Source organism: Malaclemys terrapin, chromosome 8 (genome assembly GCF_027887155.1).
Source record: "Malaclemys terrapin pileata isolate rMalTer1 chromosome 8, rMalTer1.hap1, whole genome shotgun sequence".
In the NCBI taxonomy this organism is placed as follows: domain Eukaryota; kingdom Metazoa; phylum Chordata; order Testudines; family Emydidae; genus Malaclemys; species Malaclemys terrapin.
This window is the reverse complement of record NC_071512.1, coordinates 77,415,278-77,559,456: the sequence shown is the minus strand read 5'-3', so window position 1 is coordinate 77,559,456 and position 144,179 is coordinate 77,415,278. Positions and strand designations below refer to the sequence as shown.

The window sequence follows — 144,179 nt, the reverse complement described above, 5'->3', positions numbered from 1 at the left end:
GTGGTGGTGTAGCCATGTTGGTCCCAGGATATTAAAGACAAGGTGGGTAAGGTAATATCTTTTATTGGCCCAACTTCTGTTGGTGAGAGAGACAAACTTTTGAGCTTACAGAGAGCTCTTCTTCAGGTTTTCAGCTCAAAAGCTTGTCTCCCTCACCAACAGAAGTTGGGCCTATGAATGAGTATAAGCAGGAAACTAACTAGATGTTTGAGTTATCCAGACCTGTAATTCCAGGCTTTTCCAGTATCCTATCTGTTCATGGGTTTCTGATGGCTTTGTAAACACTCTTTGGGCATAACGGCACTTCTAAACTAAAAAAGTGGTTTCTAATGGTTTTCTATTTTGGACAGTAACATTATAAAATGTCATTTCTGTGATCTCAAGTATGCCTTATCACTGTTAGAGATGCATCCAATGAACTGTTTCATTAAAGGAGCTAAAAACTAATGTGTTTAGTATTGCATGTAGCAGTCTTTCACCTTATGTACTGAAAGTTTATACTTTTCCTGACTTGGTTTGTCCCACAATATTTACACTAATTTATATTAAAACTTATTTGTTTCTTCACAGATTGATGCTACAACAGACCCTGGAACATGTGGCTATAGAAACTCGCTAAAGATGTCTGTTCCAAATCAACAGTATCCAACTATTGTTAATCCTCCACCGCCAGAATATATCAATCCTAAAAAACCTGGCTGTTTAACAAATCAACTTCAATATTTACAGAGGGTGGTCATGAAAGCTATGTGGAGACACAACTTTTCCTGGCCATTTCACCAGCCTGTAGATGCTGCAGCACTAAACCTTCCTGTAAGACTCCATTTGAGTATTGTATTAAGCCTTATATGTTGAAGAATAAGCAAGTGAAATCTTAAAGGTGAACTGAAATGTTGGCTTTAAAAAACAAAATCTGCTACTCTACAGAGATTCTGGGCAGTGCTCCAGTTTAGGCCCCCAGGACTGTCCACATTATGCCAGAAGTATTTCAGCCACCAAAGCTGGGGGTGGGAGTGGGGTACCCTTCTAAAGACACCTGCTCTTAAAATAGTCAATAGTTTCCTGACATCTTTTAAACTGTTTATAGAGCATTGTGTCCATTCAAACTTTAGCTCAGGGTTCTGAGAATACTGTCAACACCTCTGATGCACCCCTAAGAGGTTGACACTTCTTAATGCTTCATAATCTGAAAATACGGCACCTTTGGAACACTTTAATATGCTATATTTACTTTTATGCATGTAAGATTTATTAGAAAATATTGACTATTGAAGATGCATTATGTTTTAGAGAATGTTTCAGTTTGATTGACATTTGGTCTTGTTTGTGAAATGTCCAAGCAATTAACACTTTACACCAGGAAATTAATGGATTACTTTTTTTCAGTAATCATCATGTCTTGCTGACTGGAAAGTGGTGAAACTGACCGATGATGCTCCGAAGCTTCTTTCTCTGTTATGCTGACAGTGTATCACTTTTTTTTTTCTACAGTGCAGAGAAGATGAATACAAATACTAAGGGTTTTAAAAAAATAAACCTTGTGAGACTTCCTCAACACCATATGCCTGCTATATGGCTTTCACTCACTCTTTTGGGGCCTTGATGTAGGGGCAACCTGAGACTTTAACTTGTTTGAGTGATGAAAGAATTAAGAATGTGTGGTCATTTTCTTGCTAGGATAGTCTGGTTTCTCCCTATATCTGTCCTGTCAAAATCTCCATTTCAAATACAGAATTACACATCAGTTGACCAGCATAGCTCATTGTGGTAATCCAAAATCGTCTTGACTTTTAAGTGAAAGACCGAACTTCTGATTTTTAACTTTCATTTTCTATGTAGTGCAACATTTTAATAGCAGACCCCCTTAGATAACCTTCAAGAAACTTAAAGGCAATATTCCATTCTTAAAATCACCTACAAATGTATGCATACCTCCTAAAAGAAGGCTAGCCACATTTCTCAGTTTGGAAGTCCTTGAGATATGAGGGTTGTTTTCAATGGCTTGGTTCTTGCTTGTACTATAGACTTCCTCTCAAAAATGTGTATATCCAGTCAGAGCCCAGGGGTTAGGCTGCTCACCTGGGATGTGGGAGACCCAGATTTGAATCCCCACTCTACTTGATTTAGAGCAGGGACATGAACCCGAGTGTCCCACATCCTAGGTGAGTGCCCTAAATACTGGATTATAGCATCAATCTCTGTCTGGACCAATGAATACTTATTTTCTGAAATAGCACATCATAAAATTTAAAAGAATGGAAATTAAATAGATGACCTAACATCTTTCTATTACCCTACCAAAGAAGGCTTAGAAACATAGCAATTGCCATACTGAATCAGACCAGTGGACCAGTAGTGTGTCACTAAGGATCTGTTTCTGAACAATGCCAAAGAAAGGTGTAACAGACCCCCAACAAAGTGATTATGGGATTACTTGTCCCCAAATAAAGCTTTCTCCTAACCCTGAATAGTTTTTTGGCTTGTGCACTGAAGTATGAGTGCTCTTATCCCTGCCCAAACCCTTGTTTGTTTGTTGGTTTTTTACAATTAACTTGGGATAGAACTCTCATCTTAATGAGATCCTGTGGCAATGAGTTCCACAAGCAAACTGTGTATTATGTGGGGGAAAGTGCTTCCTTTCATCAGTTCGAAACTCTCTGCACAATTTGGGGTCACTGTCTGTTCCTTCTTGTATTATGAGACAAATCAAACTTCTGTTCATTCTATTTTCTCAATAACATTCATTATATTGTGTACTCTTATTTTTGCATTTGAGGTTATGCAATCCCAGTCTCCCTCAATATGAGGTTTTATGCCTTGAACCATTATTGTTACCAATCTCTGAACTCCCTCAGGATGCTGCTGTATTCTTTCTGATTTTTTGGGGGCGTGAAGGGGTATATATTATTCTAGTCTTGTCAAGGAATGGGGCTTCCACTACAACTGCCCTTAGACTTTTAATGTGCTGAAAGATGTTGCTCTTAGGTTTTATAATTTCCTCAACTCAGTCAAGTTTCTCCTGGTTATCCCCTTAGATTACCCTTAAACTTGCCTTTCATTAGTGCTCACATGTACCAGCCATTTATAAATTGTTTCCATTACATAGTTGTTACTTAACCAAGCTATGGTATAAATACTTAGTTCTTTTAACATTTTCTTATAAATCAGTCCCTCCAGACAATTGGTGTTATTTGGAGCAGCAGACAAAACCCTTTATTCATATCTGTTTCTCTTGACAAACTCATTTGGTCAGTTTGTCCAAAAGCACTGTCAAAGTGACTGTCGTCTGTATTTTGTTCTTAGGAGAAACTGTCACTTAAGGTTAATATTGTAGGTCATCCATTCAAAGTTGTGGCAACAATTGTAGTTAGCCTCAGGACAGTTCTGCCTCTTCAAATTTCTAAGGCAGCCACTTAGAATTTAACACATACTTTCGGAAATAGTGTAGCTTCAACTTTTGCATAATCTACAATTCTGTCTGGCTTCATTACAAGGACAACGAATATCTAACTTTACTCTTCTGACACTGAAAGGGGACAGGAGGTGGCAGAAGAGATCAGTATTTTGACAATAGCTGTGTTTTAGCTGTGTAGTTTAAATGTTCTTCTGGTCATGTTGTTGAACAGGAACTTAAACATTATTATGATGTATTTAGCCTTTTGTTCCAGTGGATAAATTGCTCTAGTTAGAGGTGCTTCAGAGGTCGTTATTACTAACTTAATTATTTGAAGCATATGTAACCCAGTTAATGGGACTGTAAAACTGTTTCTGATTTCTTCTAACCTAGAGATTAACAACTGTGTGCTAATTCCCAGAGGTGGAAGTGAGCAATTCTACTAGGACTCTCTATTTTTTTTTAATTTTTTATTTTAATTTGAGTCAGTCAGCTAGGACTTGAATTCACCTTTGTTTTTAGGGAAGCACCATGGCCCAATGGATAATGTACTGGGCATACATCAAGAGACCTAGGCTAGGTCTATACTACCCGCCTGAATCGGCGGGTAGAAATCGATCTCTCGGGGATCGAATTATCGCGTCTCATCGGGACGCGACAATCGATCCCCGAATCGACGCTCTTACTCCGCCAGCGGAGGTGGGAGTAAGCGCTGTCGACGGGGAGATGCGGAGGTCGATTTTGCCGTCGTCCTCACAGCAGGGTAAGTCGGCTCCGATAGGTCGAATTCAGCTACGCAAATGCGTATATTAAATCGACACCCCCCCCTCCCCGTAGTGAAGACTCTCTTCCCAGCTCTGCCTGCAATTTTGTGCAAGTCTCTTTGCCTGTCTTTGCTTCCATTTCTCCATCTGGGAAATGGGGATGCTTATTTTCACTTGTAAATTACTTTGAGACCAACAGATGAAAAGTGCTATACAAGAGAACTATTATTCCTAGCAGAAGTGCCATTTATCCACATCGTCCTAATACTATTGAAATGAATACTTTAAAAAAAAATCTATCATGCAATGGGAGGAGTACAAAGAAATTAAGTTCCATAATACCTCTGCTGTTGTGGCACTTACAATGCTTTTAATGGTAACTTTCCTTGAGGTTTAAAGTTTTCTTTTAATGGAATGTTCCTATTCCAAATTCAGCAACATAGTAGTTTTGTTGTCCTCAAATGTACAAGAGCACTCATGTCCTAGTAACTCTTATTAATCTTTAATTAAATTCACAAATTGTATGGTTTTTAACCATCTTTTCAAAACTACAGGATTATTATAATATCATTAAGAAACCCATGGACTTGAGCACAATTAAAAAGCGTTTGGAACATAATTATTATACAAAAGCTACAGACTGCATTGAAGACTTTAAAACTATGTTCACGAACTGCTATGTGTATAACAAGGTATGTAAAATGCTAAAAAGAGGGGAATGTAGTAAATGTGTATAGTGTTCAGTAGGCCATATACCCAATTCTGAAAGTGTTCGCTATTGATGCATTTTGTTACTTGTAATGGCCAAGTAACTTAATGTGTCTCTGAATTTTAATGGAAAACATTTATTTAAATAGGCTGCTAATATTTATTCAAACTTACCAAAAGCACCTAGTCAACTTCTAGCCATCTGTACAATTCATCAAAAGGATAAATGTCCCCACACAAGGATACTACCAACAAACCCACTACAACACTACACAACATAGCCCATGTAATCGCACAACAAACATGTCTAACAATTAAAAAGTTTATCAGGAAACTCAGTGAATAGATGAGCTTTGAAATGTATAATGACTGACAAAATAGTGTGTGACAGACCAACGGAAGAAGCAACTTTTAAAATGCTGCTTATGCGTGGCAAACTCAGGCAGTTTTGTTTTAATACTTGATTGCTGTATCCTCAGGATTTGAAGGATGCTCAAGTGAACAGCCTCAAACTTGTCTCAGTGTAGGAGTGGGATGGTTGGGGAAATATAGAAGGAAATAATAAAGGGGTGGAGGGGCATTTAGTCTTTCAATATGATCTGTGGAACTGGTGAGGTGGGTTATGTAACCCTTTTAAGGTTGTTCTGTAATCAGACTTTATTTAGAGACCCTATTGTCTGATTTCAGATTGACCGTAAACTTGTAACGCATGATGCTACAGAACATGGGTATATTATACTACTACTGAATGTAATACTCTTGTATTATTAAAGTATATTGCCTATATTCTGTGATTTACAAACATAATTACCGGTATATCTTGCAGCCAGGCGATGACATTGTTTTTATGGCACAAGAGCTAGAAAAAGTATTTATGCAAAAAATGGCACAAATGCCTCCAGAAGAGAGAATAGTGATTGTCAACAAAGGAAAAAGAAAAGGAAAGAAACAAGAAGGTAAATACTAGACTACATATAGTGTTAATGTATTAACTTGCTAACAGGTCACATTTTAATTACAACTTTTTTTGTAAACATCAAATTGTGGGAGAGCTGATATTCTTGACAATTCTATAGAATGGTAAAATTTTATGGCGACTGTAAGCAATTTACTATTTGGACTAAAACCTTATGCTACTAAACTTTGCTGTGGAACAGTTGGGGTCAGGACTCTGTATTTCACAAAATGACAACTGTCACTTGATTTTCCTGGAATTCAGTAGACAGGCAAAAAATCATTGCTTCAAGGTTTTAAGCAGGTTCAATATGCCAATAATAAATACCCTCTCCAGTTCTCGCCGAATAACTTAAAAAAAAAAAAAAAAAAAAAAAAAAAAATTCTACCTTTGACATGAGTTTGAGGTTTAGCTCATTCTCTGCATTGACAGTTAACCGGTACAGTATAGTTTTATAGGAAAAATGGTTTATCCATCTGATGAAAGATGCTTCCTGAAAGGAGAAGTAGTGCAGTGCATATATTCCATAATTGACTTGCAATAAAAAAAAACTAAGCTAGTTAATATTTTACTTTTAACTTCCTAACTTAAAAGTATACTAAGTATTGGAAGTGGGAAATGCAAATCTGTGTTTGCTCTCACACCTTGAAGGAAGGCTGAGGTGTACAGGTCAAGAGCTATCCGGTTTTCTATTCCTATCTCTGTCACTAAATTACTGTTTGTCGTTGATAAAATTGTTTAGTATTCTTCAGTGGTGAGCTGGAGCCGGTTCGCATGAACCGGTTGTTAAATTTAGAAGCCAGTTTAGAACCGGTTGTTAAAGGGGTGCGCAAACTCCGGCCCATGGGGCCGTCCTATCCGGCTCGCCTGAGCTCCCAGCTGGGGAGGCTCCCCTACCCTCTTCCCCACTTTCACAGAGCCCAGCGCCAACACTCTGGACCGCTCCTGGGCAGCTTGGGGGCTCCTGACGCTTTGAGTGGCATGGTAAGGGGGTGGGGCTGCGAGCTCCAGCAGGGCATGCGGCATCCATACATGCTACCCCGAGCAGCATAGTAAGGGGGCTGGGCCGGGGCTGGGAGGAGGAGTTGGATAAGGGGCAGGGAGCGGTTGGAGGGGGCGGAGGTTCTGGGGGGGCTGTGAGGGGACGGGCAACAAGGGGATTGGGTAGGCGTGGGAGTTCCGGGGGTCTGTCAGGGTGGTGGTGGATGGGATCGGGGCAGTCAGGGACAGGGAGCGGGGCGGGGCAGTTAGGGTCGGGGGTCTCGAGCTTGTACTCACCAGATGGCTCTTAATAACCAGTTCCCTACCGGGTCGTCGTTGGCACTTCGGCGGCGGGTCGTTCACTCGTGCGGGTCTTCGGTGGCACTCAAGGACCCGCCGCCGAAGTGCCACCAAAAACCCGGAGCGAGTGAAGGACCTGCCGCCAAAGACCCAGTAGGGAACCGGTTATTAACATTCTGGCAGCTCATCACTGGTATTCTTGTACCTCTGCTTCTCTTTCTGTAAAATTAAGATGCTTCTGAGCACTTCAGACATGTGATCTGCTGATTAAAGGTGCTGTATAAACAAATGTATTTACAATAGGGCTCTTGATTAAGCGCAGTTAAATCATGTGACTAATCGCAATTAAAAAAATTAATCAAGATTAATCACAGTTTTAATTGCACTGTTAAACAATAGACTACCAATTTAAATTTATTAAATATTTTGCATGTTTTTCTACATTTTCATATATATTGATTCCAATTACAACACAGTACAAAGTGTATATTTTATTACAAATATTTTCATTGTAAAAATGATAAACAAAACATAGTATTTTATAGTTCACCTCATGAAAGTACTATAGTGCAGTCTTTGTCATGAAAGTGCAACTTACAAATGTAGAACTATGTACAAAAAAACTAAAATTTTAGACGGTTTTATTTTTGAATGCAGAGCCTGCAAGTCCACTCAGTCCTACTTCTTGTTCAGCCAATCACTAAGACAAATAAGGTTGTTTACATTTACAGGAGATAATACTGTCTGCTTATTGTTTACAATGTCACCCGAAAGTGAGAACAGGCATTTGCATGGCACTTTCGTAGCCGGCATTGCAAGGTATTTGTGCCAGATATGCTAAACATTCATGCTTCGGCCATCATTCTAGAAGACATGCATCCATGCTGATGATGTGTGTGTTAAATTTGTGAATGAACTCCTTGTGGGAGAATTGTACGTCTCCTGCTCTGTTTTGCCCGCATTCTGCCATATATTATAGCAGTCTCGCATGATGACCCAGCACATGTTCTTCATTTTAAGAACGCTTTCACTGCAGATTTGACAAAATGCAAAGAAGGTTCCAATATGAGATTTCTGAAGATAGCTACAGCACACAACCCAAGGTTTAAGCATCTGAAGTGCCTTCAAAAATCCGAGAGGGACGAGGCGTGGAGCATGCTTTCAGAAGTCTTAAAAGAGCAACACTCCAATGCGGAAACTACCAAAAAAGAAAATCAACCTTCTACTGGTGACATCTGACTCAGATGATGAAAATGAACTGTGCATCAGTCTGCACTGCTTTGGATTGTTGAGCAGAACCCATCATCCGCATGGACGCATGTCCCCTGGAATGGTGGTTGAAGCATGAAGGAACATATGAATCTTTAGCCCATCTGGCACTAGGGTGGCCAGATGTCCCTATTTTATAGGGACAGTCCTGATATTTGGGGCATTTTCTTCTATAGGTTCCTATTACTCCTCACCCCATCCTGATTTTTCACACTTGCTGTCTGGTCACCCTATCTGGAACGTAAATATCTTGCAACGGGAGATTTATGAGGGCAGCCACTTGGAGTACACAACTATAAATTATTAACTTGAGGAGTTCAAGCAACAATGATTAGTTTGCTTAAGTGGTCTTACAGAATCCCTTTTCCAAGCTGACTACCTAAGTGCTTCTCCAAATTAGTAAACTTACTTTTGGAATATTGGGCTCTTAGTAGAACTTAAATTATAGAGAGGATTTCTGTCATCATTGTTTATCTGGTATCTGTTTCTAGTTCCAGTACTACTTCTATTCTATTCCACTTTTTTTTTTTTTTTAATCCAAATGAGACCTCAATGGAGAGATTCAATTTCCAAGTACAGAGACCTAAAAAGCCTCTCTCTGGAAAAAAGATGATTTAACTAACTATTGCTTTCAAAGATAAATAGTTTTAGTTCAGTTTTTTTTTTTCAAGGGCATTAACTCAGTTGAAGACTTTTGGGGGCACTATGGCTCAGGTGCTGAACTAGCTCTTCAGATCTGAACCAGGAGAGTCCCCATCTGGTCTTGCATTAGGAGCATGGATGCAAGAGTGGTAATTGTTGCACTTATGTATAGCTTCAGAGAGCACCAATTGCAGGTTAGTATTTGGTCAATTGAAAATAAGACCATGTAGCCTTTGGGCCTACCAACAGGAGCTTTGTGAAAGGAAATGTTATGACTGGAATGTAAAGATGGGGGGGTTGATACATTCATCAATGGGATTATGACTAAGTTGCCTGCAATGACAGGAGACTGGACTTGATGACCTAGAAGATCTCTTCTATTAGAACATAGGACTGGAACTGTTGGGACACCAAAGTACACATCTCAGTGTAAATTGGTTTGATTTATTAGGACCTCAGCTGCCTGATTCAGGAGTTTGTACCACTGAGCAAAATCAACTGCAGAAGCAACTTGAAAGTATTGTTAAGCAGCCTCACGTGATGACTCCAGTACCACAGCAGCTTGTGTTAGCCCCTCTGTCAATGGCTCAGTCGACTACCTTAATGTCAGCCACGCTACCTATAACAAAAGTAAGTTACCTTTTATATACTGGCTTCTAATGTAAGTAGATTGATACTGTCTGGGGCAGTAGTTGGCACATCCATGTATAGTGTGGATCACAATGCACAAAACTAATGGAACACCATTTAACATAGGTTGTGCTTATTCACAGTGCACTATTTATCTTGCATCTTAAAAATGTAGATTTTTTTTTTAATACACCATTTCTGATCTCGAATAAGTGGGGCAGCACTAATTACAGTATATAGGGCAGAGGTTGAGTCAAAAAGTAGGGTTACTGCATATTTAAATCTTGGTGTTTTGCTTTTCTTTGTGCTTCGATGAGTTAATGAATGTTTCTTTTTTAGACAGATGGTTTGAGAGACTGGTAGCTTTGCTTTATGTTGAGTTAAAGGTGGTTTCCCACTATGGGGACAGATCTCTGCTTATCTTCAAAATTAAATATTAAAAAGGAACTGACCTAGTTTGAATGTAAACTAAGTCCATGATATGATTGGAAATGCTCAATTTTCAAAATAACCATACTACCTGTTAAATCTACAACAGAATAGTTATCTTAAACAACTCTTTTGTATGAGCTACCAAAAACAATAGCTGCTATCTGGACCTGTGTCTGAAAACACGCCATTTTGGTTAGATCAAACCATCTCATATCAACTAGTGGTGTTTCCAGCTGGAATAGTTGAAACAACATGCATGCTCTCTCCCAGACCTTTTTCAGAAAAGTAAAAATATGTATTTGGTGAGTATTTAGTGAGTTAGTGGCAAAGTGCATATATTGTATCTCTTCCAAACCAGAGGCAGCACAATGTTAGACCAAACCTAAGATAAGGCTACCATATGTCCGGATTTCCCCGGACATGTCCAGCTTTTTGGTCTATAAATAGCCGTCCGGGGGGATTTTTAAAAATCTAAAAATGTCCAGGATTTCCCCCCGGTCGGCTATTTATAGACAGAAAAGCGGCGGCCAAGTGCCGCTGGGCACCCAAAGCCCCTTCCCGGCTCCCCCCATCCCCTGCAGCCTTACCACGCTGTCCGGCCCCGCAGCTGACTTCCCCCTCCTCCACTCCCCTGAACGCTCCGCCCACCTGCTCCTCTCCCCCTCCCCTGCTTCCCACGAATCAGATCTTTGCGGGAAGTCTGAAAAGAAGCAGGGGCAAGCGGGAGACAGCAGCAGGTAAGCTGGGGCGGGGGGGGGGGGGCGTGAAGAGGAGAGCTCCGGGGAGGTGCGGCCCTGGCCGCGTGGCTCCCTCCGGCCCAGGCTGAGCGGCGACCGGCGGCCCCAGCGACTCTGGCCCGGCTTGGGCCCCAGGGTGTTGGCCCCGGTTCTGGCCCCAAGGCGGCGGTCCCGGCACTGGCCGAGCACCCCCAGCCCGGCCCGGCTCGGGCCCCAGCAGCACCAGCCCAGCACCCCCGGCTCGGGCCCCAGCAGCGAAACCAGCCCAGCTCGGGCCCCAGCAGAGCCAGCTCGGGCCCCAGCCCCGGCCGAGCGCACCGGCTCAGCCCCGGCCGAGCACCTCTGGTCCGGCCCCAAGCCCCACAACCCCGGCCAGGGCGCAGCCCGATTCCTGGGCTCTTTAAAGCCGGCCCTGGTCAGGGGACAGGGAGGGGGGTTGGATGGGTCGGGAGTTTGGGGCGGTGGGGCTGTTGGGGGGGGGTAGGGGTGTGGAGAGGGGTTGGGACAGTCAGGGACAGGGAGCAGGGGGGGTTAGATGGTTCTGGGGGGGCTGTCTGGGGGGTAGGGGTGTGGAGAGGGGTTGAGGCAGGCAGGTAGCAGAGGGGGTTGGATGGGTCGGGACTTCTGGGGTCCTGTCAGGGGGCGGGGAGCAGTTGGATAGTGCATGGGAGTCCCCGGGGGTCTGTCTGGGGGCGGGGGTGTGAATATGGGGTATGGGTGTGGATAAGGGTCGGGGCAGTCAGGGGACAGGTAGGGTCATAGGGGGGCAGTGAGGGTGGGGGGGTTCTCAGGAGGGGGCAGTCAGGGGACAAGAAGCAGGGTGGTTTAGATAGGGGGTGGAGTCCTAGGGGGCAGTTAGTGGCAGGAGTCCCAGGAGGGGGCAGTCAGGGGACAAGGAATAGGGGAAGGTCTGAGGGGGGCAATCAAGGGGTGGGAAGTGGGAGGGAGTGGATGGGGCGGGGCTAGAGTGGGGCTCCTCCCCCCAGTGTCCTTTTTTTTGCTTGTGGAAATATGGTAACCCTAACCTAAGAGCTAAAAGCTTGTACTCATGGCCTCTAATTAGGCCTCAAATAGTAGAGTGCAGGAATATTTGTATTTGCTGGTGGCTGTTCTTATGTCAACTTCATAATCTAGTAACTTTTTTGAGATCTCACCCTACTTAAGTGACCGCAAAATAAACAAAACTGTAGTATGCTTTTCTTCCAACTCTGAAGAAGAAAGCCTTGCACTGGATGCTAGATTGTAACACTTTGCTGAAAAAGTAGGTCTTGAACTTGTTTCTACAATTTTATATTTAACAGTTGTGTAGAAAAAATACAGAAGCTTTTGTCTTAAAAGAGAAATTTTTTGTTTAGTTTTTTTTTGCTATTTATCGTGGAATTGTGCCATTCTAGTTACTTGAAATATTCTATGTAAACTTTTGTTTTCTAGGTTAAAAAGGGTGTGAAAAGGAAGGCTGATACTACTACCATATCCACAGCAAGCTGTGAATCTTCTCCAGCACTTAATGAACCAAAAATTGCTAAAATATGTAGAGGAGAAAGTGAATGTAGTGTACCAGACAGTTATCTAAAGAAAGACTTGCCAGATTCTCAACAGCCACTTGAAGTTGTCAAAAATGTTCAATTATCAGAACAACTAAAGCATTGTAGTGAGATCCTTAAAGAAATGTTTGCAAAGAAACATGCATCATATGCTTGGCCTTTCTATAAACCTGTAGACATTACAGCTTTGGGGCTCAATGACCACCATGATACCATGAAATGCCCTATAGACCTTGGAACTATTAAGGTAAGGGATTTTGGCTAGAATCACAACTCCTGGTGTGTAGGGGATTTCTGGTCCTAAATTAAATATACCTTTTAAATTAACATTAGCTAAAGATTTTTGGTACTATAGCAGAAAGCTTAGTTATTCAAAACTTGTTAGTATCATAGCTTTAATTCAATAAAGTTCTATTGCTGACAGTTAGAATATTCTGTTGCAAATATTAAGTCAGAAGAGGCTATGTGATGTATGAGGTTGTATGGTGGCTGCGGTTTATTTATTTATTTTAAATGGTGGTTTTGGAGCTTCTGCAGTATGGTAACCCTACTGCACCAGATTTATTCTGATGCTGGAAGTATCAATCTTCCTTGATTTTTACATTTGGCGTTAAGTCCCAGATACATAGTCTGTATCTTAAAGTTTAGATCCTCTAAAATGCAACTTCATTATTGTTTCCTCATAGAAGAAAATGGATAACTATGAATATAAAGATACACAAGAGTTTGCTGCAGATATTAGATTAATGTTTATGAATTGCTACAAATACAACTCTCCAGACCATGAAGTGGTTGCTATGGCAAGAAAACTGCAGGTGGGTTATCACTTAATAAATGAAACTGTGAGGACTCCTTGTGGCACCTTAGAGACTAACAAATTCTGGACCACCTAAGGTTCCCACTGTGGAGCTGTTCTGGTAATGGGTCTTGGAGAATTCTCTTCTGAGAGAGAGGAGAAATCATTGGGTGCTAGGTGACCTGTGACCATTCTAGGACATCTAGATCAATATAAAGAGATCAGTAAAGATGATATACTCTCCTATAAAGAGGTCCCATCATTATTTATTTATTTATTTATATTTTAGGATATCTTTGAGATGCAATTTGCCAAAATTCCAGACGAACCTGTTGCAAGTATACCACCGTCACAGCCCAAAACAGAAATAGCAAGTGCTTTTTCTAGTGAAAGCAGCAGTGATGACTCCTCTGAAGAAAGATCATCTGAAGATTCAGAAGAGGAAAGAACACGGCGCCTTGCAAAGCTTCAAGAGCAAGTAAGCAACAATGCTCTGGGTACAAAGTGCACGACGATTGTAGCCTGTGGTGGCTCTCATTCACATGTATCCATTTTAAGGTCTGGAACCATGAGCTGTCTGTACAGAGTGTGTGTGGTTTTTTAAATGTATGTACAAAAGTGTGCATTTGGGGTAGTGCAGAATTATTTTCTTATGTGGTAGCACATTGTGCTGTGGTTACTTTGTGGGAGATGGCAGGTTCTCTAACAGCAGGCTTAACTTTTTACATACGGGCTTCAGAGCCTTCAGTATGATGATGTTGACTAGGATATCTGCTACCTGTCTCTTTTTAAATGCATTGGATTAAAATTCCAAAAGTGCCTAAATCCAGTTGGTATTGCCTTATTCTGAAGCCCTAATCACATTGGGCTCTTTGCACCTCTCAAGCAGTTGAAGAGGGAGCCAGTTAGCATCAAGACAAGTCACTTAAGGCAGTGATTTTCAAACTGTGGGTCACGACCCTGCACTGGGTCACAGAATGGAAGGCACTGGGTGGCGGTGGCTCTGGTCAGCGCCACTGACTGGGCCGTTAAAAGTCCCGTTGGTGGTGCTGCCCGGCAAAGACAGGCTAGTCCCTATCTGTTCCGACACCACACTGTGCCCCAGCAGTGGCCAATGGTTCCTGGCCAATGGGAGCTGTCGGGGATGGTTCCTCCGCTTAGGAGTTGGACCTGCTGCTGGCGCTTCTGGGGCACAGCACGGTCCACAGTGCAAGGACAGGCGGGAAGTCTGCCTCTGCACCCCGGCTGCACTGCTGACCAGGAGCCACTGGAGGTAATACCATGCCCAACCCCACACCCCAATTCTCTGCCCCAGCCCTGAACCCCCCCCCAAACCCCTCATTCCTGGCCCCGATCCCCTCCCGCACCCCAGCCCAGAGCTCCCTCCCACAATCTCTGAACTCCTCATTCCTGGCCCCACCCTGCAGCCCTCTGCCTCAACCCTTCCCAAACCCCTCATCCCCAGCTCTGTTGGGTCACAGGCATCAACAATTTTCTTCAAATTTTCTTCAAACTGGGTCGCCAGAAAAAGTTTGAAAACAACTGACTTAGGGTATGTCTACAATTACCAGGGCTTGAGACTGTGGTGATCGATCCACCAGTGGTCGATTTAGCGGGTCATCACTAGACCCGCTAAATCGACCGCAGATCGCTCTCCTATCGACTCTGGTGCTCCACTGGAACAAGAAGCATAAGATGGATCGACCCAGCATGGTGTAGACACCGCAATAAGTCAACCTAAGCTATATCGACTCCAGCTAGGTTATTCATCTAGCTGGAGTTGTGTAACTTAGGTCGACTTAACTCTCTGTAGTGTAGACTTGCCCTTAAGCTCTTTTGCTTACTCCAAATCGTACTGAGCTATGGTTCTAGCCTCTGGCTATTCAACTACCCCTTCCTTTTGTGTCCTTCTCAGGACTTTTCATGGATATCCTTGCTGCCTTTATGCATTTAGACTTTCTCTTAAAGCTACTTCACTTCATAAATTATCCCCATCCTAGGTTAACTACTCTCAGGCATGCTGACCTGGACTCTTAAATGCCTAACATCATAATGAAACTCCTTCAGGTTTTCAGTCCAATGAGCAATCTAATTCTTTGTTTGTTTTGTCTTTTGAATTTTGAGTAGTACTAAAACTAAAAAATATGTCCAAGTTCTGTGGAAAGCAGGTCAATAAGATGCTAGGCTACATTAGACTATTGTAAACAAGATTGAAGTTTCTACTGATCCCTGCTGGATATGCCTGTCTGAGGAACAATATCAGTAGGAATTATTCTGGCATACTGTAAAGATCATAGGTCAAATCTAAAAATTTATTGAAAATCTAAGGGAATGTAATTAATCTGACACCATTTTCAACTCCTAATTTAAGAGGAGACTGCATGCAGACTCTCTCATCCACAACCTCCAAATCCTAAGAATGAACAAGGCTACTATGTTATCAGTCTCCCTGCAGGCAAGAAAGCATCAGTGATAAGTTGCTTATAAATTAATTGCACCACTGAAACTTAAACTCTTAACAAAATTCAAATTGGAACTTCTACAGCTCCTCTATTTTCTGTCAGTTTACAGTGTTGATAGCCTTCATAAAGGGACTGCAATCTTAGTATCATCTTACTCTTTTTTAAAAATAGAATTTATTGAATTTTAATGAGCATAGCCACTGTGAGATTCCATCAGGACAATTACTGGTCTTTTTGCATCTCTTTCAAGATGCACAAATTCTGGCTAAAGTCCAGAGAAATGCTACAAAATCTAATGAAAGGTGGATGGGTTTTAGCTCTCAATTTCAGTGTGCTGAGCTACTTAATTGGGAAAAGATGACTACTCAAACAGTATCAAGATGCATGTTTGTCTCCATTTTGCTGAGGGCCGGGGGATTCATTGATTATCACCCTTATTTCTGCTTAACTGTTCTGCAGTGAACTATCCAGCTAATGTGTCTCAGTTGGACTTCTTATCCATCCTTTCCTCTTTTTTAATAGCTATGCAGTGTAAACTGGTCCTCTTTCTTTTTTTTAACTTGGACAAAACATGAATGTTGTCTCTGTAGGTGTTGTTTAGTTCCAGCAGATTACTTTGAAGCCAGCACTTTATCTTGGTTTCAGTATAATTGTCTGCCAGACGACAAGACTTATTATGTGAAGACTCTGCCCCCCCATCCTCTCTAGACTACCTTGCACAGAACCACCTCATAGGAGGTGGGCAAGTGGTGCACTGAGACACTTGAGCCCCAAGTTTCTCATGCTAAAGAAGAGCTTTGGGATGTTCCTGCAGGAAGACAGATTTTTTTGTTTTGTTTTGTTTTTTGAAAGTCTGGGAGGAGGATGGCAAGAGACAACCCTCATGTGCACATGTACCTGCTACAAATGTTCTCCCTCTTAATGCAAGCCCCCATTTTCCAAAGCTCCCCTCATCCTGTTTGTTCTACCTTCCAAAATCTCGTTACACCACTGAGTAAACACCCTATCCATCCCTGCCTGGCTGCCAAAACTCTTCCATGGCCTTCAGGACCAATTTCTCCCTCCACAATATTTTTTCATGTAATGACTATCAAGATGCTTAGTTTCTTTCCTTCTTTTCTTTGACAGCTTAAAGCTGTTCATCAGCAGTTGCGGGCTTTGGCCAAAACCTCCTTGCCCAAGCTGAGGAAGAAAAAAGGAAAGTCTAAAAAGGGGAAAAGAGGCAAAGAAAAATCCAAACACAAATATGTGAATCAAAAGAAGAAAAAGCTAAAGCAAAAAAAGAAATTGAAGAAAAAACTGTCTTTAAATATGTAAGTGTGAGGGTTGTGTGGGTGACATTATTTTAAATTGCTCTCAATGCAGCAAACTTTCTCTCTTGCAGTCCGTCAAAGAAAACAAAGCAGCAAGTCTCATTGGCACGTAAATCAGAAGATGAGGATAGTGCCAAGCCTATGAATTATGATGAAAAAAGGCAGTTGAGTTTGGACATAAATAAACTTCCTGGAGATAAGCTTGGAAAAGTAGTATATATAATACAGTCAAGAGAGCCTTCACTGAGAAACTCTAATCCTGATGAGATAGAAATAGACTTTGAAACTTTAAAAGCATCGACACTTAGAGAACTAGAGAAATATGTGATGGCTTGTTTAAGGAAAAGACCAAGAAAACATGGTGTGTATATATCATGGATAAACTCTACACAATATGTTTAGCCAGAATCTATTTTGGGTTTGGATGAAGCTCTTAATGTCTCTCTTTATTTCATATACAGCTAAGAAACCAGTGAAGTCAAAAGAAGAATTTAATTCTGAGAAAAAACAAGAGTTGGAAAAGAGGCTGCTGGATGTCAATGGGCAGTTAAACCCTAAAAAGCAAAACACCAAATGTAATGTGACCATTAGTTGTACTGCTCTGTTCTTTATAATGAGATTGCCTCCTGAGGTCTGTACTCTGGTGGGATTTCTTCCTTTTAGAATATTAGAGGCACTAAAAGTTGCCAGCCGTCACTTTTCTAACCTGCAAGAGTGGAAGATCTCTCCTATATTGCCTCAATTACACCACAACAGCAATTTTGTTGGTCAACTATTTTTTTTTCCTTTTGTCCCAGACTTTCTGTTATAGAACCTTTTCTGTAACATTTTCTAAAACTATTAACAAAAGCTATCGTGTGCCTCGTGGGGTTAGCATCTCTCAAGTAATGTGGGATGCCAGGCAGACCATAGGAATTGCCAATTGCACCAAAGCAAAGGTCTATATTTTATGTGGCATCCTGCATCTGACAATGGCTAATAGCAAATGCTTCAGAAAAAGTTTCACTTAACCATGTTCCTCTTTTTCAAATCCTGTTCTGGTGCGGTGGTGTGCATACTGAATTGGTTCTTTTCCATCTCCTTCATATCTTCTTTCAGATGGTAAAGACACAGCCAAGTGCCTGCAAAAAGTATGTAGTTAAAAATGGTCCATAAGAAATTTTCTTGGTCACTGGTTGCACCCAGCAGTCTCGGAGCAGTGGGGTCCCGGGAGAGTGACATAAGGCTCTCTTGAACTATAGTGTCAACAGATTAAATTCAACAGTAATTCAGCACGGAGGGTCTAATACTTCTGGAATGCATTGGTCAGGGGTCATTGTTTGGGTAAGGGCTCGTCTACAATTACAGCACTGCAGCACCACCACTGTAGTGCTTTTGTGAAGACCCTACCTACACTGACAGGAGAGCTTCTCCAGTTGGTCTAGTTAGTTATTGCCTCTTGGGGAGGTGGAGTATGTCGACGGGAGAAGCCCTCCCATTGATGTAGCATTGTCTAGGCCGAGAGTTAGGTCAGTGTAACTACGTCAGCCAGGGGTGTGGACTACTAAGTTGGTAGTATAGACCAAACCTAAGAATCTGCATCAATGCCAGCCTCTCCAACTCCCACTGCTGGATTCTGTTGGAGTTGTGCTCTGATCCCTTCAAAGTACTAAGCTATGTCCGTTATGAAGGATGTGACCAGATGCATTCAGGCTAGGGCTGTCAAGCGATTAAAAAAATTAATCATGATTAATTGCGCGATTAAACAATAATAGAATACCATTTATTTAAATATTTTTGGATGTTTCCTACATTTTCAAATATTGATTTCAATTACAACACAGAATATAAAGTGTACAGTGCTCACTTTTTATTTTTGATTTACAAGTATTTGCACTGTAAAAAAACCTGAAATATTATTTTTCAATTCACCTAATACAAGTACTGTAGTGCAATCGTTTATCACGAAAGTTTAACTTACAAATGTAGAATTATGTGCAAAAAAACTGCCTTCAAAAATAAAACTATCTAAAATCTTAGAGCCTGCAAGTTCACTCAGTCCTACTTCGTGTTCAGCCAATCGCTAAGAGAAACAAGTTTGTTTACATTTACAGGAGGTAATGCTGCCCACTTCTTTCTTGCATCACCTGAAAGTGAGAACAGGCATTTGCATGGCACTGTTGTAGCTGGCGTTGCAAGATATTTATGTGCCAGATGCACTAAAAATTCACATGCCTCTTCATGCTTTCGCCATCGTTCCAAAGGACATGTTTCCATGCTGATGACGCTTTTTAAAAAAAAAATAGTGGGTTAATTAAATTTGTGACTGTACTCCTTAGGGGAGAATTGTATGTCTCCTGCTCTGTTTTACCCTCATTCTGCCATATATATCATGTTATAGCAGTCTCGGTTGATGACCCAGCACATGTACTTCCTTTTAAGAACACTTCCACTGCACATTTGACAAAACACAAAGAAGGCACCAATGTGAGATTTCTAAAAATAGCTACAGCATTGGACCCAAGTTTTAAGAATCTGAAGTGCCTTCCAAAATCTGAGAGGGATGAGGTATGGAGAATGCTTTCAGAAGTCTTAAAAGAGCAACGCTCAGATGCAGAAACTACAGAACCCTAACCACCAAAAAAGAAAAGCAACCTTCTGCAGGTGGCATCTGATTCATATTACGAAAATGAACATGCGTCAGTCCGCACTGCTTTGGATCATTATTGAACAGAACCCGTCATCAGCATGGACGCATGTCCTCTGGAATGGTGGTTGAAGCAGCAAGGGACATAATCTTTAACGCATCTGGCATGTAAATATATTGTGGCAAACATCTGTTCTCCCTTTCGAGTAACATTGTAAATGAGAAGCAGGCAGCATTATCTTCTGCAAATGTAAACAAACTTTTTTGTCTGAGTGGCTGAAAAAGAAGTAGGACTGAGTGGACTTGTAGGCGCTAAAGTTTTACATTGTAGAAAACATCAAAAAATTTAAATGGTATTCTGTTTAGCGGTCTGATTAATCATGATTAATTTTTTGAATCGCTTGACAGCCCTAAAAAATACTTTATCACTTTTACAGTGCAAATATTTGTAATAATAATGTACATTTGATTTCTATTACAACACAATACCGTACATATTAATGTAGGAAAAACTTCCAAAATATTTAATAAATTTCAGTTGGTATTCTATTGTTGAACAGTATGATTAAAACTGATTAATCGTGATTAATTTTTTTGAGTTAATAGCATGAGTTAACTGTGATTAATCGACAGCCCTAATTCAGGCGTCTGCTACCTTGGCCCATTGGGGTAAAACTCTATTGAAGTTCTGCTCTTAAGATGAGACCCCTAAATATCCAGTAAAGCGCACTTCAAGGCATGAGTCAAGAAACTTTTGCTCGGCTCTTCCTTGCTCAGAACTACTGGAGCTTCCAGTGACTTCAGATAGGGGTGTGTGTGTGTGTGGGGGGGTGTACCTCTGGACAGATCTATCAACTTTTACTGATGGTTTTTATAGTAGTGTGATAAAGATAGCACTGCTTCTTTACAGTTTTGAGGCATTCTCCTAGCATAATCAATGTGGAACTTCTACACCATATGGATTGATACCAAGCCTATACCCTAGTTTTCAGCACCTTCTATGCACACATTATCAGGTCTACATTTTCCAGTGGAGCCAGAGATGATGCCTGTTCTAGTCCAGTAGATTCTCTCTCCTGGCTCACCTTGAGATGGATCTCTTATAAGGGTAGGTAAACCATGACCGTATAGCCGACTTGGATGGTGGAGAAATTATAAAAACCCTCCTGCCCCAGCAGTGGCACAGGGTGAGTAATGTGTGCCTATCATTGCTCATAGTGACTCAATCCTTACTATCAGACTCTTTTCTAGAAAGTCAGCTACAACAGAAGCAAGAAATCAGTATACACAGTTATGCTTCTACATCCCTAGACCCTGATTTTTAGATAATGTAAAATGCCATTTTCCCATTTAACATTCCTTTTGTGTGCTGCTTGCATTGCAAACTATAAGTCCCACAAAATAGACAGATATCACAACTGAAGCTCTACATAGCTCATTTTCTCTGCATTGGACACTAAACAGGAAAGTCTGGGGACTTGTCTCCAACAGGGAGACACAAACAAGACAGATTTACTGAGCATGGCAGCAATTAAAGAGAGTGGTAGAATAAGAACTGAGGCTTGACTTCACTTAGTTCTCAAGTTCAATCTAAATCTTGATTCCCCTGGATTCTGTAGGGAAAGACTTCATGTTGGGTGGCTACAGTAGAAAATCAATCCATACTCTGAATCCTGCATTTTGGAAAAATGCTACTGAACTCAGGGGGAGGAGGAGGAACCATGAAATACCTGATAGGATTTTCTCCCTGTCCCAGGAAACAGAAAATGACCATTAAAGTAAATTTTCTATCTGCATTCACTTTGGAAAGTGCAAAATACTTCCATTTTAATTCCTGAGTTAAGGGTGGAGGAAAAAACTGAATTAGGTTACGGTTTGGTTTGGGGGGGGGGGGGGGGAAGGGAGGATAAAGAGTTGTCAATTCTGTTCCAACTAATGTATTTTTAGCAACACTTCAATATTTTTAGATGTGCTCTCTGCATAGACTTGTGGAAGAAAGAACAAATATCTGAAGTGGAACTGTTTGCATGGCTGGCTATTTTATTATGCATCTTGATGTGCTTTCTGACCAGGAACTGCCACTATTACAAATTTAGGAACATCTGAATTGCCATACCAGACTGGATCAGTGGTCCGTCTTATCCAGTATTCTGTTTCTGGCACCAGTACCAAATGTTTCAGAGAGAGGTGCAATAATCTCCATAATAGAAATGTACATCTCTCACATCTATCTTCAGGGCATATTCATGCTTTTGTTTGTGGTATCTTATGTATGTAGGCATATTTATCTCCCCAAAACTGGTACTAATGGTCCCATATCTAACAGTTTGGGCTGGTCCACACTAGCCCCCCACTTCGAACTAAGATACGCAACTTCAGCTACGTTATTCACTTAGCTGAAGTTGAACTATCTTAGTTCGAACTTACCGCAGGTCCACACGCGGCAGGCAGGCTCCCCCGTCGACTCCGTGTACTCCTCTCACCGAGCAGGAGTACCGGTGTCAATGGCGAGCACTTCTGGGATCGATTTATCGCGTCTAGACAAGACGTGATAAATCGATCCCAGAAGATTGATTGCTTACTGCCGGACCCGGAGGTAAGTATAGATGTACCCTTAGTTGCAGCTTTCTTCTTGTCAACTGTCTGTAATGGGCTACACTCTTACCACTTCAAAAGTTATTTTTCCTCCCTTGGTATCCCACTGTTAATTGATTTATCTCGTTAGACTGACCTCACACTTGGTAAAGCAACCCCCATCCTTTCATATATATATTTATTTATACCTGTTCCTGTATTTTCCACTCCATGCATCTGATGAAGTGGGTTCTAGCCCACGAAAGCTTATGCCCAAATAAATTTGTTAGAACGAGGAGTCCTTGTGGCACCTTAGAGACTTTCTTCTTAAGTTAGCTATTCTGGAGCTTTAGCCTGCAAAAACAAGGACTGTTGTGGAACTCTCTCCAAATCTTAATCTCCACTGAGTTAAATTGTTTATCTTCTCTTTAGGGTAGCAAAAATCTCTTTTGGTATTAAAAAGGGCTCAGTTAGACTCCAACAAGCCAGGGTGCACCCAAACAATGGCAGGTACATGTTGTCGTCCTTGTGAATAGGGGACAGAGATTTAGCAAAGGTAGTCTTGGCAGTCATGCAGATGGAGCGCATCTGAGTGTGGCTTTATTAATCTTAACACTAGGGCTGTCAATTAATCACAGTTGACTCTCTCAATTCTTTTTTTTTTTTTTGAGTTAATCATGATTAATCGCAATTTTAATTGCAGTTTAAAAAATAGAATACCAATTGAAATTTATTAAATATTTTGCATGTTTTTCTACACTTTCATATATATTGTACTCTGTGTTGTAAATGAAATCAAAAAGTGTACAGAAACAAAACAATATAAAACTTCAGAGCCTACAAGTCTACTCAGTCTTCCTCGTTCAGCCAAGCACTAAGACAAACAAGTTTTGTTTACATTTATAGGAGATAATGCGGCCCTCTTCTTAGAATCATAGAAGATTAGAGTTGGAAGAGACCTCAGGAGGTCATCTAGTCCAAGCCCCTGCTCAAAGCAGGACCAACCCCAACTAAATTATACCAACCAGGGCTATGTCAAGCCGGGCCTTAAAAACCTCTAAGGTTTGAGTTTCCACCACCTCCCTAGGTAACCCATTCCAGTGCTTCATCACCCTCCTAATGAAATAGTTTTTCCTACTATCCAACCTAGACCTCCCCCACTGCAACTTGACACCATTGCTCCTTGTTCTGTCATCTGGTACCACTGAGAACAGTCTAGATCCATCCTCTTTGGAACCCCCCTTCAGGTAGTTGAAGGCTGCTATCAAATCCCCCCCCCACACTCTTCCTCTTCTGCAGACTAAATAAGCGCAGTTCCCCCAGCCTCTCCTCTTAAGTCATGTGCCGTTGCCCTCTGATGTACTCTCTCCAATTTGTCCAGATCCTTTCTTTAGTGGGGGGGCCCAAAACTGGATGCAATACTCCCGATGTGGCCTCACCAGTGCCGAATAGAGGGGAATAATCACTTCCCTCGATCTGCTGGCAACGCACCTACCTTGCAATGCTGGTTTCAAAAGTATTTACGTGCCAGATATGCTAAACATTCATTTGCCTCTTTGTGCTTTGGCCACCATTCCAGAGAACATGTTTCCATGTTGCTGACGCTTGTTTAAAAAAAAAAAAAAAATGCATTAATTAAATTTGTGATTGAACTCCTTGGGGGAGAATTGTATGTCCCTTGCTCTGTTTTAGCCACTTTCTGCCATACATTTCATGTTATAGCCGTCTCGGATGATGACCCAGCACATGTGGTTCATTTTAAGAACACTTTCCCTTCAGATTTGACAGAACACAAAGAAGCTACCAATGTGAGATTTCTAAAGATAGCTACAGCACTTGACCCAAGATTTAAGAATCTGAACTGCCTTCCAAAATCTGATCGGGACGGGGTGTGGAACATGCTGTCAGAAGTCTTAAAAGAGCAACACTCCGATGCGGAAACTACAGAACCCGAACCACCAAAAAAGAAAATCCACCTTCTGCTGGTGGCATCTGACTCAGATAATGAAAATGACCATGTGTCGGTCCGCACTGCTTTGGATTGTTGAGTAGAACCCATCATCAGCATGGATGCATGTGCCCTGGAATGGTGGTTGAAGCATGAAGGGGCATATGAATCTTTAGCACATCTCGTACGTAAATATTTTGCTACGCTGGCTATGACAGTACCATGAATGCCTGTTCTCACTGTCATGTGACATTGTAAACAAGAAGCAGGCAACATTATCTCCTGCAAATGTAAACAAACTTTTTTGTCTGAGCAATTGGCTGAACAAGAAGTAGGACTGAGTGGACTTGTGGGCTCTCAAATTTTACATTGTTTTATTTTTGAATGCAGTTTATTTTGTACGTAATTCTACATTTGTAAATTCAACTTTCATGATAGAGATTGCACTACAGTACTTGTAATAAGTGAATTGCAAAATATTTATTTTTTTATAGTGCAAATACTTTTAATCAAAATAAATCTAAAGTGAGCACTGTACACTTTGTATTCTGTTGTAATTGAAATCAATATTTGAAAATGTAGAAAACATCCAAAAATTAAATAAATGGTATTCTATTATTAACAGTGCGATTAACCATGATTAACTTTTTATCACTTCACAGCCCTACTTAATGTACATATTCATAAGACTTTCAGTGCTATATATACTTTTAACTTCCTTTTCTTATCTTGCAGCTGAAAATAACACTATACCAAAGATTATTGGTGGACCAAGGCGATTGAGTGAGAGTAGCAGCAGCTCCTCCTCAGACGCTAGCAGCAGCAGCAGCACTAGCAGTGATTCTAGCTCTTCAGATACCAATGACTCTGAATCAGGTCAGATAACCTCATTGTATAGCATCTGCCTCTTGATATACAGGACCTGATGCTTCAGAATTTACAAAAGAAGCTTCAGTTTGCATACTTCTAGGCCTACGGAGTTGCTATATGTTCCAGGGTGCCATAGTCTAGTCAAATGCTATGAAATAGAAATACTGAAACTCTTTTTACAGATAAAACTTCTCTAGAAAAGTACTGTTTTTTTTTTTTTTTTTGTGGCAAACTGAAATTGGGAATGAAAACTTCCAGTAGCAAAATGTAAGTGTCTGTACTGGAGCGTGTCATAAACTATACGCTAGATTACTTAAAAGTATTAAGCTCTTCTTTTAAAAGCATACTTTCATCTAATTCATAGTTGTCTAAAAACTGTGTTGCCTAAATATTTGTAACAACATGATTACTATAATGGGATGACTATAGAAATATTTTGTTTGTGAGTAGGCCTACAACCTAGCAGCAAAACTCTTTTAAGAAATAGAAAAATAAATTGTATGGGAGGGATGAGGGCAAGTGTAGTACCAAAACTCTTACCAATAGCATTTCTAATGATCATACTTCAAACTGATATTTTCCCCCCAAAAAAACAAAGTTGGAGTTAATGGAAATTGTTTTTACAGTGTTCCATTCTGAAATGCAATTCGCAGTGCAGTCTGGATTGAAAACAATCCCAGACTGCTGAAAGATTGAGAGTGTCTTTGACTACTGTATGCATGAGGTGCATATCTACGTGGGAGGAGAGGAATGAGACTTAGTATCGTGTATTATTCCTTTGAACTTTTTCAAACTGTTCAATATAAATGTATATAGTGGGGCTGTTTCAAACTCTAATTAAAGTATAGCTCAATATTTAGGCCCTGTTTACACTGGGAAAATAATCTTTTTCCCAATAATGTGTTTTAGCATCTAGTACAGAAGAGGGTTTAAGTAGTCATTAACCTAGCTCATTTTTCCAGGGTGGCTCTTGTCTTAGACTCTCTGTACACTGATTTTGGGGAACAAACTTAAAATTATTCAAATTGCAGATAAAGCTGCTATACATAATGAGATCCTCTGAAGGACTGATATACTCTGTCTTGCATAAAATGCTCACCCTTGCAGTTTACTGAACAATCAATTACTAGGATGACCATATTTCCCTATGCTGAATACAGCACACCTGGTAAAATTACTCGTATTCAAGCAAGTTCAACAGCAATCAATCAGAACTATGCAGTACAAACATTCAAATTAACATCAAGTTGACTGAGCCCCTATTAAAAAGAAATACTGCATAGTTGGATTCTTTTTATTTGCCTTCTTATCTTTAAGGCTTTAGGGTTCACATGGGGAGAGCTCTCTCACACTCACACTCATCCACTCGATGGGGGGGGTGACTGACCAACCCAACCCTCCCTGGCGCACTGTCTTTCATGCCTGGCCTGCCTCACCTGGTGCTGCGCCTTCCCAAGGCAACACATGGGAGGGGGCACATAGGATCACATGGCCCCCTCAGATTTCTGCCAGCGTTCACACCAGAATGTGTCCAGCAGCAGCCTTTCAGCTCTGTGCAGGAGGGAAGGGACAGGAGCTGCTTCCAGCCAGAGGGGAAAGGAAGGGATGACCTGGCCTGTGTCTTTGCAGAGCTCATCTATTTCCCACCCCCTCCCCTTCCCACCCCCTCTGTGGCTGGAAGCAGCTTGTCCCTTCCTGCCCCTATAGTGTTCAAAGGCAGCTAATGGCCGCTGACAAAACCCAGCTGTTTCCTGTCCCATGGCCACAGCACAGGCAGGAAGGGGTTAAGCCCTAAGGATGCATTGTGCACCAGGGCCCAGGGAACCTGGCTGCAGGAGCTTCAGCGAGCCTGGCCAGAGAGGTGGCTCAGCAGCAGAGTTGCCTAGGGGATGGAGCAGCCCCATGCTCCTTGGGGGTGGGGGGGGCAGGAACCGGGGTGTGTGTGTGTGTGTGTGTGAGAAAAGGATGGTAAGCCCCTGCCTGGGGGGGTGGGGGCTGCTGTGGAGCCTGCAGGGTCGGGGTGTGAACAGGTTGGAAATTGCTCCGACCTCTCCAAAGCTTAGCTGAGGGGCAGAGAGGCTTCCCTGGGCCAGCACTGTATGGGGCTTTGGCACACACAGAGCTTGGTTCCTACTGGCCAGCACCCCGGGCCAAAGGGTCTTGGGCTTTCCTGGGGCGCTGGCCCAGCCAGAGGCAGTGGGGGAAGGAAGGAGCCTGCCAGCCAGGTTGTTGGTAAGCTGAGCATTCCAACCAGGGGCTAGTTCTCTGCCCGGCTGGGGGGAGAGGGGGAATATGGAACAGCAGCAGGGCTGGAGGGGGTGAAGGGACAAAGCAGGGAGAGGACAGCGAGAGGGGGAACACATAAAGGGCTGATGAGTGGGCAATAGAGGCGACATGTAACTGGCCGCTCCCTGCACGCACCAGCGGCTGCACATTGCAGCCTGCGCTGGCCAGAAGAGGGACAGGGGGTGAGGCCCTGCTGGCTGAGAGCCGGCATGCAGCAGGGGCTGCGCTCATGGACCAGCAGGAGCAGCAGCCAGCCCTGCGTGCTGCAGCTTCACCCCACCACCAGCCTTGTACACCCGCCCCCATCATTGGTCACTGGACCCTCCCACTCAGCTGGTGGGAGGGCAGCTGGCGAGTAGGGATCTGGCCAGCAGCAAGACCCACCAGTACTGGTGGGGGAGACAGAAAATACGGGACAATTTGCCCATTCTAAAGAAAACGTCGGGACATCTGCAGGAGGGCTTAAATGCGAGACTGTCCCTTTAAAAACAGGATGTCTGGTCACCCTATCAGTGACCACAGTATCTAGCACTGAAGAGTTGATGTCTGTCTAAGTCAGGGGTCGGCAACCTTTCAGAAGTGATGTGCCGAGTCTTCATTTATTCACTCTAATTTAAGGTTTTGCGTGCCAGTAATACATTTTAACGTTTTTAGAAGGTCTCTTTCTATAAGTCTAGAATATATAACTAAACTATTGTTGTATGTAAACTAAATAAGGTTTTTAAAATGTTTAAGAAGCTTCATTTAAAATTAAATTAAAATGCAGAGCCCCCCGGACTGGTGGCCAGGATCCGGGCAGTGTGAGTGCCACTGAAAATCAGCTCATGTTCCGCCATAGGCTGCCTATCCCTGGTCTAAGTGTTAAAACCAGAACCTCAAGCTCAGAATTTTTGAAACTTTCTGGGCTCTACAATAGTTGCCTGGAAGATGGAAGCATATTCTTTGGTGTAAAGGATTTTTTCTCTTGTAGCTGGAATTAATTTTCATGACCAGCACAACATTTCAGCCAGTTTTATATAGGCGTTAGTTCATCTCAAGGTGGCGTTGACTCTAATTGGTCTGGGAATGCCACTAAGCTGATACTTCTGTCTTGCAATTTAAACTTAAGTTTAGAAATTTTGTTTTACTGAACCATTTGTCACTACTTCAAATGTCTAATCAATTCACATGTACTGAATGACAATCTTTAAGTAAAAATAGAAGTAGTCTAAAAACATACAGAATGTATTTTGAACTTGAAATCATGCTGTTAATTGAAAACTGACATGCAGTCCACTGGTCCGGCAAGTTTTCAGTTAGAAATACAGCTGCCTTTCACTTTAAATATTTTATACGCTGCCATGGATTTTAAAATATCTATTCTGAAAGCCATGTACACCAATTTTAATTCTTAATCACTTTTTGTAATATACCATTTCATCAGAAATAAAAATATAGGTGTAGTTAATGGATACTCTAAGGGCATGTCTACACTTTGAGCTGGAGATGTAACTTCTAGCTCGAGGAGACATAAAGGTGATAGCTGATTGAGCTAGCACACTAAAAATAGAGCATTCCTGTGGTAGCAGGAGGGGCTACCTGCCCTGACTATGTGCCTATGGTCTTGGATGGGTATGTACTTGAGGCTGCTAGCTGTCTAGGGCTGCTTTAAGTTATATTGGGTGCTGTTCCTGCCACTGGAGCATGCCAAAATACCATAGCCTCATCTCTGCTTAGGCTGGAAGATCTGTGCTGCCCACTTAATCCCACCCTTAGTCTGTGGTTTCTTTACACTTATACAAAACAAAAATTTACATTAAAGCGGCAATGGCAGCTAAGGTATAAATTCCATTAGGGCCCTATATGTGTGCCTAATTCTAAGCATTGAGTCCCATTGACTTAACAAAGTTAAGCATGTGTGTAACACCACTGAACAGGAGTAAGCTCTCTGGGACAGGGACGTCCGTTCAGTTCCCACAACAATGGGTCTTGGTCCTCTAGGTGCTACTGCAATACAGATAAAAATGTCCTGACGTGAATCGTACAACAGATGTGAAACCGGAGTTTCTCACTTACTTTATTGATGATTACAGAAATAGGCTCAAAGCCAAATGGAACCAGACAGAATGGTGTGACTTCTAAAGAACAAATGGAGGTAAATTAACATTTCTCTTCTGTTAGAATGCATATAACCTTAGATCTAGATTAAAAGGTTTGTCATTCACTGCGTAGTGTTTGCTGAAATCACTTGAATTGCTTTGTTCTCTGTTGTTTGATACTAAAATCTTGAACATTTAACTAGATTCTAATTTTGTTTACCTCGCTCATAGGGTGGAACAAAGTTTGTTTGCTGCAGAAGTTCAACGTTCCGCATATTGCTGGAACACTCTGGCTAGACCTAGCCCAGGTGCTGGGGTGGGAGCAGCATTTGGGGATCCTCTTCCTTCACTACAGACAGGGGGAAACAGGGTCTGGGGGAAAATATGGAGGCAACAATTACCTAAAAATGGTTAACAAGGCTTATTTTTAAGTGTCTTTAACACAGTCTCACCCTTCACATATTAAAGTGAATCAACCTAATAAACCATGCTAAGCACACTAAGGTTGCCTCTTAGCTATAAGCATACAAATCTTCAAGTAAAATATTAGTTCAGATATAGTGACAGATGTAGGAGGTATCCAAAACATTACAGCATCATCTGAACAATGAGCAAGATTTAAGAGGAACTAGCCTAACATGAAACTAAATATATAGAACTCTTTAGCTCTCTTTTTCCAATAAACAAACCACACCACCTATTCCACTCCTGTGAATACCCATCTTATATACCAGTGCAGCTGCTTGCCTGTGACCCTCCCATTGCCCATGCTCATCCTTCAGAATGTACTCTGAAAGATCCCCAATAGGAGGTGTGGTGGGGAGGAGAGGCGGCAGCTAGTATTTCAAAGTACTTTTACAAGAAAACTTCCACATCAGTTTGCCCACACTGGACTCAATTCCCTTCCCCCTCCCCCTTCCTGGAAGAGTTTGAGTACCGCTCCTGTGCTTCAAATATACTGCTCCTCCTTTCAGAGCAGAGCACTTAGCCACATAGAAAAATCAGATGGCAAACTTAACTGGCCTTCTTTATTCAGTGGCTGTTTATTCACCCTCCATTATAGAGGGATTATGCAAGACCTCTTCTTAGAATATGCCTTTCACTCAGGCTCTGATCCTGCAAAAACTTAAGCATATGCTTAACTTGATTCACTGTGAGTAGCCTTTGCAAGATAAGCACTCAAGTGTCTCCACAGTGAGATCCATGCTACTGATATATCTCAGCCTCTCCCTCGGAAAACTAAGACTTGCAGAATGCTACTCCTATGCCAGCAGGCTGGGTCTTAAATTTAATTTGTCTTGATGTCTCTACAACTTCCTCTGTAGTATACTTGGTATCTGAGTCAGAATGTAGTGTATTTATCAAAGTATCTACCAGACAGCAGGAGTTAATGCCACTTCAGTTTAAATTGTGCATCATTGTTAATTTAAATGGGTACATTTTTCTGCTGTCAAACCTATAGAATTCCTAACATATTATAGGCACCAGTGACATCAGATCGTATTTGTACTGTATTTTTAAGTGGAGTAAATCACTTTCAAATGCCCAGGTGGAAAGGGGAAAAACTTGAAGAGGTATAAAGTCTTAACTTTATCAAATGCAAGGTAAATATCAAAAATTAATTACATTTAAATCTTCCTGCAGCAAATACCACTGTCTTTACAAAAAACATCCTGCAATGCTATTCCTGAAGTGCAGACCTCATTTTCTTTTACTAGTAGCTTGCAAAATCAAAGATCATCAGAAACACAGCCTTCTCATAAAATACTACAGTGGCCTCAGCTTTTGCACCGTAGTCCACTTAAACTACCTGAACAAAGCATGCTGTCGCCTTCTTCAGGTAAAATCTTTACACCAGAAAATGAAATGGCTATTATTGACATGAGACTGTCATTCTAGCAGGAGAAGAAAATTGGTATTTGTCTTGTCTAGAATTCCTGTTTTGTGTTTTTGGAATTTGCTGGGAGGTGGGATGGGGGAAGTGTTAGGTTAGAGACCCTGCAATAGTTTACATGTGTAGTGTTGAGCACCCTTTGTTCTGTCATGGGGGGTCAGGCAACACTTAGCAGAATCCTGGTTGCTGAAATGCAGTCTACGAACATTTCAGATACTGTGGTTTTAGAAAGTGTCATTTTACTACTCTCAAATAGCAAACTAGAAAAGAGCAATGGGACTATAAAAAGTGACTCAAGATTGGGCTAAAAGGACATAATGCTGCATTGGTAAAGCTGGGTTGAAAGGAAAGAATATTAAATATCTCTTACCTTAAAGCTATCTTGCAAATATTTAACGACATCCCCCCCAAAAAATCTGAAAGTTTATTATCCTTCCTCAGCTCTGGTATAAAACTGAATGAGCCTGCTAGCTGATTAACCAGCTAGGAAGCTAACTAAAAATAGATGACTGTCCCAAAAAGTATCTAGCTGGAATGTACATTTGGCTATTCTGTGTCTTAAAATATTGTTGAGCTAATTTTGAGTATAGGTTACAGATTTGTTGACTCTGTATATTACAGGAAGTTGCACATTTAATTTCCCTTTTTCCCCCCTTCCACTCAGGTATAATCACAGTTATATCTCCACTGCACTCCACACCAGTACAGCAAAGGCCTCAAAATATTCCAAAGACATGCCAGCCTTCTATCAGCCAGCCTACTCACATTGCCACAGAGGTGAATTGTCATTATTTATGCTAATTTATCTCCAAATAGATTTCTCAAGTATCTTCATATAACTAACCTTCTGTCCTTCAAAATAAGTAGACCTAGTATCGCAACACTTCAGGCTTGTATTCATACAACACTGAAGCAAGGTTTTCTGTTTTCTGGAAATGTTGGTTGAGCTTGATTAGCATTTCAGTGGTTCCGTATGGGTCTAATCTAATTCCCATAATCAAATAGTGACTTAATTGCCTTTAATAGGAGTTGGATTGCGCTTTCTATGCCAAAATATGAAAGGAAAAGCTTTGCAGCTGACGGAATCACTAGCTTAACTGTCTTTCTTTAATACATATCCTCTAACATAGTTGCTGAAAGTATAAAACTGCCAGGATCACTTTGACTTTCAGAAGGTAAAGATTACCCTGTAATATAATCATAGCATCTTCATTAGTTCTTCTTTTTGCTTCCTTCTCTGGAAATATCATACTAAACTCTTGTCAGCTGTATGGTACAGTAAAGATGGTATGAAGTGAGGCCTGGCTTTTTTCCCCCTCTCCCCACATGATTTTATCTTTTGATTAAAAGATAACTATGGAGAATTCCTTCAGCAGTTTCTTTGAGGGAGGAATGATTTAATTAATAAACTCTGAATTTGGCTAATCCACCCTTGAGGAGTCTCCAGATGGGGGCCCTCAACTGTCATGCTGAATTCTATAGTTCCCTTGGAGTTGGACTTGATGTCACAGCTTAACCTCTCCCAACTTGTCTAGAAAGATAGTTAGACAAACATGCTTCCAAACAGGTCTAGATGCAGTTGATTCACCCAAACTTTCAAAAGCTTTTACTTTCTGAAGTTTCTCCAGTGCGAAGACTTAAAATGCACCTCTTCCGTGCTACGGAATGTAGTTGTAGCCATGTCAGTCCCTGCATATTAGAGACACAAAGTGGGTGAGGTAATATCTTTTATTGGACCCACTTCTGTTGGTGAGCGAGACAACATGCCACAGAGAGCGTTTCTTCAGGTCTGGGAAAGGAACTCCCAGCATCACAGCTAAATATATTGTCCCTCTTCTGTGCTGCCATTTTGTTCTTGGACTCTCCAGCCCAGAGTCTCCATTGCACAAAGAGAGGCTCTCTTCCTCTTCTGCACCGAGCCTGGTGGAGGGCCAGTAACACCTTCTCTGACTCTCATGTAAGGTGATCAGATGTTCCGATTTTATAGGGACAGTCCTGATTTTTTGGGTCTTTTTCTTATATAGGCTCCTATTACCCCCCGCCTCCATCCTGATTTTTCACACTTGCTGTCTGATAACCCTACTCTCATGGTGCATTTGTGAAAGCCCCAGCCCAGCATTGGGGCTGCTTTATCTTATGCCAGTTTATGACCTCTAGAGGAACATACTCAGCTATAAATGAAGGTGTGCTCCACCCTGCCCCTTACTCTGGGGTGGGGTAGCAGTTTTAGGAGCCAGTAAAACACTTTGCACAAGCTGATCTCCCCTGTGCTGGGGGAATTCTTAGCTGGCCAGCTAGGGCTTGATCTGCCACTTAGCACCACTCAGGTGGTGCTAACTTCCTGGAACAGGAGGAGGGAATCTGGGCCACAGTCATATTGCCCCTCACTTGATTTCTTTCAGCAGTACTTGCTACTAAGTAAAGTGCCTGCTTATGTAGAATTTAGTTTAGTTGACCACAGTATGGATCAAATCTACTTCCTCCTTGCAGGTCCAGCCTGTATAGACTGAAATAACCCACTGTTGCAATTCCCTTTTTCTGTTAAATAAATACTATGTATAGAACATTGCACAGATTAACTGATCAGAGTACATTTTGAACTCTCTCTTAATTCTCTCATAGGCATCCAATTCATCTTCCCAGGATATTCCAATGAGTGATGGCAAAGAATCTGGAAAATTAAATATTCTTCGAAACAATGTTTCTGGGGGAGTTGCTGGCTCAAAATCCATAAATCAAGAACAAAGTATGTATGGTCTTATTAGAAATGTAACTGAGATCAGGAGCGTACATCTGAAATAAATGTATATGTGAACTTTCAGATTATATTGGTCAAAATAAAGTAATACTAAATGTAATATTTGTTCACTAATTAATATCTAAATAGTACTGCATGCAAACATTACTGTGACTATTTTTCCTGGTCCACTTTGTTGTTGTTTGTTGATTCACTTAATTTACATAAAGCTAAGTAAAAATGGATGTCCAGTTCTCATTCTGGTTGTATCTGATACCAAGACTATATAAAGCTAGTGACTTTAAATTTGAAAAGGCTTAACTTTCCCTGCAGTTTAGTAGTGGGGACAAATAGCTTAATTTAGAGAGCTTAGAATAGTTAGATAAAATTTCACCCCATTGATGCCCTGTTACATAATAGTAAAAGTTTTTGCTGAACTTTAAAAGGATTCTCTACTGACACTCCCTGAAATGTCTCCAGGTGGCTTATTCTTTATTATCTGGCTTTTGTGGGTAGCAGAGATCTGTCAAAATAAACAGATGCCAAAGAATTTTCCCTACTGTAGAAACAAACTGATAAAATACTGCTTCAGTCTTGCATCACTATTGAAAGAGCTGGGGTTACAGGTATCTGTGTGTCCACTGCAGCATTTCATTTCCTTCTAAAGTTCTGCAATGCAGTCATGATTAGGGAATTCTGCTGAAAAAGATGATCTGATGGCTTCATATTTCCTGGGCAATTAAAAGTAGCCCATAAACCACTGAGCAATTAGTACAGTAGGGTTGAAGGAGGATCCTGATAAAGAGTCTGGGAATAACCTGTCCCTAGAACATAAAGTTTTTACTCACTTCAGACTTTCAAATAGGGATTGAGCTTTAGATCAGTCATTTCTGCAGGGGATAGCTTAACAGTTCTCAAACTGAGTCCTCACTGCAATAGTAGCTTGAGCTTCAGCACCCCTGGAGCTCCAGCCCACCTCCCTTGATGAGCTAGCTACTTCAAACTCAAAGCCCTAGTTACCCTAGGCTAGAGATTTTTGTGTAAACAAGAGCTGAATTAGGGTATCACTTGAGTTGTGCCCCAAACTAACAATGCAGTGAAGACACACTTCTCCTCCTCCATCCTGTCCCCATTAATTTGAACATAAATAAAACAATTTTCAAACAAAACTTTGTGGAAACTAAAAGCATACTTATTTCCAAACAATTAGCAGTGAAGATTGTCAATGAATAGTGTTAGAAATGTAGGATTAACTAACAAACTTAATTATACCAAAACAATGCTTTCACATTGCAGTCTTAACCCTGCCCTTCTGTACTGCAACACTTATTTAGTACCAATAATGTACTTTATGTAGGCTAAAAAGTGCCTACCACTTTACAGCACCTGGTATCAGTTTTACATGAGTTATAATTCAGTGCACAGTCCTCAATGACCATGTGTGCATGCCTTTTTGCTTTTGAATTATTACCCACATACTTTTCAACTGTAAACTTCAAGGCAAGGACCTTGCTTTAATGTGTTTCAAAATGACAGGTACACCTATAGCAATCTATAAATATTATTGGAAAACATTGGTCTTCCATTCCTGTTCCCATCTTTTCTTTGTCTGAATGGTTTGCTCTTCCTTTTTCCTTTCAATCTTTTCCTTCCTCATTGCCTATCTTCCTGATATCCCTACTTCTCTATCCCTCTTAGTTCTGTCCTCTTCAATCTTTTCCTTCAATCCTTCACTACCTTTTCACTCACCACTCCTATAGTTTTCACTTGGCAAGTGGAGGGGGCTGTGGGATGGTTCCCCTCATCATCACTGTCGAGATCACCGGAGTTGAGATGCTCTATTCCTGACCCTAACAAGCGGGCAATAAAGCTAGAGTTCTTGTACATAAAGAAGGCTGCTGCAGGAAGAATCTCAAGATTGGGAGGGTAAGAGAAGGTTTTTGCCCCGGGGCGTATTACGAGTTGCTTAGTTTTTGAGTCACAGGGGTGCAAGCACTAGTTTGCTTATGTGTTGTAATTTTTGTTTGTTTGTTTTTTAAAAAATAAATGAGATGAATGAGCAGAGTTCTGCTCATTGCTCATTCATCAGCACCAGACCTGCTGTTGCAGGAGTAACCAGCATGGGAGCTATTTCCCAGTCACCCAACCTGAGCTTCCTACTAAGATTATTACATTTATTTTCCATTATTAAAACTCGGGGGGGGAAATGTTTTCCTTGAATAATAAAAGGAACTTAAACTTTGCTCAGTGGTTTGAGCATTGGCCTGCTAAACCCAGGGTTGTGAGTTCAATCCTTGAGGGGACCACTTAGGGATCTGGGGCAAAATCAGTACTTGGCCCTGCTAGTGAAGGCAGGGGGTTGGGCTTGATGACCTTTCAAGGTCCCTTCCAGTTCTAGGAGATAAGATATCTCCATTTGCTCCACAAGCTTGTGTGCTGCTTAATCCTCAGATGAAAGATGCTATATAAGTGCTAAGAACTACTATGTGCATCTTTACTGACATAATTTGACCTAAAATTTGCTTAAAAGAATCGCATGCTTGTCTGAACCACTTGTCAAGAGATCTTGCAGAAAAGCAAATCTAATTAGACATTCTTGTATGGTCAGCTATTCCCTAAAAATACTCAAAATAGCTTTCCTGAGCTCCAGGACTCAGTATTAGCACCACCCTTGTTCTTGCCAACTTGGCTGTCCTGTACTAAGTCCTAGTGGAGCTGGCTCACCACAGAAGCACCCCACGCCACTGTGAGCTCAAAGTACTGGCTCCTAAATGCACTCACAGCCTGGGCCTCATGAAGCTCATTAGTAATGAGATTCAGGCCAAGGCAGGAAATGCCAGGTGGGAGCCAGCAGCTCAATTTGCAGTCCCTGACTGCAGGCAGGCAGCTTTGTTACAAGGCCTGAGTTTCACCATCTTGCATTCATGCTCTTGAAGTGGAGATGAAGATGGATTCTTGGAACCTAGTAAGGACACTACCAGGTTTCTGAAAGACTGCCATGAAGCCCTCTGTGTCTGCTTTGAGAAAATCCTCTCCTGCCCAAGAGTAAATGCTCCTTGTGCATGAACTGATGGTCTTCACAGCAGAGCCTCTTGTGCTGAAGATCATGCTCCAGGCTTCCCATCACCTTGACAATTCCAGATGCTTGTGTGGGGGCAAGGTGAAAAGCAGGGTGATGAAGGACATAATTAGATTCAGGAGAACTGGAGGTTCACTTCAAAGCCAAGTATATCTCCATGTTGGAGAAGCATGAAGATAGTGACCTTTCTCCAGGTCTCATAGAAGCTGTCTAGATAGGTTTGAGTTCAGATAGGTCCAGAAACTTACAAGGGTCATCGGTGAGACATACCGAGGCTCAGACCTCCATCAACAGGGCTGCCTTGACTTGGTATCCTATTTTATTTGGCTAGCCAAAACTCTTGCTCATTTTAAGTTGAGTAGTATGCTCATTTTCTGACTTTAATTAAAAAAAAAAAAAAAAAAGACAACTTGGGATGTTTGCTTCTTGTAAAGGTTGCTTTTGGAAAATTGCATTTGGAGACCACAGTTTAAATTTTCACAGAAGGCACTTTAATGTCTTAATGTTTTCTACATGTTTGTGAGCCCGGGATGCTTATGTAACTGCTTACATAATATTTTATCCTGTAGCTATCAAATCTGTTAAACATTTGGTAAGAATAATTCTACATAGAATTACTGAACCCTAGTTTAGTTACCCGGAGTAGATGGTAGTGAGTTTTATTACAAAAAGGTGCAAGAGTATTAAACCAATGTTTTTTGTGCTATATCAATGTCTAAAGCAGTTCTTTTGTGGAAAAACAAAGCTTTAGCTTCCATCCCCAAAGCACTTAACAATCTAGATATAGAAATCCCTTCTGAGCACTAAAAAGCAGTGATTTCCAGGGTAAAAGCAGCATAAGGCTTCTGTTACTGTGTGGTAATTCTGCCTATTGATTCAGCATGTTTTACCTGAAATAATGGGAGACTTAGTCATCTGCAATTCCACATACTTGTAAAGGTATTTCTAATATTACTCTAAGTGCACAATTCAAAAAAATGTTTTTGGCAAAAACACATGATATTTTGAGGGTTTTTTTCTTTTGCAGTACATATAGTAGAGAGAAATTTTCATTTATATGTGTTGAAATGAATGCTACTGAAATGGAATTTATAGTTTGCCTTTCAGAATGAATTATCTATCAGTGTAACAAATAAGATAATTACTCAGAGCACATACCTTATTTCTTAAACATTCCGTACCCTGGAGCTACTGGAAGTGGAAATGGGTTTACATGACTAGAAGACCTTACTGACTGACCTACTTGTTTAAAAAGGTGGAAACTGGCAGGAGAAATGCTTTTATGCAGAATGTGAGGTTACTAAGTAACTGACTCCTCCCTCTCTAGGGGAGGCTGGGAACATCACAGAAGGGATAGTCAATCTCTGTTGGAGAGGGAGGGGAAAGGAGATGAGTAATGTAGAGGGGTTTTTTTCCCCCCTCCCAGTCTAGTAACTAGAAATAGAAAGCACTGCAGTTTCTAAGAAGGTTTTTTTGTCCTGCCTACATTAGCTTTCTACAGGGAAAGGAGGGGTTCTAGAGAGAGCCTTCACAAAATGAAGGGTAGAACAAAACCCACAAACCCTATTGAAACACTTAAATTTCTAACTCAAGAAAGTGAAAGCACTTTAGGCATCTCTTTCTGTCTTACTTGGGACTGATGAATTCAGGAGCTCCTCTGCCACAATAATAAAAGCAGAGACCAACTTGTAAAGGACTTTTTCAGTGGGCTTCCATTCCAGAAATAGAAGCATCTTCCAGATGATCAACACATGACTCATAAAGCTCATTCTATTGTTCCAACAGGTCATTCTGACAGCACTGATGATAAAAACACACTAGATCCTACATTTCAAATTCTTCCTAAAAAGGTAGGAATATTGTCTTTTTGGATGTCCCTCTTAAGACTCAAGGAAACAATTTTGCATATCTTATTTGAAGATCTTTAAAGTTTATTATAAAGCAGCAGCACCTTATCTCAGGATCTTCTCAAGTGACTTCTATGGCTTATGTGTTCATTGTCTCGCAGACCTTGGGAGCTATTGAAATCCATCTTCCAAAGACTCAAGCACATGTTTCTATTCCATGTCCTATTTTTTTCTATTGTTTTATGCTATTTTATGTCATGTTCTACTGTGACCAGATGCTTAACACAATTAATATTCACAACAAAGTGGAAGGATCTTAGGCCAGAATAGGGAAAGAACATATTTAGATAAGGTAGATGTATTCAAGTCAGCAGGGTCTGTGAAATTCACCCTAGAGTACTTAAGGAACTAGCCGAAGCAGTCTCCGAACTATTGCAATTATCTGAGAACTCATGGAGGACAGGGGAGGTCCCAGTGAACTGGAGAAGGACAAACCATACCTACCTTTGAAAAGGAGGACCTGGGGAATTATACACCAGTCATCCTAATTGCAATATCAAGAAAGATACTGAAACAAACAATTAAACAATTTATTCAAACCTAGAGCATAACTGGGTGATGAGGAACTATCGACAAATTTCTGATAGTTCCTCAAGAATAAATCATGTCAAATCCATCTAATTTCCTTCTTTGGCAGGCTAACTGGCCTAGTGGGGTGGGGTAGGGGGGAAAGCAGTAGACATCTATCTGGACTCTAGTAAGACTGTTAACAGTCCCACCTGATGTTCTCATAAGCAATCTAAAGAAATATAGTCTAGATGAAATTACTATAAAGTGGGTGCACAACTGGTTGAAAGACTGCACTCAGAGTAGTTATCAATGGACTGCCTCAAAATGGAAGCATGTACAAGTGGTGGTCTGTCATGGGTCAGATACTAGTAAATATTTTCAGTAATGACTTGGACAATGGAAGCAAGTATGCTGTATAATATTGGCATTGGTGAGGCCTCAGCTGGAGTACTCTGGCCAGCTTTGGGCACCACACTTTAAGAAAGATGTGGACAAATTGGGGGGGAGGGAAGAGAGACAGACACATCAGAGGATAGCAACAAAAATAAGAAGTTTAGGAAACGTGAACTATGAAGAAAAATTAAAAGAATTGGACATATTTAGAGAAGAGAACGCTGAGGGGGGGGACATAGGTCTTCATATACATTGAGTTGTTATAAACAGGTTGGTGACCAATTTGTTCTCCATATCTACCAAGGGTAGGAGAAATAGTAATCAGTTTAGTTTATACCAAGGGAGATTTAAGTTGCAAATTAGGAAATAACTATAAGGGATAGTTTAAACACTGGAACACGTTACCTAGGGAGGTTATGGAATCACAGTGATTGGAGATTTCCAAGACAGCTTAGACAAATACCCTTCAAGGATGGTCTAGGTATACTTAACCCTGCCTCAATATGGGGGTGGGAGGTGGACTAGATGACCTCTTGAGGGCCATCCAGCCCTATATTTCTAGGATTTCACATCATAAAAAAGTTAACATATCAAAACAAAGGACTCAGAATTCAAAACTTGTGCACCTGTACTACGTTGTTAACTAATGTGGTTTGACTCTTTTCAGGGTGTGGGGTTTTTTTAATACTAGCATCCATCACCTCCATATTACACAATACCAGGTCATAGCAATACTTGAGCAAATGCCTCTAATAGTAGTGCTGGAGTTCAAACTTTCTTGTGGGACTAGGAAAGAATTTTTTACACCTCTACACCACAAAAAAAAGTTAAATAACTAAGTGATTATGATCCCACCACTATGCATGGGACCAGCTTGAGGATTTTGGGAGGGGTTAGCAAGAAGGTTCTTCTCAGTATTCCTGAACTGCACTGGCTTACTTTAGAAAATGGCAGGGAGAGGGGATCTTCCAGTTCCTGCCAACTTGCTGTTGCAGGAAAAGTTGATACTTGATAATATTTGCAGAAGTGCTAGTTTTAGTTGGCCTCATGGCCCCTAGACACTGTAGAGGTATGTTTAACCCTGGTAAATGTTTCTAGAATTCCTGTCAACACACTCAGCTCTTAAGTATTAACAAAGGGCTTGTCTATGTTACCGCTTATGTTGATGTAACTTGCCTCACTCAGGGGTGAGAAAAAGCCACCCCCAAGCGACATAAGTTGCATCTACTTAAAGCGGTGTCTATGCCGCATTATGTTGGTGGGAGATGTTCTCCCACTGACATGGCTTCCACCTATCGTTGAGGTGGAGAAATTATGTCAATGGGATAGTGCTCTCTTGTCAGCATAGCGCGTCTTCACCAGACACTCTACAGCAGCACAGCTGCATTAGTGCAGCTGTGCTGATGTAGCATGGTAGTGTAGAGTCTGTAGACTAGCCCTTAGTAAATTTCCATTGTTCCACCAGCTTATATTTTCTTCAATTATTAATATTTGGATTCAGATCCCAGGGCAGATATGTAATCAGTCAAACAAAATAATAGATTTTCATAAAAACTTCTCTAAAAGTACTGTTTATTAACCCAATATTGTGCATTGACTTTACAAAGGAAATCCCCCTACAGAGAACTAGGGTATCCCTCACAGATCTCCATGCATCCAACCATTTCCCCTTTTTTCATATATTTTTTTTTTTTAAATGCAGGCCTGATAGGAGCTTTCCTAGAACTGGGATGCAAGAGAAAATATTGGGCGGGGGGGGGCGGGGGGAAGAGTGTGTGTGTGTGTGTTTAAAAACAAAAAAAGGCAGTCCTGAATGCATCTCATTCTGGGTCTAGAAAATCTGGTGCATATGTCCTAATAGGGAGGATCTGGGGAAGATATTTAACAGATATGTCTATTGCTGGTAATCCATTTTTCTACAGAGTAGCATTATTTGAGAAAGCACACTTAGAATATCTACAACAAATTTTTTTGAAAGCTTATATCTAATAGAACATTCCTATTTGAAAACTGCACCTAAAAAGTTATGATGTGTTTGCATCTTATGAGTGAAAGTATGTCCAGTGAAAACCAAGTGTTTTGTGAGTATTGTAAGGACTAAGTGATTTGTTTACAAAAAATGCAGTTTAATACCACAAACTATTATGTGAATTACAAGTATCAGGGGGTAGTCATGTTAGTCTGTATCTACAAAAACAACAAGGAGTCTGGTGGCACCTTAAAGACTAACAGATTTATTTGGGCATAAGCTTTCGTGGGTAAAAACCTCACTTCTTTGGATGAATTTCAGGACATCAGAATTAAGAATGCAGACTCCTGGATAAATTTATGTAAAAAGATGGCACTTCCAGTTCCCATAAAGGCATCTCCAGAGAACTTCAAACAGTTCAGGAAAGCAGCACTAGAAAAGGAAGAAACAGAGCGAGCACAAGAGTTAAGGAGACAACTGGAACAAGCCAAGAGGAAAGGGAAAACCCCCTTTCCAGAAAAAGAGAGGTTTGTAATTCCTTATAACTGAGTGGGAAAATGACCCAATTTCGCATGTCCACTTTATTTGTATCAAGTGCCTGTCAACTGGGTTCTTGGATGGCTGTGTGGAATTTATTAAGTTAATTTCTATTTTTTTAAAAAATACTTAAACCAGTAAGGAATCAGTTTATTCATAAGTACCACATGACTCCTTTGAAATATGCTATGTTGGCTTGTCCATGAAAGTGTGACTCACCAGTCTGTTTGATAAGCCGATAATACAAATATTTAAGGATGTGTAATGAGCAACTGCACCAGTAGTCATAAAAGAATCAGTCATATGCAATTTAGGACTCCTCTACATTGGGAGATATTCTGGAATAGCTATTTCTGAGTAGCTCTGTGTGGATGAGTTCTGGAATAAGAGGATCCATACGTTGAATTAATCAAGACTGAGTTAATCAGTTTTAAATTCAAGATAGTGCAAAAATGCAATTTACTCCCCTGTAACAGAACCACCTGTGGCAGAGCTATAACAAAATTCTATTCCTAAAATGTGTAGGGGTAAGCCCTGCATCTCCATTGAATTTGCACCAGTGCACTGCATCCATTTTAACATGCAATCAGTGCACTGCCAAATCCATACAGCTGTCAGAGCTGACAGTGCTGTTGGCAAGCCTCCATAATTCATGGGCTGACAGCCTCTCTCCATTCCCTGCCATGCCCCTCAAAAATGCCTCTTCCCAGCTCTGCAAGTCCTCCAACGACAAGCCACTGACTGGATGAGACTGCTTTCTGCCCCACGCAATGCCCCTCACTTTCAATAGAAGAGAGGCATCAGTGGAATAAGTCATTGGGGCGGCTTGCCCTATTTTAGGCAGCAGGGGGTCACTTGATAGAAAAAACTCCTATCAGATTGGCCAGTCAAAGAGGAACAAGGCAGAAGCCATGAGTCTAGACAGGCTTCTGACATTTCCCTTACCTGACTCACACGTAAGAAAATCCCCATTTTATATTCTTTGTTTACAAAACTCATTTCATCTAAAAAAAATATACAATTCCCATATAGGTTTGTGGTGGGGAGTGTCAATGGTGCTTATTCCGTTGCTTCCCATTTAAAAACAAAAATATTGTCACGTAATGCTTATATTTTGGGAAAAGCTTTATATAATTAGTGAACATGTGCAATACATATTGTTGGACCACATTAAAGTATTGTGTACTAGGTAAGTGCTGATTAAGCTACTAACAGACACTTTTGTTCAGCTGACACGTGTTAAGGCTACAGAAATAATGCTGAGGAAACCAAAGAATCAGACATTTTTATTTTAAGGGCCCATGAAGGAGCAGAACTGGAATCCACTGGAATGAAAGCCGATGAAGAGCCACAAAAAGAGAGGCCAAACGGCGAACAGCAACCACCACCTGGGGTTCAACAAAATATCCAGAAAGGTTTTGTCAAAGACCGTAACCTGGCTAGAAAAATGGAGCAAGAGCGCAGGCGGAGAGAAGCTGTAAGTCATGGAACTTTTTTCAACTAATAACTTTGCTTTACTTACAGTTGAGCACAAAATAGGGTGGACTAGATCCTCAACTGGCATAAATCATTGTAGATTCACTTGAAGACAATGGAATTATGCTGATTTAAAATAGCTGAAGATCTGTCCCAGTAAGTAAAGTCTGAGGCTTAAGATTCTGTGCTACACCTCCAGGAGGTACAACACAGAAAGACAGAGTAATGGGGAAAAGGAGGTGCAAGGATCAACGGTGGAAAGGCACAAAAGTGACTTAAGCCAATTTTGGGCTGCTCCAGGGGCTGGTGATATACATCAGGGCTGCTTATAGGTTACTCTGCTGCCCACAGCAGCATGAAATCCTTATAGTATTGTGTGCTGTGGGGATTCTCTTCCAGCCCCCAGCTTGCCTACTTATCCCCAGGATTAATGAAAGGGGCCAGTGTGGGTAATACAAGGTGGAAAATTCTTCCCTAGCTGGTTAAGGGGCTTTTATGGTGTCATACAGGGCTCACTGCAAGTGGATGAATCTCTGCCTAGTGTTGTTTTGCATCCTAAAGTAAACTGACCGTAGTTGATCCAAGAACTCAAATTCCCTTTACCTCTGGGATACTCTTAAGGGAAAACTTCTAAGAGTAAATTATCATGGAACAATAAATGTGATTGATTAGGATATTTGTCAGTGCTAAATTGGCACCTCTGTCAGTCTCCTTTAGAACTTGGCCTCTGCTGGGTACAGAGGCTGAAAGACTTTCCCCTTGAAAAGGTCACTCAGAATACACTGAGTCACCCTGGAAGCCATGTAGAGAAGCTTATGCTGCTGCCTATGCAAAGTTCCTGTTCCAAAGAACGTCCTTCACAAACAGTTATCAACTCTAGCTGGCACTCTTCACAAGCACTCTTCACAAGCACTACATTAATTTACAATTTAAGTAATCTGTTTGCCAAGTTTCTTTCAAAACTGGAGCATGTATTTTCCTTGTATAATGTAAGTCTGATTGTCAGGATATATTACTTCTCCGTCTTTAACCCAATGATTTGGAAAAATCTCTCCCACGTAAGAAATGTAGCTTGGCTAAACCACAGCTGACTCCTCAATCTGCAAAATGCTTTTGTCTAACGTTGGCATTTCATCGATATTTTAGTAAAGTTTTGGGTAAGTTGGTGTAACCTAATCTTTTTCAGAAAGTGTAAATGTCATTACAATCACCTCTCTTTTAGAGCCTGCTCCAAAGCCCACTGAAGTTGATGGAAAGACCCCACCATAGACTACAATGGATTTTGGATCAGGCCCATGGCATCTGCAACTCTAGGCTCTCCAGAGTTTCCAGATTAGCTATTGTGAAATAGCTATTCCACCATAACCCAGAATAGTTTCCTGGGTAGACACTCTAATTCTGGAATAAGAGTGTCCTTTTCCAGTTCAGGTTAATCCAAAATGAATTAGTGTGTCCACAGGGTAAACTACTCTGGATTAGGTATTGCACTTTAAATTCATACCCTACCTTAATCTGAAACTTTCAAATGTTGACGGCCGTCAGACTCTTCAAGGACATATGCACAAAAGCAGACATAGTAACATCAATGATTGTGCAGCAGAATAATCCTACAAAAAACAAAACATTCCGTGTGTGTGTGTGTGTGTGTGTGTGTTCGTTCTACAGTGCTCATCAGATCAGAACATTAAGAGACAGCAAAATTTAAGGTTACAAAAATTCTGGTCTCTGAATATCTCACAGCAGAAGTCTTGTAAGTTGTTCATCTGTGCTCCTTTAGTATGTATGTTTTGGACTTAATGTTGGTATTACAGATCAAATTTAAAAAAGAAATTCCCTCTAGCCCTATTAGAGTAAGTAAATAAACATATTATCTTTCTCTCCCATCACCATTGGTTACAAAATGTCTTTTTAATCAGAAGTGCTTGCCTTTTCAATTCACATCCAACGATCAAATTCTTTAAAAGTCTTGCAACCTGATACCATGAAGTGATTGAAATCACAGCCACAGGCTGGCTTTTAAAAAAGAATGTTTTAGATACATACTGAAGTCCACCTGCAATGATGAGAAAAGGAAGTGGACATGTTACTTCATTTTTTTTTTTTTTTTTAATTTAAGTTCCTTTTAATGCAGTCTGGACAGCGCCCAGTGCTACCATTGTGGATGCCACTATAAACAAGCAATAGGTGTGCTGTCACTTTAGTAGTTTAGAAGAGATTTTTCTCACTTATTATGGTATTCCTTTTGTCTGTGATAACTCGGTTATGAAACCTGTTCATTCACTTTCCTGTAGATGACTGGTACCATTGACATGAACCTGCAGAGTGATATAATGGCAACTTTTGAAGAAACTCTTTAGTGGAATTTTGGACACTAGAAGAAGTTGCAACCTGGCCACAGTCCTTGAGTGACATTGTACTAAATGCAATGGTACAATAAACTTGATGCAAGTGGCTAAATACATGTGTGCTATTTATGTATCTCAACAGTATATTGATTAGACCACTTTGAAGAGCTGTAAACTGCTGTAGTATGTGTTTAATTTGCATAGCACTGTTAAATATTAAAATTATGCATTGACACATCACAGGGTATTTTTGTTGCTTGCATTTATAATCTGTCAAATTTACTTGTTGCTAGCTAGTTGAGCACGGTCATGTTTGATTGCATATACATGTTACTTCTTAAAGTACATTGTAGAGATTTTTTTGGAATATCTGTATCTCCCTGTTTTTGAATTTAGAACTTTTAAAAGCAATTATCTTTCAGAACCATTCCAGAAGCTTTTTTAAAATCTACTGCCCACAGCTGATTTCTTTTCTTGTTTTCACTGGCTGTTTCTGGTTATACACTGCATTTACATGTAGGGTTAAATAATATTTTGGAGAAGTTATCCAAACCATAATAACTTTGTCTCTTCAAAAGCGTTTTATTTTGATTAAATAGTGAAGATATCACTTTTTTTAATTAACACATAGATGTGCTATTTAATAAAAACTGGACTTGTAATAGTGACCGTCTATACGATCTGTGGAAATAATTTGTATTTAAAGAACTACAGTTGTGGAACTTTTGCATTTTCTGTACTTGACCTACACTTTCATTTGCCAGATTCTGTTCACTTAACATTTTTAACCAAGTAGAGGGCAGGTTAACTTTTTTGTTCATTATTTTATAGTAGAGATTGCTTGAAAGAGTAGGCAAGCCGGAGTGCCTACCTAATCATTCATATTTTGTACCTAAAGAAATTCATTAGAACTAAAATGCTTGTATTTCTAGGTAGCATTTAAAGATCAATCTCTCTCTTAACCTTTAAAAATTGTTCTGTTTTTTTTAAGTATCTAGTATGTAGCAGCCCTAATCAGGATCAGAATATGATTGTACTATTTTAATATAACTGGGCGAAGAGGGGAAAACGACTTGCCAAAATGTACATAAATCAAAGGGTTCCAAAATCCCGATTACTATTTAGAACTTCCTACCTTCCACCTGTCTGCTCCTGTCTCCTAACAACCACTAACATCTATCTGCCTCTGCTCTAGCAAACTCCACTCCCAGGTAGGGAGCTGAAATATACTCTATCAGTACAGATCTACTGTCTGAGGCTAGGTCTACACTACCTGCCTGAATCGGCGGGTAGAAATCGACCTCGCGGGGATCGATTTATCGCGTCCTGTTGGGACACGACAATCGATCCTCGAATCGACGCTCTTACTCCACCAGCAGAGGTGGGAGTAAGCGTCGTCGACAGGAAGCCGCAGAGGTCGATTTTGCCGCCATCCCTACAGCGGGGTAAGTCGGCTGCGATATGTCGAATTCACCTACGCTATTCACCTAGCTGAATTTGCATATCTTAAATCGACCCCCCCCCCCCCAGTGTAGATGTAGCCTAACTGTCCCTATAGCTACGGTTTCAGACTTCAGGTTTAATACCCCATTCAGATGAATTAAGAGCAGCTCACTTCTCTTAGAGCCCTTGTTTGTCTGGCTGCAACCTTGAGCCTACATTCCCCCATCAGTTTATGGATCATATTTTCATTGCGTAGGAGTTAAGCATTTAATATTTTATAGAAAACTTAAATTCTTACCTATGCTAAACAGTTTAAAAACCAGTGCACAGCGCTGCAGTAACCTGTACTTCCATGTACTCGTGTTCAACACAGGGCCTTGCGCATAGAGCGGTAAACCAAGGGCGATGAAGGAGAGGGCTGGGGTTAAGACTGCGAGGGAGAATACGAGTAGATTTAATTTCCAGCTCTGCCACTGGCTTTCTAAGGGACTTAGCTAAGGTCACTTAATGTCGCAGCTGAGCAGCGAGGATATTTTTCCTACCTCAAAAGGGGCGTGCTGGAGAGACACTCAGAGTAGGTGATGAGCGCGGTTGCTCTGTGAGGCTGCCCTGGGCTGGAGGAGTCCCCCGAATCCAGCCTGGGCGCTGGGGGCTCGGGGCGGAGCTGTCCCCGGTTCTGGGTGTAGAACATCCTAGACTTACCCGGGCGTGCCTGGGGGCTGCACGCGGGGCTGACGGCGGCACAGGGCTACCTCTGACAAGGTAGGTGCGCAGCGCACGGGGCTGCTTGCGGCTGACCTGCGCCGGGTTGTTGGCCCCTGCCTTAGAGCCGGGGGCTGTGGGGAGGCCCTCTGCGTCATTCCCGCTGTTGGGGGGCCGGGGCTGCCCTCCGCGAAGGGGCTGGGAGAGAAGTGGAGGGAGCCGAGGACCCGGTGCCTGCCCCCCGCGTGGTGCTGCCCCGCCCGACTGCAGGAGCCAGCCTCCTGCCTGGCTGCTCTCAGTCACGCCGGCTGCTGCTGGCCGGCTCCCTGCCGCTGGCGTGAGGCAGACGTGCCGGTGTCTTGGCTGGGCTGGGCTCCGGCCCCGCTCACACGGCTGCCGGCGGCGGCTCGTGCCTGGTGGCGCGCTGCTCTCCCTGCCGCCGAGCCCATCCCCTGACGCTGACGGGGAGGGAGGATTGAGAGGAGCAGCCGCCGCCTAATGGCGACCCCCACTGATTGTTTACCGTGGCTCCCGGGCGGGTTCATGGTGACGGTCAGGGCTCTGCTCTTCTGGGCGCTGGTGTATAGCTACTGCGCGATCTGCGCCTGCATAGAGCTGCTGAAACTTTTGTGGAGCATAGGAAGGAGTCCAGGCAAGACCTTCCAGCGGATCACCCGGGAGAATCCTCCAGCCTGCCTCAGTGATCCCTCCTTGGGCACCCACTGCTACGTGAGAATTAAGGTAAAGGCTCTTGGTTTCTGTGCTAACCATTTAATATAGGGGTGCGAGGGGGTAACCTGCCTGCCGCTAAACATAAATAACAGGTGACTCGCTCTCTTTGCTTGTAAAACCCGAGGGAGCGGGGTGGGGACTGGCTGGTCTCTTGCATTTCCATTTCTTTTCTCTCTGAAGATCTGCTGTAGCGCCGTTTGTTTCTTGGGTTGGTGCTGAAGGGAAAGAACACTGTGTGTACAGTATGTGATTCATTCAAAGGAAAGGGAATGGTCATGGTTCTCTTCGTTGTAGTGCGTGCCGTGTAGTCACATTTAGAACCCGTTCTATGTGCATCACAAAGATGGGGTTTGCAAACAGTAATCCATTTTGAAACAGTCACACTGTGTGCATATCAGGTCTTTTGTCTGAATTGTTTCACTCTGCTTCTGTTTATTTGTTGTCTTAAAGACCATGCTGAATTTTTCTTTGCAGAGCACATAGAATCCTTGCAGGTCACCTTCGTTCTCCGGGTGATCCGCTCGACCTGAGTGGAATCGCTCTGTTCAATAAAGTGAATGGTCTAACCTTCTATCTACAGCTATAGCTACCTATTGGGACGGGGGACAGGAAACTTGATGAAAATAACCAGTGTGTATGCAAATCGGCTGAGCCAGGTGATGTGTCTCAGAGTGTTGAGGGAATTAATAAATGAACTTACTCAACCACTGGTCATTACTTTCAGAAAGTCATGGAACACTAGGAGGGAATTAGACAACCAGGGAAAATTCAAGGTGGCATTAATCACTATTCTTTCTAAGCTGCTCCTACGTGCATGTTCTGCCAGCCCTCCCAGGGTTGCTTGGTGTGATGAATCATGCATACTGTATAGATGCTTAACATGGTATAAAGCATAAACTCTGTATGTGCACTGGTGAAGATTCCAGAGACTAGACCACCATCAGACTATCGAGTTGTGTCTCCACTTTACCAGGAGCTTGAGCACTCAAACTGGTGCTAGCTGAGAACAGAACTGAGGGAAATCAACTGATTATGCCCCACCAGGATGGCAAGGCCTGTTCAGCTGCTGGGCTATCATTGTCCTTTGCCCCTACCCTAACTTGTCCATCTGGGAGATAGGATCTCAGGCTGATGGAATTCCTCCCACTGCTTTTTGAAGGTTGGCGATATTCTTCCACTCACAATAAAAAAGAGCCATCTTGTTCAATTCTGACAGAGGGCATTGTTCCTGCTGTCTGCCAGTAGGCTGCTGGGCTAAATGGTGTCTCTTGAAGATGAAAGAATCAAATTCTGGATAGGTCTGAGCAGTGATTGCACAGTCCTACCATCTGGAAGCCTCACCTGGGTTAGAGGTGGAAGCTCTGTTTTAGTGGTCATTAGATTGCTGGCCTCCCTGCGTCTCCAATGCAACAATAATAGCGACAACTCTTCTTTTTCCATCTCTTCTTTTTCATCCTTTTCCCCCCTCTACCTTTATCCTACTTTCTGCAGCATGCCCCATCTTTCTCCACCTCTCTTTCCCATTTTTTCTCTGTTGTTGTTTACTGTTGGTATATAAGGCCTAGGAACCCCAGTCATGGATCAGGACCCTATTCTCTTAAGTGCCTTACAAACATAGAACAAAAAGTCCCTGCACCCAAAAAGCTTACAATCTAAGTCATGTTTTTCTTGAATCTTTCTCCTATCTCTTGTGACTGTCCTGCCTGTGGTCCACACATCTAATAACCATGCAAATGCAATAGTATAGACCTTGCTCAGCCTACAGTCAGAAGTGCTTAGCAGATGTATGATGTATGGCAATTTTTTAAGTTTAATTTTTAATAAAACACTAGTTTTAGTTGACTTCTTTTATTGCTTGTGGGTAAGATCTTGGAAATGGGCAATAAACATTCACTAAGTGTAATCTCAGACTCCAGTAAAATAGTGAAAAAATACTGCGAAGAAACTAAGCATCTAGAACAGCGGCTCTCAATCCATTGCCACTTGCAGCCCAATCAGCACACAGCTAGGGCCCATGTGACATCCTCGGGGCCATACAGGTAGTGTGTGTGTGTGTGTGCAACCCACATAACACATATAGAGCTGCATATGCGGCCCCAAATGGTAAATAGGTTGAGAACCACTGATATAGAGAAGAACAAAAACACAAACAATAAACCATGTAAGATCAATAGAGACTAATACTGCCAAATGTAGTTCACCACTTTTTAGGTAGAATTAGAAAAGACATTTCTACAAAAGAGATAATGAATAAACAATATATAACAAGAGAGTATATGACTATTAGTTATGAACCTCAGTTAATACATTAAATTAAATCATGCATTCAGTTAGTTGGTGAATTAAATATCTGAAAGCCTTTGACAACTACAATGGGAATACATTCTGGCCAGTTAGCTGATCATTAAGGAGAAAGCTTGTATGTGGAAAAACTTTTAAATTCACATTATGTCTACAGTGTAAAAGAGAGCTGGTTTGAATCCTCAAATATAAAGGTTACTTTCTTGTACTTCTTAATATTCAGGTAGCTACAATTTGCTTATAAAATGTTTTTCTAGGTTACTTACAAACAAATTTATCTTCTACTCCAGAGGGACAATCTGTCACTTCTGATATAAAAGCTTCCATGCCACTTTAAAGTATTAAAATACATGGTTGACCACTAATAATAAACTGCAGATTTCTGGGAAGAGTACAGTACAAATGCAGATTTTTAAGGATTCCAGTTTCTTATGTCTGAGTTGTTTTATGTACTTCATTTAGGTCATGAGGCATGTGAATTCTTTATACCCATATACAACATTTCCCCCCTTTATAACAAACAATACCATATTTCAACTGACCATGTTGGGGAGGGGTAAATTATTGCAGTAAAACATTCTGGGGATAAATGAAATCATTGACTATATCCAGAAGATAAAACCGCGATCGGTGGCACTTCGGCGGCAGCTCTACCGTGCCACTTCATTCTTCGGTGACAATTCGGTGGCAGATCCTTCGCTCCGAGAGGGACTGAGGGACCCGCCACCAAATTGCCGCCGAAAACCCGGATGTGCTGCCCCTTTCCATTGGCCACCCCAAGCACCTGCTTCCTTTGCTGGTGCCTGGAGCCGGCCCTGAAGGCTAAGTGTATTATTGTTGTCATTAGTACTAGAGTAATGCTTACAGGTCCCAAGTAAAACAACAAAGATGAAAGTCTGGATATTGAAACATTGTAAAAAAAAAAAGGGACAACATTTCAACACAGCCTGGATGTGCAGCTTGAAGATGATGCTCCAATTACAGCTTGGATGACTGTGCGGATGATGATGTCAACAGTCACAGAAAAAGTGGGGAGAAGAGAGGGCTCAAGAAGGTAGATGAGAAGCTCAGTTTGGGGCATATTGAGTTTGAACAGCTGCCTGGACATCCATGAGATAATTTCAGGGAGACAGGATAGTTTTGGATGGAGAAACAGAGGTCAGAAGAAGAAAGGTAAATTTGAGTCATCAGCATACAGATGACGAGTGAAGGTGTCTGAGTGGATGAGATATTGTTTGAGGACACACACACACACACACACACACACACACAGATGAGGAGTTTGAGGACAAAGCCCTATGGGTCATCCATTGAAAGAGAGGAAAGGAGGAGGACCCACTAAACAAGACATTGAAGAGAGGCAGGAGGATAACAAGGAGAGAAAGGAATAATAAAAACCAAAAGAGAACATGATTTTTGAGAAGTACAAATGGGGATAGGGGTCAAATGTGGCTGAGAGGATATCACGGATGATGATGAGGGAATAGATGCCCTGAGATATGACCAGGAAGAGGTCAGTAGAGACTTTAAAATTAGGGCTGTTGATTAATCACAGTTAACTCACACGATTAACTCAAAAAAAGTAATTGTGATTAATTGTCGTTTTAATCGCACAGTTAAACACTAGACTACCAATTGAAATTTATTAAATATTTTGTTTTTCTACATTTTCATATATATTAATTTCAATTACAAAACAGAATACAAAATGTATATTATTTTTAATTACAAATATTTGCACTGCAAAAATGATAAAAAAAGAAATCGCCTCATACAAGTACTGTAGTGCCATCTCTTTATCATAAAAGTGCAACTTACAAATGTAGATTTATTTATTTTTTTGTTACATAACTCCACTCAGGAACAAAACAATGTAAAACTTCAGAGCCTACAAGTCCATTCAGTCCTACTTCTTGTTCAGCCAATGGCTAAGACAAACAAGTTTGTTTACATTTACAGGAGATAATGCTGCCCTCTTCTTATTTACAATGTCACCAGAAAGTGAGAACAGGTATTTGCATAGCACTTTTGTAGCTGGCATTGCAAGGTATTTACATGCCAGATATGCTAAACATTCATATGTCCCTTCATGCTTCGGCCACCATTCTAGAGGACATCCTTTCATGCTGATGATTCTAGTTAAAAAAAAATGTGTTAATTAAATTTGTGACTGAACTCTTTGGGGGAGAATTGTATGTCCCTTGCTCTGTTTTACCCGCATTCTGCCATATATTTCATGTTCAAGCAGTCTTGGATGATGATCCAGAACATGTTGTTTGTTTTAAGAACACTTTCTCTTCAGATTTGACAGAATGCAAAGAAGGTACCAATGTGAGATTTCTAAAGATAGCTACAGCACTTGACCCAAGATTTAAGAATCTGAACTGCCTTCCAAAATCTGATCGGGTCGGGGTGTGGAACATGCTGTCAGAAGTCTTAAAAGAGCAACACTCCGATGCGGAAACTACAGAACCCGAACCACCAAAAAAGAAAATCAGGCTTCTGCTGGTGGCATCTGACTCAGATGATGAAAATGAACATGCATCACTGTGCACTGCTTTGGATTGTTATTAAGCCAAACCCATCATCAGCATGGACACATGTCCTCTTGAATGGTGGTTGAAGCATGAAGGGACATATGAATCCTTAGCATCTAGCACGTAAATATCTTGTGATGCTAATTACAACGGTCCCATGCAAATGCCTCATTTTCAGGTGACATTGTAAACAAGAAGCGGACAGCATTATCGCCTGCAAATGTAAACAAACTTGTTTGTCTGAGTGATTGGCTGAACAAGAAGTAGAAATGAGTGGACTTGTAGGCTCTAAAGTTTTACATTGTTTTGTTTTTTAGTGCAGTTATGTAATGAAAAAAAATCTACATCTGTAAGTTGCACTTTCATGAAAAAAAATTGCACTACAGTACTTTCATGAGGTGAATTGAAAAAATACTATTTCTTTTGTTTTTTACAGTGCAAATACTTGTAATCAAAAATAAATAACACAGTGTATTCTGTGTTGTAATTGACATGAATATATTTGAACATGTAGAAAACATCCAAAAATATTTAAATAAGTGGTATTCTATTATTGTTTAACAGTGTGATTAATCATAATTATTTTTTAATCGCACACTTAATTGTGATTAATTGCACAATTTAAAAAATTAATCACAATTTTTTTTTATCGCTTGACAGCCCTATAATATATAGAGTGTCACAAATAATTCCTGAATACTGCTCACTGAATTTGATGCTTCTAAACTTTCCTGAATTAATTTCCTATCTTCACTGGAGTTTCAGTGTGTAAAACTGGTGTAATGGGGGAAAAGTGGGGGGAATCAGGCTCAAATTCTTAATAAAATCCAAAATAAGTATGAAAAAGAGAAAAAAAAATTCCCTTCTAGAACCTTGATCCCAAGATATTAGTTGATGCGTTTGCAGTGTCAGGGCAGCTCAAGGAAGTTCAAGCAGATACAGTCGGGAAGTTCTGGCTACTGTATTTTCACCATCGTGGAGAGTACATCAGCCCTTGATCCACAGGCGAAAGCATTAATTGATCAGGTTGTAGAGAGGAGGCAGTACATTCTGTTACATCAATAAAGAAGAAGTACAATCTCTCCTTATGTGAAACCCAACCAACAGATTAATTCTTCTCAAGCCAACTCTTTCCCAAGTCCCATATACCCTTGTCTCAGGAAGGTCTTCACCAGCAGTATCTCCTGAGAGCTACCATAAAACTTCTTTCTGTGTGGAGACAATGTATAATCTCATAGGCAATATTCAGAGCATATTAGTCAGCTGTATACATGTAACCTTTTGGATCACTCTCAAGTCCATGGCTGAGCATTAAGTTTTCCTCATTAGGGAGGCAGGAACCCATCAGATCTATTTGGACATCATTTCAGCCCATTTATTCAGTCTAACCATCAGTTGGTGTATCTCAGCATAGCTCCAGTCATTTAAATAGAGCTATGTCAGTTTACACTGACTCAGCTTCTGGCCTACTGACAATAAACACCTTGCCTATTGGTAATTTTCACAATGATAAAAATTCTCAGGGGGCTCATGGCTACAGCCAATTTCAGTAAATAAAGACAAGGTAGGTGACGACAGTCATGTTAATAGATCTTTTTTTCCAATCTCTCTGAGAAAAGCCTTAATGGACCTTCAACTTTTTAAAATAAAAATAAATGTGATTTAAACCTTATGGCACATCAAAAATATACAATTTTAACTACCTTAATTAACTTTGACAAACTTTCATTTTTAAAAAATCCATATGGTCTGTCAACTCTATACCTGTTTTCAATGTGATATAATTTTAAATAGCTGAGAGTAGCATCATCTAACTCACAAGCTGTACAGCAGATATAAAGTACTCTTGGCATGGACTAAAATGCATTCTATCTAGTGGTTATTTGGTGTTCTATGTGAACTGAGTGGGTGCTAGTTCCTAGTTACCTAGTACCTAGTTACCTGGGCATCACACCAGTTGGCGCTCTTGGAAATCTTAGCAGAGTCACATGACTGAATAGGCATAGAAACTGAACAACCTTGTCACCTGCTAGAAGAGATCCTTCCAGAATAGTTGGTAAGCTTGTACTACCATTGCCCATACATCACTGATCTGTGAAGATACAGAAGACATCGATTTCCAGGGCTGTCAATTTGGCAGTTATATTAAGCACAAAATTCATCTCTTTGAATACCTTTGAAAATCATATTAATACTCAGATCCTCATTGCAGCAGTACTGGGCAGCAATCAGATCACAATACTTTTTTTTCCTTTCCTTTCCCTTCCAGGATTCAGGGTTAAGATTCCACTATGTAGCTGCTGGAGAACGGGGTAAACCACTCATGCTGCTGCTTCATGGCTTTCCAGAGTTCTGGTAAAACCCCCCACTTGTTCTCATTTCACTACAGACATAGTTTATATATCATTTAAATCCACTCTGCTATTCTCCATAACTATGTTCAAATATCCCAGTAATGGTAAGTTATAAGATTGGACAAACCACTGCAACTGAGCATGCATTCATTTTTTCCAATTGTACCATCCACAAAATAATCTCTATGTGTTCATCTAAACCAAAATACCTCTTTCTATTCTAGTTCAGGAAATATTTCTTCATGTGTATACACTTTTCATCAAACTATCAGGAGAGCCATTTACTCTGTTCTAGTACACTTCAGGGTTGACAAAGCATAAACATTTAGAATGAGTATTCCTGTGTTCAGACACTGGTGATGGGCACCCGCACAAGAACCCAGGCAGATTTTTAAATTCAAAATGTATCAGTATATTTATTAATAAATAATAGCATGGCATACTATATATTATAAGAAATACAGGGAGGGAAATGCATGGTTTTTAAAGTCCTAGAGTCTGTCGTGTAGCTTAACTACTTTTAGTTGTCACTAAGGAAAGAAGGCTCCATTAAAATGGTTACATCTGCAGGCACATGAAGAAGCCTGGTGGATCAAAAGTAAACAAAACCTAAAGTGTTTATTTGTAATGATGAAAGGACCAAGTTTCTAATATTTTGGCCATATCATTTAGGCTGTGACTGCCAGATTTAACAAGTTAAAATCATTGCAGGTCATGCCTTTAGCAACATTCTGTGTATTGTCTGACTACTCAAATGGAATGGGATATTGAATAAGAAAACTGCTATATAGGTCATTGTTAATGCCAGTAGCATAGCTTATACCTGCTGTTTTTAAAATAAGACAACAATAAAGTAATGCATGAGATAAAATATGCATGCTAAAAATATTACAGTTAGCTTCTTACTGAATCTATGCAGAATTTTATGTATGAACTGAGATTTTGTTTTGAAAGCATGAGATAAAAGAATAACAATTTTAAGAGTAGTATAAAGCAGCTGCAAACCTGTACTTTTTGGATAGTAACAGGAATAGAAGTAACTTCCACTATTATGAAGCTTAATTGCAAAATCCTCTAGCTTCCAATGTCTCAAGGTTATTACTAGGACACATGAAATAACCAGTCAGTGCTGATCTCAGTGAGCAACTGAGGGTGTATATTGGCAAAAGATCAGTCAAATATATAATGCACCACTGCCATTAAGTCACTTATATGCAATTTTAAAAAATCAATACAAAATCTTATGGGAAACTAATATAAAATGTTTAAAATTGGAGTAAAATGTTCAGATAGCTGAATGCCTGTAAGGATGTGTGTGAGCTGCTTCCAGAAATAACATGATCAGAAAAACCCAAAATAGCTCCAATTATTCAGCCTTGAGAAAATAAAGGTATTTACCAACATTTCAAAATCTTTCCTGCAAAGCAGTGGTCTCACTAGATAAATACTTTAGATATGATAAAAAAAAGTGTTGTATGAAAAGATCAGTGATACATATTGAACTCACAGAGGATACTTTTACTAGATGACCCATGCCTCTGGGATCTTCTTCTCTTGGTGGTCTGCTAAGGCTACAGTTTGGCAAGCGTCAGGGTTTGCAAGACCTATCTGTTCATCAAGCCTTTAACTGATTGATGGACCATCATGACAGCAGGGTATGGGGATATAAAAGTGGTATGTCATTAAAAAAGAAAACATTTACAGGTCTGTCTCATCTTACGCGGGGGTTCTGTTCCGTGGTTAGTGCATAAAGCGAAAACCCCACTGAGTTCAATGGTGGGCGAAATTGCCCGCACTACAGATATAGTATTAAAATTTGTTGTTTTTCTCTTTTTTTTGTTTTTGTTTTTGTTTTGTTTTTGCCAACCATGTAAAGTTGAAATCGTGCATGTTAAATGCATGTAAGATGCGACAGACCTGTACAGTGTCATGTTGTTTCACTTTAATGAGGTATTTGTGATAGCCCCTATAGTTATCATGGTAAACTTGACTTACAGGGCAGTGTATATTGATTTTTTAAAAATAAAAGTCATTTATAGAAACCTGTATTTATTAAAACTTGTATTTATTTGCATTAACATAGGGCACCCAGATGGAACTATGATGGGTGTTGTGTTTACAGTAATAACATTTTCTTTGATTAGTCCAAGGACAATGTAATGTTGACCATGATGTGTTCAAAATCCCTGATTGGTTAGCACTACCCCCAAAGCAGAAGGCATAAGGATCTGAAATAAAATGCTACTTGGAGTCTGGCAGAATTGTATACCTCTCCCTTAAGCTATTTGACCTCCCAAATGCTTCATTTACGTTGTTTATTTGAGATCTTTGCAATAGGGCTAATAGTAAAAGTTAGCAAGCAGGGGTCCATTTTATATTATCTGTGGTTAAAACGATCATAACATTTTTCATATTTCCTTGAATGATATTATAATATAGGGCCAAATCCTTCCAGGTTCTGAGCACCTCCTAGAAGGTGTTGGGTATCCTCAATTTAAATTGATTTCTTTAAGAATTGAAGCATAGTTAACAGCTAACAGGACAAGGCCCACCGTCTTTTATTATCTTTATACCATTTTTATCCAGTTATAATCTATTATTTCTAAACCCAAGAATAATCCAAATCTTTCTCTGGATGCTTATTAAATTCTTCCTCACTCTAGATTTCCTTTAAAGTAAGTAATTTCAGTCTTTATTCTCCATAGAAACACAAGCAGTAAAATACCATGTACAGTACTGACGCACTGACAGCTGTTAATCTTCATTGTTCTGGGAGAGTTTAGAGTGACTGAATAAGGACACATAGATAAATATAGCACAGATGATAACCATAAAATATCAGTTGATCAAATTAATTTGTAACATATGTTATTAATCCTTTGCTTTACATATTGAATGAGTTATCGTTCCTTCCTCCCCTTTTCCCCCAAAGAAACACAAATGTGTTCATCTTGTCATTTGAGGGCCAACTCGTTGGTCCATTCAAGCCTATCTGGTGCAGGAAGAAGTTGACAGGAGAACAGGGGCAGCTCCAGGCACCAGCGCAGCAAGCACGTGCCTGGGGCGGGAAGCCGCAGGGGGCGACCAGCTGGTTGCTGTGAGGGCAGCAGGCAGGCGGCTTTCGGCGGCGCGCCTGCCGGCGGTCCACTGGTCACGCAGCTTCAGCGGCATGCCTGCAGGAGGTCTGCCAGTCCCGCGGCTTCGGCGGCAATTCGGCGGCGGGGACGCTGATGGCGCGGCACCGGCGGACTTCCTGCAGGCATGCCGGCGAATCCGTGTGACCAGCGGACCGCCTGCAGGCGCAGTCTGCCGAAAGCTGCCTGCCTGCCATGCTTGGGGCGGCAAAACACATAGAGCCGCCCATCTAGGAGAAGTAGCTCTCCGCACCCCATATTCTGGGGTCAGTTGCGTCCTCAGAATTACAGGAGTCTCAGGGATGCTCTAATTTTTGCCAGCTACCTATGGCACTAAGGAGCCATTCTAGAAGCCAAGAATAACTGGACCATAGAGACAGTCTGATTATACCCTCTTTCCCTCAGCTATGCTCCCTATCTTAGGGGTTTTGAGAAGATGGTGGTGTAGAACCACTCATGCTAGCTCATCTTCCCTACAGATTCCCTTTCTAGTGGGAATTCCCACCCAGACAGAACCACCATGCTATGGCAAAAAGTGGCCATACATAACAGAGAATCAAGCCAATAGAATTTAACATCACCCTATCATAGAGGCTGTACTACTGACTCAATTCTAGTATTCTTCCATGTAACCTTTAACTAAATTTTTTTCTCTTTTATTAGGTATTCTTGGCGCCATCAATTGCGAGAATTTAAAAGTGAATATCGAGTTGTGGCACTGGATTTGAGAGGTTATGGAGAAACAGATGCGCCTTCTCACCAGGAGAATTACAAGTTAGATTGCCTAATTACAGATATAAAGGATATTTTGGAATCTCTAGGTGCGTTAACAGAAGCCAAACTGCCCAAGTTGTTAATTTTATTTCATTTGTTGCAGAACTATGAATAGCTATCCTGTGATTTTAAAAAAAATTCCAAGGTGATTGGTTTTGTTTTAATATATGCATTTAGTTGACGATATTGTCTAAGTAAATTTGATTCAAATAGATCTGACTTATTTTATGGAATTTAGTCTACACTCATTCTTGAACAGTATGAAAAGTTTTGTTTTCAAGCCAATATGCCTGGGTCAGCATAGGGAATATGCAAACATGCTTTTCAATCAAATGCAAAGCCCTAAAGATGCTCTTGTATGCCCCCATCCTGCAATGGGATCTGGTAGCACAGCTGGATCCAGTACTATAGCCTTATGATGAGTACCACTGAAGTCAGTGGGTCTCCACCTAATGCTGACCCTTGCACTTAATGAATCTAATTATAGGATTAGGGTCTTAAGCATCAGTAGCGCTTACAGGGTCTCACTACTAGAAGATGGAAACCAAAACAACATGGTGATATTTTCTATTACCTACTATGCTCTAAGTGACAGCAATGTAGGGGCTGTATAGTGTTAATAAAAAAGAAAACAACTTACTAAAATATGCACAATAGCCAATTCTCAATTGTCAGTATTCAACTGAGTTTTACTGTTCATTTATGTACTCCCTTGTACAGGCCAAATCATGGCCAATCTTGCACAGCTGCGAAAAGGGGAATAAGAGGACATAAGATACTGTACTCCTTATGTCCTTGCATAGGCTATGTGTACCGCAGATAGCTGCATGGGAGGGGAAGCAAGCTCTGTAAAGCTGCTGGGTTTCCCCTATTTAGGGGGAAATGTAGTTGTGGTGGATATAACCACACCGTAGGATACTTCCCCTCCAGAGTAGTGGGGAGATTCAGAGGCAGATTGCTACTCTCTGAGTCATTATCTCTTCCCAGCTGCACTCAGAGCAGTGCAAGAAACACTGGGCAAATTGTAAAGTGATGATCTAGGTTTGAATTTAGAACTGCTCTGAAAATTTTGAATCACATCAAAAGATGGGGCATGATATCACAAACTTTGTTTGCGTTTTCTAAGCAATTCTAGTTTTATTAAACTCCTCAGTAATGCCATAGTTGTGCTTTGTGATGTATTGCGCTCTCTCATTATAAGTCCTGCTTCACAGGGGCTTAAAAGTTTCTAGAAAAAAATGACCTCTTGGACTCAAATGTCCCCTGCTTGTTCTTGCTCCAGAGATAAATTATTTTGGAAAGTCAGATTAAATCAAAAGTGGCCAAAGAGATTTTTATCAGAAAGTAGATAAAGGGTGTTGGTTACTTTGACATTTCTCTCTTGCTTTCTGTCAGAGAACCCAAAATAATTTGGATTTTACACATCTGACTTGACATGTGTGTAGAGTGCTTTAATTCTCAGTAAGGAACTGGGGCTTTGCAGTGTAGGTCTGTCTGGGTTAAGGAATAAAAGGTGGAATTTCCTAAAGCGCAGCAGTCTTGAATTAACTCTGCTCCCTGTGAGTCAGTTTTCAAATTCCCACTGATATTAGTGGAATCATAGTTAGGCCAATGTTTAGCACTTTTGAAATTCCCACCTAAAGAGAATATGAATAAGTAAAGAAGTGTTCTGAGCCTGTGCTGTACACCATCATCCCTACCTGTGTACGTGTGCAGTAAGTGCAGCTATCTGGATATAATTCCCACCTTTATAATGATGCATTATTGAGATTTTGGACACAATGTGACCAATTTGGCCACATTGCACATGGGTATTAGAGCACGGAAATGATCTCATGCAGTAAGATGACTTACATCACATATACAAGGGGGGACAAAGTATATTTGCAGTGGAAACCATTACTGTACTTTTAATTACCTGTAAAAATTTCAAGCATAACACTCGCTAATCTCCTTTTTTATGTTTAATAAAGGAAGTGTTGACACATCTTTAACTATGGCAGTATAAATAATTTGTTAAGAAAAAATGACGTTGAAGTATTGTCAGCAAATATGTTGGAACATTTGTTTTTGTTTAACTGTCATTATTTTATGTGATAATTCATTTTCATATAACTGTCAGTAAACAGATGTCAAAATCTGTCTTTATGTGGCAGGGTACAATAAGTGTATGCTGATTGGCCATGACTGGGGTGGAATGATTGCTTGGTTAGTTGCTATTTGTTATCCGGAAATGGTGACCAAGCTTATTGTGGTTAATTTCCCTCATCCCTCTGTATTTACAGGTGAGTTTTACAATATTTTTATATTAACCCAAAATATTCACATTTTCACTAAGCAGGCAGATTTGGTGCTTATTTAAGGGTAGATCTGGAGAGGCACTGCACACCTAGATACCTAGGGATGCTGTGAAAGAACGTTACAAGTGCTCCGCACCTCTTGGAATCTGTCCCTTATTTAACTGAAACGCAAAGCTGTCAGATATTTTGCATTAAAGCATAATTTTACAGTAGTGGGTGAGGGTATTGGCATGCAGATATACTGGCTTCTTGTCTTTGGAAATCCATAGCCTGATTCTCATTTACACTCAGGCTGTTTTACTTGGCTCTGGCAGTGCAAAGGTGCCTTAAGGTGGATGAAAATGACCCATTCTATTGCCACTTAAGTGTAAAGCCAGAGGTGGATTATGATTTTGTGGGGCCCTGGGCCAGAACAAGTAGGGGTCCCTCCCCACACATTCCGCCTGCGGTCCCCCATCCCCTGCCTCTCCCTGGCACTCCTGCTGGGGAGTGGGGGCTTGTACCGTTCCACCTGCCCAGCCAGCTCTCCTGCCAGAGAGCGGGGTTGAGGTGCGGGGGCTTCCCCTGCTCTGTGGCAGGAGTGCCGGGTGGATAGAGGGGGAAGGCCCCCATGCCCCGACCTTGCCCACTCCGAAGAAGGTCCCGTCACCTAGCGCTACCCCTTGATATGCTGCTTTGTCCCTTCCCTTCTCTGGTTATTGCATGTTGGCTGAGCCTCTCCATCTCTCCCACACACACACACCTAAGGACGTTTGCCCGTGCTCCAGTCTCAGAGAGCAGAGGACACAGGGCCTGGCCTGGCATAACCCAATTGCCCAGAGGACAAAGGCCATTGCTCTCGGTGTCCCTTTGCTGGCCAGGGGCAGGTGCGTGGCAGCTCAGTTTTCCCCTCCTCTCCTAAGACACATACCTTTGGTCCCATCCCACCCCACCCCCACCGGATGCTACGGTAGCTTGTGCTTTGGAGCTGCCATGATAGTGCCCCTCCTCTCTGAGGACATGTCAGGCACCTGCTGTTGTACCCACAGTGCCCAAGGATAGTGAGAGCCCTGCTAGCGCCACAAAGGGAGGAGTCACATCTACGCTTAGGGTCCCAGATATGATCATGATTGACTCACTTCAGCCTTGAGGGTCCTGAGAATGTCTGGACCCTTCCAGGCCCTAAGGGACAGGGTCACACTGATTCAGGGATGCTCTGGGGCTCTTCAGACCCCTCTGTGGGATGGTAAGACTCATTGGAGACCTACAGCTTCTCTTTGGAATGGCGGCACATTGATGTGGAGAAGCTGGGAGCCATTAGAGCCATTTGTGGATGGGGCAAGCTTTCTCCACATGCCTCCCTGCATTCCTGCCGGGGAGCGGGACAAGCTCCCGCACCCTGGCTCTGCTCCCTGGCAGAAGTGCCGTGTGGGTGGAGCGGGGCAAGCCTCCATACCCTGACCCCACTCCCCGGCAGGAGCTCCAGGCAGAGCTGGTCAGGGGGTGGGAGCATCCATTTTTCTGGGTCCCCCAATTGGCCGGGGCTCCGTTGGCCCAGTGGCTAATCCGCCACTGTGTAAAACAGCCTTAATGTAAATGAGAATCTAATTCTCATTTAGACAAGTGAAATTGAGTTTTGTGATGTTATACTACAATAAACCTCATTGTAACAAACCAATCATCCGAGTCTGCTTAATAGCATGTAGTTGAAGGTAAGGATTTTGGTGGATTTGCAGAGTTATGTGGTGAGGTATGCACAGAGAATATCTGCTATATGCCTGGCTCTAGCCAGTGCTACTTGATTTCTACTTTCCTATGCATTAAGTGCACATACAATTTTAAAATGCCCATTAGCATCTTACTACATTTCTTTTATTTAATTGCAGACCTGTTTTTTTCTCATTAAAAATCTTAAGGTCTCACTTCACTTCTCCAAATATATTTAACAGAAGAGTACTTAATAAGGGCTTGATTCTTATCCCACTTGGTGTGAATAAGTTTAAGCCAATGAAGTAACACTGGTGTAAAACCAGTATAAGTGAAATCAGAACCAAGCCCTAAAACTCAATTACTCTTACAAAATATACTCAAGGTCCTAACCTACTAAAGATTATTTTAATGAATAATAAAGCTACACTTACAAAAATAAGGGCTTATCTTGTACCATTGGAGCCAGTTGAAGTTTCATCAGTAACTCCAGTTGGAGCAGGAGTCAGGCTCTGTATGAACACTTTGTGATGCCATAGACTTTTTGATGTGTGTATTTGTCTACTTGCTTAGTAGTTCACACAATCGACTCTAATTTTCAGTGGGCTTGCCAGTCAATGGCACAAATTAATTAGGGTCTACAGTGCACTGAATAAAAAGATTCAGGTTATAAATAAAGCATTCTGATAGCCATAAGCATCATTGTAATGCCCAGTACATGAAAAGTCTGACTTTTTCCTCACATTTTTATTCATAAATTGCATTTTATAATAGCAATAAGAGATGCTCTGAACCATGCATTTCTAAGGGATCATTACATTTTTCACGTGGCTGAAGTCACCTGACTTTCAGGCTTGTGCCCTATAACACCACTCGGGGCTTGCTATAATCATTTAGTCGTGTACTGCATATCATTTCTTGTTAAGTGACAGCAATAACAGATCTTTGACAGTTCCTCAAAGTTTGCACATCAGGATTGGTTGACTTCCCATCACATCCACATGTCCCAATATCAGAGGACTATATGTACTACTAATGATCAGTGCTGAAGTCTGCCTATTAGAAAATGGTGAGTTAACTTTTTCCAATTTTGAGCAGCTCTCTATGGTTCTCCTTGTAAAATTATAATATTTAAACAAAAACTTTAGAGATCGGGCAATATTGAAAATAAGTTAGTTTACCATTGTCTTATAGAGCAGAAAAATCAAGCATTGATCAGCAATGTTGGTGACCTGTCAAAGGAAAAATGCAACAGGTGATGCAATTTAAGAATTTACAAAATAGGAATGTTTGAAAAAGTTATTTGGGACTTGAACTATTAAATACAATTAAATTAGTTTTGTTTTAAAGAACAATTCCTATTCATCTTTCGTGGCTGATTTTTCAGAGATGGGCTCCAATTTTGTAGGTACAATTTTGCATCTCCAAATAATTGTGTGTGTAATTTTACATCTACAGATGATAGCCTTTAGACTTCTACCTAACTACTATACTTGCTACTTAAATGTTATAGTTTGTACATGTAACCCATTGCAAGCATAGAGTTGCACCTGCAAAAAAATGGAGGCCTGCTTGAGATCCTTAATATCAATTCAGTTATATTGTTTTCTTTGCTATGTGTGCTTCCACTGTGTTACTGTGACTATACAGTATCTTGGTTCCAGTTTTTGTACCTGCTAAGAAAGAAGACCATTCCAAAGTTTAATCCTTCCATTAATAGGATTGATGCCATATTTAAAAACATAAATGGATTATCATCTTTAGTATTTCTATGCATCACATTTGTGAGAGGAGAAATATTTAAAATATTCTTTATTTAATTGTTTTTGTACAATTAAAAATGGTTTTGACTAATAAAAACAGGTCATTTTAATTAAACTGATTAAAATACTCAAATCCTCAAGTCCAGCCCCCTTTGCTGATTTTTTGTCAGGCCTTCCTTTTGCTGCCTACTTAAGATATATATCAGGGGGTAGCCAGGTTAGTCTGTATCCACAAAAACAACAAGGAGTCTGGTGGCACCTTAAAGACTAACCAATTTATTTGGGCATAAGCTTTCGTGGGTAAAAAACCTCACTTCTTCAGATGCACCTATGAAAGCTTATGCCGAAATAAATCGGTTAGTCTTTAAGGTGCCACCGGACTCCTTGTTGTTCTTAAGATATATGTAAGACAAAATTCATTACATTTTAATGGCCAGTACATATACTCATATACTTACTTTTAAAATTATAATAATTCCTTGTCACATAGCACTCTCTAAATTAATACTTTTAAAACATTCCTTTAATTTTAAAAATAGTGATATCAACAGTAATTTTATCAGCTTTCATTTTTAATTCATGGGCATTTTTATTTCAGAATACATTCTACGACATCCTTCACAATTGATTAAATCTGGTTACTACTTCTTTTTCCAAATGCCTTGGTTTCCTGAATTCATGTTTACAGTAAATGATTTCAAGGTAAGCAAAATGAGTGCTCTTGTTTATGTTTAATGTGTTACTGATGGAATAACTGCCACCTATGTTGATCCTTTCTGATAGTATGACGTTTATGGAAAAATTAAGGATAGCTAGTAAAACTTAACTATAATTCTGGATTTGATGTGACTTTATTTTAAAATAAAATCGCAGTTAACTCACGCGATTAACAAAAAAAAATTAATCGTGTTTAAAAAAATTAATCGTGATGAATCGCAGTTTTAATTGCACTGTTAAACAATAGAATACCAATTGAAATGTATTAAATATTTTGGATGTTTTTCCACATTTTCAAATATATTGATTTCAATTACAACACAGAATACAAAGTGTACAGTACTCACTTTTTATTATTTTTATTACAAATATATGCACTGTAAAAATGATACATGCTCTGGCCAAAATCATGTAACTGGTGAAAAAAATGTGTGTTTTGGCAACACTGAGTGTGTGTGTGTGTGTGTGTGTGTGTGCGCGCGCGCGCATAAAATTTTATTTACTTCAGCTTCATCCTTGCTTTTGGCTTCCTGGTAGGCATTTCAATATATCTTGATACTCCTTACTTCCAGTACTATAGTACGTATGTCAACACCAAGACTATTCAGCAGGTCATTAAGTATCAGTAGTTTCTGTGGATATGTCTACAGTGCAACTAGAAGTGTGGCTGCAGCACGTGTAGACATACCCAAGCTAGGTGAAGGCTAGCTTGGGTATGCTTACATGTGCTGCAGGCACACACTATGACTGCATAGACACCCTGTGCCAATATCCAGATTCTCTGCACATAGAACACCCACTGCATACATGAACATCCACTGAAGTCAATGGAACGTCCTCTTAGAAATATTAGCCCTTTTCTCCCTCAGATCTCCCACCCTTTTCTCCCTCAGTTGACATTTTAACTTCCTTTCCTTACAGAACAGTAGTTTCTAAAGAAGAGTTTGATTGTTTGAAAGCAAGAACTTCTGACAGGCTGGAATATGGAATGCTTCCCTGTAAAATGTGCTGCCTAAATAACCTGTAGCACCATACCCCAAAAACAAGACAAAAGAAAAACAAAAGAAATGTCAATGAGTTTGACATTAAATCAAGTTGTTGCATTTAAAAATGTTTTCCTTCTATGACACTAGAAATCTGTGCCCAGAGCTTGTGTTTGCTTATGACAGTATAAGGGCCCACTGCGAAGGAATTTTGTCTTATTTACATATTTTTTAGTACTCTGAAATAGACCTCACCAGGAATAAGAACATTCTATACTTCATTATTTATAGTTGCCTAAAAAAAGTAGCTTACTCTTCAAACAAGGAGGTAGATGGATTTTAAACAAATATCTCCTACTCAAAGGGAGAAATATCATCATCACTGTTTTGCTATCCAGAACGTCAAGATTTCTTAGGTGCTTTTTGTTTTGTTTTGTTTTCGCTAGGTACTGAAAAACTTATTTACCAGTCGGACAACTGGAATTGGAAGGAAAGGCTGTCGATTAACAGCAGAGGACATTGAAGCTTACCTTTACGTCTTTTCTCAACCTGGAGCACTAACTGGACCCATTAACCACTACAGAAATATTTTCAGGTCAGTATAATGTTCATAAATCAAGTAAAACATCTCAGCCAAATCCTTGGAATCCAAATATATTATTTTATCTGTTACCCCCAGGGCAGGAGAAAAGGTAAATCTTTTCCCAAACCAAGGTCCTTTACCAGGTAATTGACATTGATTCAGTGTCAGAAAGTATGATGTAATTTAAATTGCATGGCATGGCGACAAAATGTAATCAAAGAGCCAATATATTAGGGAGGAAAATCTTTATGTCTAGAGATGATACAAATTTTCTCCTATTAATAATAGGCATGGCAAATCAAAGATTTAGTCTCTAAATAGTGTATTAATATCATAGAAACACAGTATCATACAAATGTAGGACTGGAAGGGACTTTGATAGATCATCTAGTCGAGTCCCCTGCACTGAGGCAAGACTAAGTATTATCTAGACCAGTGCTTCTCAAAGTCGATCCGCCGCTTGTTCAGCGAAAGCCCCTGGCGGTCCGGGCCGGTTTGTTTACCTGCCGCGTCCGCAGCTTCGGCCGATCGTGGCTCCCACTGGCCACGGTTCGCTGCTCCAGGCCAATGGGGGCTGCGGGAAGTGGCGCGGGCCAAGGAATGTGCTGGCCGCCCTTCCCGCAGCCCCCATTGGCCTGGAGCGGCAAACCGTGGCCAGTGGGAGCCACGATCGGCTGAACCTGCGGACACGGCAGGTAAATAAACCGGCCCGGACCGCCAGGGGCTTTCCCTGAACAAGCGGTGGACCGGCTTTGAGAAGCACTGATCTAGACCATCTCTGACAGATGTTTGTCTAACCTGTTCTTAAAAACCTCCATTGATAGAGATTCCACAACCTCCCTAGGTAATTTGTTCCAGTGCTTAACTATCCTTATAGTTAGCAAGTTTTTCCTAATGTCTAACCTAAATCTTCTTTGCTGCATCTTTGCTAAATCTTCCATTACTTCTTGTCCTGTCTTCAGTGGATGAAGAGCACAATTTGTCCTCCTGCTCTTTATAATAACCTTTTACATATTTGAAGACTGTTATCATGTCCCTGTTCAGTCTTCTCTTCTCCAGACTAAACAAATCTAATTTTTCCTCGTAGGTCATGTTTTCTAGACCTTTAATCATTTTTGTTGCTCTCCTCTGGACTTTGTCCAAATGTGGTGTCCAGAACTGGACACAGTACTCCAGTTGAAGCCTTACCAGTGCTGAGTAGAGTGGAAGAATTACTTCTTGCGTCTTGCTTACAACACTCCTGCTAATGCATCCTAGAATGATGTTTGCTTTTTTTGCAACATTATTACTCTGTTGACTCATATTTAGTTTGTGATTCCATATAACCCCAGGTCTTCTTTCTGCAGTACTCCTTCCTAGGAAGTCATTTCCCATTTTGTATTTGTGCAGTTGGTTATTCCTTCCCAAGTGTATTTTGCATTTGTCCTTATTGAATTTCATCCTGTTTATTTCAAACAATTTCTCCAGTTTGTCAAGATTATTTTGTATTCTAATCCTGTTCTCCAAAGCACTTGGCATCCCACCCATCTTGGTATCATCCACATACTTTATAAGTGTACTCTCTATGTCATTATCCAAATCATTTATGAGGATATTGAACAAAACTAGACCCAGGACAGATCTTTTTGGAACTCCACCTGCTATGCCCTTCCATCTTGACTGTGAACCATTGATAACAACTTTCTGAGTACAGCTTTCCAACTAGTTGTGCACCCACCTTATAGTAGGTTCATCTAGGCTATATTTCCATAGTTTGCTTATGAGAAGGTCATGTGAGACCATAACAAAAGCCTTACTAAAGTTGACGTATATCACATCTACTGCTTTCCCCCATCCACAAGTCTTGTTTCCCTGTCAAAGAAGGATATAAGGTTGGTTTGACATGATTTGTCACATTATTATCTTCCAGATCCTTGCAAACTGACTGATTATTTGCTCCATTATCTTTGGATAATGACTGATTTATAATTCCTGGGGCTGTCTTTATTCCCTTTTTATAGATAGGCATTATATTTGTCTTTTTCCAGCCCTCTGGGATCTCTCCTGTCCTCCATGAATTCTTAAGGATAATTGCTAATGGCTCAGAGATCTCTTCAGCCAGTTCTTTAAGTATTCTAGGATATATTTAATCAGGCTATGCTGACTTGAAGACGTTTAACTTGTTCTTTCCCTATTTTAGCCTCAGATCCTACCCCTTTTACACTGATGTTCACTTTGTTAGTTGTCTGATTACTGCTAACCTTTTTGGTGAAAACTGAAACAAAAAAGGCATTTAACACTTAAGCCATTGCTGCATTTTCTGTTACTGCCTTTTCCTCCTGATTGAGTAATGGGCCTACTCTGTCCCTGGTCTTCCTATAATAATATATAATAGGGAATTAAGTCCCAATGCATCAGCACCATTGGAACTAAAGGATTAGATCAGTCTTGGGACCCATTCAGTTCTTGCCTGTGTGAAGCTGTCTGTAAGAATACCAATTGTGATGGTGGTTGTTGGATTTGAATACCTGTTCACTAGGAACTGGATTGAAACCATCACTTTATTTTACATAAGGCACCGAACAGCATTCAGATTCTAATGACTTTCATCTTCACTAATCATAATGGATTGTACCTTGTGACCTAGATGTTAAAGGCTTCATATCTCATTACAATCCAGCCTCCCATCTGGAGTAATCAGTTCTTCAGAGCTTAATTTTATTACAGAATTATTTCCAAAGAGATGTTGTTTGAAATCCTCTAGTCCCCTTGACTAAGCAATATATCTTTATAGGGAGAGAATAGCAATAATTCCATAAACTACACATTATACACAACCCCTTTTTTAAATAGACCTTAGCCTGGTAGTTGCTTGACTTGTAGTATATTCAGTTTAGGAGATATGCACTGACACACTGTCAAAGTGAACTTTTGAACTTGAGTTCTGGTACACCGTAGTTTGTGTAAAAGCCTGTTGTATGTTCTTTCAAAACATGGGATTTTTCCTCTTGCATTGGTTGGGAAATATTTCAGCATTTTGTATATGAGGAAATCTGCTACCGTTGTGTGTTGAGGATATCTCCTTTTCAAAAGGTATTGAGTTCACAACATGACCTTCCCTTTCTAGATGGCAAATCTGCATGTTAATCCTTGTTAAAAGAAACTTTTTTCTATTTGGTACCTTGAGGCACAATGCTACATACTGAATTTCACATACAAAAGAAATCACACAACATGGTTCATAGACATCATTATCTAATTGAGCAATATTCTGGTTTCTTGAGTTCAAAATTGTCTATGACTAATCAAATCTCCAAAATATCTATTGTCCTAATTGAGTACAAGAGTAATATATTGATTAAAGAGAATGAAATAAATGAAGAAACTCCTAAGCTTTCACCCCATGCTAATTGCTCATAAAAGCTTGTCTAAATAAAACTATTTCAAATATTCTGTTGCTTTTAAAGAATCACATTACATCATTGTTATTAACTGATTAAATGTCAGTGTACCTTGGTGTCTGTTTTGAGCAACTGCAGTTAATCTGTATTGCAATATGCCACTAAGATTTATAAAACAGTTTAAACTTAAGCATGGATGGACTGTTTAGCATCTATTTGAAAATGGATGATTTGAAATAAATTCTGATGGGTTAATAAGGCTTACATTCAAGCAATTATCTCACATCTGTCTACCATCTGTCACAATTTAGTCCTGTAACTTATAAATCTATTAATAAATATCAATACAAATGCATATTAACTGTACTTTAAATGTTCAGAAAGATTTTATTTATAAAATATTTACTTTAATATAAAGTCAGTTGTATAAAGAAATAATTTTTAATTATTTATGCAAGTTTAAGTGGGTCATTTAAATGTTATGAAACCCTTAACCATTTTACTTTTTGAAGTCTCTTTTTTCAATGTGTCAACCAAGTGTCTCAAATTTTTCCCCCCATAAGCCCCTCAGAAATTCTTCCAAAGCCCTGAGTTCTGATGTTGAGGATTTAAGCAGCTTTTACCCAATGCTATGCAAATTTCGGGTAATATTATTCTCTCCGTGCATAGATATTTATGTATTTAACTCCCACTGCTTCAAAAAGAGACTATACCCCTTTGTACTGTGAATTCTGTTGTCTTTTGAATGTCTTTATGCATTCTGTAGGTCTGTTTGAATGTGACTGGCTACATTCAGCATTACAGAGGCTAATATTCAATTGAAAGTTTTTCTCCATAAGTATTTTACTTATAGCTGTACTGTACATTCGGTTTTCAGTAAGTCTAGGAGACTGAACAGATTGGTCATCTTACACAATGTTTATGAAAAACAATTAAAAGGAATTAAATGATAGTCTACTGGCATCATTTGAAACTTGACACAGCATTCACCAATATAGAAAAATTCATCAGCATGTAAGATTCAGGCTATATTAGGCACAGGTTCTCTTTTATTGATGTTACTGAGCTCCTGATCAGTAGATCAAGGGGGGACACTACTCAAATGCAAGAAAGAGAATATCCTTTTTAACCTTCTCCAGAATCACTAGAACAGATAGACATTAAAACAGAGCAGTTTGTGACATGGCATTGAAGACTCGAAGGGAGAATGTGACACAAAACATTCACAGACATAGCTCTAGAGCCAGATTCTCTGCAGTCCCAAGCAGCAGTTCAAGCATTCATGGATTGCTGGAGTGCAAGGGCCTACCAGTCACACTTCCTTTTTCCTGGCAGCACTCCCATGCTGGGTGCCAGGAAAAGGGTTGTCCATCTCTGTGCCACCTGTATACACTTCCATGCTGAGGAGTCCTCTACCAGACAGACCTGCAGGGTTTAAATCTGCATTGCACCAGAAAACTAGTGCGAAAATTACTTAATGGGAGTTAGGATCTGACCCCTCCCCATGTTACTTGCTTCTGCTAATTTCCTATGCACTCAAAGACATTTTTAAAATAGAGTTACAGTTCAAGATAGATCATATAAAACAAAGGCCACTTAGAAATTATTTGCAAATATCTGCTGCAGAGTCAATAACGTATTATGTGAATCTGAACAAAGTTCTTTTTCATACCAACGTACAAGTTGAAACAATGACAATGTTAATTTCTCTTTTTATAACAAATGAGGCCCAAATGTACAGACCTGCAGTGTTGCTTCAATGAGGTTTTATCTGAAAAAGCAACTGCAGGATTTGGACTGTGGTAAATTCTGTTAGAATAAAGATACCCTCGGAAGATGTTGCTGACATGAGATCAATTAGAGAGCTTTGGTAATAATTAGTAATTTATTGGTAATATAGTGAATTGGATCCTAGAAACCATGCAACTAATCTGTGATGTATTTTGAACTGGAAAGTTAATTTGACTGATATTTTGTCATGATGATTTTTTAAAAACAGTTAAAAAACTTGTATTTTGTTTTTAAAGTTGCCTACCTCTGCAGCACCATGAGGTCACCATGCCTACCTTGTTGTTATGGGGAGAAAGAGATGCATTTATGGAAGTTGAGATGGCAGAAACTACTCGGATTTATGTTAAAAATCATTTCAGATTAACTATTTTGTCTGAAGCCAGTCACTGGCTCCAGCAGGATCAACCTGACATAGTTAACAAGTTGATATGGACCTTTCTAAAAGAAGAGACAATAAGAAAAAGAGAGTGACTTTTTCTACATGTTTTAAAGGTCTACATAAAAGCTGTTACATTTAAAAAACTAATTATTAGCAGGACCATATTTCCAGCCTACCTTCTAATTTGGGCTCTGTTAGGGAAAAGTGTTTTCGATGTATTGTACATATTGACACCGATGTTATTACTAAAAGAAAATAGTGTGAGAACATATAGTGTTAACATTGGTTTTACCTGTATTCTTGTATTTTGCACATAAAAACACCTGCCTTAAAATGTATGTGTTTGTACAGTAAGGAAATCATGGAAAGTTACTTGGTTCTGGTTTCTCACTTGCTTTACACTTGTAATATATGGTGCCTTTCACAAATGTATAATGAAATAATGGCGGTCTGCCATATGAAAAAGAAGTCAGGTATCAGTTGGACTATCAGTTTTCATTCAACCAGTAGATTTGTATTGTGAAATTACAGCTGTTTTATGTGGTATATTTTCTTCTTAATTGAAAAATAGGGATCTGTTCACACGTAACATATCTGGACAAGAAGAATGGAAAATGAAGAGCTATATATTCATGATTTATGTATCAAATCCACTTCTATCTAATAAAATGTAATTTAAATTGTGCCCTCTATCTGACTCTTTACAGAGAGATTTGTTCCTAAAGCTGGATAGCCATTTTGAAAAGTGATGTGTCCATTATTATTGTGCAGCCTTGCTCATGCTATCATTGTTGAAATTTCTAGCAAATAAAGCCATTCAGCATTCATCCTTCCATGTTGGCAATTATCATTCTTGCCTCCAAGAAGTGTTGCCAGATCCCTGTGCATAGGGGAAAAGAGAGACTCAATAAGTGATAACCCAGAGGAGAGTTGTTGTTTGAAGATGGATTTCACTAGCCATGGGGAGGTCAGAGTGAACAACAGGATGTAGGTTGCTAGCAATGGAGAAGAGAAGGCTTGAAATGTGGGTGTCCAGCATTAGAAGGGAGAACTTGGAGTCACCTCCCTGTACAGCTCCTTGTTCAAGACCCTCTTTTCAGAGCGAAGACCCTCCACCTTCACTCTCATTTTAGAGAAAAAGCACTTTCTTAGCCCATATTGTGAAGAAAAGATGCTGCCAATTTCTCTAAAAAGTGAGGGAAACAGCACTCTCCTCCAGGAAAAGGTTGCTCCATCCCTGCTGTGGAACTGCATCCCTGCAATGAGATGGATGGAAATTGGCCCCCACAAATTCTGTTCAAGCTCTCCTGCCTCTCAAACTTTCTACGGCTCATGACACAAATCTGTGTTCCCTTCTTCCCCCTGACAAACACAATCCTCCTTCCAGTTTTAATGCTCCCTCAACCCACCATGTAGCTGACAAAGCCTCTTGTCTGCTATTATAAACTCTTTCCTCCCAGCTGCAGAAGGCACTGACACCTAACACCTTCTAGGGCCAAGTGTCCAAATAAATAGAATACTTAGCCACAGTAGGATATGAGGGACTTTATACAACTGGAGTTGGGCAACTCAGGCATCTATTTTCCCCACATTCTTTACGCAAAGTACATCTTCATCTTTACATCCATAAATACAGCTGGAGACTTCACTTCTGTTGCTATATGCAACACAATGCCTTCCCCTTCCCCTCCCCCGCTTAAAATTTTTAAGGCAAAAAGCCCTCCCACCACCCGCAACCTCCCCTGAATCCTGAGTTAAACATGTCCATGAAATGGTCATTTGAAATGAGCTCTTATGGTGACCCCTTTTAGGGATAAATGCTGTCTCATCTGTCTCCCCATGTATGCAGAGGGCACCTCTACACAACAGAACTAGTGCAGTTATGTTGTTTGGAAAGGCTGTGAGGTCAGAATGCTGGGCCCATGCAGGGTGTGCACACTCCTTGCAGCTAGAGATGTTTGTTTCTTAACCAGTCTTTGCTGGAGAGGTAGAACAATCCCTGAAACATACATCTAGTTTTAAGCAGGGTTCAGCTTCTGGCTGTAGATTCACTGACTTCTTTTCAATTCTAAGACACCCTTTCAGACTCAAGCTCCTAACTTCCTTTGAAATCAATGGAAGATAGAAGCCTAGATATCTTTGAGGACCTGGGCCTAAGAAACTTCAGAGATAAGAGACAGGAATAAATTGCTGCAAATACACAGAGAGTTAATTGCCTGTAGAAAAACAGATTTACTAGTCAAAATATTATAATATAAATAAGAAATCATGCTGAAAAGCTCTTGCCTTTTAAATAAGTTTTACTGTATATATAGGCTTGGCAAATCTGATTTAAAAAAATAATTTTGACAGATATCAATATTTATTTTTAAGCATTTTTAAAGATTATTTTGATTTAAGTTTTGTGAGATTATTGGTTTTAGCATTTTAAATTATTTTTATAAATTTAAATTTTCACAGTTGCAGGAAATTATGTGGGGGGTCAGATGATTATTTAATTAAAGTAAACATGGAGATTCAAAAAGTTAAAATTTTATAAACTGTTAAAAACACAAATTGTCAACCTCACATGCCAAAATATACAAAATAAATATCCTTAAATCAACAAATTATGCCTGTTTTTACTATTCATCACTAGTCCATTTGTAACCATCCTAATTCAAACATTTAAATCTGGATTTTGACTCTAATAAGCTATCAAGCAGAATTTTTCTTTGCCTAATGGTAAATTTCTATTATTATTGATGGAAAAAAATGTTCGTGGCTTGGTATGTGTATTGTAAAATCAATCTTTCCAACATTTACCAATAAATATCTAATCCTAATCCTAATTATATACCATTGAAGGAAACTGTGATTAAAAGATAAACTTTCCACCAACTACTCAGTATTACTTATGGACAAGTGGGGAAAGCTGTTAATAAGAAGTGATTAAATGTTAGATATTAGATCATCATTCAAAGATAGAGGAAGGTAAATCATCTTTATATAAAGGTTTATGGGTCTGCTCATAAGAAAAGAGTCATAATTTTATGACTACAACTTCCTAAAAAAAACCTTTTGGACACAGGATTAAGAGACCCAAGTAATTAAAAGAGTGAAATAAAAGGGTTTTGAAAAAGTTGGAGAGGATTCAGTCGAAAACCAGAAGAATGATGCAAGGTCAAGAAAACCTATCTTACACTAAAAGCGTTAAGAAGCTCAACCTTTTTAGTTTATCAAAGAGACAGGTAAGAGGTACATTGATTACCATTTATAGGTATCAACACAAGGGTTCTTCAACATAGCTGACAAAGGTGTTAAGAAGGACCAAGGGCTGGCAGTTGAAGCTAGACAACTTTAAACTTAAATAAGGCATACTTTTTAAAAAAATCTCTGTGGCTAATTAACCAATGGAACAATTTAGCGAGGGATGTGGTGGATTCTCCTACACTTGAAGTATTTTAATCAAAATTGGATGTCTTTCTAAAAGATATACTCTAGTTCAACTGAAAGTTATGGCTTCTATTATTACTGGAGGTGAGACTGGATTATCATAATGGTTCCCCATGGCCTTAAAATTTATGAAATCTATGAAAATGAAAACAAATGGCACCAACCAGAAATCTGACCATGATAGCTGGACACTAAAGAAATGATACATATTTTCACTGACTTATTTTATAACATATTTCACCTTCCAAGAAGCTATTCTCAAACAGAATCAATGACCTAACATTTGTAACAATCGGGGATTTCTAAAGACTGGAAAAACAAAACAAGAAGATACTAGTCCTTTGATGTTTTTAAGACCATAACATTGGGTTCAATGTTGGTCTACCTTCCAATGCAGATACATTCTGGAAAACAAGTTCTTTGCCTTCTAAGTCTATAAAGCTTGAACATGTTTGTGGGGAAATTTCCCTTGTGATTTAGATCCCAGTTATGGATGACGAAGGCAGGATCAATGCTAAACTTGCCTACTCTGCATTTGCCCCGAACTGGGTGGATACCAATGAATTATGTATGTTCAAAAGAGATTTCTTCCCTGTTGGGTTAGTTTAGTTAATTACCAAGACCTAGGATTATTTGTCTCTAAGCTGTACTGTATATTTATATTATTTATTACAATAGAGGAAAATGGAGAGAAAAAGCTACGTTAAATTGATCTGTTTCATATTATCAGTGAGCAGAAGAAGTCCAGCTGCTGCTTGAATTGCAGTGAAGCTATTATATCTAGTTTTGCTGGATCCTCTGGTGGCCTTGGTCTCCCTATGTTCTTTCTCTTTTATGTCTACTTCATGTAGCGACCTCAGCTTACTGACAAAATCAAATTAATTTGTAAAAGGGCTTCTTTCAAGGGTTCTCAGATCTGTTCTCTTTAGAGGATCAAAAAGTCTTTCTTTGCTCCCCAAAGTAGTATTGTTTGGGTTTGATGTGTGTCTCTTATATAGAGAGAATAACATGACCCATTTCTATTGATGGTTAAAACAGTGCTACTACAATAAGAACATTTATTTAGGGATAACCTTCAAGAGGACTCTCAGTACTAGGCTCCCACTGCCTTCAGCCCAGATGCAATGCCATGCTTAGAATTTTCATAGCTCTGTGTGAAGAAAGATGTGTATGTGTTTCAAGCTTGCTTCCACTAAAGGTATAGCACAATAGTGATGGGGGCAGGAGACATGTCAGGCAGGCGACTTGTCATACCTGGCTAAAGGGACACCAGGAGGGTTTATCATGAGGGAGGAGACTGATGTGCTTGTCATTAAGGGAAGGGAAATAACTGGGGAAGGTTGGGTTCATCCTTCAAGGCTGAAAGGTGGGATCATTATTTAGGGAAATGTTTTGAGTAAGGTAGATCCCAAAGTGTACAACCCTGTTTGGCTGCACATTTGGCACACGCAGGTCAACAGGCTCCCTTCTGGGACCCCACCCCAGTAACATTCCCCGTGCTGGACGGAGACAAGGACAAAACAGAGGGGAACCACTGAAGGGCAGCAATGGCAGGGGACAGCGGTGGAAGCACCGCCGGGCCCCGCATTCACCACATCGGCCGCCTTCTGACGGCCGCCGGCGGCACCCCACAAACGTGTTAAATCGTCATTCACAGATTGCCACAGCGCGCCGGGCTCCAGGAGCGACCTCTTGTCTGCATCCAACGCTCCTCCCCGCCCCTGCCGAGCCAAGCTGGCTGCCCCGGAACCTCCCTGCGGGGACCCTGGATCCCCGCCACGTGCCACCTCGCCCCACCCCTCCGCTGCCCTGTGCCCCAGCGCCCTGCCTAACCCCGCGGAGCCAGAGCTCCGCCCCAAACACAGCGGGTCTCAGGCCGGCGCTCCCTCAGCAACCCCGCCCTGGTAAACATGGGGGCGGAGCAGATGTGTCTGAAGGCGAGCAGCTTCGATTGGTCAAGGTCGCTTCCGGACCGCCCAATGGGAGGAGGGAAGCTGGCGCTGTGTCCAATGCGCGGAGGTTTCCGGTGTGGAGAAGGCGCCCGGCAAGTTAGTTGTTTTGAGAGAGTCCCTGGGTTGCTTGGCGTTGCCGCCGTAGGGTGGACGCCGTCCCTCGGGGCGAACGCCGGAGTACGGCTTCTTCGTGAATACCAGCGATGTCCTATAAACTGTGTAGCTCAGGGACCGTCTATCAATCATCGACGCTCTCGCCGGCGTTAGTACAAGAAGCTGCCGCCTAAGAGGCAGCGGACCCCGGCACATGGCGCGGTGTGGGGGGGAAGTTGTCTCGAAAGGCACCAGCTGGGCCCCGGCAGCAGGTGGCGGGAGGGGGGCGTGGGAGCGGCAGAGGCTGAAGGAGATGGTGGCTGAGCAGCTCCGTCAGGATCTCGGCAGGTAGGGGCGGAGGCGCGGCACTCACCCTGGGGCAGGGCACAGCCTCGGGTCAAAGTCTGATCCTGGGGAGCGGGGCACCTGAGGCGTGGTGAGGCCTTCGGCCAGCCCCAGCGTTGTCCTGGTACTCGGCCGGCATTTTCCCGGACACGTTTGGCTTTTTGGCAATTCCCCCCGGACGGGGTCACCACCTGGGAGTACCTTAGCCACAGCACTGCAGCATCAGGCCACAGTATCTCAACTCCCCGGTCCCTGGGGCTTACAGCGAGAGCTACAGGGGAAAGGTGAAATAATAGCAGCCACAAAAGTGTAAGAATGTCAATTTTACTGCTGCTAGGCTCCGTGCTATGAAATCGAGGCCCTCCTTCCTAGGGCTGCCAGAGCTCCATGTTCGGGGTGGTGGTGGCAGTCTCCTGCTAAGAGCCCTGCGTGGTGCTGACAGCCAATAGGCGGTGTGAGTAACGCAGTTTCTGCATAGACACACTCTGTTGCCCTAACTACATTGACCTAAGCACTATGTCTCTTGCAGAGGTGGTGTTATTAAATCTATGTAGTGGGCAACTTACATTGGTGGGAGCACCATTGTACTGTAGATCAGTGCTTCTCAAAGCCGGGCCGCTGCTTGTTCAGGGAAAGCCCCTGGTGTTCCGGGCCGGTTTGTTTACCTGCTGCGTCCGCAGGTTTGGCCAATTGCGGCTCCCACTGGCCGTGGTTCGCCTCTCCAGGCCCATTGGGGCTGCCGGAAGGGCGGCCAGCACATCCCTCAGCCTGCGCCGCTTCCTGCAGCCCCCATTGGCCTTAGACTGCTGTGAGGCTTGAGGCAGTGGTGAGCCCTCCTGTGGTGCTGACCTCTCTTCTTGTTCCCCAATAAGGTAAAATAATAATTTTACTTTCCTGCTATTGTCCTATTGCATGACCAGCTCTGAATCCTCCTTCAACTGGGTCCATCACTGGGCTGGATTTGTGTCTGCAAAATCCAGGGCTCTGAGGGGGCTTACTTTAGGGTTACCATATGTCCGGTTTTTCCCGGACATGTCTGGCTTTTCGGCAATCAAACCCCCGTCCGGGGGGAATGGCCAAAAAGCCGAACATGTCCGGGAAAATGCCGGCCGGGCACTTCCCCTCCCGTGGCGGCTCTGCTCCTCCCCTGACTCTTCGGCTCTGTTTAAGAGCCGAGCTGCCCGAGCGCTATGGGCTTCAGGCAGCCCCCTTGCCTCCGGACCCCAGCCGCCGGCCGGGCACTTCCCCTCCCGGGCTCCGGCGGCGCAGGGTCCGGAGGCACGGGGGCTGCCCGAAGCCAGTAGCGCTCTGGCAGCTCGCCTCTTAAACAGAGCCGAAGAGTCAGGGGAGGAGCAGAGCCTCTGGCCGCGGCGGCTCTGCTCCTCCCCTGACTCTTCGGCTTTGTTTAAGAGCCGAGTGCTACGGGCTTTGGGCAGCCCCCATGCCTCCGGACCCTGCGCCGCCGGAGCCCGGGAGGGGAGGTGCCCTACCGGGGGCGCAGGGTCCGGAGGCATAGGGGCTGCCCGAAGCCCAAGCGCTGCCGGCTTCACGGTTTGCCGAGTAGCCTCCAGATCCTGCGCCCCCGGCTGGGCGCTTCCCCTCCCGGGCTCCAGCTGCGCTGGGGAAGCGCCGGCCGGGGGTGCAGGGTCTGGGGGCTGCCCGGCAAACCGTGAAGCCGGTAGCACTCGGGCAGCCCTTTTCGCATGGCTGGGAGTGGGAGGGAGGAGGGGGCGGGGCTGGGGGTGGGGAAATGGGCTGGGCCAGGGCCCCGTGGAGGGTCCTCTTTTTTTATTTGTTAAATATGGTAACCCTACTTACTTAACTTTCTCAAGGGCAGCAGATTGCAAACAGCTGAGCTGTTGCCACCATGTTTCATTTTCAAAGAGCAAAGCATTGCAAAGTTAAGCTGAACAAATGGAACTTTAATAAACGCTGTCCATTGCTCTGTCCACATGGCTGATTTGCTTCCAGCCTAACTCCCTGCAGTCCCTATTTTTCTTGGTGCTCTCTTAATAACAGCCCCTCCAGGGAGCATGAGCCCTCTGACTCCAGTTCCACTGATCAAGATGCAGTAGTGGCATCACCAGCTGGGGGTCTGTGTGCCATAGCAATGTATCTCAGTGTCAGCATTGCACTTGGACCATAGTGCTGGTCTAACTAGCTGAAGATGTGGGTCAGTTCCAGCAACTGAATTGAGTTAAAATGCTTCAACAGGATTTTTTTTTCCAGATGACTACATCCTGAATTGTTGTGGCATTCGTATTTTACTGTAATTTAAAAAAAAAAATGTGGATTTTTTTTAAAGATTCCAGTATATTACAAACAGTGTTTAGAGTGTGTCTTCTAGATCTGAATTTAATTGCATAATGATTCCTGTCTTCTAACAGGCTTCTTAAAGAAGAAATACATGCAGATGTCACTTTTTGTGTTGGTCATACTCTATTCAGAGCACATAAAGCAGTGCTTTTAGCAAGAGTTCCAGACTTCTTCTTATACTGTACCGGAAAACAATTAACTAATCTGAAAGACCATGAAACTTTTAATCTGCAGAACTTTGAGCCCTCAGAATTTAAAACATTTCTGCAGTAAGTTTTTCATTATCTTATCTTTCTTTTTTTTGGTATTTCACTGTCTAAAAATTAAAATGGTCAGCTAGTCAGCATTTTTTGTGTATGTTCTGTAGTGTCTGGAAGAGAATCTGTTCAACAAAACTAAGTTTTGCTTAAAGTTACTGGATCTGATAGTGTTCCAATTAGCATCAATGGGAGTTTTACCACAGATGTCAATAGTAGCAAGACTGGATCCTTAGTTTAGGGGAGAGGAGATTGGGGCAAGAGAATATTTAGTACTATATTTTAAGCAATTAATCCGCCCATGCCTACTCACACTGATTAGCCCATTCTTGGATGATACAGCTTGGAGGACAGATAATTGTAGTTTTGAAATAAATTTTTTGTTTTATGGTTTCTGTTGTTGCTAAATACTGACATGGTTTATTGTGGCTGCTTAACACATCTGGTAAATATTAAGCCATAACAGAAATGGAAAGTAGTCAGCAAGTAGCAAATGAATGCCAGCATTATTCCTTGTATTACTTTATTAACCTGTTCATTTGTAAAGAAATAGGCCGCTTGTGCTGAATACCTGTGTTTGTTTTATTATTGAAACATTTTATATTTTAAAGGGCTAGTAATAAAACTTTCAAACTGTAAATTTTCAAACATCTACACATCTTAGAAAGACAAGAGGGTGATGTAATATCTTTTATTGGACCAACTCTGTTGATGAAAGATCTTGTCAAAGGACTTGCTCTCACATCAGTATGGTAACATGGAAAAAATGATATATAGCGTCCATTAAAGAGGTCATTAAAGGTGAAAATATTGAAAGTCCTCTGTATGATATTAAGGCTAGTGGCTGACTCACTGAATTTAATATTAGGCTGCCATCATTAAGGTCCTAATGACCTAAGTTTCTTTTTTTTGAGATGACTGTAACTTATGTGGTGGAAGTATGGGCAGATGGTTGAAAACAGGAAGCAGTAGATACTTTTTAAAAATCCAGAAGATATTGCTTAAAACATGGTATTCAGTTTCCTACTGAGATGTTAACAGTAGTGTCTTCAAAATAATATAAAACATGGAACTTTTGGTGTTTTAAATGACAACTTCTAGTGAGAGTATATTGAAAAAAAAAAAAAAAAAGACATTACTCAGTGAGATACTGCACATAGCATTCTAATTGTGCATCATACCAATAGCAGTGTATATTAGTGGTCGTGTAGAAGGTTCTTATACTGAACCAGTGCCACAGGACATAACTTCCCACATCTTTAATTAAACATTTGGACTTACTCCTCTGTTTCTTGAATGGTAAGCATCATATACCTACAATTCATGGCTCTGTATCACTTGTTTTCAATTAACTTGTGTTCATTGGAAAGCAAGTAAAAGTCCCTAGGGTCCAGCAGGATCTCCAAGGAAAAATATGTGCTAGTCTTACAAAACAACTTGAGTTTCAAAACACTATGTCTAAATATAAACCTTAATCTTTTTAAATGCCCGTCTCTATGTATTCTAGATTATGTGTAAATGCATCTGTGGGGTTGGGGGTTCCCACCTCTGCCTTAGTGCTGAAGGATTAAATCATTATCAATATGTACATCCTCCTAATCTTCCATCTTCTCAAAAGTCTAGAAAAACAGATGGCCTTTTAAAAAGCCCTAAAGGTCTACAGCCTTGAACTTTATTGGACCAAGTGAGGGAAGCAAACTTCAGAGTTGAGTGGCTCCTCACTGAGAACAGCATTCTAGCAGCCCTCTCTCAGGTAAAGACGGAATGTGTCAGGTTGTGTGCCTCCACTAATCTCGGTGGCAGAGGTATCCCATGGGGAAGAGATGGTCTTTCTGTTAGCCAGGACCCAAATCGGTTAGACCTGTATAAGTCAGAAACAATACCTTGAATTACACCCAGAAATGAAATGGTGTGGGTCTTGGAGCACAGATGTAATGTGGTCACTGCATGAAGCTCTGGTAAGCAAGACAAGGGGGCACTGTGTTCTATATTAGATAAAGTTCTGGATTGTCCTCCAGTGTAGCACTATGTAGAGTGCGTTTACTCTGAAGTAACAAATATATGGATAGCTGTAGTAAAGCTTGCATCTGAAAAAGACTGAAGTCTCCTGAAATAAGCACTTTTGGCCACTGATGCAGCCTGAATTTCTAGAAACAGTTAAGGACCCTCAGTTGCAATCATGTGTGATAAGTAGTAGGATGTCCCCCAACAAAGGGAACTGACCCAGCCTTCCCATACTATCACCAATGTCCTCTTCCAAACTAGAAATGTTATGCTCAATCTTGTCTGGACTGAGCCTCACCCAGATATACTTCAGATCCATAATCTCACTTCAGCACAGTCACTCAACTGCTCTGAATAGGGCAGATGAGCTGAAGAAATAAAGCTGTGTGTAATTTGTATACTGAAGACACTGCAACTAGAGTGACCAGACAGCAACTGTGAAAAATCAGGACGGGGGCAATAGGCACCTATACAAGACAAAGCTCCAAATATCGGGACTGTCCCTATAACATTGGGACACCTGGTCAACCTAACTGCAGCTCATATAACCTCAATAATCCTCCTAATGGCTTTGTGTACATTATGAGCAGGAAGGATGACAAGGTGAATTCCACTTGAGAGAAACATTTAAATAGATGAGCAGTTGCCCAGTACTACCCTGTGGTGTCATTCAATTGTCTCCTTATCTACAGCTGCTAAAGTCTGCCAGGAACAGGTCTCTGTCACAAGGACATTCTCAACTGATACAGCCATTCCATTCTCTGTACTTAGGTACAGAGTAAGGCTCAAGAAGACTTGAGGAATCCAGATAATTCTGGAGCTGTCTTGGCACAGAGGCCTGTAGCTTCTCTAAGAAGGCAATACTTGGCTAGGTCAATAATTGGAGAACAAGCATGTCAGTGTTAAGAAATAATTTCTTCAGCCAGGGTCTTTCACTTTCTTTCTTAAGAGAAGACTGTCGCAGACCATCAGTATTCTATAGTATCCATATGCTACAGTAACTGGTGAAAGACCGATTGAATATTTTATTGCCCTTGATGAGGCGAAGGGTAGAAACATAGTCATGTAAAATTCATAATTCAATGTTTAGATGACAGGATTTTTTGGTTGGGGTAGATGCTGCTGTCATTAAACAAAACCTCTGTGTGTGAGGGAACTATATACAAGTCTCAATACTGTAAGGGGGGAAAAGCACTTTTGCAGATACTTTTCCTTGCAGACTTGGAACCTAGTTTTATTAATTTTATTCCTTAACCATCAAGGTACTGTATGGATAATTCTGATCAAAGAAATTTTTCTCTATTTAGACATCACAAATGCAAACCATAACATGTTGACTCATAAGGACATATTTACAGTAGTTATGTTTCACTTTTCAGGGCAGAGCTGGGGAGGTGAAAATGCAGAATATGCAGAATGGGTGACTATGTATTCGTGTTATTAAATGCTTTGGTTTATATTTTTGCCCTTGAATATGAATACTGTGTGTGTACACCTACATATCTATATTTAAAGTGGGTTGGGCTGGTAGCCTATTAAGGTTGCTGACACTTGCCATTATAAGACCCTGTTTTCAGTTGTTTATAACAATTACAAACTTTAACTTTTTGGGCTGAAATTTTCTATGTTGGGTGTCTGCCTCAGGCTGAAGTTTTGTTTTTTGTTTTGTTTTGTTTTTAAACTTAAGCCAAAATAGTTCAACTGTTTCTGTGAACAAAGCTAGGGAAAAATACATTGTTTTGTCCATGTTAAAATATTCCTGGCAACCTTTTTTTTTGAGAAGCTTTGGCTTCCCCCATGCTTTCGAGTAGGGACTTGAACTTTGGCAGGGGCCTGACCTTTTGTGTGAGGGATGTGCCTTTTTGCCATCCCCATGAAAATCTGCATAAATAAGTATTTGGAAAATCTCACTTTGCACATGCTCCATTGAGACTTGCTGGAACATTGCAGCTAAAATCCCTGAAGACTCTGTCTACACTGGGCATGTTCCAGCCTGCAGCTGAACAGGATTTTCCCTGCAATTGCAGCTCTGGGTTGCTGTGGGCCAGAGCCAGGCACTGGAACTGAGAACAGGAAGGCTGTTTTTCTTGTGCTCTCAATGCCCCCCTGCAGGGTCCAGGCAGAGTGGAGGAGGAACCTGCCTGATTTGAATGCAGAGGAGACAAGAGTTGGACCTGAGTGGGGGAATAGGAGAGTAGATTGAGACTGGGACTAGAGGCTGTTGGGGGTGGCGGGGCAAAGGGAAATTAGGACTAGGAGTAGAGAGTGTGGAGACAGAGACTGGCTGGGTCCAGACTCTGAACCAGTGAGGCAGAGGAAAGAGATGGGGACAGATCAGACAACAAGTTGAGCTGTAGAGAGGAGAATTGTGACTGGTTGGGCAAACAGATTAGGACCAGGACTGATTAGGTGGTGGGGTAGGAACAGGACACTGAGATGGGATGAGGAGGGAGACTGGGACTGGGAGCCAGTGGGGGCAGAGTGAATTGGAGGTCAGGGTGGGGAGAGACAGATTGGACAATGAACTGGGAAAAGAGGAACTGGTACATGCTGGAAAAGGAGACTGAGACTAGTATGAGATGCCTGTGGAGTGATGACTGGTTAAATGAAGAGAATGGGACTAGGATGAGGAGCCGGGGGAGGGGGAGGAGAAAAGGGGAGGAACAGGCACAGATAAGAAGGGATGAGGCAGGAGGGGTCCTGTTTGGAGGGAATGGTCAGAAGAGTCTGTGCCCACTAGGTCATACTCCTCTGCAGAGCCTGGAATGGAACCTAAGATTCTTGATCTCATCATTCCTCTGCTGTCAGCAAATACCAGTGAAACTCACTGGCAAAGTATCCCATCCTCCTTTAGTGCTTGTTCATGTAGTAGGTTGACCATGGCTCTGCATTGCTGCAACCGTGTTTATGTTGCCGGGAGACAAATTATAGCATAGGTACATGTACAGTTAGGTTGGTGCAAGCTGACTTAGGTTGACCTTTCTTTGTAGTGTAGACCAGGCCAAAGTAGAAAAAACAGAATGGGCTGGAGCAGTGCAGGAGAGAGTGGCAAAATACAAAGTTGGCATTATAGGTCTCAGTTATGGATTTGGCTGAGTGGATTGCCTTCCTTAGAACAAGTAGAAATTGAGCAACATATGCATTACAATGGTCTAAAAATAACTAAGACTAAATCTGTCATCTGATATTGTTCAGTAGAGCTTTTCTATTACTTGTATGGTCCCAGAACGTCCCAAATGTTAACCAGTTTTATCCTTGCAATAATCCTGTGAGGCAGAAAATATTATTTCCATTTTACATATGAGGAACTGAGACACAGAGAAACTGACTGTCTTGACAAATATGTCACAGGAAATCTGTCATAGAACTGAATTGAACACCGATCTCCTGAGACTTAGTCCAATATCTTAACCACAATAGTGCAGTTAATGTGAGAGAGTAGCACTAAAGCTACATTAGTGGATTAATAACAGATGTGATTACTTTTACATTACAGAAGTTTTCACTGCCAGTAGCACTGTGAAGTCTTTATATGTGACCAGATAATCAGGTAGTCTTGGAATCTTTCCATTACTGTATCTTTTGCTTCTGTGGCTTTGAGCCTTTACCATTTTCTAATTGGATTCTCTTATCTCTAAAGCTTGTGAAAGGAAAGGGAATAAGGAATGTTATCAGCTTCAACAGCTATATATAATTCTTCTGTGTTTTTTGTTAATTTCTTCTCAGCACTGTACCTGCTGTTAAAATCCTTTGTTTAAGAATGTCTTTTTCAGTGGCTCCACCAATTATTTTAACTCCATTTGTAAATAGTTATTCCTCTTCCTTTTTTCATTATTAAATGTTTTCTTTTTAAGAAAAAGAAACTTAAATTCAGAATTTGTAATTTCAGGGGAAATATACCTCATCTATACCTAGTTGTATACCTAATAGGAAGCAACAATATAATTCAGAATCCTGTCTATTTTAAGTCATTTCTAACGTGCCCATCACCTTAGTGCATAGGGCCTGGCCTACACTAGAAAGTTGAACTAGCTTAGCTGCGTCAGTTAGAAGTATTACATTTTCCACACTTCTAACCACCTGACATAGCAATACTGGCAAAAGCCTTAGTGTCAACACAGTTATATCAGCAAAAAAGTCCTTTTGCTGTTATTGCTTCTTCCATTGAGGGAGCAGTAAACACCTTCTAGCAGAGATGCAATTTATACCAATAAAAGAACTCTTGCTGGTATATCTACAACGGCAAACTGTTAAGTGTAGAAAAGGTAGGGTGACCAGATGTCCCGATTTTGGGGGCTTTTTCTTATATAGGCACCTATAACCCCCCCCACACCCTGAATTTTTATATATATATATATATATATATATATAAAAACTTGCTATCTGGTCACCCTAAGAAAAAGCATATGTGCCACTTCAGAAGTGGTGCCCATCAACAACTCCATGTTTGTGTCCCTACCGCCACCTCAGACCCAAAATTAACAGATATGCAAAAGAAGTTAATCTTTTTTTAAAGCAAACTTGACTAAGCAAACTCCAGACACGTCTTGTGTTGCTTTCTAATTTTCTTCTTTTATTTAATTTACTTTCTCAAACACACTCATTCTTATTTACCCTCAGCACCCTCCCACTTAATTAAAATACAAAGGTTTTTTTTCTCAGCCTGGAAAGAAATTTTCCCTGTTCCTTTGGTGGTGGTCTTCATCCATTTATCTTTTATCCTTGTTCTATCTTTTCTCCCCTGCTCCCTCCTCCTTCCTCTCTTGGATTTCCCTTCCTTGCTTTTCTAGTGCTCATGTTCATTCAGGTGCTCTGTTGTTTATTAAATACTCAAGTTATACTGAGGCACCTAAAGGGAATTTAAAAACCTAGAATTGATAAATGATAATCCTTAATATCAAGTTGTTAACATTGTGAACAAATGAATTCTTCTTGCCTGTTGGTATTACATTGAGTAATAACTTTTAGGAGCAGCAGGTTTGAATAATATTTGGTGGTGCCCAGAACGGGTCCAAGTCCCCCCCACCACACACACACACACCTGCCTTGTAAGCCGATATATATTTTTTAAAATAATGTAAAAATGTGAGGGCACTGGGGTGGGGCTGGGGATGAGGGGTTTGGGGTGTGGGAGGGGGCTTAGGGCTAAGGCAGAGGGTTGGGGTGTGGGGGAATGAGGGGTGTGGGAGTGGCTCAGGCAGAGGGTTAGGGTGTGGGGGTGAGGGCTGCGGGGTGGGGCGGGGGATGAGGGGTTCACGGTGCAGGAGGGGCTCAGGGCTGGTGGAGAGGGTTGGGGTGGGGTGAGGGATCTGGCTGTGGGTGTGGGCTTTGGGGTGGGGTAGGGCCAGGAATAAGGAGTTTGGGGTGCAGGCAGGCTGCCCCTGGCTGGGGCCAAAGAGGAGGACTCCCCCCCAGCCCTCCTCACACCGGCAGCAGTGAGCTCCGGGGCAGGGGTCCCCTTTTTCCTCTGGCAGCACACTCACCTTGCACCACTGTCACTGCACATGCTCCTAGGGCCCCTCTCAGGTCCAGAAAGCCCCCTCGACTCCCCTGGGGTGGGCTGTCATCACGTGTGTGCCTCCACCCCTGCTGCCACCCCTCACTGGATGTGGGGGATGGGGCTGCCCCTTGCCCAGTGTGGGGCAGGAGCAGTGACTGTGGGCAGGGGAGCCCCCTGTGCTTGTGGAGGGTCATGCCAGAAAAGGGAAGGGCCTATCCATCCAAGGTGGAAGGGCAGGGGCTGGGTCAGCCTGCCCTGGCACTAGTGGTTGGAGGGCACTAGGACACTGTGGCGGCAGTTGATGCTAGGAGCTGGCAGAGCAGAGCGCAGCGGGGAACTGCAGGGAGGAACCGCCTGCTGCCCAGGGTGCAGGGAGGGACGCTTGGGGGAGGCGTGTGGGGGCGGCAGGGAGTGCCGGGGGAGAGACCCAGCCCCGAACATTGGAATCAGGCCCCCGTATCCTGAATATTGCTATAGCCCGGGCACTACAGGCCCATATAACTTGCCGCCCCTGATAACTTTGTAGTACTCAAGGAAGAAACCTTTTTCTATCATATGCACTTTGAACACAAAATGATAAATATTGCCCTGTGTCTTTTGACCCATGATCTTGCTGCTTCATATCGTTTCAGCATGACTTTATTGCCATACTATTTTGGTATTCATTCATAATTTACAATAAAAAAAATAGGTTTATTGAGCCTAGAAAGGAGAGAATAGATTGATGTAGTCTAGATACATGAAGTTCCTCTTCCCCCTTCCTTAAGCCTCATTTGTGAAATATAGGTACCAAGAGACACTGACATTGAAGTTAACAAGCAATACATTTAGATCAAATAGAAGGAAACTCTAATGACACTGTGATACTTCCTGCTATGCTGTTTGAATCAGATACTGATGCTAGATGTTAAAGATATGGACCAGTGGTTTGATTTTTCTATGGCAAATGTTATGTTCTTATTATTCTTCATCAGCCAGTAGAAGGGCACAAAATCTAGTACATTAATTGCAGGCAGCAACTCTCTCTGAAATGAAACTTCTGCCCTCCCTCATGGGCTATAGTTAGCTAATCTTTTAAGTACTGTATCAGAGGGGTAGCCGTGTTAGTCTGGATCTGTAAAAAGCAACAGAGAGTCCTGTGGCACCTTTAAGACTAACAGATGTATTGGAGCATAAGCTTTTGTGGGTGAACGCATGTGTCTGACGAAGTGGGTGTTCACCCACGAAAGCTTATGCTCCAATACATCTGTTAGTCTTAAAGGTGCCACAGGACTTTCTGTTGCTTTTAAGTTCTGTAGTCTTAGGACAACCTGTCCTTTTGTAAAATCAACAGGCTCTAGCTACTGCTACTAACTTTGAGGTTGCCCTATAGCATCATTCAGATTTCATTATCTTTCATCTACTCATATTGTACACACACCTCTTGAACTCAGTGTTCATGCCTTTCCTAATCTTCCGTGTGCAGAGGAAAAAATAAAACAACCAGAAGGTGGAGTGTGTGTCAAAACTACAGGCGATTAGAATGATATTACAGAAGATGACAATTAGTTCTATTTTTGGATCTAGCTAACCTAGCCTTTTGCTGTACACATTTTTGAAAGGTAGTTGTAGCAAATATAGCACATCCAGAACTGCTTGTGGAAACTTGGACTTAGGACTTCTGCTATTTTAAAATATTCAGTTCTTAACTGTCAATACCAGTTGAATACATTTTGGATTATAAATAAATTGTAATAATACTTTAACAGATTTCCCATTTTCGCGGTCATCTTGGAGAACTTGTGCATAAGATGACTTTATTACTTAATTGCATATAACTTAATGACCATCAGCTGCTAATAGATTATTCTGAGAAAGAGGCATATCTGTTTTTAAACAAAATAAATCCTCCATTGATGTGTTGTAATATTCTCAAAGCCAATGCTTTAGAGATTCTGTTCATGTAGTATAGGTTTTTGTATTTCTCTTTCTGATGGTGATAGTTAACAATCCAGGCTATTCTAGAAGAGAGAGAACAGTGTATATTGTTGGACCAGTTTGAGGAGACAGGAAAAGGAAATGGGTTATAAGGAACACTGGGAGGCGATGAGTCCCTCATATTCCACCCCCTCCCCCGCCAGCATATATTCAGCTACTTATCCAGGAGAGGTGCATCTTTTTGAATATTATCAATTCAAGTTACCCAAATATTAACTTGACGTTTACCATGCACAAGGGATTCTCTGAGGCTCTTGCACTTCAGCAGTATTTCTGCTTCAGTGCTGATCTTTTTCTCACTATTAGGATTGTACTGTGTTATGAACTGAGATAAGGAATCTGCAGTGCAGTACTAACTCATGTGGTGGGTTATCACAACAGTGCTGCATGCTGTTGTATATTGTTTCTAGTTTGTTTATTTGGCATGCGAACAGCCTAATCCTCTTGTTGTTGGAGTAGTACAAGTTACTGTTATATATACAAAAAGAGAATCTGCATGGGTCTCAACTGCTGTTTACCAACCTATTTGACTGCAAAAGAAATTATGCAGAGTCCATATTCTCCATAAGGTACAATAATTCAGAGGATCCCATGCAAATGGAGGCTACAGATTACTTAGGGTGTGATTAAGCAGTCTGTCTGCTTTGTCTTTTGCAGTAAATGCTGATAATGATTATTTTTCTTTCGCTTTATAACCTCCTTTTTTCTTCTCCCCCCTCCCCCCTTGCTTTTGTACTCTCAATACTTGTTTCAGAATGGCTAATGGTCACTTTTCTCAATACTGTGAGATTATAAAATTATGGACTTTGTGTATATTTTATATTTAATCATTGTCAAAATGTTTTATAAAAACACAAGTGGAAAAGATCCTAAAATTAATTTGAATCTTCTGATATTATTGCTGAAAACATCCCTCTTGTTTTCCAAAATAGCAACAAACAAAATTAACAAACCTATTGCTTTATGAATATGCAGTTTATAAACTTTGAAACAGGCAATCTACCTCACTCCATTTTTATTGAATTATGGAAGTCAAACCACTATGTAGACTGTTAATTGAACAATGGGGAAAAAATGAGAAATTAAATTGTCTAACATAAGAGGAAAAAGTCAGTTTATTTTGACATGAAGTCTAATATGTGTTAAACTACAGTATCTTCTCAGAAGAGCAAGTTTAACTGAGCTCTACATTAAAGAAGGGGAGAAATGTGAGAGGCTGTATGGAGCTCCAGCTTCGGGTTACTGCGAAGTGTCCAACAGAAAAACTTGTGTTTTTTCTCAATGAAAACAAACTTTTAAAATAAACAGCTTCTAAAAATGAGTGTAAATACCTTAAATGACAAGTGTGAACAGAATGGCAAGCTTTGTAAAATAAGAACATTTCTATTCGTTAGGAATTGCTTTTTTGCATGTAGATTGATCTACAAGGAAAACATTTTAGTCTGCTTCTCTTCCTTGCTAGAACTGTCTGTCTCTTATGTTTACTTCATAAGAGAAACATTATATGGATATAAACATTTGCAAAGGACGGAGTGTAATAGAGATTTGATGATAAAGCTTCGCATTTACTCATTTGTATTTGCAATACTCCCGATTTTTGTAGTGAAAGTTGAGGACTGAGCAGTATTCATGTGAAGTTAAGATTTTGTTTGGGAAAATTCAATGAACCAATCGATTGTCGCAAAGATACTATAAGGAGTCCATAGATTTGTAATAAAAATATCCGAGATGGACAGAAATCTTTCACTGGGAAAGTGCATTAGTGGTTGCTTGAGGGCCAGATCTTGCTCCCACTGAAATGAATGGTATAATTCCCACTGATTTCATTGAGAATTGAACTCTGACCAAAGTAAGGAATAGAAGCAGCTGATGCCTCATTGTGTCTGGTGAGAAGGAATTTGAAGAACACTTGTCTTACGGAGTCAGACCATCCTCTGAGCTGCAAACACTGGCCAGTGGCTCCTTTTAGTGTCGCAGGGTCTAAGGGACACAACAAATCATAAGATTGCTTTTGGTTGGCAGCTGGATCACCTGGTCATGTGTGAGTTGAGTCTAATCCACACTAGAAGAGGTTCGCTGGTGTAGCTGTTTCTGCAAACTTCCTAGTGTAGATTCAGCCTATGCTAGCAAAAAAAAGTGCTTTTGCTGGTTTAACTTACACTGGGTCACCAAGTGAAATAAACTATACTGCAAAAAAGCACTTTTATGTTTGTATAACCACATCTACACTAGGACTTTTACTGGCATAGAAATGACTTTTAAAAAAAAAAATCTCACCCTTCACTGATATTTACCTATACTGGTAAAAGTTAAGTGTAGAGCTGGCCTTCATCTTAGCATAGTCATAACAAAGAAGGTTTAATGTGTTGCAGTAGGTGTAAACATGAAGCATTCTGGAGTGGTTATGGACAGCATTTCAATATCAATACAACTACTTTCTGGAGCAGTGGGAGTCATAAGTTCTGTTTTTGCTATCCACAGTCCCTAGTGAAAACCATAGTGCACAAGACTGTAAAACTTGTAAATAAAGCAAATAGGATCTATATTGTGTCTGTGTCCACTTATTTTGTCTCCCAAAAAAATAATCGACTTCTGGGATCCAAACCTTAGTGGCCACTTAAAACTTGTGACAGTATCTTTTCCAGTGTGTCAGTATTTCACTGTCACAGCAAAGTGGTAGAAAGCATCCACTTCACAGCAGAAGTATCCTTTACAGATACCTTGTAGATTTGTGTTCCAATAGCTTCTTGCTGTTCATATACTTTACAAATAAATGAAATATGCTTACTTTGACTTATCTGTTTATTTAAATACATTATTTATCCAGAAACCTGAATTTTAAAATAGAATTAACTGTCTTCTGAAAGTACTGTTCTGCCTAAATTAAGCCTCAGACACATTTTTTACGACTTTCAAGTTTGGTTTTGTAAACACATTAGAAAACCTCCTGCAGCTTCCTGCTTGGCCTTTTGAGGTTTCAAACATTGAGCCTATTGAACAAAGGGAAGTGAAACGGCGGTGAAGAACTCTAGGACCACGAATGTCTGAGGATTCTTATGTCATTCATTGATTCTTTCACAAAAAGAGTGGATTTGAATTGGTGCTGTTGGTTTCCCCACCTGCATACCATTTTCTGGCAATGGCATAGTTGTAACTTCATGCAAGAGAAGACAAAAGTTGTTTAGAAGAGCTCATAGGCACAAATTAAAACATTCGCCTCAACCATTCTAAGTTCGCTATTGCCGCAATAGGGGAGAAACAGTTGTCTGAGAGAAATTTATATTCTGATTGTAAGTACATCATCTGTGGAGGGAACTGAATAAGAGAGAAATGTATACTTGCTGCTCTCCAAAAACTAAGTTATTCAGTATAATGTTTCTCAGAAACACGAGTGATACAGCTCAGTTCAGTATCCAACAATCTAGGCTTGGGCATTTATCAAGAAATCTTATTATTCTTGTTAGTGAGGGTCATAATCTCAAAATTAATGCACTCAAAAAATCACTGTTTTAATTATATTCTACCTGTTTCCTAATCGCAAGAAAACCAGACAAACTGAGGCATATGTGTGACCTATAAAACATAGACTAATTCTCTTAAAAGACAAAGTGCAACCCTTGAACTGAGTAACTTAAAACAACAAACAACTCAAAACCTCTGCCCATGCAGGGACAGGAACTGAATTCTTTCTCATTTACACTAAGGTATTTTTATAAATTTCCGTGGAATGGCTCCTGATGCTCATTTAGTGTAAGAACCAAATGGGGCCCTTTGTGCTGGAAGATGTAATATATCGGTGGCGTGTTCTACATTATACAGTTAGGTCAACCATAAGCTACCTTCATTGACCTAGCCTGTGGAAGCATCTTCACTTAAAATTAGCTCCTGCCGACATAAGTGCCTCCCTATGCCAATTTAGTAACACCATTTCCCCAAGTGGTATAGAGCCCTAGTTGATGTAATTAGGGTGACATAATGTCAGTGTGCGTTGCTCACGGCGACTGTTACTGGCTTTCAGGAGCCTTCCCACAGTGCCCCTCAAAGACAATACAGTCATATAAGTGCTCCTAGTGAGGACGTGCATTGCCAACACATAGAGCCAAGTGGGAACATGCACACAAATGATTTTATAAGTGCGGTGGCAACATAATTTTGTAGCGTAGACATGGCCTACATTTAAAAAGCACAGTACCAATTAGTTTATCACTATTCTGTCTCTTATGGCCTACAGCAAGTATTTTAGGGGTGGGACAAAGTCATTGCCATTTCATTGTACTTTTGCTTGAGATCTTGTCAGCCCTTCAAGTGATTATCAAGATTTTAGTTGTCAACATAGCCTAGCTCAGGGAAGAAGAACTTCATATCCTCCTTAATTTAGATGACTGACTGTTAAAAGCAGATGGTATTTCACAGACAGAAGTCGCTACACAAATATTTCAGATTTTCTGGGAGTATATGATTTCTAATAAACATATACAAGTTTCATCTGACTCCAACCCACAGTTTAAAATTTCTGGAGGTCATTTTCAGATCAGATTTAGAGTGTTTGTGGAGAATGCACATTCTTTAACACGTTGTCAATCAATGCATCAACAATGTGCTTTTGAGATAGGTTGGATTTTTTTTATTTTATTTTATTTTTAGAACCTTCCCAAGGGACTTAGCCTTCGTGACCTGGCTAATGGAAGGAAATGCTTCTTCAGGCTGAGTTTAAATGAATTAAAAAAAACCCTGACTTTACAGAAACCTGATCATGTCATTTTTGTTTACATTGTTGCTTCAAAATAATTCCTTTCCTTAATATTTGAGGTATTACACCTACTTTTCCCTCACAGTGCAGCTGATCAGTCGTCTATGATATCTACCTATGTATGTCCAATTCAAGTAACTTGTGCTACACGAACCTTCCAGGAAATCATTTTGACCACAATGAGCATTTTGCAGCCCACACTCTTAGACAAGCACCCTCAAAGAACAGAAAGCAAAGTACTGTTTAATGGTCTTAAGAGCTGGCAAATTGAGAGAACTGGTTGATTATTAATAATGTATGGAACTCTGAGGATTGGTTAGCCTCAAAGTTCTGCCTTTAATAATACTTAAACATGAGGTAAATGAGCCAAAAGTATGGCCTACTATACTGTAGTGTTTCAAAACAAGCTATTACACAGTTGCTGTGTTTGGCTGAATTGGGACAGTAAAGATTTCCAGTCAGAGCATGGAAATTCACTATCCGGAACCATTTTTTTTTTTCTCTTTGTTGCACAGAAGAAATATTGGAATTCTTTGACAGCTGTATTAAGAAGATGAATCAGCCGTGTCACTGGTAAAGAATGTGCAGCATGAGGGCCTTGACTACCCATTTACCTACTGACTAGACTAAGGAACAATACATCTCTCATCTGAACAGAAAAGGTTTTGTTAATTTGACAGTTTGTACAAAGCAGTTCAGATAACACACTGCATATCTGATCCTTTTTCAGATGTGCATCTTTTGAATTTTTTTTTTTTTTTTAATTGATTTTACAAAGGTATCTTTGCTGTAGTGGGACTTGGAAAGATCCTGGGGAGCATGAGAAAAATGATTAGTGGTTTGGTGTCCTCTTACACAGGATAAGAGATTGGAAACAGTAGGCTTTCCCCTCCTGAACAGAACAGCTAAAGGGACTGAGAGAGTCAAAATTTGTGAAAGATATAGTGAAAACCAATTAGTCCCTGCAAGTAATCTAAGAACCAAGAGGACCCTCCATGATACTAGAGGGAAATAAATCTAGATCCTATACAAAGAAATGCTCTGATGAGGTACATAGCCAATCTATTTAAAATCCAGTCACAGCAGCCAAGAATTCAAAACTGGCTAAACTGACTAACTTTGTAACTCTGTATGGGAAGAAAATGTGAGTAATTGTATTTATCTTCAGGGTGCATGAATGAATTATTTTAGTCCTAATACATCTGATCATTTGGGCAATGTATCTGGGGATATGTGTTTGCAATTGCGGTAGGCAGGATGCTAAAATAATGGCCTCATATGGTTTAGCAATTACTCTGTTTCAATTAATTTCTCCTCTTTTGTACATTATATTTGTACTTCCCATGTATGTCACTGGTGAGTAAATGAATGTTTCAGTGTAAATCTAGGAAAACTATAACTGTCAACACATCATAATAAGGAAAGAATTGAAGTTTTGATGATTTCCTTTGTACTATAAGCCTAATTGAGGCCCCTCTCTAAGATTTCCCTCCACCTTTCAATTTCAAAATTGGTGAGTCTGACTAGTGCGCAATATTCTTTGTTCAAATATCCTTGAAATTTGATTAAATCTGTTTAAGATACAGGAGAGAAGAATTTTCAAACTGTGCTGATTAATGTTTCTTATTTGGCAAATCCTAGCTGCAAATTTTTTTTTAACATAACTTTATATGAGGCTTATTTGGAAAGCTGTTGGATAGATGTAGTCACAGAATCATACTTCAGATGTAGAAAAGTAAATTTCTTAGAATGACGACATGGAATCCAACAAAATTCCAAAAGATCATTGGGGTTCTGCTCTTTGGAGCACCTAAACTGTACTGAAACAGAGCCCTTGATCCACAGCTGTAGATATTAGGATCTGGATAGCACAGTGTGCTGGGGATATATATGGAGGTTAAAGACCTTAACTTCTTGTAGAGAGGTGCAAGGCGTCCAACTGTAATTCTGTGAAGTCGGAAGAAAGCTCAATGTATTCCATTGGAAGTTGCCAGCTCCTCGCAGTCAACCCTGTAGGCCTGGCATTCTTTGAAGTATGTAGGTTTCTTCTGCTTCCACTCTTCTTTCCATCCCTCAGCCCATCCCAACCCAAAGATGGAAAGCTCTGTAAATATCAGGAGCTTCAGAGTTTAGGAACTCTGCAAGCACCTTGAGGTATGAAGATTTTAAAAATCCATGGGGGGAAAGGACTTGGAGTCATACTGATCTTTAAAAGGTCTTCACTGAAACCTCAACTCATCCAGACACATGCTTCCTTAATGCTAGCCTCCTCCATCCCCTTTCTTTCTCTGCAGTTTCTCATTTTTTCTTGACTGACATGTACCCTAATAATAATTTATGGAGTTGTCAGAAGGGGAAGCTACTCCTCTCGGCCATAGGAAAAGGCCTATGTCTAAAGACCTAGGAAGGGTTGTTTTCAGTCTCCTCTAGTTTGCCAAGGACCAGGCTATACACAATCTGCAGAAAAATTTACTTAATTCCTGATTAGACAAATATATTTATTTGCCTGGTATTCACAAAAATCCCACTTGCCACAGAGTGAGTGATGTTTAAACACAAAGTAAACATATCTGTAAGTCTAGATCAATCCACACAAGCGGTCCATTTCCTGGACACTACTGTGCTAATAAGCGATGGTCACATAAACACCACCCTATACCGGAAACCTACTGACCGCTACACTTACCTACATGCCTCCAGCTTCCATCCAGGACACACCACACGATCCATTGTCTACAGCCAAGCTCTAAGATATAACCGCATTTGCTCCAGTCCCTTGGATAGAGACAAGCACCTACAAGATCTCTATCAAGCATTCTTAAAACTACAATACCCACCTGCTGAAGTGAAAAAACAGATTGACAGAGCCAGACGAGTACCCAGAAGTCACCTCCTACAAGACAGGCCCAACAAAGAAAATAACAGAACACCACTAGCTGTCACCTTCAGCCCCCAACTAAAACCTCTCCAGCGCATCATCAGAGATCTACAACCTATCCTGAAAGATGATCCTTTACTCTCACAGATCTTGGGAGACAGACCTGTCCTCGCTTACAGACAACCCCCCAACCTAAAGCAAATACTCACCAGCAACCACACATCACTGAACAAAACCACTAACCCAGGAACCTATCCTTGTAACAAACCCCGATGCCAACTCTGTCCACATATCTATTCAAGTGACATCATCATAGGACCTAATCACATCAGCCATACCATCAGGGGCTCGTTCACCTGCACATCTACCAATGTGATATATGCCATCATGTGCCAGCAATGCCCCTCTGCCATGTACATTGGCCAAACCGGACAGTCTCTACGCAAAAGAATTAATGGACACAAATCTGACATCAGGAATCAAAATACTCAAAAACCAGTGGGAGAACCCTTTAACCTGTCTGGTCATTCAGTGACAGACCTGCGGGTGGCTATATTACAACAGAAAAACTTCAAAAACAGACTCCAACGAGAGACTGCTGAGCTAGAATTGATATGCAAACTAGACACAATCAACTCCGATTTGAATAAAGACTGGGAATGGCTGAGCCATTACAAACATTGAATCTATCTCCCCTTGTAAGTATTCTCACACTTCTTATCAAACTGTCTGTACTGGGCTAGCTTGATTATCACTTCAAAAGTTTTTTTTCTCTTAATTAATTGGCCTCTCAGAGTTGGTAAGACAACTCCCACCTGTTTATGCTCTCTGTATGTGTGTATATATATCTCCTCAATATATGTTCCATTCTATATGCATCCGAAGAAGTGGGCTGTAGTCCACGAAAGCTTATGCTCTAATAAATTTGTTAGTCTCTAAGGTGCCACAAGTACTCCTGTTCTTCTTTTTGCGGATACAGACTAACACGGCTGCTACTCTGAAACATATCTGTAAGTGTGAATCTCCTGAGCCCAGATATGTACCTATAGCTTTTAAATGAAACTAGTAAAGCTTACTGTATCTAATAATGTTGAAGATATGTGTATGAAACCCAACTGTACAAGTGAAGTATCTCAGCTATGCGCTTTGGACTTCGTAAACCCATAAAGTCCTTCATCTGAAAGTAATGCATCTACAAAGTAGGTATGAAGGGAAAATGGAAGGCTGATATTACAAGAGGGAGGTTTTTGTGTGATTATTAACTGAGTATTTACATACATTTGGTTTTCTTTTAAGTAAAATTTAAACTCCTAAATTTCTGACTTTCTAATAGTTTGTCTTTTAGTAACTACAGTGTTCCTTAGAATCTTTTTACCTTTCAGTTTTATAAATGTAATGTTGAGACTAACATGAGTGAGTGTATTTTATTGTTGGTGCTGCTAAGCTGCACTGATAAATCAGCTATCCTTAATATTGGCTGTTAAGAGTGGCCAGTTTGTACAGTAGGGGTCTGTTATTGCTAGTCAATGGTAGGGAAACACAGGAGATACGGAGCGGTCTTAAATTTTCTTTTAAAGATTTTTCTCCCTACAGCAAAGAAAATAAGTTACCAAGGAATGTTAGAAAAAGAAATGCAGTGCTTCAACCTGGCATTCAGGTAGTAAATTACACAATATGCTGATACTCTTTTGAAGGCTGCACTAGTGCAGGGCTATAGAAATATTTCAACACTTATTTTGCACATTTTCATGTACTCTCTTAATTACTAATTTTTTTATATTCCGTATACAATTCAAAAGTAATTGGTTTTTTTATATTTTCTCTATATAAGCCTTGTTAAGCATAATATATAAATGTGTTTTCGAGCTGTTATTTTTGAACATTTGAAAAATTACATGAGTAAACTTCAGTGTCTTCTTCTAGGGTTGTATATTCATCTGATAAAAACATTAGGGAAATCGAGGAAGAAACTCTGAGGAAAAGAGTCCTGGAGCCCAGACAAACACAGGAAAATGAAAGCCTTACATCTGGTAGTCTTCAGAACACTCAAATATCAGGTGTAAAATGCATTGGAAGTGATAAAACAACTTTTGTTAATCAGCATTTTCTGGACGGAGCCATAGAAAGAGAAGTTGTTTGTTCACCTAATACTGAAGATGAAATTCTAGAAGCCAGTCATGCTGAAGGCAATGCAACTAAGCCAGGTGAAGTTAGAATTGTGTGTGGATTTTGCTAGCTACCTAAACACCAGTGTAGGTTTGTTCAAAAATTGTGGGTAAAGTTTATGGTTATTACACTAACAAGACCAAGATGAATATTCTTTGCTTTGGCCCAGATCATTCCCTCATGCCCTGAGTAAATGGGTGTTCCATAGGGAGCATACAGCAATGTGATAGAAACTGTATCCCTTGCACTCAGACTGCCACAGAATGAAAATGTAGCGACACGCCCTGAGGAAGAGGAGCGTTTAGTTGGTGCATTTGCATTGGTGCCAATGCCTCTTCTGAGCTACAGCAGATGTAAACACAGGCCCCTTTGATACAGTGCTTCCATAGTGGTGGTCCCTCCTTTTCTTCACTGCAGGGAACTTCACTGGTTCCACTGCATTTCATGTACATGTAATGAGTGGGGGGGCAGGGCCAAGTCAGTTCCATATAGTCCTGCAAGTGGAGAAATATAAAAATATCCATTTTTCATTTTGTGAGGAGCTTTTGTCATGGATAGCAGAAGTGACCTTAAATTTCTTCAGAGACCAATCCCCTTGAAACTGTATGTATGGATTGTATAGAAAAGGGAACAAACATACATTTTCACATACAGCAATTACAGTAACACTTCTCTTCCATTGAGCTCCAAGTGCCAAGGGGTGGTAAAACTTCCAGTATCTCAGTTCAGAGTAACACATAGAAGTTATTCTCCACTACTAGTAAGTTTTGTCTGAAAAGGCTTTCATCAAATGTGCATTTCAGAAGGAAATAAACTATCCCATGTGAAAGCTGTAGCATGGATATAAAATATGTTGTCTTTTTATATACACATCGTTTGTTTCAGATGCCTGAAATTGTTTGCAACTTCAAAATAATCTAGTATAAATAAATAATTATTTTCCCCCATTTACAGGTAATTCTGAACTAGAAACCGCATCTGGGTTAGGAGAAGACTTAATGATGCTCTACAAGAAATGTTGTTGTCCAGATATTAATATTTGGATAGAAGGCAACCAGTTTCAAGCTCACAGGTATTTAAATAAGTAATGAATTTAGAATGTAAACTATTTCACCAGCAATCCTTTCTATATAAAACACTGTTACAGCTACCTAGCTGTGTTGCTCTATAGGTTTAATATAATAAAGTATTCTTAACATGATGTCTTTATATTGTTTTGTACTGTTAGAACTACTATAATGACTTTGCTAGTTTAACCACAGAGACCAGTAGTATTTTTGTAGTAACTGAAGTGCTTCCTTGTGATTACAGCTGTCGTTTTTGTGATAACTAAGTCTTGAGAGAAAATATAATGTGCTTTTAATATTGTAGCTCTGTGTTTTTTACGTTAGGTGCATTCTAGTATAAATTAAAGTAGAATTAGGCTGCAATATATTAATTGCAATAAAATCAGTTAAAGAAAACCTAAATACAGCACAATGTTACAACTTGAAATCCTGTAAACAAATCTAGCCTGTCAAAATAAATAAATAAAACTACAAGTCAACTGATACTAATTAATTCCTAATAAAACTAGCCCAAATAAACAGAAATCTCCCTGGATGGAAAGGAAAGATCTTTGGTGCCCTGAAGATTCCATTTCCATTTTTTCCTCCCCTTGTTACCTGTCCACAAGAGAACTGTGACCACTTCAGTGAAGCAGAGGTGAATGTTGTCTCCTTGTCTCAAGAGAGTTACCAGCCCTTGATAACCCAGAAATCATCACTCTGCTTAAGAACCATTTAGGACTCTCATGTTGCAGTAGATAAAGCTCAGATGGCCATTCTCTCCTGTTTTCAGTCAATTTACAACTTTCTGGAGAAAAATATCAAGCTGTAGCCACTGGACTCTCTCCCTGCTGTTCTGATTGTTAATTGCACACAAGTTGGGAAATCCCTGGTTAGGTTAGGTTAGATTCTCTGTGGTGGGGTCCAATTTTCTGCTGTTGGTTTTGATGTAGGAAGCTGGAAAAGAGCTAATTGGCATGTTTTAGAAAGCCACAACCTCCATGCACATTCCTGAGCTTCCCCCATAGCAAGAGACTGCAGGGAAATGGAGGAAGCATAAGAGACATGAAAACTAAGGTTAGACCTATGATAGGGAGATCTGGCTCTTTTATGGCCCCTTTACACAGCCAGAATGGTGCAGAAGGGTTGCTGGAATGATGTAGAAAAGATGGCCCATGCACCCAGAGCAAACTGAGTTCTGGAAGATGTGAATGTAAAGCTATGTCTGCACTGCACACTACTGGCAGCAGCATGAATGTATGTGTAGCTATGTGCTGCAGTGAAAAGCAAGACTCTGGCAGCTCCCTGCGGAAGAGAAGTGGCTCACCCATAGGGAGCTACTGGAGCTTCCCTACTGATGGAGCCTTTCCCTGCTCTTGGGAAAAACTTGGGCAACAGGACACTACACTGCCAAAGACAGCAGTGTAGATGGGGGAGGCACTGCTTGTGCATGTAGGGTACATACCCACAGGTTCAAGTGTCTTTATGCACTTAAGCAGTGCCTCATCATTTACACTGCTATTTATACCCATGCTGGGAGGGGCATACAGTGTAGATATACCCTAAAAGTTATTGAGATAGGAGCCCCAAATTTGTTACAGATTATCTACTATCATATAATCTGTGTAGAACACTGTGGGCCAAGTGTTTCCCTTGATTACGCAGGCAACTCACTTAAATCAGTCAGCTTATTGTGTTGCACTCCACCTATTGGTCAAAGCTGACTTTTTTTTTTTAATAGAAAACCTCTCTATGGGTTTTTACATTTTTGATGCATTACTTTTTTTCCAATGTACAAGTAAAGAATAGTGAAGTGAACAAGATGACTTTCTGAGTGTTCATCTTTCTCATAGGTATTTGAAAAAAACAATAATCAGGCAGTATCTGTCTCTTCTGATTTGTCCTGAAGGCAGGCATAAATCCAGATATTTTTCAGCTTTGAAATAGTTTTCCATTTTGCTTGCATTTCATTAATATTTTACATATATAATTGAGAGAGTTAGGATAGAGGAAAAAAGTCTTGTTTTCGGAAAATCCATGTAATGTAACGAGTCTGATTATTTTATTTACTATAGAAGATATGGGAATGTGGTAGGGGTTTTTTGTTTTGGGTTTTTTTTTTTTTTAAGTTATGTTGGATGCTGCATATCTGAAATGGTGTTTATATAGGTTGCTTCTCTTTGGATGATGTAGAACTGAGAAAAAGACGTTCTCAGTTTCACAGAGAAATAGAAATTTTAATGCAAGAAGGAATTCTTCTCCCCCCACCCTCCCAGCTCACCTCCCCAAAAAAACCCCATCTGCCAGAGCTATTTCAGTTCAGGCCATTATCTTGCTAGGAGCAATGTATCTAGTCTAGCCAACATCAGAAAATATGGCAGTGCATTATATCAGCAGAGAAGAGGAAAACTAGGACATTCTGAAACAAACACAAGAAAATCAGCTGATCGTTTCAGTATCCCATAGAGATTTGAACAGTAGAGGGTGTCTTAAAGTGAGTCAGGGAAAAGTAACTTTGGGTATAATTGCAGTGTAGATAGCAGTGAGTTTTGTTTATCATCCCAGATTATGAGAAGTGATATCCTCAAACTGCAGGCAATTTCAAGGCCCATCCTGCAATCTTTACTCATGAGAGTATTCCTTACTCACTCAGGTAGTCCCATTAACTTCAGTGGACTATTTGTTTTGAGTAAGGAATACTGTTTGAGAGAGGGTTACAAAATTAGGTCCCAAATACTGCAAGAGAACAGTCACCATCCCTAATGACTTGTATACTTAAGACTGAACAAGTTACTCTGCTATGTGGCTCAGATCATAGCAGCAGGAAACCCAGGGCAAGTTTAGTTTCTGCATCAAACACATCTGGAACCTATACAAATGTACATTGTAATCCATACAAGATACACCAATGTAGCATGTTTAAATAACATTATAATGCTACTTTTTCACTGGGTAGCCATCTTACTTAACATGCATTATTTAAATGTTCAGTATCATACAAAACAGATCTTAGCCTTGCAGCTTAATCTGTTCCTGCTCATTGCTGAAGCTTGTTTGGAGGGGAACTGACAAAAACAAAGACCATATATTTAGCTTGCAGGAGAGTAAATGGAGAAGGTCACGTGTTCAGAATTCACTTTCACATGCTCAGGGCTATTTTGGTCTATTGCAGCATCCTTGTTGGATTTAGGGGTTGACCTATCTAATTCAGATTAGCAGGATATAAGGAAAATTTAAATATTGCTGGCTGGCTTGTGGGAGAAACGGAAGAGAGATTCTAGATTGGACATGTGGGAGAAGAAAGAAACGATATGAGAGAGATACCAGTATATAAACTGACAGGGGAAGAGAAGGCAAATTGTATGCTGCTTCTTTCCTTATCCTGTACAAAAACAAGAGTGCTTTCATATAATTTAAAAGTCAACAAATTATAATGTGTGTATGTAAAAGAAAATACCATTCTTATATAGTGTGTAACCTATTGCATTTTCTGCAAAAAAGATGTAACTGAAGCAAAGTAACTTTCAAATTTGAAGTTTAATGTCAAACCATAAGAAATTAATATGAATGAGAAAATCATCTGCAATTATACTAGCTAAGATACAATGTATAAAAGCTAGTCCTTCAGGGTATACCCTAATCATGAGTTGGGGCGAGGAAGCAATTTCCACTTGCTTATCGCTTGCTTGCTCTTTCTGCCTCTGTACTAGATTATTTGAATGGGAGTATAGCACAGCTAATTATGGGGCTTTTTATACTTTTCTCTGAAGCACCTGGCATTGCTAGAGATGGGATATTGAATTGGATGAATAATTTGGTTTGTTTTATGGGAGGGAGAGGAATAAATCAAACACGCTGTTTTACTCCCTATTTTGCGTCTGAGCCTGGGAATATAGGCAATTATAGACTAGAAGGAAATAAAGTAGGGCTGTCAATTAATCACCGTTAAATCACACGATTAACTAAAAAAAATTGTGATTTTTTTTTTTCAGTTTTAATTGCACTGTTAAACAATAGAATACCAAGAGAAATTTATTAAATATTTTTGGATGTTTTTCTACATTTTCAAATATATTGATTTCAATTACGACACAGAATACAAAGTGCACAGTGCTCACTTTATATTATTTTTTATTACAAATATTTATAAAAATTATAAACCAAAGAAATAGTATTTTTCAGTTCACCTCATACAAGTGCTGTAGTGTCATCTCTTTATCGTAAAAGTGCAACTTACAAATGTAGGTGGTTGTTGTTGTTGTTGTTACATAACTGCTCTCAAATACAAAACAATGTAAAACTTTAGAGCTGACAAGTCCACTCAGCCCTACTACTTGTTTGTCTTAGCGATTGGCTGAACAAGTTTGTTTACATTTACGAGAGATAATGCTGCCCACTACTTATTTACAGTGTCACCAGAAAATGAGACCAGGCGAATTCACATGACACTTTTGTAGCCGGCATTGCAAGGTAATTACATGCCAGAAATGCTAAGCATTCATACGCCCCTTCATGCTTCAGCCACCATTCCAGAGGACATGCTTCCACGCTGATGACACTCCTTTTAAAAAAAAAAAAAAAAAAAATGCATTAATTAAATTTGTGACTGTACTCCTTAGGGGAGAATTGTATGTCTCTTGCTCTGTTTTACCCACATTCTGCCATATACAGTAACTCCTCACTTAATGTCCTCCCGGTTAACGTTGTTTCGAAGTTACGTCGCTTCTCCATTAGGGAACATGCTAATTTAAAGTTGTGCAATGCTCCCTTATAACGTCATTTGGCTGACTTTACAAGGGAGCATTGCACAAGTTTCTCTTCTCTGCCTCCTCCCCCTCCCTTCCTTCCTCCCTCCCTCCCAGCACTTCCCCCGCCGCCAAATAGCTGTTTGGCGGCGCTTAGGACTTTCTGGGAGGGAGGGAGCAGGGCTGGCTCCAGGCACCAACGCAGCAAGCAGGTCCTTGGGGCGGCCAACGGAAAGGAGTGGCACGTCCAGCTCTTCAGCGGCAATTCGGCAGCGAGTACCTCTTTCTTTGGTGGCAATTCAGCGAGGGAAGGACCTGTCGCTGAATTGCCACCAAAGAATGAAGCAGTGGTGGTAGGGTTGCCGCGGATCGCGGCTTGTTTGTTTGTTTTTTGCCGCTTGGGGCAGCAAAAACGCTGGAGCCGGCCCTGGGAGGGAGGGAGCGAGCAGGGAATGGAGCTTCCCCTCCCCCTTCCCACCCCCCCCCGGCAGGCAGGGCCACCCAGAATGCAGGGGCTGCAGGGCCCTGGCTAAGGGGGCCCAGGGGCCCTGGCCTGCAGTTCTAAAGCCCCTTTCAGAATGTGGCCCTGCGAGCATGGGCCGGAGGACTCAGAAGGAGCAGGGGCAGCTTTTCTCCGGGCACTGACAGCCCCTAAAGCCCTTGTGTTCCGGGTGGCCATGCCTGCTGGGGGGTGGGGAGGGGCAGCTCCCAGAATCGCAGCTCCCAGAATTGCGGCCATGGGGGCGGTGCCGCGCTGCACAGAGCCACCTGCACACCCCCTGCACCAAACAGGATCTGCCTCAGGTAAGTGCTCTGCACCTCCTGCCTGCCCCAGCCCTGAGCCTCCTCCCGCACCCCCACCCTGAGAGCCTTCCTGCACCCTAACTCCCTCCCAGACCCTGCACCCCCAGCCCTGAGCCCCAGGAGAATGGAGGAAAAAAATGAAAAATGCGGGTGAGGGGTGTAATAAGAGAGAATGCTCCCCCTACGGGGGGGCAGAGCCAAAAATGAAGCTGAGCATAGGGCCCCACTAACTCTAAATCCGCCACTGGTGGGAGGGGGAGGAGTGGGGAAGCGCCACGTTTCCGCTCCTTCCCCTCCCTCCCAGAAAGTCCTAAGTACTGCCAAACATCTGTTTAGTGTCAGGGAAGCACTGGGAGGAAGGGGGGAGGAGCGTGGATGCGGCGTGCTCCAGGGAGGAGGTGGAGTGGGGATGGGAAGAGGCAGGCCTGGCAAAGTCCGCACCTGTTCTTCTGCGGGGGAAGCTGCTGTTGTGCAAGGTGCTTCCTAGTGTCCTTACCTGCCTCATTGTCTGCAGCGGGCTGTGTCTGTGTGGGGTAAGCCGGGGCACCTCCCCACCACAGTCCAGTACTATACAGTATATAAAGCCTTTTGTCTACCCAAAAAGTTTTTCCTTGGAACCTAACCCACATTTACATTAAATCTTATGGGAAAATTGGATTAGTTTAACACTGTTTCACTTAAAATTGCATTTTTCAGGAACATAACTACAACGTTAAGTGAGGAGTTACTGTATTTCATGTTATAGAAGTCTCAGATGATGATCCAGCACATCTTAATTTTAAGAACACTTTCACTTCAGATTTGACAAAACGCAAAGAAGGTACCAATGTGAGATTTCTAAAGATAGCTACAGCACTCAACCGCAAGTTTAAGAATCTGAAGTGCCTTCCAAAATCTGAGGGGGATGAGGTGTTGAGCATGCTTTCAGAAGTCTTTAGAAGAGCAACACTCCGATGTGGAAACCACAGAACCCGAACCACCAAAAAAGAAAATCACGCTTCTGGTGGCATCTCACTCAGATGATGAAAATGAACATGCTTCGGTTCACACCGCTTTGGATTGTTATCAAGCAGAATCCGTCATCAGCATGGACCTCTGGAATTGTGGTTGAACGCATCTGGCACGAAAATATCTTGGGATAGCAGCAACAAAAGTGCCATGCGAACACCTGTTCTCACTTCCAGGTGACATTGTAAATAAGAAGGGGGCAGCATTATCTCCTGCAAATATAAACAAACTGTTTGTCTGAGCAAGAAGTACGACTGAGTGGACATGTAGGCTCTAAAGTTTTATATGGTTTTATTTTTGAATGCAGTTATTGTTTTGTACATAATTCTACATCTATAAGTTCTACTTTAATGATAGAGATTGCAGTAGAGTACTTGTGTTAGATGAATTGAAAAATGCTGTTTTTTGTTTTTTTACAGTGCAAATATTTGTAATCAGACATAAATATAAAGTGAGCACTGTACATTTTGTATTCTGGGTTGTAATTGAAATCAATATATTTGAAAATGTAGAAAACATCCAAAAATATTTAAATGGTATTTTATTATTGTTTAACAGCGCAATTAATTACGATTAATTTTTTTAATTGCTTGACAGCCCGAAAATAAAGTATACCTCTTCTCATGTGTTCATGTAGGAAGCAGATCCTATTTTGTTGGCATATACTAATATATCAAAATAGACTGAAACTTACCTTTTGCAAAGAGGTGGGTAGTTACTCTGGAGTGACTGAAGTTTTAGCTGAATCTTTTATAAATATTTCTTTGTTAAAATCAGTATACTATAAGTATGGGCAAGAGGTCCAGAACATAACTCTCTGAAGTGTTGTTATATAAATTTGAATTTAGTGTTATGCTGTAATATAATAAAAGCTGCAAACTTGTGTCTTTGAAAAATCTATTCCATTTTCTCTTTTGGAGGAACAGGTAAGTCTTGCAGCAATTGATTTCTTCTGTTTATGTGAATACTAAAGGTGTACTAGAAACTAGCTTTAACTGAGAACTTTCAGAGTATTTATTTCCTTCATTATTATAACATCCTGAAATTAGTTGCCAAAGATACTGGGAGAAAAAAATATGCAGTGCACAGATACCTTGATGAGTAAGGGGCAAAGATCTGAATCAATCTCGTCTATGATTTTTTTCTTGTAATAAACATCATTTCACTAGATACAAATATTTACTTTTTTCCCTCTCAGGGCTATTTTATGTGCCAGATCTAGTTACTTTGCTGCTATGCTGAGTGGAAGTTGGGCTGAAAGCTCCCAAGAGCACATCACTCTTCAAGGGTAAGCATAGTTTTTGCAAGTCATATGGGAGCAAAGGTAGGCAATTTAAAATCACTGCAAATATGCAGCAACCATGCTGCATACAAAGCAATTCATAATAATCTGCTGTGATACTTTTTTTTTTTTTTCTTCCATTTAATAAATTTCTGGAGTAGTATTTTGACTTAGTTAGTAGAATACAGTAGTTTTGATGTTTCTCTTAAATTTATCAGTTGGGGGGAGAAAAAGGGTCCATTCATCAACTTCATCCTTTTCCATAATCCACATTTTAGTGTCCCACAGCCTACATGGAGTTTTTTTTCACTCCTCTTCTATTTAACCTCACTTATGCCACAAAAATGTGCCCTATACAGCTGAGCTGTCTCATAAATTTTCATAGCTCTTTAGGATGCACATTTAGGGTATAAAAGCAAATCAACTATTCAGTTTGTAGGTCACTTTTAACCAATGTGATTCAGGATCATAGTACACTAGGAAATTGAATCATGGCTGGAAACATTTTGTCCACAAGTGCTCAGAACAATATTGCTGCTAGTGTATAGCAAATAAAACTCTTCTTGAGTCTTATTACATATTGTATGGCTGAATCAAAGACTTCGGTGTCTCTGGGGATGTCAATTCTGTTCCTTTCAACGCCTCAAAAATTTTATATAAAATTTCCATTAAATATTAGTAGCTGTTATCACATAATATGTAATACTGCATTGCAAAGTGTACCTAATGTACACTAACCCTGATGCCCTGTAAACTAATGGCAACTAATATGGCATTCAGGTCATTCAGACCCACTTTTCTTTACAAAGAACCATGTACATTATAGAGCGTTAGAACATGTATACACTTTGTCTTGATATAAAATGGTATGACCGAGCAATCCTCCCCTAGTTTTTCCTCATTTTAAATTTCCTATTTTAATAACATTTCTGTGACATCATGAAAAAAGTTTTGTTTTTACTCATTTTATTTTTTTTAAACCGCTAAAGCAGTTGTTGTAATATCTTTTATGCTATATAGTGAATTTTAAAAAAAATCAAATGACAGTGTTGTTTTTGTATCTTGCCCGCATCCTACCCTCAGTAATTGATCTCCATCTTTCTAAATAGCTAAGGAATTTCAGTCATTATTTTTTAGTAAAGACTTTTTCCTGAATATTGTTACATTTTTTTACAAGCATGTTTAAGTCTAAATAATATCTTGTGGTTTCCAGGTATTAAGAGCTGACTAGATCCATTATTGTACTACTACTACCTTTTCAAGTTCAGTCTTCTGCTTTGTGCAGATTTTCATGCTGTCTTTATAAACACTTATGAATAAAGTGCATATGGCTTATTCTAAAATAATAAAAATGCTGCTTAAGGTAACAGCTGTCAAGACAGCAGGGAAACCTTTTCTTGCTGTTTTTATGGCTATCCTGTGTGCTAATGTAGAGAGAGACAACTGTGTTGATTTTGCTGCTTAGCATGTTGCAACCAATTTTGTTCTTTGTTTTTAGTCATCACTGTCTGTTGCTTCAACATGTTTAATATTTTAAGAGGTCTCTTATTAACATGTGTGAGTAGTTCCCATTTACACTAATGGCCATGGCACCTGCGTGTTTTGGAAATTAGATCTTGAGTTTAGGATTAATACAATAATGTAATTATTTTGAAAATTCTGTTCACCAATATAAATCCTGCTTCCATTCACTTTGATGGTAAAACTTCCATTATCTACAATGGTGGAAGATCAAGCCCATAGAAACTTTCTAAATATTTTGAAATCTGACTTCTTACTATCACAGTGCAAATGACAATACATTTTTATAAAAAGTAAAGTTTAAATACACTCTTAGATTTAAGAAATCCATAAAAGTAAATTCTTCTTAAACCTATACAGTTAACATAAAGAATGGAGTGTTTTCTAGTGATATATCTTAAGATGAAAATACCTTGCTTACGCACACAACGTCAGTAAAAATAATCTTTCGTTCAGAGAACCACTATAAATCTCAGTAACAAGTAATTTTACTCTGGTTATAACTTTAATCAGAAACGCTTGCATTATGAAGCTTCAGTTGGACTACTCATATTAGTGAAGTTACTCACAAGCTGAAGTGCCATAGATTAAACTTGGAAACTGCTTTAATTTTATTATAGCAGTGTTAGTCCCAGGATATTAGACAGACAAGTTAGATGAGGTTATATATTTAATTGGACCTGAAGAAGAGCTCTGTGTAAGCTCGAAAGCTTGTCTCTCTCTCTCACCAACAGAAGTTGGTCCACTAAAAGATATTACCTCATCAGTCTTGTCTCTTTAATTTTATTAGTTCATTTCCTTTCCATAATTTTTCATAATATGACCAGATGACACATCAACCTTCTGAAGCATTTTATAAAATATCAGCAATAGATTTTATTTTGAACATGTCTCTTGCAGTGATTTTTCCTTTCTATTTTGCAGCATAAACCCTGTAGAAATGAATGTCCTATTGTATTTTATATATGGAGGAATGCTGGACTTCCCAAACAAAGCTGATGCTGGGTATATGTCAAAATTTATTATTTTTAATTGCACTTCATGCCTATTCTGCTTTTTCTCAGTTCAGATTCAAATGGAAAATGCATCATGTAGTATAAATAAGACAAAGATATATCAAGTGTAATGATCATTGCATCTAAACATATTTTGAGGAAATTTCAAAAATAATATAATTTTTAGATGGATCGTGTTGTTTATTCAGCAGTTACTGGAAAAGTTGGACCGGCAGCCCTATAGAAAATTATATGGGGAGAAAAATGTTTGGGAAAACAAACAGTATAGCCTTTTATGCTAAAATAATTTGACACTTTGTGCTGTATATTCTATTTTTACTCAGCTTTTAGAACAATATGGACAAAGTGAGATGATACTTTGTAATAAATATTTAGACTGTAATATTTGAAAGAACTTTTTGAATTAGTGAGATGTCCCACTGTTTGTAAAATAATCCACAGAAAGTAGTTGAACAGTAACATGAAACACTTGCAGGCAATCTTTTTTAAAATGTTTGGTCTAAACCCTCTCCCCAACATATAGCTGGTGTAAACAACCCTATGGAAATCTGTAGATCTTGGGAATGGTATAGAACTCATCCATTAAGGTAGCAAGCTGCATTGGAGCCATTCCAGGGCTGCTAATTCAGCCATTGCATATCCCCTCACTATATCCAGCAAGGGGGTTTTGGCATCTGCAATATCATGGATGCACTGGGCCCACTCCCAAAATGTTCCTCGGTGGTTGCACCGATTGGAGCTGTTTTATATAGCTCACAGTGTACAAGTGTACACACACTCTGGGTTGTTTTCCTAGGTCATCTGCTCTCCCCCAATTCTTTTCTGTAGAATTGCACTAGTTCTGTTACTCACGGGATTCCGTGTCTATTAAATTGTAGTGGAGTGGTTTAAGATTTGTAGGGTTTGTTCATAAACTTAGATGCTAAGGGTTACATTTGCTGGTTGGATGTTACTACCATATAATATTACAGCATCAGGATCACAAACCAGTAAATAAGAGTTTTGAAATATTCGTTGTAATCTGTTATATAGAAGCTGTTCTTAAGTTTGCTAGTAGTTGTCAAGAACATAATTTCTGAAGAGTGAAAATCATTTGTTGTTCAAAGCTTATTCCCCCAATATGACATGGAATTGTATTTAAAATGCCCCCTACAAATCCTTGCCTGGAATGGGCCATATCATAGAGGTATTATTTATTTTACAAAATTAGTAGTTTTGTAGTTTGTTTACTATGCTTTTCTGTTATTTGGAAGTGACTCTCATCACTGATGTAATTCTCAGATGCCAGACTACATAACCCATAACATCAAATATAACCCTTGTAATGGGCAGCCGTGAAATGCCTAAATCATCCTACTGCAGCAACTAGAAAAGAGCACTTGCCCTCAAAATGGAGAGGTACTGAAAGCCCTGTAAGAAGTTCTGTGAGCTTCAGCAAGCAGCTCTAGAGGGTCACTCTGTTAGTTGTAGGGTTTTTTTAGCTAGGTTTGTTTCTGTTTGAGGACTGTATATTTTGGAACATTCTAGACCAGTGGTTTTTAACCTTTTTTTCATTTTCACACCCCTAAAACATTTTGAATGAAGGTGCTGACTCCTTTGGAAATCTTAGACAGTCTGCGAACCCCTAACGGTCTGCAGACCACGGGTTGAAAACCACTGTTCTAGACATGTACCATGTACTTATACTTATTCAATACACAGTGGTGTATAGAAACTTCTAACTGAGAAGAAAAAAGGGGTTGGGAGGAAGTCATTTGGGTTGTAAACTGTCTTGTAAGCAAAAATGGTGATTTTATGATTCCTATCATTACTGCTCTCACTTCAGTCGAATACTCAGTGTTGCTGATATGTATGGGCTAGACGGACTGAAAGAAGTAGCTATCTATATTCTCAAAAGAGACTACTGCAATTTTTTTCAAAAGGTATGTGTATATCTTTCAGTTTTACACTACTGTGTGAACCAAAATGCCAGTTGGGGTGAGTGGGGGGGCAGAATTTAATTCTATTATAAGTCAGATTGTTGAGATGTTTAATTGGACCTGAAGAAGAGCTCTGTGTAAGCTCGAAACCTTGTCTCTCTCACCAACAGAAGTTGGTCCAATAAAAGATATTACCTCATCAATCTTGTCTCTTTCATTTTATTAGTTCATTTCCAATTTAATAACAAAGAATCATTCTGTTACTACTGAGGGTGCTAGGCCGGGGTCTGTAGTTCCTACACTCTTCGTAATTCCATCAAGTTTAAATGGGATTACTAATGGAAGTAAGGCCTGCCGGGTCAAGTACCTATTTGTATAACAACAATGAAGTAGGCAGTTTGTAAGCCATAGTAGAAAAAATGTAGTATTCCACTATAGCAGTTAAACTTATATTAAATTCCTTAGAATATTAGCCATTGACATGTCACTTTATATTGTTTGGGGTTGTATACAGACATGTTGCATACTTAGAAGTATATTTTTCAGGTATTTCTGTTCAACTGAAAATTGAAAGTTGAAAATTCAAGATTTTTTTTTTTAGTTGAATGTGCCCATACATTAGGCCCAACCCTGCACCATTGCCACTGATTTCAGTGGGAGCAGGAGTAGGCCCATTATGCATAAATTCCCACAAATGTAAATATTCTGGTCACTGACAATGTTTCAGGCTAAACTGAAGACTTGTATATTTGCATGTTTTCTATAAGTCAGAATGAACAGCAAGTATGATTATTTTCTCACAATTTTAGCCTATTCCTGGAAGGCAGCAACATGTGCTAGAATGCCTGGCTATTGCTCATTCAATGGAAGTTGAGAACCTTTATGCTGCTTGCATGAAGTAAGTGAAATAAAATGCATTATGGTTTATGCTGTCCATTTTCACTGTTCATTCTTTAAATTAATGCGTTTTGACAGACTGAACATAATTTTGGGAGGAACTTAAAGTTCATATTTTAATCTAGTTTTTCCATGAAAACTCATGGGGCTCATTTATGTTAGCAGAGGTGAAGATATTACAACAATAGTTTTATAAAATTTCATCTATGTTCCTTATTTAATTAAGTAAAGCTCTTATTTTAACAGATGGATAGTAAAACATTTTGTGAAATGTTGGTCAGAGAGGAGCTTTGCCAGTTTACCCACTGAGCTTCAGAACAACTGTCTTACTGTGATGATTCAGTCTTTGGTAAGTATGTATCTAGTGAGTGCTTACATGTATGTTACTTTAAAATTGTGCTTATTTAGCTTTGCAAAGGAATTAAAAAGTCAATTAATAGTAAACATGCCTCATTAAATGTATAGTATATTAATCATAGTAAATGAAAAATCATATAAATGAAAACACAAGAACAAACATTGACATACAAATACAGTCACACTGATGTTTCATGGAACACATGATGATGGGGAAAATCTCAAACCACTCCAAAATATAGCCATTTAAGAGGAGTTTATCAAATTCCGTATTCTGACAGAATAGTACAACATTATACATTCAAATAGAGAGAAGGAGCAATTGTAGTAATTGTCAGGTTAATTCTTATACCAGACACCACAGGTGAAACTGGCCTGATTGAAGTAAGTAGGAGTTGAACCACTGACTTAATGGGTCCAGGAGGATTTGACCCCAAATTTTAATTTTGGAGACTTAGCATAAGCTGGTTGGTGGGTTTTTTTTCTCCAGGCGAAAGTGTTTTGCTATCAATTAGTGGTTACGAGCCATCTACTTATAGGCAGAGCCCGTGTCTGTCATGGAGGTCATGGATTCCATGACTTTCTGTGACCTCCATGACTTTTGCAGCTGCCAGTGTGGCTGACCCCAGGGCCGCCCAAGCAGCTGGCACCAGGGACAGCTGCTCAGGCAGCTCCGGGGACAGCCACACCAGTCGCTGCTGGAGCAGCTCTGCAGCCAGCCACTCGGGTGGCCCCACAACCAGCTGCACCAGCCGCTGCTGGAGCTGCTCCAGGGACCACCCGAGCAGCAGCAGATGTGGATGGCCCAGGGACTGCCTGAGGAGCAGTCCTGGGGACGGCAGGAGCAGCCGCAGCTTGGCGGCTGCCGGCAGCGGTCCCAGGGTCGGCCGGAGCAATGGTGGGATTGTGACCCTGGGGATGGCCGGAGCAGCCCCTGCTCGGTGGCCCCCAGCAGCTGATGCCTCTAGCCCCCTCACCCCCCGAGCAGCAGCCCTTCAGGGCAGAGCAGTGGCTCCCCTTGGGGACCCCCCAGATAAGATTTAGTCGGGGTATTTATAGTACAATCATGGACAGGTCACAGGGCTGTGAATTTGTGTTTATTGTCCATGACCTGTCCATGACTTTTATTAAAAATACCCATGACTAAATCGTAGCCTTACATATAGGGAATTAATCTCTCAAAATTGTTAGTGTCTGTAATTTTTTATTGTCTTAGCTTAATATTAAGCTGTTTTATCTTCCGTTTCACAAATTGTCAACATTGATATGACCTCTGAATGTATCCATCTTCAGACCTTACCAGTTGTTGTTAGTGTTGTGTGTTTACATTCAATTCATAGTGCCCGAATTTGCAGATTTTCCACTCTGGTATTCGTGGAATTAATACCTGGGCTGATTTAGTGGGTCAAATTCAAATCAGAGTTATGCCAGCTGAAAATTTGAGCTAGAATGTGCACTGTATCACAGCACAAATAACTATAGTTTTTTTACCCTGAAAGCTATCTCTGTCAAAAAGTTACATGATACCTAGGATGAGTCTCATCCCCACTCTAGCTGCTTCACACTGGCTAAAGGGGCTGAAACCGTGTTAAAGAAGCTCTAAACGACCTGTTTTTAGCTGCGTATGATTTCTCCTGTGCAAGCACTGTGGAGTCAGCCATAGTGCTGTCTTCTGATGACCCCCACATAAGCCCTGGTGTAGGGTGTGTGATGGGGTCAAGGTGAGAGGGGTGGAGTTGCAGCATGCAGTGCTGAAGAGATTCTGGGCAGTGCTGAGGCCCATCGGGTGATCCTGGGCAGCTGACAGGCCTGTGGAATCCTCTCCAGCCCCAAGAGCAGCCAGGCTCGAGAGGACACAAAGGTGGTTTAAAGCCATCTTGCCCCCATCCTGTTCCTGCTCGGCTGTGCCTCTTTGTTGATGTCTAGTAAGGCCTCACAATCATGGAGTTGAAAAATAAATCAACATGCTTCTTCCACTCTCTTTCTGCCTCCCTAAATCCTATGTGGCATCTATTCCCAACATTTCCTGAGACTGAAAATTCTCTAGTGGCCAATGGGGTTTTGCATATTTTAAAAACTGCAAAAATGTTAAGGCTGATTGGCAAAACAGTCTAATATTTATAGATATTTATTTTACTTGAGCTATTCTATTTTACAAAAAACTTTTTATACTGTGCATAGTACTTCTCAACAGTTAGACCCAGTCTGTAAATCTGAGCTTATTGGTTCTTTCATCTGTCAATCTTAGACATTTTATGTTTAAAAGCCAATTAAATATAATAATGGAATGCTTTCTTCTGATATGCACAATTTCCAAACTGTACAGGTGTGAGCTTGAGTAGAATCGCTATTGGCTTTGTGAGCTTTCATTTAAACAACATTAAAGGCAGCACAGAAGCAACAAATTTTCCAAAATTCTGAGCTGTTTCTCTTGCTCCTGTATAGCAAATCTTGAGAGGAGTGTGAGGTATATGGAGAAGTAGACTTGCAGTGGAGAGACTTTGATGAAAAGCCACAAAGATTGGTACAAGAAACTAAAAACTTCTAAGCATGAGTGCCATTTAAAACCACGTTAAGGGGGCTTATCTTGGTAGCCTCACAAACAAGTGTTTGGAAGTAACCATTTTTTAGAAAAGAGAAAGAAACTTCCTCCTAGAACAAAACTATAGTTGTTCAGTTATCTCTTACCCTAGAGATAGATTATGTCTGGAGGAATAAGATGCAGATAGGCCCAGTCCTGTAAGGTGCTGATTTAACTGTACGCTGTGGAGGTATTTCATATTTCACTAGAAGTGCTTAATGGGCATTGTGGGAATTCAGCACCTTGCAAGAAAGAGGTAGATGCTCCTCATCTTGCGAGTAAGGACCTGATCCTCCACTATTAAAGAGGCTTGTAATTGAGCCATTGGGAGCAAGATCGAACCCTAAGTACATGCTAATCCTTTATTTACTTTTATATGCACATATGAAAAATAGGCTTTGCCCATAACAAATGTAAAAACAGTTGAGTGAGGACTTGCAGGAAGTTTACTCCTAGTTGAAATATACACAGAGAAAATACATGCTGTGTTTTTCTTTCTCTGAGCTGAAAGTACTCCAGCTTTCTTGGTAAGTGTGAATTTGAACTTGCAACACTTTTCTGTCATGTGTTTAGTTGAATTTAATGCTTTTCTTTTCTATAGCAATCTAACTAAGATTAACGAAATTTAGGCTTTTTAAACCATCAGTATGTTTTCTCTTTCCTACATTGTTTTTCACTAATTTGTCTTTGCTTTCTCATGATTAACTCTCATTCCATAACAATTAGGAAACTGTAAAGAGAACTAGAAATTTTGATTACTTTACAGGTTTACTACTACTTTGTTTCCATTAGGAAGAATACGCAAGACCCTGCTGGTAGAAAACACTGTTTACCTTTTGGCAGCATTTTTAAACCAAGCTAACAGGGGGGAAAATAATAAAGCTTATTGAGCATATTGTATAATTTATCAACTGACCTGGGAGGTCATATGTAGTAGATCTTTTAATCCATTTTACTTTGGTGGATAACGATAAATTGTAAATTACTTTTAAGGTGAGAATTAGCAGGTGGTGATATGGGCATTGGTGATGAGGCCTATATAAGTACTTAGGTTGGCAGTGAAGCATCAAAATCACAGTATAACTAAATTAAAGGGGAGAGAATATTAGGAAACTAACTGTTTAAAACAAATAAATGCCACATGGATCAGCTCACTCCTTCCTATGGAAAACTTGGGAATGGGGAGGCTAAGTGAGGATAAAATTCTGTGAACTCCAACAGTTGCTTCATTGGACAGGGTGCGGGAGGCTCCTGCAATGTCTCCCAGCCACGTAGAACTCTCCCTGCCCCTTATGTCAACATGGCTATCACACTCTCTTATGACTTAGTATTATCCTTTCCATTTAACTTTCCTATGAGATTCCCCTTACTAGTTTAGTAAAAAGAAGAACAGGAGTACTTGTGGCACCTTAGAGACTAACAAATTTATTAGTCTCTAAGGTGCCACAAGTACTCCTGTTCTTCTTTTTGCGGATACAGACTAACACGGCTGCTACTCTGAAACCTGTTACTAGTTTAGTGTTTGGCATTTGTTTGTGAATCTGCCTTCTCTCTAGGCAGCAAAATATAATGATGAAAAGAGGGAAAATATAATAAAATCCCATTATGAAAACATTCTCCCCTAGCATCATCAGAGAACAATAGAAACAATTGAGCCCATCAGACTTATTAACTTAAAAAAAGATAGTGGAATATGCTAATATTAAAATCCAAATATAATTAAGGTAAGCGAAATTAATAGTAAGTGTAAGTGTTCAGTAAATTAATAGGAGCTATTTGAGAAACAGCTTTTTCTTGGATGTCTATTCTAATAGATAACTATTCTAATATATATTAATTGCTTTTATTTTAAGAACCACAAGAATGCAGCTTCTCTTTTGATGGAAAGCGACCGGCTGCTCGGTAGTCTTCCCCAAGTGAAATGGTCTGAAACGGGTCTGGCCTTGGCATCTAGGCTTCAAGAAGAATGCATAACATTTATTGTAACAAACTTCCCTCATATAATAGAGAGTGAAAGTTTTCATATTTTCTTGCAGGTAAAATGCTTATGAGTTCTACTTTTTTCAAAACAAATGCATTGTATTACACTTTCTTGTATGGGAGTGAGTTCTTCCCAACAACTTAGGCTGTTAACTTACTCAGAATGATTTCAGTGTCACTTTACAAATAATTTCACATAAGAATTTAATATTAGGGCAGGGGTCAGTTATTAGGGCATAATTAATTTGAAAAAAATTAAGACTTTAATCCTATGTACAGTTACGTACTTCAAGTTGAGCAAGTGTGGGTAGTTCCACGAAGTCAAGGGTACTACTCTTGTGTGTAAAGTTAAGCATGTGCATAAACGCATCATAAAGCAAAGTCCAAGGTAGCAGCATGCACATGCCACAATGTCCATTGACTTTTTGAGTTGCAAATGTGCAGCACTGCTAAGGGTTAAGGATTAATTGAAAGAGTTCCCTGCAGTATTTCCTGGTAAGAGCTTGTCTAATTTTACCCAGCACTACATTTCCCTAACAAGACAAAGATTTGGCAAGGTGCTCTGATGCATCAATAATTAAAAATAGATATATCAAAACTGCCTTTCTTCTTCAGATCTGAATGGGAAACACTGAACACCAAAGTCACAATGGTCACTTTCTGTTGGGTAGTGTTTTTCATATGAAATACACATTTATTTTAAATGACTCCCTTTTCATTGTTTCCTAGGCACAGGCAATGAGCAGCAAACCTGATCTTCTAGAACAAGTTTTAAAAGCAATTGAGAAAAACATTAGCATTGAAAACAGTTGCTTTCTTCTTAAAGCTGTGGATACTTTGTTGAGCTCCACAAATGTGAAGGAAATGGTAGGTTTTGCAGTAGATAATAGAAAAAGAATAGCTCACAACACTTACTCATTTAAAAACTGGAGCTTCTTTTTTTTTGGCGTAGGAGTTCAAATCAAGTTATGCAATTTGGGCTCTATGACCCCAGTACTGCAGTTGGATCCTTGCAGGCAGTCCATCACACCTGTGCAAAGTCCTGTTGAAAACACAGGACCTACTGGCATTTGTGTATAGCGGGGTGGCCAACCTGAGCCGGAGAAGGAGCCAGAATTTACCAATGTACATTGCCAAAGAGCCACAGTAATAGGTCAGCAGCCTCCCATCAGCTTCCACACCCTGCTCCCAGTGCCTCCCGCCCAACCACAGCCCTGCTGATCAGCACCTTTCCCTCCCTCCCCATCAGCTGTTTCATGGCGTGTAGGAGGCTCTGGAGGGGAGAGGAAGGAGCGAGGACACAGCAGGCTCAGGGCGGGAAGGGGTGGAGTGGGGGCAGGGCCTGTGGCAGAGCCAGGGGTTGAGCAGTGAGCACCCCCCGGCACACTGGAAAGTTGGCACCTGTAGCTCTAGGCCCGGAGTTGGTGCCTATACAAGGAGCCGCATATTAACTTCTGAAGAGCCGCATGTGGCTCTGGAGCTACAGGTTGGCCACCCCAGTGTATAGCAACATTATATTTAAAAAAAAAAAAAAAAAAGGTAGTAGTACTTAGCACTGCCTGTGGCAACACTAAGTGTTCCAGGCTAGCACCAATGACTAATAACATTGTGTGGGAAGACACTACTAATGTTCACTACCATTGTAAATATATGACTGAGAAAGAATATTTAAAAATTAAATAACCTTAAATTTACTCTAGGGGACAGAGTTTATTTTTAATTAATTTACTTTAAAAAAACCATGTGAATATGAGGGTTGTGTTTGCTCTTCTTTTAAGCAAACTCTTTAGCGCAAGGACTGCATCTTCCTGTGTTTCTGGAAAGTGCCTATCATGTTGTGGGTGCTACCACAATCTAAATAATAAATTTTAAATGAAAATTGACTGTAATGTCATGAGTGACATGTGAATGATAGGAGACCCTGATTACAATTTATAATGTTACCTGCAAAAAATGTTAAATCTTTTCTTAAACTACTGCAATCAAGTGCTATTATAGACTTACTCAGTAAGAGTGTGAAAATTTAATCAGATACATTTTTGTCCCCCAGAGAATTTGACCTTGTAGTGACAGAGCTGATAGTAAAAAGCTCTGAAAGGATTAATTTAAAAAAGGAATGTGGTGGCTTGTGATGCTTTAGCTTCTGTGGGAGTGGCTTAGTTTCAAACTGTATAAAATTGTGGGGTAGGGTGTGGGGGGGAGAACAATAAGCCTTCATAAACAACATCTACATCTACTAGGTTATTGTAAAATATAAATGATGACATCATTGATCTATCTTAGGGAGTAAGTAGATTCTGAAAGGAATAATGACTGGTTGCTATGACAATGTGCCTCTCGCCAGCTGCTGATTTGTTACTTGAACACAGGGTTTTACATGCAAGATAGAGGCTCTGCGTGATAAGCTGTGGATCTTCCTGGTTCAGTCTTTTTATGCTGTTCGTCACACAGAAAGCTGGAAGCTGATGAGACCAGATCATCAAGAGAAAATACAAGCAGGTATGCAAGCAATCAAGAACAGCTATCATTGTATAATAATAGTGTCCTTAATATAAAAACTATTGGTAGTGTTGGGGGCTGGTAAGAAACTATAGCATGCTTAAAACTGTGATGCTCTTGCTTTGAAAGAAGTATTTTATAAATGAAAGCAAAGATAATATGCTTAGCCAGCTTCATGCCTGGAAATTAATTGAGTGTTCTGTGAATATTTTCCTGGCTTTTATTTTTATAGATATGAAAAATTGAAACCTTATATGTAGATTATGTCTAGTTTTGTTTGCAACTATTCTAAATTATTAAAAATATTGCAATAGGATTAAAGAAACCATTATCTATCTCCATTTTTAAGCAGATAAGCATTATAGAAAATTTAAATCTGCACAAAGCAGATTACTAATTCTATGAATTCTGTTTCTTTTTTAATCAGTTGTTCATATTAATGTATAAAGCTTGTATATCTCTTGCATAATCTCCATCTCATGTGGACTGTGAATAAATGTAGCTGGCTTGACTTCACAATTGATTGGTATTGTGATACTGTATGTGTTGCTGCAGAGAGCCCCCAGGAAGCTGCATAGTGATCTCTTAAAATGTTAAGAGGCAGTACTTCAGCTTTAAACAAAAGGAGTTTGTGCTCTGAAAGTTTCCTTATTTTCAAATATGTGGAATGAAATTTTGAGGGTGTGGAAGTGAAAATGGCTCCAGGGCCTTGGTTGAATATTTGCTTTGTGATTGTGCATTTTATAAAGGAAAAAATGTGAGAGACATTTAATTTTTCTTTAAAATTAGCTCACCTTTGATTCATAGTAAAAGGTAAAATATCTTAAATGTTTTATTAAAGAAGACATTAAAATTGAGACTCTAATGAAAAATTGTACGTGATTATAGATGGTTTTAATTTTTTATCCCTTAACATGTTGGTTGAAAGATGGATTATGTCAGTCTTTACAAGCATGATTTAAGGGTGTTACTAAATTATGTTTGATTGCTACTTTCTGAAAAAGGCTCGTGATTTCATTCTTTATTATAAAGCACTTCAGTAACTTGGGGGGTTGCTTTCAGAAATAGAAGCATAATTTGGAGTATATTTGGCATCTGATGTTCTTCTGTATTAGGGCTGTAGAGTAAAGTAGTACCTAGACCTGGGTTCATAAAGTGGGTGTCATTCAACTCTCCATCTTTATTTTGTTTTGGGTTTTTCAGAGTTATATAGCATTAATTCAGCTCTGATAGACTTCATTTTAACTGTAAACTATTAAGTTATGGAAAACTTTCAGTGTAGGTTTTTGTTCTAGAAACAAAATGATGGTATTTTCCTAGAAGCATCTTATTACATGAGATTTGTTTAAGATCACAAAGTCAAACAACTTTCATCTTGAGAAAATTTCAGGTACTACTGAATTCTGAAAAGACCTAACCTTTGTAGATTAATATCCTAGGATAGGAAATGCACACAATTAAGACAAGAAGGTAATGTTTTTCTCGTTCACAGCATTTCTGTGTTCTCCTGGGCACAAGTTTATGGGAAAATTGTATTAATATATTAGTGTATATTAATGTGCAGAGTCATCACTGAAAAAATATTATATCCCTGTGGTGCCATTTTCAGCATCTTGCCTTTTCTTGCAGGATTTCTGGACAGCTAAAAAAAGATGCTTTGTAGAACCCAAAATTCTATTGTCATATTGTGTGCTTTGTCCATATAAAGAAATAGTAGGATATAGCATGTGAAGAGTGAATGTTTATTTAATCCATTTTTCTCAGAATAGATAAATTTGCATCAAGCCAAAAGATGCATATAAACAAAAATAAATCTTTATCCCTTCTCTCTGTGTACAGTATTTACATATATCCTTTCTATATTGCACAACCGCTACAGATTTGAAGGTTTCATTGACTGATGCCTCCCAGATGTTATACAGTAAAAAATATTTTTAGTAGCTTTATTAATTCGATTATATAGCATTACATGCAGTGCTTTACAAACATGGATAAGATGCATTCCTTGCCCTGAAAAGCTTACATAATGTCATCCAGATAACTTTAAAACTAACATGTATTGCCTCAAGAGCTAGTGTGTATCTAATGTACATATGCAAATATGTGGAGACTACAGCTTTTGACAAAGAACATGAGAATGGGTCAGACCAATGGTCCATCTAGCCCAATATCCTGTCTTCTGATAGTGATAGGGTGACCAGATGTCCCGATTTTATAGGGATAGTCCCGATATTTGGGCCTTTTTCTTATATGGGCACCTATTACTCCCCACCCCCGTCCCGATTTTTCATACTCGCTGTCTGATCACCCTAGAGAGTGACCAATGCCAGATGCTTCAAAGGGAATGAACAGAACAGGGCAATCATCAAGTGATCCATCCCCTGTCATTCAGATCTCTATTTTATCCCCTTTAGTCATCTCTTTTCCAAGATGAACAGTTTCAATCTTTGTAATCTCATCTTCTAGAAGCTATTTTGTACCCTTAATCATTTTTGTTGCCCTTCTCTGCACCTTTTCATTTCTAATATATCTTTTTTGAGGTGGGGTGACCAGAACTGCACACAGTATTCTAGGTGTGAGCGTACCATGGATTTATATAGTGGCATTATATTTTCTCTTATCTATCCCATTCCTAATATTCTAGCATTTTTGATTGCCATTGCACACTGAGTGGATGTTTTCAGAGAGCTATCCACAATGACTACAAGGTCTCTTTCTTGAGTAGAAACAACTAATTTAGATCCCATCATTTTGTATGTATAATTGGGATTATGTATTCCAATATGCATTATTTTGCATTTATCAACATTGGATTTCATCTGCCATTCTGTTGCTCAGTCACCCAGTTTTGTGAGATTCTTCTTTAATTCTTTGCAGTCTGCTTTGGACTTAATGTTCTTGAGTAATTTAGTATCAACTGCAAACTTTGCCACCTCACTGTTTACATCTTTTTCCAGATCATTTATGCTGAACAGCATTGGTCCCAGTACAGATCATTGGGGGACATCACTATTTATCCTTCTCCATTGTGAAAACTGACTACTTATTCCTACCCTTTGTTTCCTATCTTTTAACCACTTATTGATCCATGAGACGACCTTCCCTCTTATCCCATGACTGTTAATTTGCTTAAGAGCCTTTGGTGAGGGACCTTGTCAAAGGCTTTTTGAAAGTCCAAGTACACTGTATCCACTGGATCACCCTTGTCCATATGGTTTTTTTTGACTCCCTCAAAGAATTCTAATAGATTGGTGAGGCATGATATCCCTTTACAAAGCTGTGCTGACCCTTTCCCAACATATCGTGTTCATCTATATATCATTGTTCTTTACTATAGTTTCAACCAGTTTGCCTGGTATGAAAGTTAGGCATACTGGCATTGTAATTGCCAGTATCGTCTCTGGAGCCTTTTTTGAAAATTAGCATCATATTAGCTATCCACCAGTCATCTGGTACGGAGGCGTATTTAAGTCCTAGGTTACATACCACATTTAGTAGTTCTGCAGTTATGTATTGGAGTTCCTTCAGAACTCTTGATTGAATACCATCTAGTCTTGGTGACTTATTACTGATTTAATTTATCAATTTGTTCCAAAACCTCTTCTGTTGACACCTCAATCTGGGACATTTCCTCAGATTTGTCACCTAAAAAGAATGGCTCAGGTGTGGGAATCTCCCTCACATCTTCTCTGGTGAAGACTGATGCAAATTCATTTAGATTCTTGGCAATGGCTTTCTTGAGTGCCCCGTTAGCACTTCGATCCTCCAGTAGCCCCACTGATTGTTTGGCTGGCTCACTGCTTCTGATGTACTTTTAAAAAATGGCTGTTCTAGTTTTTGAGTCTGTTGCTAGTTGTTCTTCAAATTCTTTTTTGGCCTGCCTAATTTTACTTTTACACTTGATTTACCAGATTTTATGCTCCTTTCTATTTTCCTCAGTAGGATTTGGCTTCTAATTTTTAAAGGATGCCTTTTTTGTCTCTAACTGCCTCTTTTACTCTGTTTAGCCACAGTGGCATTTTTTTGTGTGGTCCTCTTACTTTTCTTTTTAATTTGGGGTACACATTTAATCTGAGCCTCTCTGATGGTGTGTTTAAAAAGTATACATGCAGCTTGCAGGCATTTCACTCTTGTGACTGTTCCTTTTAATTTCTGTTTAAGTAGCTTCCTCATTTTTGTGTAGTTCCCCTTTCTGAAGTCAAATGGTACTGTGGTGGTCTTTTCTGGTATTTCCTCCACCTCCTCCCATCCCCCCCCAAGACATTAAGGATGTTAAATTTAATTATATAATGGTCATTCTTACTGAACGGTTCAGCTACTGGGCCAGATCCTTTGTTCCACATAGGACTAAATCCAGAATTCTCTCTCCCTTTGTGGGTTCCAGGTCTAGCTGCTCCAAGAAGCAGTCATTGATGGTGTCTAGAAACTGTATTTCTGCATCCCGTCCTGAGGTGACATGTACACAGTCAGTTTGGGGAGTCATAGATTCATAGACTTTAATGCCAGAAGGGATCATCATGAGCATGTAGTCTGATCTCCTGCACATTGCAAGCCAAAGAACTACACCCACCCACTTCTGTAATAGACCCATAGTCTCATCCATGCATTGAGACCCTGCGGTTCTTCGTATCTAATTGGCCCTGCACATGGAACTGAAGGCATTTCAGAGAATGCTACCATGAAGGTCCTGGTCTTTAATCTCTTACCTAGAAGCCTAAATTTGACCTGCAGAACCTCTCTCCTGCCTTTCCCTATGTCACTGGTACCTGCATGTACCATGACCACTGCCTCCTCCCGAGCACTGCACATAAGCCTGGCTAGATGTCTCGAGAGATCCACAACCTCCGCACCTGCCAGGCAGTTCACCAGTGGTTCTCTTGATCATCACAAACCCAGCTATTTATATTTCTAATTGATGAAATCCCCCATTACTTGTCTCACTAATAACTAGAATTCTCCACTGTCCCCTCTCCCACCCCACCCCCCAAGAGGTATTCTCCGTGCAAGAGGATACCATGACATCATTTAGAAGGAGGGTCCGAACTATAGGATTGTTTCCCTCCACTCCAGTTTGATGTTCTCCTTCCCGGAGACTTTCCTCTTCCTCCTCAACAGCACAGAGGCTGTCAGACTGGGGTTGGGAGCACTCTAATCCCAGAAAGTCCTAGAAAGCCTCATCTATGTTCCTGTTAGTCTCTCTTAGCTTCTCCAGTTCAGCTACTCTGGTCTGAAGTGTCCATACTTGGTCTCTGAGGGTCATGAGCTCCTTGCACTGAATGCATATATGCCACCTGCCCACAAGGCAGGTAATTATGCATGCTGCATTCAGCAATAAATTGGATAGCCCCAACTCTGCTGCTGGACTTCTGCCTGCATTGTTTTTACTCTTGCAGCTTTTTTTTCCTTTTTCTTTTGGAGGGCAGCGGGGGAGGAGGGTGGTTATTGGCCTAAGTTTAGAGAATGTTAGGTGCATCTAGCTCTCATGCTTCCTCTCTAAACTCCAGGCTTGTCTACACTACCCGCCGGATTGGCAGGCAGCAATCAATCCAGCGGGGGTTGATTTATCACGTCTATCCCAGTCGATAAAATTGACTGCTGAACGCTCTCCCATCGACTCTGGTACTCCACCAGAATGAGGAGCACAAGCAGAGTTGGCAGGAGAGCGTCAGCTGTCGACTTACCACAATGAAGACACCGCAGTAAGTAGATCTAAGTACGTCAACTTCAGCTACACTATTCACGTAGCTGAAGTTGCGTATCTTAGATCAACCCCGCGTGGTAATGTAGACAAGCCCTCCCTTGCAAAACTTCCCATGTCACTTTGGAGCTTGTTTTTTAAACCCCTGTTCTCCCTGCTAGTCCTGCTCCTTGGTCAATGCTTAACAGATTCTAATGGGATTAGGAATCAAAATTTCCTTAAGAAGCTCTCAGCCTTGCTTAGCAGGCCACTAGGCTCAGCACATGCCCCCCAAACAGACCACGCTATATACTACAGTATATTGTTTAGTTGTTTTAAGAGAATAGATTTTATTTCAAATAGATGTTAGTATAAATGTATAGGTGGTTAGAACTAATTGAAAGTGATTGTTGTTGCACATTCCTATACACCCAGGATCTCAAAGTACACCCCCAAAGATTTAATGAGCTACATACATCAGAGGTATGGAAGTATTATCCTTGTTTTGTAGATGGGGAAACAGAGATTAAGTTACTTGCTTCATGTCACATAAGTCTGTTGCAAAGTTCATTACAGATATTGGATCTCCTAACTCTGAATCTTGTACTCTAGATACAAAAACATCCTTCGCCACTTAATGTTTTCCATTTTGCCAAAATAAATCTCCCTCGACTAGTTCACTGGCTCCAAAAGATAGTTCCATGAATAAGGCTGGCTTTTTTTCCCCTCTCTCTCTCATGCTGCCTTCTCACTGATAATAGCGATCCTTTTTCCCTATACAGCTGCTTTTGACAAAGGGGATGATCGAAGACTTGGCAAAAAACCTGTATTCACTAGTTCTCAGGTAAATGCTTAGATTCTTACAATTAAAAATAATCAGAATCCCGTAAACATAACTGCTCCTTTTCATGCTTTATATTTTCAAAATAATGTAATCTGTTGTGGTCTGTGTTTACTAACTGCTCGTAGTTAATCTTCAGCAATCACATTTTCCTTGTAATCCCAGTTGAGCCAATATTTTATTCATAATCTGTGATGTCCGTTATTCGAGCATTTTAGATTTTGATGTGGGTTAGCAGGAGTCCATGCTTTCAGATAGTTGGGGGCCAAACAGAAGACAGGAATTTGTGTTCAGAAGTTATTGCACACTTCCCTGTTGGTGTGTAATAATAACCCTGTGATCTCCAGTTTGGAAAAAAGGGTGGTCTGCTACTGAGCTAATGGAGCTGTTCCATTAGCTCAAGCCACCACTTAACTCCGTCTGTTACGCTCCCCATTAATCTGCTTGCTGTGAAAGAGCTTTTCAAAGTCATTGACAATCCACGTGTTTGAGAATCATGCCCAAAGTGACATTGCTGTTTGACAGAAAAGGTACTGTTATAGGGGTTAATGTCCAAGGATATACATTACTATTCACTTTGTTACTAGTTAGGTTACATTTTTATAGGCTTATATCTTAACACTAAAAAATACCTTTACCTGGGAATTCTGAACCCTTCTTTGGAAGATGTACTGTTTTATAATGGTTGAAAGCTTCCTATGTCATATGTATGTAAAAATAATGGCAGTCTTCATGTTCATAGGGAATCATATACTGAATTCCCAGTTTGAAAGTCTAAATATAACCTATAAAATAAATGAATCTCTCCAACAGGAACTAATTGTATAAAGAAGTAAAGATTATACAGTATTATGTCCAAAGTAAAGGACAAGGTTTTGCATAGGCATTTCTTGTACCCTCTGATTCAGATCTGACTTCAATAGGGGACGTAAAGGGAACTGGAGTTAGTACTTAAAGAGTGCTTGAAAGGCAGCAATCTGAGCTCTGTGACTTGGAAAATGAATTTTATTTCTTCCTCCCAAACTCTAATTTTAATACTAAACTTCAGGAGTACCTCCATTTCAAGAGTTAAAGATTATGCATGATTTATTGTGTTGCTAAGTGTCTTCTGTTCTTTCCAGCTAAACAGACGCATTACTGACTCTGTTGATATAAGGCACACTTCCTGGAAAGTAAAAGGCAAGAGAGATTATTGCGGCAGTTCCTTCACTAAACAGGATAAAATGAAATCTGATGGATTAGGAGCATCTGGACATACATCAAGTACCAACAGAAACACTGCTAATAAGACTTCAAAACATGATGACTTAAAGGGAAAAGATAGTAAGAAAACAGTTTCCAAAATTACAAAAGATTCAAAAACTGGGGAAAAAGTTGCTTCACCAAAGGCTAGAGCTGTCATAAAGCCAAAAATAGAAAGTAATGGAAATGCTAAGGCTGAAAGCTTGATTACCAAACAAGATTCAGAAAGGTCATCATCTGCAAGTGGGCAAAAAAATTCTGGAAGTGGAAAAGCTGTAAAAAATCAGGAAGGAAAAAATTCAGGTGCCAGACCTAAAGTACTTACTGGAAGCCCAAGTGTGCAAATCAAAACAAAGCCATTGAAGAAAACCACAGGGAAAGAATCACCCTCTCTAGTAACAGAGACAGGAACTTTCAGCAAGTCAACAAACTCAAGTACAGATTTACAGATTTCCAATGAACAACTAGATGAACCCAAAGAGGATAAACCAGTAGATGAAGGAAAAATATATACTGGTAATTAGAGACCCCTTCTGACTTGCCACAGGCAGGTCATATGCTGGAAAACAGCCTGGAGAGTTCCAAAAGTTCTATTCTAGATGGTTATGACCCTGCACAAGCATATTTTTAAAATAAATATTAATTACAAAAAGTAATGCTAAAATGCCCAGGTATTAATGGCTCTAACTCAAATGTTATGTGCTTTGAAAAAATATGTGCGTATACAAGACAGCACTATATAAATCTCAATTCTTCCAGTTTTGGCATCTGTGCTGTTTTCAGTATCTGACCGTTATACATTAATATTTCTTTTTAGGTATTTGTATATTATACATTTTATCCTATAACTAATCTTTAATTTTGCTTATAGCAATGAAAACAAAGTCTGTTTTGAAGTTGACTAATGGAGCTACCAACAAAAAAGCTAATGAACTTGAGACGAACGTTACAACAAATAGGTTTGTTGGAAATCAAAATATTACTTATAATTGTATACTGGGTTTTTAATTGCTTGATTAAATGTAATTGTCATTTAATCAACATGTTTTTAAACCTAAGGATTTTTCAGAATAGTTTCTATTTCACATTGTTAGTGAGAAAGTAGAAATAACTACAGACAACATTCTTGTGAAGATAGCATTGTTTTGCCTCTGGGTTTGGGCTGTTTTGTTTATTTGTTATTTTAGCATTGTTACAGTAACTCTGCAGATCTGAACAATTATGTGACTGAATCATGGAAAGTGCTGATAACTCCTACATAGCCTCTGAAATAGCTTAGATGAAGCTACAAAATCAGTGGAAGATGAGGAGTTAGTACCTTGGAGAAACGGGTCCCTAAATTATATTGTTTATTTTCAGGAAGAGGAAAATCATTTTACATGGCATATATTGTGCTTTCCATGTTAAACAATATAGAGTACTACTGATTATTTAAACAAGTTCATTTTTTAGATCTTAAACTTGCAAGTAATGCAAGCAGTATCTTTTTCTCTCATAGTGTGACCAAAAAAACCACTGGGAAAGGATACAATGAACAAAGTCCACAAACTGTTTTGAAGAAAAAGGGAAATGTGAGTGGCAATTCTACAGCTCAGCAGAAGACAAAGAATGCACCAGCTAATGTTGCCAAAAACCAAGGTAGAATTAAATGGCACTAAACTAAAATCATATTTACTATTTGAATCATTTTGCTATAGTGTAACACAGATAAGGAATTTGTTATCCGACAATAGAAATGTTCTGACAATCTTAGTGTATTTCCCATATTTCATTTTTGCTGATAGACCTCAGATGTATTTTTCTGCTTGTTTAATTCTCATGAGGCTGGTGTATATTTATTTTTTAAAATCTGGCCAGCTATTGGGGAGAAACCCCTTCCCTAATATGCTTTGTAGCTCTTTTGTCCTCTGATGGTACCTTAAGTATTCTGCACCTAGAACTTCCATTAAGTTCAGTAGAAATTCTGTATCTGAAACAAATTCACAATACACGTTTTTATTAAATGTTTGTATTTAAGATCATTTAATTGTTTAACAAATTTTAAAATTACTTGGTTGTCTAAAATATTTTTAATAATCTTTTACTTGACTTACATGCATCCAACTTATCAATAATATAAATTCGCTGACTAGAATGTGTTTTGTTTACTTTATTTGTTAGGACCACGAGGAGATTCACAAAATTCGTTAAAATCTGGAATGGCTCCGAAACAAAATGAAGGAAAAAACATGATGCAAAATTTTTCTCAGACAGCACTTTCAGAAAAACAACCTTCATCTAAGAAAAAGAGTATTAAACAATCACAAACATCTGCAGTTAAAGCCACTGCAAAAATAATAACACCCAAAAATCAAACCCATTCAAAGAAAGGTGAGACTATAAACAGTAAAGACCCAAAACAGAAAATAGTTACTGGGCAGCCTATATCAAAAGCTCAATCTTCAACACACAGACATTCAAGAAGTGAATCTCCTGTTGTCCAGAAAAACATGCATAGTCCTGAACAGAAACTTGAACAACACACATTTGCTGCTTTTGCAATTCAGCCACACGACAATAACAAATGCAGCCCTGCAAAACAAAGTAAGTGTGAAAAATCTATGATAGAGTGTAGCAGAGGAGACCTACTCGTGGAATCATGGCAACCTGATCCAAGAAAATTAATGGATCCTCTTGAAAATGGGGAATACAAAGTAGAAACCAAACCTTTTTGTACTCTAGTTAGAGGACAAAATGTTCCTAAGCTGAATGTTTCAATGCAAAACGACATGGAATCAAAACAGGTTTGTGAAGATGAAATTGAAATTAAATATCCGGTAGATAAAAACAAAGATGATGGTAATACAACTGAATTTAATTGTTATACAGAGCCTAGTAGAAATGCATACTCAGTCATTTGCAAGAATACTGGCCAAAAACTCCCTACTTCAGTTTCAGAAGAAAGATTGAAAAAGTGCAAAACTGTTTGTGATTCAGCTCAGAAATACTTGGGATATTCAGGAAACAGCAAAGTATGTTTAACACAAGCAATAGAAGACTGTGTGGAACAAAATGATACCTTAAACACTGAAATGGGCATTAATTATGGAGAAGATCACTTACCCAGCTTTTCTAAGGTAACAAATGCCTCTAATTCGGAACAAGATGAAAGAAAATCCTCTAAGACTCATGTAAAGGGATTTGCAAGTGCTGGTCAATTGTCTGATAAATCAGCCTTGACCGAATACAGGTCTGCTACAGTAGACTCAGATGCTGCTTCAAAATGTTTCACAGGACAGGTTACAGAAAAATGTTCACCTAAAGATATGGATACTACAGAAACACCAGAAAGCCATGAAAATTCAGAAACTCCCTTTGTGGATCGTTGGAATTTGAGTACAGGTGTGTTGGATCCAAAAGAGAGTCCTGAATCTGATACCGGCAGTGCAACAACATCTTCTGATGATATCAAACCAAGATCAGAAGACTATGATGCTGGAGGCTCTCAGGATGATGAAGGATCAAATGAGAGAGGGATTTCTAAATGTAGCACTATGTTGTGCCATGATTTTCTTGGAAGAAGCAGCAGTGATACAAGTACACCTGAAGAACTAAAAATCTATGACAGTAGTCTAAGAATAGAAGTGAAAATGAAAAAAGAGGGTTCAGATCTTTTTCGTGTTAATTCAACAAGTGATGATGAGATACCAAGAAAAAGACCTGAAGTGTGGTCACGTCAAGGTGTATTAAGGGCCAATACTAGGGAAAATGAAAACACTACTTTTGGCAGCGCACAATTTACTCAGGAAGCAGACCAAGTTTCCTCTTCTGCAGATGAAACGGAAGATGAAAGATCTGAAGCAGAAAATGTAGTAGAAAGCTTTCCTCCATCTGACCCTCCTACTCAGCCATTCCAAGGAATTGTTAATTTAGCTTTTGAAGATGCAACAGAGAATATTGAAAGTCAAGAATTTTCTACAACTAAAAATTTTAAGCGATCTCTTTTACTTTCAGTAGATGAATGTGAAGAGCTGGGATCTGATGATGGAGAAGCTCATGCTCCCCTTCATCATTCCATAGATTCCCCTACTCCTTCTGATGTTTTTGATAGTGTATCTCAGGAGCATCATGAAAAGACATATTATTCAAGGTATTCATTGGAAACTGAAGATGGATTCCTGGAGTGCAAACAACAAGAAAAGGATAGAAGTGAGAGATTAGATAAAAGTGAGCACTTTTTTCTAGATCCCCGTAGCCCAGAAATCAAAGGAAAAGATAATCAGGGTGCTTCAGTGACAGAACAAAATTGCCCAGAGAAAGTACTCTCAGTAGCAGATAGTCAGTGTTCAATAGAAGAGCAAAAGGTAAATAGTAAGAATGAAGAGATTAACGAAATTCAACAGTGCAATAAACTTTCAGACAATGACACAAAGTCTCAAGAAAGACCATGTCATTTGGACCTTCATCAAAGAGATACTAATTGTGACATGCAAAAGAAGAATTCTGTAAAACCCTGTAAGAATCAGTTACTGACTCTGGAAGGTCAAATGAGAGAGTGTCAACGAGTACCTACTGAATACACTAATACTGATTTACCTGCAGGTAATGTACAGAAATAGAAATGTTAAGTCCCTCAAAAAAATTAAATTAGTAGGCAGAATATTGGAAATGTTTTGTCTGGGGTCAAATCATGAACTCTAATAATTGGCTCAAATTTTTTAAACAAAACTTAAATGCTTTTAAGTATTTACTTGTTTACTGAGTGCTTGTCCATTTTGGATACACATTAAATAACAATGTTTCAATGGAAAACTTGAATATTTATACTAGGCAAATCTATTCAGATAGATTTTATGCAGTACTAAAAAGAAAGATTGGGAACAATTCCTTGCATGCTAATTATTTTTGGTCCAGTTTAGCATTGTCAGCATCAGCTTTCGGTGGGAACTTTTGTAAACGCTTTGTCTGCTTTACAACCTATATCATATATTTAAGTGGGATGTGCAATAACTACAGTAATAACCTTACTAAAGTGCACTGACTGTTTACCTTAACAGCTATATTCATTACTTTTGCAATTTGTTGATCTAATATATTTTACATGGAGATGTGGATGCTGATCCTTCTCCCACTGAATTCAGTGGGATATTTCCCATAGACTTCAATGGGAGCAGTTTGGGACCTAAGACTTGCAGTTTACAGGATTACTAAAATTGTTCTAAATTTTACCAGTGAAAACTGATTTCCTAAAGGAGAGATTATATTTGAACCAGTGATTATAAACAAAAAAGCTCTAGCTTGATTCACCTAGTTAGATGATTGTCTAGATGTTTTATCTGTTTTGTCTTTTTAAACCAGTAATTCAAAGTATCCCATTATAAAATACACAGTAGTGTCTGAATATATTAACTATTGTATATTCAAGAGTAATGAAATGCTGATGATGATGACCTATGTTCAGCAGAACCACAGAAGAAGACCTTTTAAAAGTTGTACTATTTTTTTAAGTTTGCTTGTCCTTGCCTGCAGCTACCCTTATAATGTGTAGTATAAAATAAGCCTGTGAATAAGCCATTTTGTTTTTCCTTCTCTTTGGAGCTTACATCACCATTCAGTGATCATATATTCTTTTTTTCCCCCATTCCTTCCCACCCACCTCCTGTTCCAACTTTACGTTATTGTAGTGAATGAGAAATTCCATGTGCATTAATTGTCTGTTTACATAATTTGTCTTTTCTGAATCAGAAATGTTCTAATTATGAAGGTTTATTGTTAATTACCAGTGGTGACTGCTGCTCTAACTTAATTTGTAAACCAGACTTTGTTTGTTTTTTGGGGGTTTTTTTTACACAGAAAATAAATGCCTACATTTTGTCAATTTTGTATAAATTTACATTTTTTGTTACTTGTTGGATTGTCTCTGCTGCAATGAGTTAAATTTTGCTCTACAAAGCCCTGAGGGGGGAACATGTGCAATTTTTACATTGTGTAGTATTATGAATTATTGCAGGAGACATAGATGATTGTGACGTATTGGCACAAACCTGCATGTATGAGCATCGACCTTCAAAAACCCTTTCTCCAATATATGAGATGGATGTTGGAGAAGCTATTGAGCAGAGGATGGAGTCAGAAAGGGACATTCTAGATGTGGATTTTGAAGATCAGCAATTTGCAGAACAGGACTGGACTCTTCTCAGGCAATTGTTATCTGAGCAGGACTCAAACATTGATTTCAAAAACTCTATTCCTGAAGACCTTAACTTAGCACAATATCTTATCAATCAGACACTACTTCTGGCAGGAGATGGTTCAAAGCCTCAGGGTAAATCACATGTTGATACTTTCAGTAGATGGACTGAACTAATGTCGCCACTGGATGATTCTTCAGCAAGTATCACAGTGGCAAGCTTTTCCTCTGAAGATTGTTCTTCTCCTCAAGGGGAATGGACAATCCTTGAACTGGAAACCCATCATTAAAGTGATCAAATGTTTGAAAATGGACTCCAACCCCTACCCCAAATCTATTTTTTGATGCATTGTTTCCATACAATAATGAAATACTGCATCAGTTAAGAACACCCAATTCTTGATACTGAGGCAATCTTTCCAATATATTGAGGTGCATACTGTTAATTTATAACCTAGCTTTAATCACAAATAGAATAATTTTTCAAAGCTGAAATAGATGTTTTTCTAAAATCAACTTTGAGCATGTATTTTCTAAAATTGTTAGACAAATTAGATGACTTGCAAGAAAAATATTGGTTTAAACTCCATCTTCTATCCCCTTTCTGTCATTTGTTAATATATTCTTTATTGAGCATGGATTTTAACATGTGACTGCACAATAAGTAGCGCCATTCTTTTCCTTTTTGCTCTTCATACAGTGACTTGGTGATTTTTCAACAATAAAAGATTGAGAGTTGTGTTGAAAGGTGTTGTGTTCCAACAGTACTTTAAATATTAGAAATTTATATTTGCATTTACAGAATGTAAAAAGTTTTGGACTCTATTTACATTAGCTGCTTATTCAGTTTGTTTCCACTGGATTGATTTTGTATATTTGTTTGTTTTGAAAATTTTCAATAATTGTTTTTAAATTGTCATTTATTTAAATACAAGACTGCAGAGGTACTGTAAGAATGGTACAGTTCCTCTCTTAGGAACACACATACATTCCCTTACTTCAGTAAATAATGGCATGGTGTATGAATCAGAATGTTAAACCTGTTCTGAAATACTGTGTCTAACAGCTCAAAAAGTAGATTCAGTCTGAAGTTTTAGCAGTGGCACTCTTGCCTTCTTCACTTTAAAAGTCCATGTTTGAAATGGAATTCTAGTTGTGCTACAACTCAAGATACTTTTGTGCCACTCCCTTACTGTCTAAGTCATAACTAGTTTATTGGGGATTTCAAAATCCCAGTGTGTCTTCTATCTTTGAGAGGGTGTTAGGGTTTTTGCTGTCTCTTTTTAATCTCATAATGCCTCTAAAAACTTCCTTATGGAGGCCCAGTGTCTCATCCTCTTGATTGAGAACTGAGAAGGAAATGCTTCTCACCATGTCTGCTCTGCTCATTCTGCTGCTAAAAAAGATGGCAGTTAAATGACATGAGCAGGGTTTTTTGTTGTTGTTTTTGGGGATACTTTCCAGGTGAGGGATATTGGACCATATTCTTCATGCCATACTGAGGCAAAATGCAGCAATAAGGGATGGTCTTATGTAAACTATACAATATTGCTTCTGCAGATCCCCTCCTGTTAATGACCAACAGGAGATGTGCCTTCAAATGGGAGTGCTACACTGCAGTAACAAATTACTAAAATGGTCATATTTTAAAAAAAGACTTTTTTACCAAAAGCCTAACTTGCACTGGTTACAGCCAAGGATAATACTGGCGGGTGTTTTGCAAACTTTTGCACAATTCTGCCAATGCACCTTAATCCTGGTCTGCAGGTATTCCTGTTATCTTGATCCTATGCTATTTATAAGCAGAGACTGACAGGAGTCTTGAATTGTGAAGTCGCTTTGAGATGTGGCTAAGCAGTGACTGCTGAACTAACTTTCACTTTTGACCTAATCAGCATTTTGATCTCAGAACTCATGACTTGGAAAGGCTGCTATACACTGACTTGAGTGTCTGTCAATACAATCAACATTTTATTGAAGCAGAATTATAAATTGGTAGAGGAAGAATTTTACCTTCTAAATAGAGGTTAAAGGAAAGATATTAATCTCCCCTTCATGTCTGTGCCCATGATACTTAGAAGGGAGTTCAGTCTTGGCTGCATGCCCATCCCCAGCTTTCTTATAGAGGATTCTCCCCAAGGGTTCCTGTAAGGAGGCTAGGGGCATCAGTTGGACTCCTGGATATCCTATCCTAAACCCACAAAGGAAGCAGCATAAATTAATACAGCCTGAGTTTGTGCAAGCTCAGCATCTTACCCATTGTAGTCTGTATTTGCTACATTATCCACATTTGGTGGATGGGGGAGGGGAGATTGCTGCAGCTAGGGGAACTCCCAAAAGCAAATCTCCTCCAAGATCAGGAGAGAGACTCCATTTACGTGCTCCAGTTCTGAGAGGAGCACAGATATTGAAGAATCTGTGGGATAAGGGAAAACCACCATTGTCTTCTATAGAGGGATTCAAATAACTCAAAATAGAGAGAATTCAAGTTTCTCACCCCAACATGGTTATTCCCGTGTAGGAGACAATAAGGACCATGGAAGGTATAAAATAAAAACATGTAATGAACTCTAAATTGATGAAGGCACAAGAGGGTATTAATTTTTACACAAAGTAATATGGGAGAAGAAAAGGTAAGAGATCAGGAGAGTAGACAGAGAATGAAAGAAGGATCCTTCTGCGCTCTCTCCCCTTTCCTTTATATTTTCTTGTTTTCTTCAAGTGCAGCTCATATCTGAAAAGTGACTGAAAAATGACATGTTTCCCAGTTTGTGTGTCTGACTTACAGATCAAATATGTTTAAGTTACAGTTAAAATGATTCGGATTTTTTGTTTTGTTTTCTTCTGAATACCAGCTCTCACTTTTCAGGCTAGAATTTTTGTCAACCTGTGTTATTTTCTCAGGTCCTCAGTAATATAGCTACAACTTCTTCAATGGATTGGAACAGGTGTAACTAAGTGGAATTTAGTAAAAATTTTGTCGATGCACAAGAAATAATAGAATCCAGCTCTCTCTCAGCCATGTTGGCTCTGCAAAGCCAATAGAAGTAAAAAGTAGTAATATTATTCATTATCTGTATTGCCAAAGTGCCTAGGAGCCCTAGTGAAGGACCAGGACCCCGTTGCACTAGGTCTTTTACAAACACTGAACTAAAAGATAGATTGTAAGTTCTTTGTGGTACAGACTAAGTAAGACAAAAGACAACAGATTAATATAGATGGGAATACAAGAAAATGATGAGAGCAGATAAGAAACTTCTGTCTCTGTGACGGGAGGAGGGAGAGAATTGTAGGAGGAGAAGAAGAAAGGGAAGGTAAACCAAGGGGATGGGGAAAGTCACGTATTTTGTCAACTCTTTCTTGGAAGAACTTACTCTAGCATCTAACAATTACAATAAAGTCAGCAGATATGGCTGTGATGCTCACAGGGAATAGATCTGTTGAGTAAGAAGGTCCTCCTTTATAAGTGCTTTGGAGGCAATTGGTAAAGAAGCAATACTGATGCTGTCCAAGAAATATGTCCATCTGCAAGATGGCAGTTCTGGCTAGCATGAAGCCTGGCTGTACAACTTGAATAACTGGACTATATTTCTATTTTTGAACTCTGCTTCAAAGTGGCACTGAATTTTTGAAATGCCATAATTCTGTTTTCCACTGCCTCTACCTGAAGATTGAGTCCAGGATCTGGCCCCTTAACCTTCCTGGAAGAAGTGTTAACTTCTTCCAGGAAATACAAACAGTAAATTAAAAAGCTGTTCTAGCTACATATTGCTGGCGGCATAGACTATTTTAAACCTTTGATACCATGTTATTGCCATCTGGAAATTCATTACCAACATGCTTACTGCATTTTGTCCCAAAAAATCTAAACCCTCTGTTTGAAGGTGTTAAGACTTATTACTGTGTCTTTCAGCATCGCCTGCCATGGAACATAAACAATTAAGAAGGCACAATCTTGCTCCCATTAAAGTCAAAGATAAAACTCCTGTTGATCTCAGTTGGAGTAGGTTCAGGGTCTATGTGACTAAAGTGCATGTAGTATAAATGCTATTTTTTTTTTCAGTACATGTACTGTTTTGTTCTATATCTCTAGTCTGCTAACTTCTAATATTTTAGATGTAGGGATGATTTATGGTTAAAAAAAATTAACCAAGTATTATTGTGTGTATTATACTAATATTCATGATTGGATTATTCACTATTCTACCTTGGTATATCATGCTCTTTCCAGCACTAAGCAGAACTGACAAAAAAAAAAAATACAGGAATTCAGGGCAGGTGGCTCTGTAACAAAGCTGGTGGTGACTACACAGGACTAGAGGTGGGAAATGGGCTTTTAAAAGTACATCCATTATGACTAGAAGTTTTTATCTCTTGCAGAAATTTTGTAACTGTTTTCATTAATCTGTTGTTGATAAGCTGTAGTGGAGGATTCTACAGTAGAATTAGAAACACTGCTGTTTAACTGCAAAAAATTCTATACCTATTTAAGTTAGTATCCAGATGCTGGCCAGGGGGGTGTATTTCAGGGAGCTGAACTCGGTGCACTGGGAAATGAACTTCTTTAGAGGCATAATCAACTTAAAATCTAAAAACAAACAAAAAACCCACTTCCATCTGAAATTTTTTCCTACTGTTATTACTTGTGATTACTAATAATTGAAAGAGACTGGAACAGAAAGAACAGAAAGTACAACTCTTTTGATCTTTCATTTGACAGACCTCTGTATGCATTGTTTCACAGTTTCCTCTGTGTAGTCAGGCCACCATCTTGCAAACGTTTAAGCATGTGCCTATGTTTGAACTACTTGTATAAGTGAAGTTAGGTACATTAAGTATTTGCATGATTGGGCCCTTAGTCCTTTCTCTGTGTTTTTCTCTTTCATCTGTTGTGTACAAGAATTGCACAAACATGTTTTAAACTTCATGAAGTGTTTGTAAAAATCACAAAAATTGGCAGGGGAACTCAAAAGTAGGTGTAATACCTGAAACTATTTTTAATTCCCAAGAGGATCCTGATTGGACTCTCTTGGTGCCATGATAGTATAAATCATAGAATATCAGGGTTGGAAGGGACCTCAGGAGGTCATCTAGTCCAACCCCCTGCTCAAAGCAGGACCAATCCCCAGACAGATTTTTTGCCCCAAATCCCTAAATGGTCCCCTCAAGGATTGAGCTCACAACCCTGGGTTTAGCAGGCCAATGCTCAAACCACTGAGCTATCCCTTCTCTCCTCCCTCCAATATTAATAATAATGCAACTATATGCTGTTTTCTTGCTCTCCCTGGTTACTGCACAGACATTCCCAGGTAAGAAATCTGCCTCAACATGTGATCCTATTGGTACTTCAATTGTAAATTCAAAGCTGTAAGAAATGTAACTTCAAGGCAGGTGGGAAGCTTGAATTACAGCAAGGATAGAATCTGAAAACATTTCTATTTCCATTCCACTTTAAAATATAAATATAGTCTTGCAGATCTTAAAAAACAAATACTCAGGCATCAATTATTCAAGGGTTTTGTACTATGCCTAGTAAGATTCTTACTTTGATATAAGTAGTCAAAATAGTTTGTGTTAACTTAAAAAAAAAGTCTGGCACCCATCTCCATATTTCGACACCTGAGTGGCCTTATTTTTTTCAGAAATTTTGAGCCTTTGCAGCTCCCATTAAAAATCTGGCCATTTTTCCGTAAGTGCCTACATACGGAGATGGATGTCTAACTTCAAGAATCCAAAATGAAACTTTTAGCCAGTATTGCTTCAAATTTTTGTTTCGCTTTCACTATACAATGCATTCCATAACGCTGAGTTTGGCAAAGCTGTGCCCGAGCGCTGTTTCATGTATTATATCACGTCAAGACTCCAGCCCTCTAGTGCCCTTTCAGTGTTTTATATTGGTAGGGCAAATCAGGGCCACCGGGGGTGGGGGGGCAATTTGCCCCGGGCCCCTCAGGGGCCTCCATGAGAATATACTATTCTATAGTATTGCAACTTTTTTTTTATGGAAGGGGCCCCCGAAATTGCTTTGCCCCAGGCCCCCTGAATCCTCTGGGCGGTCCTGGGGCAAATATGATTGTCAGACTTGTGCTAGAATATTTAATAAGATCCATTTTGTTTATAAATCTGAGAGTAGTATGCTATTCTGACTCAGTACAATATCATCAGTGTACATAACACTGATATGTCAGAGACAGGCCAATGTGTACATCAGATCCAATGTAGCAGTGTAAAAATCTCTATATAGTTTATATTTCATACAATCTTAAAATAACTATCAATTAACCAGCAGTCATATCATGCTCAGATCCCATAAATTACTTATGTGGCAGACAGACTCCTCTGCGTGTCAGACCTTCCTACCTTCCACCAATCTACTTTTTAAAAAACAAACAAACAAAAAAACTGTGGAATAGAAAACTTTAATCCCCATTTTCTGGACTGTCATGCTCCAGATCCTAGGATGTATTATGAGAGAAGGTACAGTTTCACTTCCAGCAATCCATGGTTTTAGGGTCCTAAAATATCTGCTCACCCGGTGGTTTAGAGTTGTTTGTTTTTTAAGCTATCAAACTGAAAACTTGCATGTTTTCTACCTGTTTACTTTTTAAACATTTTAGCCCACATTGTGATCTTAGGGATAAGTAACTAGCTGCATCTCCAAATGATGAATAGTGAACATGCACTTCTGTTTCTAAAATTGCTGTACAGTTGCTTAGTCCTACAAGCTTTCTCCATTTATGTATAAAATGGAAAATAATAAACCCATTATATAACTGAAATGCTGAGTCTTTGTAATCCATTGCATGTGGGGTGTGGCAGAACTCCTTCTCCACCTTGGTGGGTTTCACACTTCCTCTTAGTGGGGGGTTGGGGGATTGCTCTCTCCCTTGGAATTTCCCCACACCCTGGGTTTACTGTCCCGCTCCTTGTCTGAGCAGGGGTTCCTCTCAGCCTCCCTGACCGGGGAGGGGGAGGAGAGCCTCATAGTCTCTGGTAGCTCATCCAGGCGCAGTGGCAGCAGGCCAGGCAACCAGTTAAGTCTCTCCCCTCAGGCAGGGTCTCTTCTCCCCAAACCTGTGGGTCCCAGAAAGGATATACGCCTTGTTGGGCAGGGTTTCCCCTGCTCTTCATCTCTGTACCTGTGAGATCTGTCTCCTGGCATTTGTCAGTGTCTGTACCGTCCAGCTCTCCAGTAGCACACCTGCCC

At 40.1% G+C, this 144,179-nt stretch overlaps 3 protein-coding genes across 3 annotated transcripts; all 3 read left to right on the top strand.

Annotated features, from left to right (window-relative positions):
• The first annotated feature begins 621 nt into the window (after window positions 1-621).
• On the top strand, window positions 622-46,746 carry BRDT (bromodomain testis associated). Its single transcript, XM_054036423.1, has 19 exons — window positions 622-813; window positions 4,713-4,850; window positions 5,693-5,822; window positions 9,465-9,643; window positions 12,244-12,603; window positions 13,043-13,171; window positions 13,442-13,630; window positions 16,743-16,927; window positions 16,999-17,288; window positions 17,389-17,502; window positions 24,811-24,951; window positions 29,304-29,365; window positions 30,954-31,149; window positions 31,868-31,980; window positions 33,826-33,949; window positions 38,805-38,869; window positions 42,120-42,325; window positions 43,632-43,812; window positions 46,103-46,746. The coding sequence occupies exons 1-19, from the start codon at window positions 622-624 to the stop codon at window positions 46,166-46,168; spliced, it is 3,060 nt and encodes a 1,019-aa protein (XP_053892398.1). The 3' UTR covers window positions 46,169-46,746.
• A 1,285-nt stretch (window positions 46,747-48,031) lies between these two features.
• On the top strand, window positions 48,032-74,548 carry EPHX4 (epoxide hydrolase 4). The gene is made up of 7 exons (XM_054036424.1): window positions 48,032-49,042; window positions 56,141-56,226; window positions 60,023-60,180; window positions 62,290-62,418; window positions 66,481-66,584; window positions 68,029-68,177; window positions 73,573-74,548. Exons 1-7 carry the CDS (start codon window positions 48,800-48,802, stop codon window positions 73,805-73,807), a joined length of 1,104 nt encoding a protein of 367 aa, XP_053892399.1. The 5' UTR covers window positions 48,032-48,799; the 3' UTR covers window positions 73,808-74,548.
• Window positions 74,549-79,238: 4,690 nt separating this feature from the next.
• BTBD8 (BTB domain containing 8) lies at window positions 79,239-143,751 on the top strand. The gene is made up of 18 exons (XM_054038021.1): window positions 79,239-79,543; window positions 81,928-82,125; window positions 101,146-101,426; window positions 102,343-102,460; window positions 110,190-110,279; window positions 112,719-112,799; window positions 114,636-114,732; window positions 115,539-115,627; window positions 115,873-115,975; window positions 120,418-120,600; window positions 121,274-121,411; window positions 122,914-123,043; window positions 129,503-129,564; window positions 130,683-131,319; window positions 131,675-131,762; window positions 132,302-132,441; window positions 132,964-135,384; window positions 136,793-143,751. Exons 1-18 carry the CDS (start codon window positions 79,410-79,412, stop codon window positions 137,260-137,262), a joined length of 5,460 nt encoding a protein of 1,819 aa, XP_053893996.1. The 5' UTR covers window positions 79,239-79,409; the 3' UTR covers window positions 137,263-143,751.
• The last annotated feature ends 428 nt before the right edge of the window (window positions 143,752-144,179 follow it).

Coding starts and splice junctions, on each gene's coding strand:
- BTBD8 (XM_054038021.1), top strand. CDS start 79,410: ATGGCGCGGTGTGGGGGGGAAGTTGTCTCGAAAGGCACCAGCTGGGCC. Junction 115,628..115,872: donor CTTTATGCTGCTTGCATGAA/GTAAGTGAAATA, acceptor TTATTTTAACAG/ATGGATAGTAAAACATTTTG. Junction 131,763..132,301: donor ACGAACGTTACAACAAATAG/GTTTGTTGGAAA, acceptor TTTCTCTCATAG/TGTGACCAAAAAAACCACTG.
- EPHX4 (XM_054036424.1), top strand. CDS start 48,800: ATGGCGACCCCCACTGATTGTTTACCGTGGCTCCCGGGCGGGTTCATG. Junction 62,419..66,480: donor TCATCCCTCTGTATTTACAG/GTGAGTTTTACA, acceptor TTTTTATTTCAG/AATACATTCTACGACATCCT. Junction 66,585..68,028: donor TTACAGTAAATGATTTCAAG/GTAAGCAAAATG, acceptor TGTTTTCGCTAG/GTACTGAAAAACTTATTTAC.
- BRDT (XM_054036423.1), top strand. CDS start 622: ATGTCTGTTCCAAATCAACAGTATCCAACTATTGTTAATCCTCCACCG. Junction 5,823..9,464: donor AAAAGGAAAGAAACAAGAAG/GTAAATACTAGA, acceptor TTGATTTATTAG/GACCTCAGCTGCCTGATTCA. Junction 38,870..42,119: donor TTCAAATTCTTCCTAAAAAG/GTAGGAATATTG, acceptor GATGAATTTCAG/GACATCAGAATTAAGAATGC.